A 143,167-nucleotide genomic window follows, 5' to 3' on the forward strand; every position below is an offset into this window, starting at 1 on the left:
CTCAGCCTCTCCTCATAAGTCATGTGCTCCAGACCCCTAATCATTTTTGTTGCCCTCCGCTGGACTCTTTCCAATTTTTCCACGTCCTTCTTGTAGTGTGGGGCCCAAAACTGGACACAGTACTCCAGAGGATGCCTCACCAATGTCGAATAGAGGGGAATAAGCACTTCCCTCGATCTGCTGGCAATGCTCCTACTAATGCAGCCCAATATCCAGCTTCTCATCCACTGTAATCCCCAGGTCCTTTTCTGCAGAACTGCCTCTTAGCCAGTCGATCCCCAGCCTGTAGCAGTACATGGGATTCTTGCGTCCTAAGTGCAGGACTCTGCACTTGTCCTTGTTGAACCTCATCAGATTTCTTTTGGCCCGATCCTCTAATTTGTCTAGGTCCCTCTGGACCCAGGGTTGGCTCCAGGTTTTCTGCCGCCCCAAGCATCAAAAAAAAAAAAAAGCTGATCGCGCCGGCAGTTCGTCGGCAGGTCCTTCACAACCCTCTCTTCGTCTTCGGCGGCACTTCGGCGCCAGCTCAAAGAGGAAGAGAGGGACTGAGCTCTGACGGACCCGCTGCCGAATTCCTGCCGAAGACCTGGATGTGCAGCCCCAATAGTGGACAAAGTGCCGTCCCTTTGTATTGGCTGCCCCAAGCATCTGCTTCCTTAGCTGGTGCCTGGAGCTGGCCCTGTCTGGACCACATCCCTACCCTCCAGTGCAGTGGTCCCCAATCCGGTGCCTGTGGGCGCCATGGCACCCACTGGGGCATTTATGTGCGCCCGCCTAGTGCCCAGCAGGGGAGAGAAGCCGCAGCCCCACGCTTGACGGGGACAGAGAACTCCAGGGCTGCAGGCTGCGGGCGTCGGTGTTCTTGGTCTCAGGCAGGCACGGGGCCGCAGCTTAAGCCAGAGAGAAGCCGCGGCCCCGCGCCTGCCGGGGACAGAGAACTCCGGGGCTGCAGGCTGCGGGCGCTGGTGTTCTCTATCCCTGGCAGGCGCGGGGCCCGCCTAGTGCCCAGCAGGGGAGAGAAGCCGGGGCCCTGTGCCTGCTGGGGACAGAGTACTTCAAGGCTGTGGGCACCGGTGTTCTCTGTCCTCGCGGCTTCTCTCCGGCTTCTCTCTGGATTCATATATTATGTATTATTAAATATGATGTTTTTCGTATTATTTAATGTACTAATACAAAATAAGCCTTGAAAAATTGTTGGCACCCGCCACACACTTCTGAAAACATGAATGTGCTACTGGCCACAAAAAGGTTGGAGACCACTGCTCCAGTGTATCTACCTCTCACCCCAGCTTAGTGTCATCCACGAACTTGCTGAGGGTGAAATCCATCCCATCGTCCAGAACATTAATAAAGATGTTGAACAAAACTGGCCCCAGGACAGACCGCTGAGGCACTCCACTTGATACCGGCTGCCAACTAGACATCGAGCCATTGATCACTACCCATTGAGCCGATGATCTAGCCAGCTTTCTATCCACCTTATAGTTCATTCATCCAGCCCATACTTCTTTAACTTGCTGGCAAGAATACAGTGGGAGACCATATCAAAAGCTTTGCTAAAGTCAAAATATATCACATCCACCCCTTTCCCCATATCCACAGAGCCAGTTATCTCATCATAGAAGACAATCAGGTTGGTCAGGCTTGATTTGCCCTTGGTGAATCCATGTTGAATCCATTTGTGCCTCGTGGATCTCGGCCTTCCTCTCTAAACCCACCCACCTGCCAGTCTCTCCTCATCTGAGAATTCTTCCAGTTGCCGCTCCGGATCCCCCTGTTCTTTCTTTCTGCTGTAGGCATGAGCAGGCCTGGACGCAGTTTTACAGGGATGGCCAAGTGATGATCTAGAGACTGGAATTATAATAGACCCAGTATCAGGGGGTAGCTGTGCATCTGAAGAAGTGAGGTTTTTACCCACGAAAGCTTATGCCCAAATAAATCTGTTAGTCTTTAAGGTGCCACCAGATTCCTTGTTGTTTTAATAGACCCAGTATTATTTATGTATACCAACATCTTGGCTGCTTCTGCGAGTGCTGTTGCACAATGAGCAGAGCTCTCCACCTGTCTGCAGCCATGCCCAGGTCTCTTTCCTGAGCTGTTACAGTTCCTCTGGAACCCAGGAAAGTGCATAAGGAACTCCCTCCTGTGTGTATTTCCTTGCATGTTTCAGCACAGTCCCACCTTCAGCTAGTTGGATTAGATCTGAAGTTTCCCACAGACTAACTAACCAAAATAATTTTTTATCATCTGCAAATTTTGCCACCTCCCTCTTACATGCCCTTGGTCCACCCTAAAATATTCCTTTGATGGGCTGTAGCTTTGCGGCTCCCTACGCGAGACCCTGAAGTCCTACCTCACCCCACCCCAGGAAGCAGTAGAGGTGGGTCCTCCAGGCTTGCCTAGAGAGGCCTTATGGAAGCAGCCAATCAGAGCCCAGCAGGCCCAGACAAAAGGAGCTGCAGGGCCTTAGCAGCTCAGTTCCAGGCCAAAGGACCAGAGGGGCTGGAGGGGGTGTGGTGTGGTGTGGTGCGGTGCACCTCTCCAGTCTGGCCACAGGAGCTGGAGGGATAACCAGAGTTTGTTTGCTGGGTTTGCAGGGAGAGAGGACCTAAGACCCTTAACCCTGAGCTAAGAATGAAGCTAAAAGGGGCCAAGTAGAAAGAAGCCCAGGGGAGAAACAGCAACAAACTGCAATTGAGCAGGGTATAGCGCTGTGCATACAGTCCCTGGGCTGGAACCCGGCGTAGTGAGTGGGCCCGGGTTCCCCTGCCAGATACAGTAGCATAAATTCCAAGGGGACAGAGCTTATTTGAGAGCCCGAATGCAGGGGTGGATTTAAAGGACCCAGAGCTGGGGCTAAAGGCATATGTGAGGGCAATGGGACTGTTCATTTATTAGACTCTTTACGTCCCCAAAAAGGGTTCAGTTGGGCTTTGTGACTTGGACGGAGGGCCAAGCCATGGAAGATGCCCCAAGATCAGCTGGCAGCCTGCGGGTGGTGCTTGGGTGAGAAAAGAATTGCAGTACCACACCCAGCCGCTAGGAGGTGCTCAAGTGGTGAGTGCGCCCCATTACAATTCCACTCCCTCCTTGGCATTTTATTTGTATTATCCATCACCCTGTTGTGATCACATAGCCAGAGTAGACAGAGGCGCTTCTGGCATCTCCCTGTCCAAATCCCGCCAGCCCCATGATCGTGCTGAGGTGGTACCAACTGTTCAAAATCACTCTACTTCATGGGGTGCCCAGAACTGCATGTGATTTTCTAGGCGTTGTTGCATGAGAGCAGGCCAGAGACGGGCTACCTCTGAGTACGGCCCCAAACCACATTGGCCCGTTTTGCTGCCATATCACGTCACAAACTCTTTTTTTTTTTGCTGTCCATTCTCATTCTTAAATTGCTCCCAGCTCTGCAGCTTTCCAGCTTTCTCCCTCCTGGGGAAGATGTTTCAGATTATTTCCCCCCAAATGGATTAGCTGCATTTTTCTAAGTTGAAGCTCACGTTGTTTTTTCTGTGCATTTTTCTAATCTCTCTCTCTCTCTCACACAGAGTTTTTCTGTCCTTACCGGTGTTCTCAGCTCTTCCCATCATGGCAGCATTCCTGAAGCTCTCTTCCCTCTTCCAGCTCATTAATTGCAATGTTCACTCAGATAGCATCTGTGGTACCAGCAGACCCCACCCCATTGACATTGGCCTGGGCCTTTTACCTGTGACAATGTGGCTATTTAAGCCATTGGAATGAGTTTTGAGAGTGAGATTTTGGGAGACATTGTATCCAATGCTGCACCACCATCCAGTCATATTTACCTCGCGCTGATCCACCAGCCCTGTGATTCTTTCCCCCGAAAACAATCCAGTTTGTCGTGCCAGGGTTGTTCTTTGCAAGCTCGTGCTGCCGAATGCTCATGTTTTGTCATCTCAGCTATTGAAAGATGGGATTTCTCCTCATACGTGTGTGGTTATTTTATAAGGGACTGACCTCAGTTGTGTTGGGTGGCAATTGCCAGGATAATTCTGCTTCCTTCTTTAGAATTTAGCACCGCAATCTCTTTCCGCCATGTCCCAGCACTTCCCCAGTTTTCAACAGTAAACATCTGGTTCATTCAGAGCCTGAGCCTGTGAGCCAATATGCATCCCCAGCCCTCACTGCCTTCAGCTATTTAAGGCAGTCAGCCCCTTGAAGGATCTTACCCTGCCTGTGTCTGCTGCTCCCCTCACTGATCCAGGATACTTGTTGCCTGGATTGGCTGATCTCACCTCATTGGAGTTTGACCAGTGTCATTGTGTTAGCAGCACAGCACGGAGCGAACGGGGAGTCCTGAAGGGAGCTCGGCATCCAGCTCACTACAACAGCCCCTCATTGTCTCAATACTTACAAGGGGAGATAGATTCAGTCCTTATTCAATCCTTTGTTGATTGTGTCTAGTTTGCATATCAACTATCAACAAAGGATTGAATAAGGACTGGGAATGGCTGAGCCATTACAAACATTGAATCTATCTCCCCTTGTAAGTACTCTCACACTTCTTATCAACCTGTCTGTACTGGGCTAGCTTGATTATCACTTCAAAAGTTTTTTTTCCTCTTACTTAATTAGCCTCTCAGAGTTGGTAAGACAACTCCCACCTGTTTATGCTCTCTGTATGTGTGTATATATATCTCCTCAATATATGTTCCATTCTATATGCATCCGAAGAAGTGGGCTGTAGTCCACGAAAGCTTATGCTCTAATAAATTTGTTAGTCTCTAAGGTGCCACAAGTACTCCTGTTCTTTTTGCGGATACAGACTAACACGGCTTCTACTCTGAAACGTATTCAGAGAGTTGTTATTAATGGTTCCCAATCCTGCTGGAAAGGCATAACAAGTGGGGTTCCGCAGAGGTCTGTTTTGGGACCGGCTGTGTTCAATATCTTCATTAACGACTTAGATATTGGCATAGAAAGTACGCTTATTAAGTTTGCAGATGATACCAAACTGGGAGGGATTGCAACTGCTTTGGAGGACAGGGTCATAATTCAAAATGATCTGGACAAATTGGAAAAATGGTCTGAGTTAAACAGGATGAAGTTTAATAAAGACAAATGCAAAGTGCTCCACTTAGGAAGGAAAAATCAGTTTCACACATACAGAATGGGAAGATACTGTCTAGGAAGGAGTACGGCAGAAAGAGATCTAGGGGTTATTGTGGACCACAAGCTAAATATGAGTCAACAGTGTGATGCTGTTGCAAAAAAGCAAACGTGATTCTGGGATGTATTAACAGGTGTGTTGTGAGCAAGACACGAGAAGTCATTCTTCCGCTCTACTCTGCTCTGGTTAGGCCTCAGCTGGAGTATTGTGTCCAGTTCTGGGCACCACATTTCAAAAAAGATGTGGAGAAATTGGAGAGGGTCCAGAGAAGAGCAACAAGAATGATTAAAGATCTTGAGAACATGACCTATGAAGGAAGGCTGAAAGAATTGGGTTTGTTTAGTTTAGAGAAGACTAAGAGGGGACATGATAGCAGTTTTCAGGTATCTAAAAGGGTGTCATAAGGAGGAGGGAGAAAACTTGTTCACCTTAGTCTCTAAGGATAGAACAAGAAGCAATGGGCTTAAACTGCAGCAAGGGAGGTTTAGGTTGGACATTAGGAAAAGATTCCTAACTGTCAGGGTGGTTATACACTGGAATCAATTGCCTAGGGAGGTTGTGGAATCTCCATTGTGACGAAGTGGGACTGTTCTTAATGTTTTCCTCAGTTTCCCCTATGCAGTTCTTAAGTATCTAGGTGGTGGGATAAGGGTGTATGGTTGCTGCAGAGCAAAGGGCCAGGGTACATAAATGCCCGACACTTTGTCTCCTAGCAACTGATGGCTTGGGCCCCTCCTCTGCAAAGGTGCCAACTGAAGGTGTTGGAGACAAAGGGATCAGGTGACCTCCTGGCCCGGGAAAGAGACAAAGCCCAGAGAAGGAGGGGCTGGACGGGGCTTGGAGTTGGAGCTACCTGGGGACTAGGAGTGAGGGCAGACGTGGGTGTCTGGCTCTCTGAACCCCATAATGGACCCGGCCGAGGGGTCCCGTTCACCGCTGTACCTACAAACTCTGTTTTAGACTGTGTTCCTGTCATCTAATAAACCTCTGTTTTACTGGCTGGCTAAGAGTCATGTCTGACTGCGAAGTGGGGGGTGCAGAACCCTTTGGCTTCCCCAGGACCCCGCCTGGGCGGACTCGCTGTGGGAAGTGCACAGAGGGGTTATGCTGAATGCTCCCAGGAGAGACCCAGGAGGTGAAGCCGTGTGAGCTTCTTGCCCTGAAGACAGTCTGCTCCAAGGGAGAGGAGGCTCCCCAAAGTCCTGACTGGCTTTGTGGGGAGCAGTTCCAGAGCATCGCCTGGGGACTCCGTGACATCCATCTCTGGAGATATTTAAGAGTAGGTTAGATAAATGTCTATCAGGGATGGTCTAGACAGTATTTGGTCCTAGAGGGCAGGGGACTGGACTCGATGACCTCTCGAGGTCCCTTCCAGTCCTAGAATCTATGAATCTATGAATTCCTTGTGCTCTTTGGAACAGCTGGCTGCATGTTCATGGGTCGGTGGCATTGCACCTGGGGCGAACGGGTCCAGAGGTGTGACTGCTCAGCGGCCTCACGTCGGGAAGAAGGAAAGTCCTTTGGTTCCTGGAGCCCAGAGGAGGTGTTCACTAGGGTTACCATTTGTCCGGATTTACCCGGACATTTCCTCCTTTTTGTGCTAAAAATAGCGTCCGGGGGGAATTTGTAAAGCACTCACAATGTCCGGGATTTCCCCCTCCCCCGGCACAGCAGAGCGAGCGGCTGGGAGGGCTGCAGGGAAGTCCCGGGCTGGACTCCGGAGCAGCTGGAGAGGAGCTCCGCCCTGCATTCTGAGCAAGTGTCTCAGCACAAAGTGCAGCCCTCCCCTTTTGCAACTGGGAGCGGTTTCTGCCATGCAGGGTAGCAAAACGGGAGCGAGAGCACTTTGTGCTGATACAAGGGCAGCTCTCCCCTGCAACCCGGTCCGGACCAGGGACCGGGTTTTGTTGTGCAGGGCCAAGGACCGGGTTTTGTTGTGCTGGGGAGCTCAGCCACGTGTCCGGCTCGCACAGAGCCCAACACCCTGTTCTGAGCAGCAGGGTAAGGGGGGGCAGGAGAAGGGGCAGGGAGGTTCTGGAGGGGGCAGTCAAGAAACGGGGGGGGCTTTTTGGGGGGAGTGGAGAAAGTTTTGGGCAGTCAGGGTACAGGTAGGGGGTAGGGTCCTGGTGGGCAGTTGGGGGGGGGGTCTTAGGAGGGGGCAGTTAGGGGACAAGGAACAGGGAGTCTTAGGTAGGGGGTGGGGTTCTGGAGGGCAGTTAGGAGCAGGGGTCCCAGGAGGGGGCAGTCAGGGGACAAGGAGCGGGGGGGTAGGGGGCTGGGAGTTCTGGGGGGGAGCTGTCAGGGGGCAGAGGTGGGGAGAGGGATCGGAGCAGTCAGGGGACAGGGAGCAGAGGGGTTTAGATGGGTTGGGAGTTCTGGGGGGGGGGCTGTCAGGGGGCAGGAGTGCGGAGAGGGATCGGAGCAGTCAGGGGACAGGGAGCAGAGGGGTTTAGATGGGTTGGGAGTTCTGGGGGGGGCTGTCAGGGGGCAGGAGTGCGGAGAGGGATCGGAGCAGTCAGGGGACAGGGAGCAGAGGGGTTTAGATGGGTCGGGAGTTCTGGGTGGGGTCTGTCAGGGGGTGGGGAGTGGTTGGATGGGGCGTGGGAGTCCCAGGGGTCTGTCTGGGGGTGGGGGTGTGGATAAAGGTTGGGGCAGTCAGGGGACAAGAGGCAGGGAGGCTTAGATAGTCCTGGGGGGCAGTTAGGGGCAGGGGTCCCAGGAGGGGGTAGTCAGGGGACAAGGAACGGGGGGAGGGTTGGGAGGTCAGGGGGGGCGGGAAGTGGGAGGGGCAGGGGCGGGGCTAGGGCGGGGCTCCTCCCATCCTCTTTTTTGCTCGCTGAAATATGGTAACCCTATGTTCACTCCACCCCGCCAGTCAGGGGCGGCCTGTCCCAGGTGCCAGCCCTGCCACGCATTGTCTGTTGGCACAGCTTCTCCTCAACACTCACAGCTCACTGGTTACCCAGCTTCAGGAGGGGACAGGACCATTGGTCTGATCCCATGCAGCACAGCTGGGCTACCGGCTACCTGAGCCATTAGTCTGCTGGATGGGAGGGAGGGTGAGCTGGGCCACCAGTGAGACTGGGAATTACAGCTCCTCTATTCACCGGCTCTGGGGGGGAAGGAATGAGACAGTGGGTGGGGGGGAGAAGAACAGAATGAGAGATGGGGCGCAGAGGCAGCATAGCAGGGCCTAAGGAGGGGTGGAGTGCACACAGCATGTGGCGTGTGCACAGAGGAGCACAGAGAGACGGTGCTGGGGGAGGGAATGTCAGTGAACCATTCAGAGGCAATTGCGCAGGACCTGCGTATAAAGCAGCCCCACTCCACCCATCTCTCTCACATCGTAAACACGTCAATTTCCTTCCCGCCTGGGAAGAGACAGGCTGAGTTCTTGTCTCCCTCGCTGGCTGGCTTGTAGCGTGTCGATTGTAGTGCCGGGGGCTGGCTGGCCGGTCACACGGCAGCGCACAGTCCCACACATCCTTCGCCCTGCAGATGTGTCTACAGAGGCCCAGCGCCAAGGCTCCCAGCCACTCGTCCTCACACAGCCGCTGCCAGTGCTCAGGCACTTGATTCCCACACACCTGTGCCCTCTGGGGAGGGTGACCGCGCTGGCCTAGCTTGTCTCCCTCACCAGGGCGTGGCTACGGCCGCTGACTCCTTTAGCTCCAGGGAGGTGCAGCGTTCCCCATTCCCAGCAGTCAGGAGAGGCCAGCCAGGGCAGACAACATTTTCTGCTTTGTCTCCCCCCGCCCACCCCAGGCTGAGCAAAAAAGAAAAGGCCAGCCAATCAGAATGGAGCAGCAAAAGCCAGCCAATCAGAGCAGAGGGGGTAAAAACAGCCCAGCACCCCCGGAAAGTTGTCACCCACCCTGGAAGCAGCCCTGCCAGCAGTCAGCAGGGGGCTGGGTGGGACACTTGTGCAAGGCACTGTCGGCACAGAGGGCCTGGGAGTAATCCTGCCAATGCCTGTGGGGCTGGGGTTTTATGCAGCCCTGGTTCATTACAGCAGCATGGGGCGGGAAGCCTGCTACTTGTAGTGTGCATGGCTGGGGGCTTGCCTGCCAGCCAGGCAGGGGTGAGGGGGTGAGGCTGCCCACAGCACTGTGGGGTGAAGTAGGATGAAACACATCATTGTCCAGCTATTTGCAAACGCTCCATCTCTGTCTCGCGGGGCAGGAGAGTGACAGGGCCCATTGCGCTCCACCTGCCCAGCCCAGAGGTGCAATCACTCCCTAATTCCCCCGCAGCCCCGAGGCACAGGCTCCAGCAAGGCTGGCCATGAATGCTATCTCAGCAGAGAAGGCAACGTGCAGAGATGGCAGCATCTCCAAACCAGACACAATTGTACTCGAGTTCCTTGCTGCACAAGACAAGCAATAAACATTCCTGGGGCTTGTGTTCAGCCTGCTTCGTGGAATAAATCTCAGCCCGTGTTGATTGTCTCTCGTTGCCCTCTGGTCCCATGGAACAGTGTGTTCTTCTTCCATGAGTCACCACTTAGTGCTACAGCGATTCTGCAGGCCGAAATTATCTGCCACGAGATGTGATGGGGCAAAGGCTGAGACAGCTGGGTCTTGGATGCGACTCAGATACCAGCAGCAGGGGCTCTCTGCTTCCTCTGCCTTGGGCCATATCTGCTCTGTCTCCGCAGAAACCAGCTCCCAGCACAGCCACCGAGGCTGTCAGCTCTGCCTCCTCTCCCAGCTGCTTCCGTGCCCTCCAGCTGTATCTTGGAGAGCTCCAATCGTCAGCTGCTCTGTGCTAATTACAGCCACACTGGCTCTGAAAGCTCCACTCCCCATTTCCTGTGCCCCAGGCCCAGCCATAGCATGTGGGGCTCTCGCTCCTAGTGTGTCACTTCTCTCTCCAACCCCTCTTCTGGCAGCCCAGCCAAGTATCAGAACATCGCACTAGTAGAGGAGAATGTCTGCAGGGCTAAATGAGATCCATCCGGGGACCATTGGTGTCCTGCCCCAAGCTGAGCCCCCCAGCGGGGACCAGAGCCTGCAGGGAGAGGCCCCAGTGGAAGGCTACTGGATCCTGCTGGATCCCAGGACTCCCTAGAGAACCATAAAGCCCTGCCTGTGGACCGCCTGGGGGAGAGTCGAGAGCGGGACTGGCATCGCTCGGATCGCCCGCGGGAGTAGGACTGATGTCACTCGGATCGCCCGCGGGAGTGACGGGGTCGGGACTGACGTCGCTCGGATCACCCGCGGGAGTGACGGGGGCAGGACTGGCGTCGCTCGGATCACCCGCGGGAGTGACGGGGGCAGGACTGGCGTCGGTCGGATCGCCCGCGGGAGTGACGGGGGCAGGACTGGCGTCGGTCGGATCGCCCGCGGGAGTGACGGGGGTGGGACTGGCGTCGCTTGGATCGCCCGCGGGAGTGACGGGGGCGGGACTGGCGTCGGTCGGATTGCCTGTGGGAGTAGGACTGATGTCACTCGGATCGCCCGCGGGAGTGACGGGGGTGGGACTGGCATCGGTCGGATCACCCGCGGGAGTGACGGCGGCGGGACTGGCGTCGCTCAGATCGCCCGCAGGAGTGATGGGAGTCTTTTGTTTCATTAAGTGCTCACTAGAGCTGAAATCCCTTGTGGTAGGACAGCGTTTCTGCCCAGCTGACAAACCCTAAGAGCTGACAATCAGTCATAGTTGGGTGGAACTTAAAGAGACTGACCTGCAGAGAGGCATGTGGCCGCAGAAGGTGACTGACGAATGGACAGCTGGTGGATGGTGGAGCAGAACAGTAGCTGGTGAGGTGGCCACCCATAGCAAGTGCTCAGATGGCGGAGCGAGCCACGTGCCTTCTTCCCCAGGTGGGAGGTGAACTCACACAGATGCACCTCTGAACCCTGGGTCCTCAGTGACCAAGACAACCCCTGTGAGTGGGGTATGGTCAGGGAGCAGAGGGGGGCACTGTAAAGGAACTTTTGGTTGTAGAATTTAAGAACATGAGGCTAAGACTCTGCCCCAGGCACTCTGGGGTAGGTGTCCTGCTCATAGTTTTATGATTATGAATAGGATGACCAGATAGCAACTGTGAAAAAACAGGACAGGGGGTGAGGGGTAGGAGGTGCCTATATAAGGAAAAAGTCCCTGTAGTAGTTCCGGGGTGGGGCTCATCCCTTCCTGGGGCGCCTGGAAGCCACGCCGCCCCGCTACAAAGCGAATAACAGTTCTGAGCTCAGGCCCTTTGGGCAGGGGCTGAGCACACAATTAACAGTTCTGAGCTCAGGCCCTTTGGGCAGGGGCTGAGCAGACAATTAACAGTTCTGAGCTCAGGCCCTTATGCAGGGGCTGAGCAGACACTTAACAGTCCTGAGCTCAGGCCCTTTGTGCAGGGGCTGAGCAGACACTTAACAGTCCTGAGCTCAGGCCCTTTGTGCAGGGGCTGAGCAGACACTTAACAGTCCTGAGCTCAGGCCCTTTGTGCAGGGGCTGAGCAGACAATTAACAGTTCTGAGCTCAGGCCCTTTGTGCAGGGGCTGAGCAGACAATTAACAGTTCTGAGCTCAGGCCCTTATGCAGGGGCTGAGCAGACACTTAACAGTCCTGAGCTCAGGCCCTTTGTGCAGGGGCTGAGCACACAATTAACAGTCCTGAGCTCAGGCCCTTATGCAGGGGCTGAGCACACAATTAACAGCTCCGGCCCTGGGTCAGGGCGGGGCAGCAAACCAATAGTCAGTCAGAGGCCCAGGCCTTGTAGCAGGGGCTGGGTCAGTTTGGGTTAGCCCAGGCCCTAGGTCAGGGCAGGGCAGCCAACGGATAGTCTGTCAGGGGCCCAGGCCCCTTGGACAAGGAGGAGGAGAGACTGCCACCCGGCGCGGGGTGGCAGGGGGGAACACAGGCCCGCCCACTCCACTGTGTTCCAGCCCGGGGCCCTATCCGCAGCAGTCCGTCTGCCGCGCAGTCAGTGGGGATCCTGACCGCAACACACTGACATGGGTTCGGGGTCTGCTATCCCCGGGCCACTTCCCATCTCCTCCATGGGTACCTGCTCCTCCTGAGTTCCGTCTGCTGGGTCACAGATCATGGGCTCCTCCGGGCCCCGAGCACCAGGTAGGTCTGTCACTCCCTCTGGGCCCTCGGCGGGGGGAAGCTCAGACTGCTCCTCAGGATACCGGGCTCTCGGCAGGCTCGGCCAGTCCTCCTCAGGATACCGGGCTCTCGGCAGGCTCGGCCAGTCCTCCTCTGGGTACCGGGCTCTCGGCAGGCTCAGGTCCGCGGGAGCTCGGGCACCAGCGTCTGTCCTCTCCCGCTGCCGGCCAGCTACTGAGCGCTGGGGCCTGGCCTTTATACTTCCTGTCCCGCCCCTTGACTTCCGGGGGGCGGGGACAGGCCGCGGTGGCTCCGCCCACTCTGGCGGCTTTTCTGGCTCATCCCTTCCTGGGGCGCCTGGAAGCCAGGCCGCCCCGCTACACGGCCCCCCCCTCAAGGCTGGCTCCCGGGTACCGGGGCCAGACCCTTCCATACCTCCTAGGCGGGAAAGGAAGTCGGCGTTTGCGTGGTCTCTCCCAGCCTGATGGCGAACGGTGAAGGCATAAGGTTGCAGCGCTAAGTACCACCGCTGCAGCCGCATATTATGGTCCTTCATGCGGGCCAACCACTGGAGAGCAGAGTGGTCGGTGACCAAGATGAAAGGGGCTCCCAGGAGATAGTACCGCAGGGCGTCACAAGCCCACTTCGCGGCTAGGGCTTCCTTTTCCACCACGGCATAGTTCATTTCTCGGGGGAAGAGCTTCCGACTGATGTAAAGGACCGGGTGCTCTTCGCCGCCAACCTCTTGGGAGAGGACTGCCCCGAGACCCACCTCCGAAGCGTCGGTTTGCAGGATGAAGGCCTGCTTGAAATCGGGGCTATACAAGACTGGCTCTTGACACAGGCTTGTCTTGAGGGCTTGAAAGGCTTCGTCACACTCACGGGTCCAGACCACTTGCCGGGGGCTTTCCTTCGTTAAGAGTCCCGTCAAGGGGGCTGCGATAGCCGCAAAGTGGGGAATGAAGCGTCGATAATACCCCGCTAGCCCCAGAAACTGGCGTACTTGCCGTTTCGTGGTGGGCGGGGGGCAGGTCGCAATGGCCTGCACTTTGTCCACCAGTGGTTTCACCTGGCCGTGCCCGATAGCGTACCCCAGATACTTAGTTTCTTGTCGGCCGATGCAACACTTCTTCGGGTTAGCCGTTAACCCGGCGGCCCGCAAGGACCTCAGGACGGCAGCGACCTGTTCCAGATGGTTTTCCCACTGCGGGCTGTAAATGACTACGTCGTCCAAATAGGCCGCCGCGTAGTCTTGATGGGGTTGGAGGAGGCGGTCCATCAGGCGCTGAAACGTGGCCGGGGCTCCATGGAGGCCGAAGGGCATTCGAGTAAACTGGTATAGGCCCGTAGGGGTGGCGAATGCAGTTTTCTCCCTTGAAGTAGGATCCAGGGGGATTTGCCAATACCCCTTGCTGAGGTCCAGGGTCGTGATGTAACGAGCTCCTCCTAACCGAGCCAACAGCTCGTCTATCTGGGGCATGGGGTAGGCATCGAACTTGGAGATGGCGTTCACACGTCTAAAGTCGATGCAGAACCGTTGGGAGCCGTCGGGCTTCGGTACCAATACGATGGGGCTTCGCCACTCGCTGTGCGAGGGTTCAATCACGCCCAGGTCCAGCATCGCCCGTACTTCCTCATCCACGGCGCCTCTCCGGTGATAAGGCAAGGGTCTGGTCGCGCCGCGAATCACCACCCCTGGCTCTGTTTGGATCCTATGGTACACCAGGGAGGTGGCTCCTGGTTGGGCAGTGAAGGTGTGACGGAATGCTCGTAGGAGGCACCGGGTTTGCTTGAGTTGTTCCTCAGTCAGGGTCTCCCCAAGTTGGGGTTCCTCAGGGTCCCGGGTATGGGCTACCTGGGGCCCTAGCTCGGGCTCTGGTGGGTAGGGGTTAATCAAAAGCCCTTCTCGTTCCCGCCAGGGCTTGAGCAGGTTGATGTGGTACTGCTGTATCCGCTTCTTCCGGTCGGGCTGGTCGATCTCATATGTAACCGGGCCCACTTTCCGGACCACCTCATATGGTCCTTGCCAGCGAGCCAGAACCTTCGACTCACTGGAGGGGAGAAGGAGTAATACCCGGTCTCCGGGTAAGAAGTCCCGTGCTTGGGCGTCCCGGTTGTAGGCCTGGGCTTGCGTCTCCTGGGCGGCTTTCAAATTCTCTTGGGCCCGGTCTCCCGCTTGCTTAAGACGCTCCTGGAGCTGGATCACGTACTTTAAGAGTCCCTGGGCCGGTGACGGGATTTGCTCCCAAGTTTCCCTCACTAGGTCCAATAGGCCTCGCGGTCGACGGCCGTAGAGCAGCTCGAACGGCGAGAATTTCGTCGACGACTGGGGGACCTCTCGGACCGCTAGGAGCAAGGGTGGGAGTAGCTGGTCCCATCGGCGAAGGTCTTCCGGGGGGAACTTACGGAGCATGTCTTTTAAGGTCCGGTTAAACCTCTCGACCAGCCCGTCCGTCTGGGGATGATAGACTGACGTTCGCAGTTGCTTGACCCCCAGAAGCTCACACACCTGGCGGAGCAACCGCGACGTAAAGTTTGTCCCTTGATCCGTGAGGATCTCGCGGGGTAGGCCGACACGGGCAAAAATCTTCACTAGCTCATCAGCGATGGTGCGGGCTGTAATGTTCCGGAGGGGAATTGCCTCGGGGAACCGGGTAGCATAGTCCAACATCACCAAGATGTATTGAAACCCTGCACTGCTTTTGGGAAGGGGCCCCACTAGGTCCATGGCCACGCGCTCGAAGGGTGTCTCAATCAGGGGCATCGGGATCAACGGGGCCTTGGGAGTCCGGGCCGGGGCGGCCAACTGGCAGCGCGGGCAGGAATTACAGTAGTTCTTCACCTCCTGGTACACCCCTGGCCAGAAGAAGCGTCCCAAAATCCGGGCCAGGGTTTTCTCGTGACCGAGGTGCCCAGCCGCGGGGACGTCATGGGCCAACTTCATGACGGACTGTCGATGACGCCGGGGAACGAGGAGTTGGGTTCGGGTCTCCCCCGTGTGGGGGTCCCGCTCGACCCGATACAGGCGGTCTTGCCGCAACTCAAAGTGTGGCCACTGGGCCGCTCGACCGGGGTCGAGGACAGTCCCATTCGCCATGGCCAATTGTTCGTATACTCGCTGAAGAGTGGGGTCGGCCCGTTGGTCCCGGCAGAAGTCCATGGTGGCCGAGGAATCCGTCGCCGCCCCTCGGGAAGCACCCTCTGGTTCTCCGGCCGAGCTGGTTGGCTCGGGGGTTTCCCTTTCCTCTCCTTCACTCTCGGGGGTCTCCCCTTCTAGGGCGGGCATGGCCCGCGGGTCGTCTCCTGCGTGCCGGCGGAGGAGTGCTGGAAACTCCGGCCAGTCTCGGCCCAGGATCACGGGGTATGCCAGTCGTGGGGCCAGTCCCACCACCATTGATCGGGTGACCCCCTCGATCGTCAGCTGGGCCCGGGTACTCAGGTAGGGCCGTACGTCTCCATGGATGCACTGCAGGCGAATTTCACCCAATCGGGCGTCAGCCGGGGGACCGAAGCGTTGGCGGACTAGCGTCTGTCCGCAGCCCGAGTCGAGGAGGGCCACCGTCGGGTATCCTTCAAGGACCACCGGCACGGTGATCTTAGCCGCCTGGGAAGGACGGGCCCGAGCCTCCCCTGCACAGACCTGGCCAAAGGTACACTCCAGCCCTGGGCAATCCCGCTGGAGATGGCCGTACTCCCCGCAGGAGAAACAGGGCCCCGGGGTGGCCCGCCCCGTCCGGGGCCGGACGCCAGGGGGGGGTCCCGGCGGACTTCGGTGGTCTTTTTGCCCTATGGGGGTCGGGGTCCGAGCGGGTCGCCCGGGTGCCACCGGGGCCCGAGTCCCACCCTCGGCTCCCCGGGACGAAATCCGTGAATCTGCTCGAGCGGGTGTTCCTTTCTTCTCGAGGGTAGGGCGCTCCGCCCCGGGTGGGGGCCCTCGGAGTCCTGGGCCTATCGGCGTGTCAGCCGCGAGGAAGTCCTCCATTAGGGACACGGCGGCGGTCAGGGTCGCTGGTCGGTGCCGGAGGACCCAGGCCCGCCCCCGTGGTGGAAGAACATGGGTGAACTGCTCCAGCAGCACCTGTTCCATTACCTCCTCCGATGTTCGGTGCTCGGGTTGTAACCACCGCTTGCAGGTTTCCCGGAGTTCCTGAGCCACCTGCCGAGGTCGGGCCCCCGTGGGGTAGGTCAGACTCCTAAACCGCTGCCGGAAAGTCTCGGGGCTCACATCCAGGGCATCAAGAATGGCAGCCTTTACTTGGCTGTAGTCTTGGGCGGCTTCCACCGACAGGCCTCGGTAGACCATCTGCGCCGTCCCAGTCAGGTATGGGGCTAATATGGAAGCCCATAGCTCCGGGGCCCAACCGGCGACCACGGCCACCCGCTCGAAGGTGACGAGAAAGGCTTCGGGGTCATCGCCGGGCACCATTTTAGTCAGCCGGATCGGGGGGCTGGGCCGCGTAGTCCCGGCTGCGCCTCCAGGCTGGGCCAGCGTCGCTGCGAGTTGCTGGAGACATTCCCGCTGGAACTCCTGCTGCTGGGTGACCAGGTCTTGCACGAGCTGGTTCCGTTGAGTTCCAAGCTGCTCCATGAGCTGCTGCTGCTGTTGCAGCTGTGCGGCCTGCTGCTCCCTTTGCTGTTGCAGCTGGGCCGCCTGCTGCCGCTCCTGGGTTTCTGTCACCAGGGCCAAGAGCTGGGACAGATCCATGTCTCGGGAGGGGGATCTTTCTCCCCCGGCCCCTCTCTCCCCGGAGTCGAGGGTTCGCGCCCACATCCTGGGCGGAACTCCTGCCTGGCTCGCCACGTGTAGTAGTTCCGGGGTGGGGCTCGTCCCTTCCTGGGGCGCCTGGAAGCCAGGCCGCCCCGCTACAAAGCGAATAACAGTTCTGAGCTCAGGCCCTTTGGGCAGGGGCTGAGCAGACAATTAACAGTTCTGAGCTCAGGGCCTTTGTGCAGGGGCTGAGCAGACAATTAACAGTCCTGAGCTCAGGCCCTTTGTGCAGGGGCTGAGCAGACAATTAACAGTTCTGAGCTCAGGCCCTTATGCAGGGGCTGAGCAGACAATTAACAGTCCTGAGCTCAGGCCCTTATGCAGGGGCTGAGCAGACAATTAACAGTTCTGAGCTCAGGCCCTTTGGGCAGGGGCTGAGCAGACAATTAACAGTTCTGAGCTCAGGCCCTTTGGGCAGGGGCTGAGCAGACAATTAACAGTCCTGAGCTCAGGCCCTTTGTGCAGGGGCTGAGCAGACAATTAACAGTCCTGAGCTCAGGCCCTTTGTGCAGGGGCTGAGCAGACAATTAACAGTCCTGAGCTCAGGCCCTTTGTGCAGGGGCTGAGCAGACAATTAACAGACCTGAGCTCAGGCCCTTTGTGCAGGGGCTGAGCAGACAATTAACAGTCCTGAGCTCAGGCCCTTGTGCAGGGGCTGAGCAGACAATTAACAGTCCTGAGCTCAGGCCCTTATGCAGGGGCTGAGCACACAATTAACAGCTCCGGCCCTGGGTCAGGGCGGGGCAGCAAACCAATAGTCAGTCAGAGGCCCAGGCCTTGTAGCAGGGGCTGGGTCAGTTTGGGTTAGCCCAGGCCCTAGGTCAGGGCAGGGCAGCCAACGGATAGTCTGTCAGGGGCCCAGGCCCCTTGGACAAGGAGGAGGAGAGACTGCCACCCGGCGCGGGGTGGCAGGGGGGAACACAGGCCCGCCCACTCCACTGTGTTCCAGCCCGGGGCCCTATCCGCAGCAGTCCGTCTGCCGCGCAGTCAGTGGGGATCCTGACCGCAACACACTGACATGGGTTCGGGGTCTGCTATCCCCGGGCCACTTCCCATCTCCTCCTCCATAGGTACCTGCTCCTCCTGAGTTCCATCTGCTGGGTCACAGATCATGGGCTCCTCCGGGCCCCGAGCACCAGGTAGGTCTGTCACTCCCTCTGGGCCCTCGGCGGGGGGAAGCTCAGACTGCTCCTCAGGATACCGGGCTCTCGGCAGGCTCGGCCAGTCCTCCTCTGGATACCGGGCTCTCGGCAGGCTCGGCCAGTCCTCCTCTGGATACCGGGCTCTCGGCAGGCTCGGCCAGTTCTCCTCAGGATACCGGGCTCTCGGCAGGCTCGGCCAGTCCTCCTCTGGGTACCGGGCTCTCGGCAGGCTCAGGTCCGCGGGAGCTCGGGCACCAGCGTCTGTCCTCTCCCGCTGCCGGCCAGCTACTGAGCGCTGGGGCCTGGCCTTTATACTTCCTGTCCCGCCCCTTGACTTCCGGGGGGGCGGGGACAGGCCGCGGTGGCTCCGCCCACTCTGGCGGCTTTTCTGGCTCATCCCTTCCTGGGGCGCCTGGAAGCCAGGCCGCCCCGCTACAGTCCCAAAAAACGGGACTGTCCCTTTAAAAACAGGACATCTGGTTACCCTAATTATGAATCCTGCATGCGGCATTTTCCCTAATTAATGTTGGGTGATTTCCCTGCTTTCATTAAGTTTCTTTTCTACACTCAGACTCTGTGCTTGCGAGTGGTGAAGTATTGCGTCTCAGAGGTGCCCAGGGTGGTGTGGAATTTTCCCAGGTTACTGGGTGGGGGCTTGTAGCAGGGTGGCTATCCTGCTCCTAAAATAGAAGGGGTTAAAAACAGCCCGGGAGAGGGCTGTGGCTGGGGCAAGCAGCTCCAAGGCTGATTGGGGAAGCAGCCTCAGCTGGGGCCATGCCCCAATCAGGGCCCAGATGGCCCTTATAAAAGGGCTATGAGCCAATGGCTGAAAGAGTCTCCCTCTAGCTGAGGAGGGAGATGGACCTAGCTGCCTGAGTGCTAAAGGGGACTGGAGTGAAGCAGGGCTGGGGAAAGGCCAGAGGAGCTGGGGAGCTCCAGGCTGGCAACTCCCTAGGCTGCAGGGCCTTGTTCAAGGACCCTGGAGGTACTGGGTTGCAGGGAAAGGCAGCAGTTCACAACCTCCCTTGCCTATGATGACTGGCTTATACAGACTGCAGTTGACCCCAGTGAAAAGGGGCTAGATGGTGACTGGCAGTAGCCCATAGGCTGAGGCAAGGTGGGGATAGAGAGTGGGGGTTCCCCGAGGGAGGGGAGATCCAGATCTGTGGGGTATTGCCTGGAGGGCTAGCACCCCAGGTAAAAGGACACGAGGGCCAGCGATGGCGAGACACCAGCAGAGGGCGCTCCGGAGCTGGTAAAAAGAGCTAATTCCTGGATGACCAGCAGGAGGCGCTGCTGGGTGAGTCTGTGCCCGTTACAGGGCTCGAGGCGGTTCTGTGTTGTATTGTTGAAAAGGAACCCCTAGATATTGAACCCGGCCCTGGTTGCTGCTGGCTCCACCTGGCAGAAGACTTACAGTAGCAACTTCCATAGAACTCGGAGGGAGGCGCATCGTTGCAGGAGGGAAGAGTTTGGAGGTGGTACGAGGAGGTTGGTCTGTGTGCGCATGGCTAGAATGCTAATTGCAGCTGCAGTACTTCTGTAAATAGTTCTATTCAGAAAGACCCAGTTCAATTTTCCGAGCCTGGTCTCCTCGCATGTTAGTACCTAGCATGCAGTGCATGGAACCGAGCTGCAGTGGTCAGTCTAGTCAAGAGCCACAGCAGCAAAGACAATGTGTTTAACAGGACCACCTAGAGCCTGAGCCTGCACGGAGGGACTCAGAACCCTGGGAATGCTCCATGTCCAGACAAAAAACCTGCCCAGACATGGATGTAACAGAAGGAAGAATTGAGTATGTATACAGAGATGGCTGGGAAACGGCCGAGATGTGAGTGAGACACTGCTGCCAGGGATAATGCCTGAAATGTGGGCGCCTTACTGAAGGGGGAGAAAGGGGGCGGCAACCTAGTGACAGATGATGTGGAAAAAGCTGAAGTACTCAATGGGTTTTTTTGCCTTGGTCTTCACAGACACGGTCAGGTCCCAGACTGCTGCACTGGGCACCACAGTATGGGGAGGAGATGAACAGCCCTCTGTGGTGAAAGATCAGGTTAAGGACTATTTAGAAAGGCTGGATGTGCACAAGTCCATGGGTCCAGATGTAATGCATCCAAGGGTGCTGAGGGAGTTGGCTGATGTGATTGCAGAGCCATCTTTGAAAATTCGTGGCGGTCGGGGGAGGTCCCGGAAAAAGGCAAGTATAGTGCCCATATTTAAAAAAGGGAAGAAAAAGAACCCAGACTGGTCAGCCTCACTTCAGTCCCTGGCAAAATCATGCAGCAGGTCCTCAAGGAATCCATTTTGAAGCACTTGGAGGAGAGGAAGGTGATCAGGAACAGTCAACATGGATTCACCAAGGGCAAGTCATACCTGACCAACCTGATTGCCTTCTACGATGAGATAACTGGCTCTGTGGATATGGGGAAAGTGGTGGATGTGATATATCTTGACTTTAGCAAAGCTTTTGATATGGTCTCCCACAGTATTCTTGCCAGCAAGTTAAAAAAAAGTATGGATTGGATGAATAGCCAGCTTTCTATCCACCTTATAATCCAGATTGTCGGGCTCAACGGGTAGTGATCAATGGCTCTATGTCTAGTTGGCAGCTGGTATCAAGCAGAGTGTCCCAGGGGTTGGTTCTGGGGCTGGTTTTGTTCAACAGCTTCATTAATTATCTGGATGATGGGATGGATTGCACCCTCAGCAAGTTCGCAGATGATACTAAGCTGTGGGGAGAGGTAGGTACGCTGGAGGGAACCTCGGCTGGGATGATTTAGTTGGTGTTGGTCCTGCTTTGAGTAGGGGGTTGGACTAGATGTGCTCCTGAGGTCTTTTCCAACCCTAATATTCTATGAAATGCTGGAGAAGCAGATAAAGGTGTTGGAGTGCTGTAATCCCAGGCAGAATGAGACTGTAGAGAGACTGGTTTTTTACCTGAAATCAAGGAGCAGAAGAACATAAGAGCAGCCATACTGAGACAGACCAGAGGTCCATCTACTCCAGTATCCTGTCTTCCAACAGTGGCCAATACCAAGTGCCCCAGAGGGAATGAATAGAACAGGCAATCATGAAGTGATCCATCCCCTGTTGCCCATTTCCAGTTTCTGGTAAACACCTGATGAATAGCCATTGATGGACCTATCTTCCCTGAACTTATCTAGCTCTTTTTTGAACCCTGTTACAGTTTTGGCCTTCACAACATCCTCTGGCAAGGAGTTCCACGGGTTGACTGTGCATTGTGTGAAGAAATACTTCCTCTTGTTTGTTTTAAACCTATTGCCTATTTCATTTGGTGCACCCTAGTTCTTGTGTTCTGAGAAACACTTCCTTATTTACTTTCTCCACCCCAGTCATGATTTTATGGATCTCTATCATATCCTGCCTTAGTCATCTCTTTTCCAAGCTGAAAAGTCCCAATCTTATTAATCTCTCATCATACGGAAGCCATTCCATACCCCTAATAATTTTTGTTGCCCTTTTCTGAACCTTTTCCAATTCCATTATATCTTTTTTGAGATGGAGTGACCACATCTGCACGCAGTATTCAAGATGTGGGTGTATCATGGATTTATATAGAGGCAATATGATATTTTCGGTCTTATTATCTATCCCCTTTCTTAATGATTCTCAACATTCTGTTATGTCCCAATGCCGCAGCTACCCCGGAAGAAAAAGCAGCCCTATATGTGGTGACAGAGGATGCAGAGATCTGCAGTGTGACTTTAGCAGAGCCAAAGACTTTCAGGTCCATGCGCTGTAGAAGAAGGCTGCCAGCCATTCAACTGCCATTTTTGCAAATATGCTATCAATTCAATGGCCAATTCGATGCCAGCTGGATTGTGAAGCTGGCTGCAATGTAATCCATCCACACCAATGAGCAGCAATATTAGACTGGAGGAATGTAACCAGGTGCTGGTGATGTGCAGTAAAATGAAGCCAGTGGACAAACTAAGGCTGACAGTAAGAAACCCACAGAACAAGAACTGTGAACAATGAAGATTTCCTGGACAGACGTCAGGAGATGCTTCTACGGCCGCAATGTTCTGAAGATTCAGAGCAGGCGCAGCAGGGACAGAAGGACTGTGAGGAGGTTTGGCAGCATGTGACCTCCAGAAGAAGAAAGAGGAGCGTCCATGCACCAGCAATGGAGATACAGGTGAGTAATCGTTTCCATGTTCTCTCTACAGGTGCTAATGCGGAGAGTGGACTAGATGGCCCATCTGAGGGAAGGGAGCAGAAGGAGACTCCACCGATTGGAAGGCATGAGATGCACTGTCCTAGGGATGGGGGTTCCACGACCACCACTCCCAAGAGGAGGAGGAGGGTGGTGGTGGTCGGGGACTCCCTCCTCAGGGGGACTGAGTCATCTATCTGCCGCCCTGACCGGGAAAACCGAGAGGTCTGCTGCTTGCCAGGAGCTAGGATACACGATGTGACGGAGAGACTGCCGAGACTCATCAAGCCCTCGGATCGCTACCCCTTCCTGCTTCTCCACGTGGGCACCAATGATACTGCCAAGAATGACCTTGAGCGGATTACTGCAGACTACGTGGCTCTGGGAAGAAGGATAAAGGAGTTTGAGGCGCAAGTGGTGTTCTCGTCCATCCTCCCTGTGCAGGGAAAAGGCCGGGGTAGAGACCGTCGAATTGTGGAAGTCAACGAATGGCTACGCAGGTGGTGTCGGAGAGAAGGCTTTGGATTCTTCGACCATGGGATGGTGTTCCAAGAAGGAGTGCTAGGCAGAGACGGGCTCCACCTAACGAAGAGAGGGAAGAGCATCTTCGCCAGCAGGCTGGCTAACCTAGTGAGGAGGGCTTTAAACTAGGTTCACCGGGGGAAGGAGACCAAAGCCCTGAGGTAAGTGGGGAAATGGGATCCTGGGAGGAAGCACAAGCAGGAGAGCGCAAGAGGGGAGGACTCCTGTTTCATGCTGAGAAAGAGGGACGATCATTGAGTTATCTTAAGTGCCTATACACAAATGCAAGAAGCCTGGGAAACAAGCAGGGAGAACTGGAAGTCCTGGCACAGTCAGGGAACTATGATGTGATTGGAATAACAGAGACTTGGTGGGATAACTCACATGACTGGAGTACTGTCATGGATGGATATAAACTGTTCAGGAAGGACAGGCAGGGCAGAAAAGGTGGGGGAGTTGCGTTGTATGTAAGAGAGGAGTATGACTGCTCAGAGCTCCGGTATGATACTGCAGAAAAACCTGAGAGTCTCTGGATAAAGTTGAGAAGTGGGAGCAACAAGGGTGATGTCGTGGTTGGAGTCTGCTATAGACCACCAGACCAGGGGGATGAGGTGGACGAGGCTTTCTTCTGGCAACTAGCAGAAGTTGCTAGATCGCAGGCCCTGGTTCTCATGGGAGACTTTAATCACCCTGATATCAGGCAATCCAGGAAATTTTTGGAAAGCGTAGGGGACAATTTCCTGGTGCAAGTGCTGGAGGAACCAACTAGGGGCAAAGCTTTTCTTGACCTGCTGCTCACAAACAGGGAAGAACTAGTAGGGAAGCAAAAGTGGTGGGAGGCAGTGACCATGAGATGGTCGAGTTCAGGATCCTGACACAAGGAAGAAAGGAGAGCAGCAGAATATGGACCCTGGACTTCAGAAAAGCAGACTTTGACTCCCTCAGGGAACAGATGGGCAGGATCCCCTGGGAGAATAACATGAAGGGCAAAGGGGTCCAGGAGAGCTGGCTGTATTTTAAAGAATCCTTATTGAGGTTGCAGGAACAAACCATCCCGATGTGTAGAAAGAATAGTAAATATGGCAGGCGACCAGCTTGGCTAAACAGTGAAATCCTTGCTGATCTTAAACGCAAAAAAGAGGCTTATAAGGAGTGGAAGATTGGACAAATGACCAGGGAGGAGTATAAAAATATTGCTCAGGTGTGCAGGAGTGAAATCAGGAAGGCCAAATCACTCTTGGAGTTGCAGCTAGCAAGAGATGTTAAGAGTAACAAGAAGGGTTTCTTCAGGTATGTTAGCAACAAGAAGAAAATCAAGGAAAGTGTGGGCCCCTTACTGAATGAGGGAGGCAACCTAGTGACCGAGGATGTGGAAAAAGCTAATGTACTCAATGATTTTTTTGCCTCTGTCTTCACGCACAAGGTCAGCTCCCAGATTGCTGCACTGGGCAGTACAGCATGGGGAGAAGGTGACCAACCCTCTGTGGAGAAAGAAGTGGTTCAGGACTATTTAGAAAAACTGGACGTGCACAAGTCCATGGGGCCGGATGCGCTGCATCCGAGGGTGCTAAAGGAGTTGGCGGGTGAGATTGCAGAGCCATTAGCCATTATTTTTGAAAACTCATGGCGATAGGGGGAGGTCCCAGATGACTGGAAAAAGGCTAATGTAGTGCCCATCTTTAAAAAAGGGAAGAAGGAGGATCCGGGGAACTACAGGCCAGTCAGCCTCACCTCAGTCCCTGGAAAAATTATGGAGCAGGTCCTCAAGGAATCAATTATGAAACATTTAGAGGAGAGGAAAGTGATCAGGAACAGTCAGCATGGATTCACGAAGGGGAAGTCGTGCCTGACTAACCTAATTGCCTTCTATGATGAGATAACTGGCTCTGTGGATGAGGGGAAAGCAGTGGATGTGTTATTTCTTGACTTTAGCAAAGCTTTTGATACTGTCTCCCACAGTATTCTTGCCACCAAGTTAAAGAAGTATGGGCTGGATGAATGGACTGTAAGGTGGATAGAAAGCTGGCTAGATCGTTGGGCTCAACGGGTAGTGATCAATGGCTCCATGTCAAGTTGGCAGCCGGTTTCAAGTGGAGTGCCCCAAGGGTCGGTCCTGGGGCCGGTTTTGTTTAATATCTTTATTAATGATCTGGAGGATGGTGTGGACTGCACTCTCAGCAAGTTTGCAGATGACACTAAACTAGGAGGTGTGGTAGATACACTAGAGGGTAGGGATCGGATACAGAGGGACCTAGACAAATTAGAGGATTGGGCAGAAAAAAACCTGATGAGGTTCAACAAGGACAAGTGCAGAGTCCTGCACTTAGGACGGAAGAATCCCATGCACTGCTGCAGACTAGGGACCGAATGGCTAGGTAGCAGTTCTGCTGAAAAGGACCTAGGGGTCACAGTGGACGAGAAGCTGGATATGAGTCAACAGTGTGCTCTTGTTGCCAAGAAGGCTAACGGCATTTTGGGCTGTATAAGTAGGGGCATTGCCAGCAGATCGAGGAACGTGATCGTTCCCCTTTATTCGACATTGGTGAGGCCTCATCTGGAATACTGTGTCCAGTTTTGGGCCCCACACTACAAGAAGGATGTGGAAAAATTGGAAAGAGTCCAGCGGAGGGCAACAAAAATGATTAGGGGTCTGGAGCACATGACTTATGAGGAGAGGCTGAGAGAACTGGGATTGTTTAGTCTCCAGAAGAGAAGAATGAGGGGGGATTTGATAGCAGCCTTCAACTACCTGAAGGGGGGTTCCAAAGAGGATGGAGCTCGGCTGTTCTCAGTGGTGGCAGATGACAGAACAAGGAGCAATGGTCTCAAGTTGCGGTGGGGGAGGTCCAGGTTGGATATCAGGAAAAACTATTTCACTAGGAGGGTGGTGAAACACTGGAATGCGTTACCTAGGGAGGTGGTGGAGTCTCCTTCCTTGGAGGTTTTTAAGGCCCGGCTTGACAAAGCCCTGGCTGGGATGATTTAGCTGGGAATTGGTCCTGCTTTGAGCGGGGGGTTGGACTAGATGACCTCTTGAGGTCCCTTCCAACTCTGATATTCTATGATTCTACGATTCTTGCTTGGAGGTGACAGTAGTGGGCAGCAGGGCAGTGCAGGCCATGCATGTGATCACAGTACAACACTAGATCATCCTCAGTGATAGGGTCGAGAGCGAACGGTCACCAGTGGCCTCCCCAGGATTCAGACAGAGCATAATGACGTGTCAAGAAGATGGACAAGCTGAAGATAGAAAGAGACTCAGATGTGCAGCTCCTGAACTTGCTGAAACACGGCGTTCCATTCGCCTGGGTGGAGCCTCTGCAGAAGGACCTGGCAAGTCTGCAAAGAAAAGGCATCATCACACCTGTTGAAACTAGCACTGAGTGGAACAGCCTCGTAGCGGTAAGAAACCTTCAGGTAAAGGGAGGATCGGCACTGATCCACCCCCACTGAATGGAGCATTGAACTCCAGTCACTGCCCATTACCAGCAACTGAGGCTGTACAACCAGGTCTCTCCAGGGCCCGAGGAGTCAGTCTGTGATGTCAGCAATGGGTTCTGGCAGCTTGAGTTATATGATCCATCCAGCTGCCCAGCAACTTTTGCCACACCTTGTGGCAGGTACCTTTGGGCACAACTGGGTGAGCCTGGCCACAGGAGTGCTCCAGTGTAAACTGAACCAGGCACTAGAGGGACTCTCAAGAATCCAGATTATAGCTGATGACATTCTTATTGTAGCAGGAGATGTCAAGGGGGAGGCAACCCATGACATGATATCTACCTGTGACAACTCCTAAACAGGTGCTGGAAGTGGACTATTGGGCTGACCACAGACAAGCTGAAGAGGAGGAGAACTGAGGTCCCCTACATTGGACATCTGACTTTTGAGGGACTCTGGCTGGCCCCTGAGACACAGAGCCATTAAAGAATAGCGCAGACCAAAGATGTGAAGGGATCCAGTGATTTATAAGGATGGCCTTTCCAGATACTGCACACCCCTGTCAGAAACCTGGGAGTCCTCGAGGCAGCTAACACCCCATGATGCAGCCTGGGAAGGGACAAAGACCCAAGTACAGACACCTGAAAAGCAAAGAAAATTATAAGTGAGCCCGGGAGCTAAAGTCCTGCCACCCTGCAGAGCACTAGACCTGCAGTGCAGTGGCAGCGCCTCGGAAGGAGCAGACTGATGCCAAGCCAGAGGCCGCTTTGCTAGCAGAGACCTTACAGACCCAGGACGGAGCTGTGCACAGCAGGAGCTCCTTGTCTGTGGCTGGGCACAAGGTGCAGGTGCAGTCTGATCCCAGCATTGTGAGGATGGGGTGCTGGAACAGGGGACACAGAAGAGTTTGGAGGGGGCATTAGGAAATCAGTCTGTGTGCACATGGCTGGAATGTTAACTGCTCTGTTAATAGCTATCTTAATAAAGAACCAGTTTAGTTTTAGAAAGACATGAAACAGCCTTAACATGAGATTAACAAACGAGTTCTGGGAGAAGGAACTTCCCTCCTCTGAGTCCCCTGGCTTCTGGTTTCAATACCATCAGCAAGAGGGCGGCTCCTCTTAGCCCTTTGTATAACTAATGGCTGTTGGGTTTCTGGGTCTGTCACAGAGGCTCTAACTAGTATCTCATGTAACTGCATTTCTGCTGTCTCCTTCTGACCGCCCTGGTCAGCAGGGACCTGTGCTCTGTGACCTCGTCCACCTCATCCTCTGCTTCACCTTGGCCTGTGAGCCCTTCTGCCCCTCTCAGCGGTGACTTAAGGAGCTGGCAGAACGGCTTCAAGCGGCTGTGCTCCCTCTTTAGGAGGCCAGCTGGCTGTCAGAGGCAGAATCTTCCCAGGAGTCTGCCACTTTCTCCACATTGGGGTCTGGAGGTGGGAGGAAGACTTTGAATAGTTACTTACAAGCCTGATTTTATGCCAGCACAATATTTGGCATCCAGCCTGGGTGCCATTTACACAGCTCATGCTCTGGACGGCCACCAGAGCCAGCCAGTTCTTGGGTTTCTTGCTGTGGATTCAAAAAGCAAGAGAGGAAAGACAAAAATAGACTCAGAGCACCAGGAAACAAGGGGCCATGTACTGTGCAAGAACAAGAGTACCTATCCCTCGTAACAATTGCTCGGGCACGGCCAAGGGAAGGCTCATTCTCACTACGGGTGCTCCCCTTTGGTTTGTGAGCGCCCCTCAGCATGTCGCCCCCCCGCACTGGACACGCTGTGGCAGTCGTGTGCTGGTACCAGCTGCTCCAAACATCTGCCTGGCTGGTAAAGGCTGAAAGAGCAGGAAGGGCCGAGGCTGGGAGAGGTGACATGGCCCTGGGCAAAGCGTGGGACAGAGGAGAGCAGGGCAGCTGGCATGGCAGAGACAGACAGTCAGGGCAGACAAGCAGACAATGGGCGGCACGTTCTGTGACTGGGACTTGTATCCCAGGGCAGGAGTCCCACAGGTACCAGCTCGAGGCAGAGGGCCTGGGGCTGGGGAGTCCTGACGTCTGGGGATGTTCCCAGAGCGGGGCTGGGGTGATGTCCCTGTTCTCTAACCCCACAATGGCTGCTGTGTCTGGGCTCCCTACGACTCTGACTGGCTCTGAGCCATATGTCCTGCATGCAGAGCGGCTGGCGTAGGGGGGAAATCTACGCATGGTACAGGGATGTCAGACGGAGTGGGGCTGGCAAGTGGGAGGCACTTGTGTTATGCAGGATGGGCCTGATCCCCTGCTGCTGTGGGCAGGAAGTGTGTGGGGGGCCGGGGTAATGAACCCCAGTCCCTGCTGGGCCTAGGGTTTACAGGCATCCGGTTTTCTACCGGAAAGCCCGGTCAAAAAGGGACTCTGGCGGCTCAAGTCAGCACCGCAACCGGGCCATTAAAAGTCCGGTCAGCAGCACAGCAGGCCTAAGGCAGGCTCCCTGCGCTCCCAGAAGCAGTGCCATGTCCCCCCTCCAGCCCCTAGGATCAGGGGCAGCCAGCGCGCTCCAGGTGCTGCCCCTGCCCCGAGCGCCGGCTCCCCAGCTCCCATTGGCCAGGAACCATGGCCAATGGGATCTGAGAGACCGGTGCCTGTGGCTGAGGCAGCGCGCAGAGCTGCCTGGCTATGCCTCCGCCTAGGAGCCAGAGGGACATGCCAGCTGCTTCCGGGAGCCACCTGAAGTGAGCGATGCCCAGAGTCTGCACCTCACACCCCCTCCTGCTCTCTAACTCCCTGCCCCAGCCCTGAGCCTCCTCCCTCCCAAAGCCCACACCCTGCACCCCAAACTCCCGCCCGAGCCTCCTCCCACACCCTACACCCCATCCTGCACCTCAACTCCATGCTGCAGCCCTGAGCCGCCTCCCTCACCCAAACTCCCTCCCAAAGCCCACAACGCTTGCTTCACCCCAGCCCAGAGACCCCTCCTGCACCCCAAACCCCTCATCCCTGGCCCCACACCAAAGCCCCCACCCCCTGCTGGAGCCCTCACCCCCTCCCACACCCCAATCCCCTGCCCCAGCCTGGAGCTCACTCCCAACCCCTAATTTCTGGCCCTACCCCACAGGCCACACCCTGAGCCCTCACCCCCTCCCGCACCTTAACTCCCAGCCCAGAGCCTTATCCCATACTCTGAACCCCTTGACCCCAGCCTGGAGCCTCCTCCTGTACCCCAAACCCCTCATCCTCGGCCCAACCCCAGACCCCGCGCCCCAACCGCCTGTCCCAGCCCGGTGAAAATGAGCAAGTGAGTGAGGTTGGGGGAGAGCGAGCAACGGGGTGGGGGCGGGGCCTTGGAGAAGGGGCAGGGCAAGGGTGTTTGGTTTTCTGCAATCAGAAAGTTGGCAACCTTTGCTTTGAGGAGAACTAAGAGTGCAGCTGGAACCAGAGCCCCTGGAGCTGGGACGTGACCCTGGGGCTGATGGGTGTTTGGGGGAAACCGAGAGCCTGCAGGGAAGCCAAGGACCTCCAGCATCACCCCGAGGGAGTGTCCTTCTCTCTAACAGCCAGGCTTCATCTGAAGCTCCCTGGGGAGGACAGAGGGGCCTGCTGGATGCCCTGAGCAGCCCCCTGGCTCTGCCCCCCTGGAGATGGAGTCAGGGCAGGGGCTAGGTGAGCGCTTGCTATGAGAGGGAGCTGCAGGACGAGCACACGGGGACTCCAGAGAGACCTGGCACCTAAGGCCTGTTCCAGACCCGGGGCAGGGAGTTGGCAGGGCACTGGACACAGAGACTGAACTTCCCCTGCCCCCTCCCTGTGGCTGAGCCAAGCCGTGGGGCAGGCCCAGCATTCCCTGGAGGTCTGACCAGGGCTTCCTGCTTCCTGGGATGCCAAGGGCTGTAGGGGAGCAAGATGGGTGTGGGGAGCAGGGTTTGGAGAGCAAGCACAGCACAGGCCTGGTGCCCCAGGATCCACCAGCCTCCACACTTCCTCAGAGGAGGGTGAGAAAAGGGGAGCTCCCCACACGCCACTGCACCCCCTCAGACCTTCCCTTTCCACAGACCATGGGGGGCTGAGGGAAACACCTCTTTGCTCTGCCCTCCCGCCAGGCACTGCCTTCGCAGGACTCTGCGCAGCCGAGTACAAATTGCTCAAGTGGTGGGGCTGCCTCCCATCCCCGGGGAGACTGCCCCACAGCCCATCCATCTCCCGCACACACCCCGAGGGACTGTCCCACGGCCCGTCCATCTCTGCCCCCCACTCCCCAGGAGACTGCCCCACAGCCCGTCCATCTCCCCCACCTCCCAGGAGACTGCCCCACAGCCCATCCATCTCCCGCACACACCCCAAGGGACTGTCCCACGGCCCGTCCATCTCTGCCCCCCCACTCCCCAGGAGACTGCCCCACAGCCCGTCCATCTCTCCCCCACATCCCAAGGGACTGTCACACTGCCCGTCCATCTCTGCCCCCCACCCCCCAGGAGACTGCCCCACAGCTGTCCATCTCCCGCGCACACCCCGAGGGACTGTCCCACGGCCCGTCCATCTCTGCCCCCCACTCCCCAGGAGACTGCCCCACAGCCCATCCATCTCTCCCCCACATCCCAAGGGACTGTCACACTGCCCGTCCATCTCCCGCGCACACCCCGAGGGACTGTCCCACGGCCCGTCCATCTCTGCCCCCCACCCCCCAGGAGACTGCCCCACAGCTGTCCATCTCCCCTCCGCACCCTGAGGGACTGTCCCACGGCCCGTCCATCTCCCCCCCGTCACAGACTCACAGATCGTGCCCACTCTTGGCCCCGTGCGGTCCATGAGGGGTGCCCCTGTTAGTGAGACAGCCCTTCGCGGGGGTCCACTCTCTCTCGGGGTCAGGCCCCTCCACCTCCTGGAGCCACATCTCTCAGAGCCTTAGCACACCTGTTTCTCGCCGTGGGCCCTCTCAGGGAGTCCGCTCGCTCTGGACCCCCTGGGCCTCCACCCCCGAAGGGGTTGATGCCACCCTGTTCTCTAGACCGGAGCGACTCTCAGCCAGCATAAAACAGGAGGGTTTATTGAGGGTTGAACACAGCACAGGAAACTCTCAGGGCCTCAGGCCTGGCCTCCCTCAGCCCAGCACACCCCAATCTCTCTGCATCCAGGTGGGCTCTGCCTGCTCCCCCTCTCCAGCCCAGAGCCCCCCCGCTTCCCAGCTGGGCATCTGAGAGCACCGGCCCCAGGCCCCACCTCTGTCCATTGTCTTCTCTCCAGGTAAACAGGGTCATAAAACGGGGCCTCCTCTCCCCTCTTCTGTCCTCTGGCTGGAACCGGCTGGTTAGGTCACTGGGTCCTCACTCTGCAGCCCATTGTCTGCCCACTGCCAGAACTGGCTGCGTCTCCTCAGCTGGGCCTCCGGGTCACCAGGTCACCGGTCGCTGGGGTATCCATCCTCCCGGCTGTCCCCAAGTTCTCTCTCCGGTACTCTGTAGAAACAAACTCCCTCTCCCCTCACCTCGTTAAACCAGGGTCCCACCCCAGAGTCTCACCCCCTCTGCATGCAAACCATTGAAACTCCACAGAAAACAAGAACCCCCCCCACTTTGTTGCACCCGAGGGACTGTCCCACGGCCCATCCATCTGTGCCCCCCACCCCTGGTGAGACTGCCTCACAGCCTGTCCATCTCCCCCACCCCCTAGAAGACTGCCCCACAGCCCGTCCATCTCTCCCCCACCCCCCAGGAGACTGCCCCACAGCCCATCCATCTCTGCCCCCACCCCCCAGGAGACTGCCCCACAGCCCATCCATCGCACTGCAGTATGTTAGCCTCCCCCGCTGTGCCCACTGCCATGCCCCACCACAGCTCTTTGCTTCTCTCTGCCTACACCAGCCAGTCCCTGCTGCTGCTCCTCCTCTGGGTCCCCCTCCAGCCACAGCATCCAGCAGCCTCTCTGAGCTCCTGGCTGGGCCTGCTCTGCTCACAAGCTCTGGGTTTTTCCTGCTGTCTCTGGGCTGCACGTTTGTTCTTTGCCTCTGGTCCAAGGCTAACGGCTCAGCTTGGCACTGTGCTGCCAAACCCAAGTTTTCGGCTTGTCAGCCCCTAAACGTGATTCCTGGGGAAGATGTCACATCTGGATTCCTCACTTGTGGTCTCTGGCCAAGCGTGGGGCTGGCACAAGACAGCTGGATGGCTGAGATGGATTTTTCTAGGGATGCAGAAGTTGTGACCTGAATCCCTGGCTGCCTCCCAAATCTCCCTTCTACCTCGGCTTTGGCCGCTCTTGGCTGGGAGCCTGGGTTGAAAGCAGAGATCCTATCTCCCTCTCAGGCTTTGGAAGGGGGGAGGTGTATCCTGCCCTCCCATCACTGCTCTCAAGAATATGATTGAGCTCAGAATATCTGAACGAATGTCTCCCCTGACAATGACAGTAACCACTCCACAGCGTGTCGCAGCGCAGTCAGGCCGCAGCACCCAGACCACAGCGGGGGGTGGGGGCCGAACCCGGTGTGCAGCGTGACCTTAGACGGCTGGGTGACTCTCTCCTTCCCCCTCTGGCCCAGCCGGCCCAGGCACGGGAAAGTGTGGGCAGTGCAGGGTGGCAGCTCCAGGTTAAACGCTGTCATGTCATTACTGTTAAGGAGCGTGATGGGTGCGAACTCCTGGAAACTGGGCGCTTCAGCTTGTGCACAGCACCACGATGGACCTGGGCCTCCGAGGGCCTCTGCCTGCACGGGCAGCGTGGTGGGGAGGGCCTGGCCTCTGTTGTGGGATGGGCAGCATGGTGGGGAGGAGGTGGGGCCTGTCAGAGGCTGGGCAGTGCAGTGGGGAGGGCCTGGCATTTGTTGGGGGATAGGGACTGCAGTCTGTTGGGGGGGTTGGGCAGCACAGTGGGGAGGGGGCGGGGTCTGTCAGGGGGCTGGGCAGTGTGGTGGGGAGGGCCCGGCCTCTGTTGGGGGGTTGGGCAGCACAGTGGGGAGGGGGCAGGGTCTGTCAGAGGGCTGGGCAGTGCAGTGGGGAGGGCCTGGCATTTGTTGGGGGATAGGGACTGCAGTCTGTTGGGGGGGTTGGGCAGTGCAGTGGGGAGGGGGCAGGGTCTGTCAGGGGGCTGGGCAGTGTGGTGGGGAGTTCCCTACTAAAAGAGCATCCCCCAGATGTCAGTAAACAGCACGGGAGGAGGGTGGAGACTCTGGTGTCTTGGGTGGGAGCCATGAATTTGCCTGGGCACGCTGGGGACTATGCCTTGAACGCGGTCGGAGGGTGCAGGCGCATGCAGGGACGGTACAGCACAACACACCCTGCACACAAACGTTGGGGTCAGCCAATCCGGGAGCAGAAGTGATGCCCTGGGAATCGGTGAGCACTCGGGGCTCAGAGGGATGGATGTAGGGATCTTGCTAGCAGCCCTGGCTGTGGGTGCTCCCAGAGTCCAGGATTAGGCAAACCTCGGGGTGCAGAGGTGAGGGGACCCATGAGCTGAGAGGGGCTGAACCTGGGGGGAATGGACCAGCTGCCCCTTCATGGAGAGAGCTATGGAAAGCATTAATGAGGGGAGGGAGGTCCTGCTGGGGAGAGAAGATGGCTGGCAGGAGGCTGATCAGAGAGGCTGGTGGGTGCGGGAGGCTGGTGGGTGCGGGAGGCTAGAGGGCCAGAGAGGCTGGTGGGCGCGGGAGGCTGGTGGGTCAGGGAGGCTGGTCAGAGAGGCTGGGTGGTGCAGGAGGCTGGAGGCTCAGGGAGGCTGGTGGGCCAGAGAGGCTGGGTGGTGCAGGAGGCTGGTGGGCGCGGGAGGCCGGAGGGTCAGGGAGGCTGGTCAGGGAGGCTAGCGGGGCAGCAGTACTGGCTGTTTCTGACCAGGCCTTTGCAGCCTGTAACGTGGCATTCTAACATGGTCACAACATGCCGGGATCCATCCAGGCAGACAAGACCCAAACCCCGGTGGGAGCCTCTCAGGCTATAGCCTGCCCCAGAGGGTCACAGTGGGGAACGTTAGGAGGGCCATAGTGGTCGCACCTGGGCCAGCATTCAGCAGCTTCCTTTGCACACTGCCTGCCGGCAGAACAGTCCCCACTGCTCCAGGGACCGTCCCTGCTGCCTTCCAGAGTGACTACAGCCTGCTGGGCAGCGCGGCAGCACCCGTCACTGGGCAGGATCCCATGTCTGGAGGGACAAAGCAGGACTCTGTGTCTGTATGGTAATGACACCACGGGAGCCGGGCTCAGGACATGTTCCTGTGCAATCTGAGCCTAACGGAGTCGGCTGCTGTGTGATGAAGAGCTGTCTCAGCGCTGGGCTGCCTCCTCACATGTGTGAAATGCACGACAGCACGAGGCTGACGGGGATGCGGAAGGCAGCATGGGCCAGCGTCCCCAAGGGGCCTTGGCATAGCCAGCTGTGGGTGGGATAGGGAGGCCAGCTGAGCAGAAGCCTCCACAGTGGTGCTGCAGAGTGAAGCATTGACCATATGTTGGAGCCCACAGTTCACTTCTTGTCAGCTCTCCAGGCCCTGAACGGCTGCAGAGGGATCTGGCCTATGGAGGGTTAAATGGGGGAGGCTGCATGCCTGAGCTGGGCTTTTTTGTACAGGAACAGGGACAGCAGGGCTCAGCACAGCGATTTGAAGGACCAATGAGGATTCATTAGCAGCAGTTTGCATTTCTCTGGGCCTCTCAAGGTGCTTTACTCCCTCTGGGGTCACGCTCAGCCCCAGGGAGGTGGGAGAGCAGGATCCTTAGCCCCTTTTATGCACCGGGAGGCTGCAACTCGTCAATGAAGTGACTTGCTCAAGGTCAGGCTGCCGGGGATAGACCCAGGCCATGGAGCCCCCGTCTTTCAGTCCCATGAGCAAACTAGGATGTTAGAAACCAGGGAGATGAGGGAAGTAAAGATGAACACCAACCAAAACACCAGATGAGCGGCCTCAAAACTTCCAAATTGTGGTGCTTGGAGACTGCCGCCTGCCCTCACCCACAAAGGGCAAGCCAAGAATCCAGATTCAAACATCCCCACATCTTTGGGGAATTTGGAGCAGGATCCAAACATTTTGGTTTGGGCCAATCTCCAGTGGATAGATCCCTGAGCTCATCCAGGCTTCTGTTGCCTCTCGCTGGCTGCTAGTGTGCAGTGTAGCCTTGAGAGGAGGAAGAAACAAAATGAAAATCAAGGGTGAATTTTGAAGAGTAGCATCTACTTTAATAGGTTCAAAGATTCCTAGATTCCAACGCTAGATGGGACCATTGTGATTGTCTAGTCTGGCCTCCTGTATAACACAGGCCAGAGAAACTGCCCCACAATAATTTCTAGAGCTTGAGAAAACATCCAGTCTTGATTTAAAAATCGTCAGGGATAGAGAATCCACCACGACTCTTGGTAAACTGTTCCAATGGCTAATTACTCTTTCTGTTAGAAATTTACACCATATTTCCAGTCTGAATTTGCCTAGTTTCAACTTCAAGCCATGGGATCATGTTAATTCTTTCCCCGCAACATTGAAGAGCCCATTATTAAGTGTTTGTTCCCCATGTAGATACTTATAGACTGTGATCAAAACGCCTGTTAACCTTCTCTGAGCTCTTTGAGTCTATCACTATTAGTCATTATTAGGATTAGCACTAATCCTTTAATCATTCTCGTGACTCTTCTCTGAACCCTCTCCAATTCATCAGCATCCTTCATGAATTGTGCACACCAGAACTGGACACAGTATCCGAGAAGCAGTCGCACCAGTGCCAGATACAGAGGTAAAATAACCTCTCTGCTCCTATTTGAGATTCCCCCATTTATACATCCCAGGATCGCATTAGCTCTTTTGGCCTCAAGATTGCACTGGGAGCTCATGTTCAGCTGATTATCCAGCATGACCCCCAAGTCTTTTTCAGTTACTGCTTCCCAGGATAGAGCCCCCCCACCCTGTAAGTATGCCCTGAATGTTTTGTTCCTAAATATAGACATTTACATTTAGCCGTATTAAAACACATATTGTTTGCTTGTGCCCAGTTTACCAAGTGATCCAGATCGCTCTGAATCAGTGACCTAACCTTGTCATTATTTACCACTCCCCCTACTTTTGTGTCATCTATAAACTTTATCAGTGATGGTTTTATATTTTTTTCCAGGTCATTGATAAAAATGTTAGAGAGTAGGGTCCAGAACCATTCCCTTCGGGATCCTACTGGAAATAGACCTGATGACAATTCCCCATTTACAATTATATTTTGAGACCTATCAGTTAGCCAGTTTTTAGTCAATTTAATGTGTGTCATTAATTTTATATTATTCTAGTTTTTTAATCAAAATATCATGCAGTACCAAGTCAAATGCCTTACAGAAGTCTAAATATATTATGTCAACAATATCACTTTTATCAACCATACTTGTAATCTCATCAACAAAAGATGTCAAGTTAGTGTGACGGGATCTATTTTCCTTAAAACCATGTTGATTTGTATTAATGACTTGACCCTCCTGTGACATTATCCAGGGTACAATCTGGACTGTTGAATAGCTGTGTCTCCATAATCCTCTAGTCTGGGATGCCTTTGACACTGCCTGGCTGTCAGAACAGTCACTCCTGGCCTGCTCATGCAGTCTTCAGCATGCAGATTCACTCCCAGCTAAACACATAAGCACTCTGACTGGTCACTCATGGATTACATGGAGGGCAACACCTGCAAATTTTCAGACCTAGCCTTGTTCCCCCAGAAATGTGTGTGTTGCACTGTCCAGTACACTACTGACCCATTCAAGCTCATAGAAAGTCCATCATTTCATCAAAGGAGTATGATACATGCACCAGCCTTGTTATCCCAAATGGAATCTCCCACACACTTAATCCAAACACACTGGTTAAGGTAAAACAATAAAATAAGTTTAACTACAGAAAGATACAGGGGCAGCAAAGGTTTTCCTCACCATACACTGCAGTAAATGTCACAGACTGGGGCTCCTTTCAGACTGGGACCCCTCTGCCTTAGTTCAGTTCTTTGAGAGTCATTGATGTCTTGAGCAGAGACATGGGAGGAGGAGAGGTGAAGTCCAGTGTTTTCCTCCCTCTTTATAAGTCAGTTTCTTGTGCTAGAAACATCCTTGCTGAGTCATGGTGACACACAGTCCATTGTGGATGTGAGGTTTGAATCGTCCCTGTGATGATGTGTAAATTTCTTGTTTACACCTCCCCTCCTTCTGGAGGATGGCTGCTTAAATAGGTAATGGCCTTTTAACCCTCTCTGGGGAGCTAGTGTGTCTTTGTCTCTGAAAACTGGTTTGTGGGTGCTACCCAGAACTGCAACATATTTCAGTGACAATCATACATAGAATCATATAATTTTGCATATAGTGTCACTACACGTATATTAACAGGATAATGATATTCAGCAGATGATGACTTTTCAAATGATACCTCACAAGGCATACTTTATACAAAATTTATCATAGTCTTGTAAAAGTGGTGACCATAACAGTATAGGCTGTCACACCTCCTTTAATTGTTTATTAATTAAATCCCATATCAGCTGCTCCATTATCTTTCCCAGGATTGATGTCAGACTGATGGACCTATAATTACCTGGGTCATCCCATTTACCCTTCACAAAAATTGCACAACATTAACTGTTTTCTTGTCTTTGGGAACTTCCCCAGTGCCTCAAGACTTATTGAAAAATCAGCATTAATGGTCCATCAAGCAACTCAACTAGCTCTTTTAAAACTCTTGGATTCAAGTTATCTGGACCTGTTGATGAAAAAATGTCTAACTTTAGTACCTTTTGTTATCATCCTCCCAAGATACCCGGGGAATGGAAAGAGTGCTTTCCAAATGTGAGACCATATCATCAGTTTTTTTCTCCAAATACGGAACAGAAATATTTACTGAATACTTCTGACTTTTCTGCACTATTATTGATAATTCTACCATTTCCATGTAGTAATAGACCAATATCATGGTCAGGATTCTTTTTTGTTCCTAATATATGTAAAAAATTCCTCCTTATTGTCCTTAACTCTGCTGGCCATAGTTTTCTCCTTTTGTGCTTTTGCTCCCTTATCAATTTTCTACAATTCCTAATTCTGATTTATATTCATTACTATTAATTTCCTCTTTCTTCCTTTTGATATTTATTGTTATTTTTATTTTATAGCTGCCTTCACTTCCCCTGTAAACAGGCCATTTTTAAACCAATATGGCCTTTTTTCTCAATTATGGATTCACGATGTAGCACCACAATTGTTGTGTGTGCTTATATCCCCAGGGCTAATCAAGATGTACTAGGGGCCAGATTTTCAGGCCCAGCTCCCTTTTAGGCATGTAGATAAGAAGAGTTCAGCACCTGCTGTGCACCCGCCATGCTAAGCACTCTCCATGCTTTGCGCATACTTATCCATTCTGTGCAAACATGAGGTACTGTTCTCCCTAGATTCCAGGTGCAGATACAGCTGCTCGGTGAAAATACATCAGCAGGACAGAACCAGAAGCATGGGTATTTGGTGGAAGGGAGTGACCTGAATTGCAGTGACATTTCCTAAGGGTGAGAATGGGTGGCCAAGCCAACAGGAATAGCCCCCTCCCGAGGACAGCCCTGCCCCCCCTCAGAGATCCTCACCAGATCAGAGCGTTAGGCATCATATCTAGGATTTGGGAGGTCCTAATATCTGTGTGAGGAGCTGGTGTGAGCACAGACAACTATTGTTTTCATCTCTGGGCACCTCACTACAGGAACGATCTTGATGAACTAGGGGGAGTTTGGAGAAGAGGCACAGGAGTGCTCAGGGGGCTGATGGGAGCATCTCCAGGGAGACAGTCAAAGAGCTGCACCTGTCCATTATGGCTAAGGGACATTATAACCCTTTACAAATATCTGAAGGATGTAACCATCATGCTTCCACCGAAGAGGTGGGACCGTGACTTATTGCTGATGGCTCTGACCAGTTCTGCACTATTAACCCGATTCGGAAATTCCTCCTCTGTGCTGCTCTGCCAGAGTCAGTGTCTGGGCAGCTTTGGAGCAATCCGACAAGATGGGGCGGGGCCTTGTTCACTTTGGGAAGCTTTGTCTAACTTTGGGAGATGTTGTACCCCCAAAGCGGCAACGCCTGGACACTCGTTGTTGGTTTGTCTCCTGCGTGAGGGATGCAGCACTGGCGCATTTGTCCGTTCCTTACTGGATCTTTGCTTTAGGGCTTGACAAGCCATCAGGCCCTGGCAGCCTTGCGAACCAATGGCTGGAATTTGAAGCCATAAATTCAAATTAGAAATGGGGTGGGAGCTGGGCCATATCTCATTTATTTTTATCGAAGAAGATGTGTGACTTGGTTTCCCCTCTCACTATGTATTGTTACCCGTCAGGTGTGAAGGGATTAACTTCTTTCTTGAAACAAGACAGTACCTACAGTGTGGTCACCTGAAGCACAAATGAACTAACGGAACTAACACCGCTAATGTAATGGCCACAAATCTCTAGACAGGGAAGCAAGGCTGCAGAAGTACTGCTTCCTGCAGGAAATTGCATGCAGTGGTTTGACTGGGGTCCAGAGGGACTTGAGAACTGGATAAAGTTAGCAGCGTGAGAGAGAGGAGAGGTTGGTGTTGGTGTTGGTCCTGCTTTGAGCAGGGAGTTGGACTAGATGACCTCCTGAGGTCTCTTCCAACCCTGAGATTCTATGATCTGTCTCGATCTGTAACCGGAGCGGACTGCACCGGCTCTGCTGGAGAACTGGCATCAGCTGCAGCTTATTGTACTACCTGGTAGTTTAGCAGCTGGAGATGAGAGGAAGAGCCACCCCCTTGTGACCAGCCGCCCGTTCAGACTGCCAGCCAGCCCTCTGCAGAATAGCAGTGGTCCATGGACCAGGGTTTGAGAATTGCTGTGCATGAAAATCTGAAGGTGGGCCTTGAGTGGGCCTGACTGGTATATAAGGGCAGTCAGCAGCGACCCAGCTGAGCAGCGAACAGCAGAGGCTAACAGGGAGATTGCCTTGGGAGAGCGCACTGAGGCTTTCATCTCGCGGGTTTCCGTGAGTTGCTGCAACAGCTGCGGAAGCTCTTAGAAGGACGGTGATATGGAAGGTGAGCGATCAGCTGTTGTCACCTGCACAGGTTGTGCCATGTTTGTCTTTCTTCCGCAGGACAGAAGCGACTTTGTACAAAGTGCAAGCTGGTCTCCATACTGGAGGAGAAGGTTCGAGGGCTGGAGAAACAAGTATCAACCCTGCGTTGCATACGAGAAAATGAAGATTTCCTGGACAGACGTCAGGAGATGCTTCTACAGGCACAACGTTCTGAGGAATCGGAGCAGGCTGCGCAGAGGGGACTGAGGGACGGTGAAGAAATTTGGCAGCATGTGACCTCCAGAAGAAGAAAGAGGAGCGTCCATGCACCAGCAATGGAGATACAGGTGAGGAATCGTTTCCATGTTCTCTCTACAGGTGCTAATGCGGAGAGTATACTAGATGGCCCATCTGAGGGAAGGGAGCAGAAGGAGACTCCACCGATTGGAAGGCATGAGATGCACTGTCCTAGGGATGGGGGTTCCACGACCACCACTCCCAAGAGGAGGAGGAGGGTGGTGGTGGTCGGGGACTCCCTCCTCAGGGGGACTGAGTCATCTATCTGCCGCCCTGACCGGGAAAACCGAGAGGTCTGCTGCTTGCCAGGAGCTAGGATACACGATGTGACGGAGAGACTGCCGAGACTCATCAAGCCCTCGGATCGCTACCCCTTCCTGCTTCTCCACGTGGGCACCAATGATACTGCCAAGAATGACCTTGAGCGGATCACTGCAGACTACGTGGCTCTGGGAAGAAGGATAAAGGAGTTTGAGGCGCAAGTGGTGTTCTCGTCCATCCTCCCTGTGCAAGGAAAAGGCCGGGGTAGAGACCGTCGAATCGTGGAAGTCAACGAATGGCTACGCAGGTGGTGTCGGATAGAAGGCTTTGGATTCTTCGACCAGGGGATGGTGTTCCAAGAAGGAGGAGTGCTAGGCAGAGACGGGCTCCACCTAACGAAGAGAGGGAAGAGCATCTTCGCCAGCAGGCTGGCTAACCTAGGGAGGAAGGCTTTAAACTAGGTTCACCGGGGAAAGGAGACCAAAGCCCTGAGGTAAGTGGGGAAATGGGATACCGGGAGGAATCACAAGCAGGAGAGGGCAAGAGGGGAGGACTCCTGTCTCAGACTGAGAAAGCAGGACAATCAGCGAGTTATCTTAAGTGCCTATACACAAATGCAAGAAGCCTGGGAAACAAGCAGGGAGAACTGGAAGTCCTGGCACAGTCAAGGAATTATGATGTGATTGGAATAACAGAGACTTGGTGGGATAACTCACATGACTGGAGTACTGTCATGGATGGATATAAACTGTTCAGGAAGGACAGGCAGGGCAGAAAAGGTGGGGGAGTTGCGTTGTATGTAAGAGAGGAGTATGACTGCTCAGAGCTCCGCTATGAAACTGCAGAAAAACCTGAGAGTCTCTGGATTAAGTTCAGAAGTGTGAGCAACAAGGGTGATGTTGTGGTGGGATTCTGCTATAGACCACCAGACCAGGGGGATGAGGTGGACGAGGCTTTCTTCAGGCAACTAGCAGACGTTACTAGATCACAGGCCCTGGTTCTCATGGGAGACTTTAATCACCCTGATATCTACTGGGAGAGCAATACAGCGGTGCACAGACAATCCAGGAAGTTTTTGGAACGTGTAGGGGACAATTTCCTGGTGCAAGTGCCGGAGGAACCAACTAGGGGCAGAGCTCTTATTGACCTCCTGCTCACAAACCGGGAAGAATTAGTAGGGGAAGCAAAAGTGGATGGGAACCTGGGCGGCAGTGACCATGAGATGGTCGAGTTCAGGATCCTGACACAAGGAAGAAAGGAGAGCAGCAGAATACGGACCCTGGATTTCAGAAAAGCAGACTTTGACTGCCTCGGGGAACTGAGGGGCAGGATCCCCTGAGAGAATAACATGAGGGGGAAAGGAATCCAGGAAAGCTTGCTGTATTTTAAAGAATCCTTATTGAGGCTGCAGGAAAAAACCATCCCGATGTGTAGAAAGAATAGTAAATATGGCAGGCGACCAGCTTGGCTTAACAGTGAAATCCTTGCTGATCTTAAACGCAAAAAAAAAGCTTACAAGAAGTGCAAGATTGGACAAATGACCAGGGAGTATAAAAATATTGCTCAGGCATGCAGGAGGGAAATCAGGAAGGCCAAATCACTCTTGGAGTTGCAGCTAGCAAGAGATGTTAAGAGTAACAAGAAGGGTTTCTTCAGGTATGTTAGCAACAAGAAGAAAGTCAAGGAAAGTGTGGGCCCCTTACTGAATGAGGGAGGCAACCTAGTGACAGAGGATGTGGAAAAAGCTAATGTACTCAATGCTTTTTTTGCCTCTGTCTTCACAAACAAGGTCAGCTCCCAGACTGCTGCACTGGGCAGCACAGTATGGGGAGAAGGTGACCAGCCCTCTGTGGAGAAAGAAGTGGTTCGGGACTATTTAGAAAAACTGGACGAGCACAAATCCATGGGGCTGGATGCGCTGCATCCGAGGGTGCTAAAGGAGTTGGTGGATGTGATTGCAGAGCCATTGGCCATTATCTTTGAAAACTCCTGGCGATCGGGGGAGGTCCCGGATGACTGGAAAAAGGCTAATATAGTGCCCATCTTTAAAAAAGGGAAGAAAGAGGATCTGGGGAACTATAGGCCAGTCAGCCTCACCTCAGTCCCTGGAAAAATCATGGAGCAGGTCCTCAAGGAATCAATTCTGAAACACTTAGAGGAGAGGAAAGTGATCAGGAACAGTCAGCATGGATTCACCAAGGGCAAGTCATGCCTGACTAACCTAATTGCCTTCTATGAGGAGATAACTGGGTCTGTGGATGAGGGGAAGGCAGTGGATGTGTTATTCCTTGACTTTAGCAAAACTCTTTGGAGTGGCCGCCCCAAGCACCTGCTTGAGAAGCTGGTGCCTGGAGCCGGCCCTGTTGCAGATGACACTAAACTGAGAGGAGTGGTAGATACGCTGGAGGGTAGGGATAGGATACAGAGGGACCTAGACAAATTACAGGATTGGGCCAAAAGAAACCTGATGAGGTTCAACAAGGACAAGTGCAGATTCCTGCACTTAGGACGGAAGAATCCCATGCACTGTTACAGACTAGGGACCGAATGGCTAGGAAGCAGTTCTGCAGAAAAGGACCTAAGGGTTACAGTGGACGAGATGCTGGATATGAGTCAACCGTGTGCCCTTGTTGCCAAGAAGGCTAACGGCATTTTGGGCTGTATAACTAGGGGCATTGCCAGCAGATAGAGGGACGTGATTATTCCCCTCTATTTGACATTGGTGAGGCCTCACCTGGAGTACTGTGTCCAGTTTTGGGCCCCACACTACAAGAAGGATGTGGAAAAATTGGAAAGAGTCCAGTGGAGGGCAACAAAAATGATTAGGGGGCTGGAACACATGACTTATGAGGAGAGGCTGAGGGAAATGGGATTGTTTAGTCTGCAGAAGAGAAGAATGAGGGGGATTTGATAGCTGCTTTCAACTACCTGAAGGGGGGTTCCAAATGAGGATGGATCTAGACTGTTCTCAGTGATACCTGATGACAGAACAAGGAGTAATGGTCTCAAGTTGCAGTGGGGGAGGTTTAGGTTGGATATTAGAAAAAAACTTTTTCACTAGGAGGGTGGTGAAGCACTGGAATGGGTTACCTAGGGAGGTGGTGGAATCTCCTTCCTTAGAGGTTTTTAAGGTCAGGCTTGACAAAGCCCTGGCTGGGATGATTTAGTTGGGAATTGGTCCTGCTTTGAGCAGGGGGTTGGGCTAGATGACCTCCTGAGGTCCCTTCCAACCCTGATATTCTATGATTCTATGACTCGCGCCAAGAACTGACATGAACCTACAGCCAATAAGAACAGCCCTCCTGGAAGGCTCGGAAGGACTGGAAGCTGGCCTGTTGTCTCCATGTGGATGATGGTGCCATCTGGTAGAACAGGCACACACATAAGCTGTTTATGTTTTCTCTGCTTTTGGTTCTGAATTAACCCTTTGCTTTCTGAAGGCGGCTGGTCACTAGCCCTGGGAGAGGGCAGGACGGCCATGGCTCAACTACACTTGGCCTAGAAGGCCATGAAGGGCCCTAGGTGACAGAGGGCAAACATTTTAACAGTGAGGGAGACGAGCCACCCACCAACTGCCCAGCTCCCCTTGAAGGGCTGTGAGGAGTCTGAGCTTCCTTGTATTCCAGAGCCCAGGGAGCCCACAGCGGGAATCCTTGGACCTTTTCAAATCTGGAGTGGATCTAGCTGGGGTGAGGGAGTTGGGGGCGAGCAGACAGAGTCTCCAGGAGGCAGCACTGCATGGCTGGCAAGTGGGAGAGCAGCTCAACAAACCCGGCTGTCCTCTGGGATGTCCCCTGGTCCCCATTCTGTGGACAATATCCCCTGCTGAACAGCAGAGATCCCTCCTCCCCATCACTCCCAGCAGCAAAGTATGTTCCCAAAACAGGCGCCTAAGGAGTGGGTCAGAGTTCGACAGAGCTGCAGGTACAGTACTCCCCCCGCGCTCCGGGAGATGGGCTGCATGCTTCTAGGGACGGATACAGAGTGACCCAGAGGGTAGTTATGGTCATGAGCAGAAAGCTAGCAGGGCAGCGGGAAATGACATTGCACCAACATCTCTCACACTGCTGTGTCCCCAGCGGGAGAGTGGCTGAGGGGATGGCCTCACTTCTTGGCAGCCAGGGCCTCCATCTGCAGCCCAGGAGCCCAATGGCCCCTCTCTAGGCTTTAAAAGCCCACCCCCTTAATTCCAATATCATATGGCTGTGGCACCCCGGGGAATGTCTTGGTCCACGTGCAAAGGAAGCCTGAGGAAATGGACTGGTAAGCGGGGGAGAGAAGGAGGGAGGCAACGGAGCAGGAAAAATGGAGGAACAATTGAGAGGAGGAAAAAGGAAATCCTCTTGGAGCGGGGACATGTTTTCCCAGGCTGTCTGGCTGCTGCCATGAGCTCATTCTCTGGGCTGGGGTTAATGTGGAACGGGATGTCCAGCCCTGAAACCACCAGCACAACCGTCACTGCACCTGCCGAGCATTGCTCGCTGTCTTGGCATCATAGCCATCCCCTTGCCATAAACGCCGTGCCTGGAATGGAAACTCTGAGTCCCCAGGCATTGCCACTGCTCTTTAATGCAGGCCAACAGGCCATGAATTTCCATGAGCTCATGTGGACTGTTTATCCTGGAAAATTTCTTTTGCTCAGTGAAATATAAAGGACACCTACAGGGAGGAGAGGGCTCTTGAGTTGGCCATATGCAGCATCTCAGTACCACACAACAGTGATCTTAGCAAGTCTTGCATGCTGTGACTCCTGCATGCCTGGTTCTGTGTCCACATTTGAAAAAGGATATTGAGAAACCGGAGAGGGTGCAGAGAAGAACGATTCGAGGGTCCGAGAAAACAATTTATAGCAAGAGACTTGAAGAGCTCAATCTGCTTAACTGATCAAAAAGCAGAGTGAGAGATCCCAGTGTCTATGTACTTTCATGGGGAGAAAATACTTGATACTAACGGGCTCTTTAACTTATGGAGAAAGGCAGAACAAGAACAATGGTTGGAAGTTAAACCCAGATTAGAAGTAGCAATGTTAACAGTGAGTGTGATTAACCGCTGGAACAAGCTACCAAAGGAAGTGATGGATTCTCTGTTTCTTGGTGCCTGCTAACCCTGGCTGGATGCCTTTCTAGAAGAGATGCTTTAGCCAAGCACAAGTCACTGGGCATCACATCAGGGTAACTGGGCAAAATGTGATATGCAGGAGCTACTGGCCTTAAACTGAAAGACAATGAGCACAATGGCACTAGCCTTCCCCTACCAGGAGGGCATGTTGCCTCAGGTGATCCAAAGTCTACCCAGACTATAGGGCGTGGTTCTACAGAGCATCAGCATGGATTTATTCCCCAGAGGCATGGGTCATGGTGTTACATACCACCAGCAGCAACATGGCTGACCCAGAGTGCATTGAGGTGTCACCGCACACTCATGTATGAGCTGTAGTTGAGGCCTCTGGAAATACTGGTGACATTTTGTCCAATTGTATAGCAGGAAAGTTTTGAAAATCTGCAGGTTTGTATAATACAAATTGCTCCGGACGCAAAGGCAAATGATCAGCAGCTAGGTAGGAAATTACCTGTCACTTTAGTCTGTAGCTTGAAATAAAATGGACTAAAATCTTCCCCCATATTCATTCCATCTTGAGAGTTTCCCCAGAGATTTTTCTGTCCCCCCCAAGATTTTTTCAGTTCCTCTCAGACAAGGGCCTGAGAGGCAGGAACAAGCGCTCTGGAAGATGGGCCCCTGAGATGCACAGGCAGAGTGGGGCTGAAGCACCCAGGGGGAGAGCTCTCTGATAGACCCTTGGGGAGGCTGCTCTATCCCCCACTCAGCGCAGGGGGGAGCCGCAAGTTCCAGGGCATGGGGCACTAGTTCTTGCTCATCCTGTGCAATCCCACGTTCTGGGGTCAGTAGTTCCTGTTCTGAGGAGCAGATTTCCAGGCTGCAGGTGCATGTTCCACTTCCTCCTTGGCGGGCTCTGGGCTGTGTAATGTGTTTGCCTTGGCTGTTCGCCACCAGAGCAGCTGCACTAAAAACAGGCTCTGGCTAAATGAGAAGAGACACCATTGCTATGCAGCAGTACGGCCCCCTGTCAGCAAGCAGCATCCTTCCGGCCTCTTGTGGCTGGGGTGGCAATGCAGGGTATCCCAGGTGGCCAGAGAGGGTGCAGAGCCTGGCCAGGACAGGTTGAGGTCCCCAGGGGGCTGGCTGACATGGGACCCAGATCCCTGCAGTGGGCTTGTGTCTGGCCTGGAGGTGGTGTAGCTCTGCACGAGGGGAGCGGTGACTCTGTCCACAGGAGGCTGGCAGATGGGGCAGAGCTGGGGAGACGCTTGTGTCCTGCCTGCAGAGCTGCGCTGTCTCATCTATAATGGGCTGGTGAACAGGTTCTTCAGCTGGTGTGTGCCCCCCGCCTGCCCTGGGTAAACAGCCTTCCTCCCTCTCATAACTATAAAGGGAAGGGTAATAGCTGTCCTGTGTACAGTACTATAAATCCCTCCTGGCCAGAGACTCCAAAATCCTTTTCCCTGTAAAGGGTTAAGAAGCTCAGGTAACCTGGTTGACACCTGACCCAAAGGACCAATAAGGGGACAAGATACTTTCAAATGCGGGGGGGGGGGGGGATTTTGTTTGTGCTCTTTGTTTGGGAAGTTGTTCGCTCTTGGAAATAAGAGGGACCAGACATCAATCCAGGTTCTCCATTTCTTTCTGAACAAGTCTCTCAGATTTCAAACTTGTAAGTAAACAGCCAGGCAAGGCGTGTTAGTTTACCTTTGTTTTCTCAACTTGTAAATGTACCTTTTACTAGGGTGTTTACCTCTGTTTGCTGTAACTTTGAACCTAAGGCTAGAGGGGGGTCCTCTGGGTTCTTTAAGTTTGATTACCCTGTAAAGTTATTTTCCATCCTGATTTTACAGAGATGATTTTTACCTTTTCTTTAATTAAAAGCCTTCTTTTTAAGAACCTGATTGATTTTCCTTGTTTTTAGATCCAAGGGGGTTGGATCTTGATCCACCAGGAGTTGGTGGAAGGGAGGAGGGGGATGGTTAATTTCGCCTTGTTTTAAGCTTAGCAGTTTTCATGCAGGCCCCCACATTTGTACCCTAAAGTTCAGAGTGGGGAAGCAGCCTTGACACTCCCGCCACAGGGCTGTCTCCCTGGTCATAACACAGGGCAGATAGGCCCCGACAACCAAGCCTGAGCTAGCTGGTGCCCCATTACCCCCACTCTGGCTGTGCATTGCCCCACAGGCTGCTGGGGCCGCTCCGTGTGCACGTTCTCTGGCCCCACTGAGGCCCTACGGAAGAGAGGCCTGGGAATGGGCTGTGCTGTGCTGTGACTGGTGTGAGCGCCGGCATGCAGCTAACAGGGACGGTTACTGGGGAAATGCAGGGGCAGAACACGGGACAGTCAAGGGGCCAAAGCAAGGAGTGGGGAGGGGAGGAGGGAGGGGAAGGAGAGAGGGAGGGTTTCTGGTCAATCGGTGACTCCCTGAGAACACAGGGGCGGTGCTAGCTAGGCCTCCTCCAGGGCCCAGCAAGACCCACGCCTGACGGCGCTCCCCAGTGCCCCTGGGGCCAGCGTGCCACGGCCCCGCGCTCCCTGTCCTGACCCAGCAGGGCCCCGCGTAGCTTCAGGGGGCGGGTTCCTCTGAAGCGCATTAGTGGTTCAGGCTTCCCCAGCTAGCTCCAGTCCAGTAACAGCCTGGCTCTGCCTGGGTCAGGCACGTCCCAGACGCATGGGGGCAGGAGCTGAGCCCAACACTGTGTCTGGGACACTGGAACTCCCTGAGGGGGGCCGGGCCTCCCAGCCCCCCAAGCCTTCGCCTGACCTGAGCGAGAACCAGGGCAGTGACCTGCAGGGCCTGAGGCGCTCTCGCCCCAAAGCCACGCCAGGCCTGTGCTCCGGGTAGGGCTGCAAGCTTTCTAATCACACAAAACCGAATACCTCTGCCCCACCCCTGCCACTGCCTTGCCCCTTCCCCAAGGCCCCGCCCCTTCTCCAGGCCCCACCCCTTCCCCAAGACCCCTCCCCCTGCTCACTACATTTCCCCCTCCCTCAGTGGCTCACTCTCCCCCATCCTCACTCACTTTCACTGGGCTGGGGCAGGGGGTTGCGGTGCGGGAGGGGGTGAGGGCTCTGGGTGGGGGTGCAGGTTCTGGGGTGGGGCTGAGGATGAGGGGTTGGGTGCAGGAGGCTGGGGGGTGGGGCCGAGGGATTCGGAATGTGGGAGGGGGCTGCGGGTTGAGGCAGGGGATTGGGCTGTGGGAGGGGTGAGAGCTCTGGGCTGGGGGTGCTGGCTCTGGGGTGGGGCTGAGGAGTTTGGGGGGCCCTAGGCAGGCATCCCTTCCCCAGCTCCCATTGGCCAGGAGCCGGTGCTTGGGCAGCGCACAGAGCCCCGTGGCCCCCCTGCCTAGGAGCTGGACCTGCTGGCCGCTTCCGGGGCGCAGCGGGGTGCCAGGACAGGTAGGGATTAGCCTGCCTTGGCTCTGCAGCACCGCTGACCGGACCTTTAACGGCCCTGTCGGCAGTGCTGGCTGGAGCCACCAGGGTCCCTTTTTGGCCGTGTGTTCAGGTCCAAAACCGGACATCTGGTCACACTATGTGCAGGGCTGGGGGGTGGGGGGGCTGTGAGGGCTCTCTCCACCTGCCTGGGGGGAATGGGGCCAGCAGGCCTGTGCTCTGGCCATGCAGCGGGGGGAGAACAGGGAGAAGGGGCCAGCTCAGGCCCCAAAAATCCTCGCTGTTGGCACTGGCAGTGTTGGTCCGTGGGCAGCGAGGGGGAGCGGACAGGCCCTGAGTGGAGCTGCTCCGAGGGGCCTATGGCTGCTCCAGCTTATCGCTCCCCATGCTGGCTCCTTGCTCAGCTCCCCTGCTCCTGGGGGGGACGGGGGACTGCAGGGCACGATCATGAGTGGCAGCTGAGCACTTCGCTGGTGCAGTGTGTGACGAACTGGGACTGTTCGTAATGTGGTCTTTGAATGCTGAGTGGGGAGTGTTGGCTGGGAAGGCAGGGGAGTGTGGCCAGGATGGGCTGCACTGGGGGAAGGGAGACAGCAGAGGGAGGATACCTGAGCATGTAACATGAGAACCCAGGAAGGGGTTAGAGGCCAGGTGACACCTTTGCCCGGGAAACTGAACAAAGGCTGTGGGAGGGGTCGCTGGAGGGAGAGTTTTCAGAGCTGGCTGGTGGAATGGCTGGGAGGGAGACGGGGCTCTGACCCCCCAAAGGGGCTGTGGTGCCCTGGGACCCCAAGATGGACCTAACTGGGGGGGATCCTGTTGTCTGTGCCTGCAAGACCTGTCTTGGACTGTGTTCCTGTCGTCTAAATAAACCTTCTGCTTTACTGGCTGGCTGAGAGTCAAGGTAAATCGCAGGAAGCCGGGGGTGCAGGGCCTTGTGTCCCCCCACACTCCGTGACACAGTGGGGTTGTGTCTGCGGCTGGCTGCATGTGGCCCTGGAGAGCCGCTCTCTGCACATGCACAGAGCAGAATCCGGCCTCACTGCAGGCCGGTCCCTGCTTCCTGGGTGAATAAACCCGGCTCGGAAGGACCTCCCACCTCCCCTTGAACCTGCTCTCGGCTGCCAGGATGCCGGACCAGGCCCTCGCTGCAGGCGCTGTCCTGAGGGGACACTGCTCGAGAATGCTGGCATGGGCGGCAAGTGCTCCAGCAATGTTTGAGGCCAGGTCTCTCCCTCTGCCCCGCCTTCTGCCCCCTGCCCGGTGATTTAAAATGGCCCCGGGCCCCCACCAACCACCGACAGCACAGCAGAGCTGAGCGGCTTCCTCTCTGCTCACCCCATGTGGTGCCGGCCCCTCCCTGCAGCCCCTGGGCAGGGTGGGTCTGTGTCCCGCCCCTGCGGCCAATAGGAAGCTGTGGGGGCAGTGCATGGGGTTAGCAGCATGCGGAGGCCCTCCGGCCCACCCTGCCTAGGAGCCCCAGGTAAGCGCCGCACCTCCCACCACCTCCCAGAGCCCTGAACCCCCAGCCCAGAGCCTGCACCCAAACTCCGTCCCAGAGCCTGCACCCCTCACCCCCTCCTACACCCCCACCCGTCCCAGAGCCTGCACCCCTCACCCCCTCCTACACCCCCACCCGTCCCAGAGCCTGCACCCTGCACCCCTTCTGCATGCCAATCCCTTGCCCCGGCCCAGGGCCTGCACCCCCGACCTCCTCCCAAACCCAAACTCTCTCCCAGAACCTTAGGCAGGTGGGGGTGGAGGTTTCGGGGGGCGGCTCTGGGCACCACCAACATTTCTACAGACCTGCCACCCCTGGATGCTGGGGCTGGGCCTGGCTCCCAAACACTGTCATCCTGCTGCAGGCTCCGGGACTTTCCAGGGCTGCTTTCCCCCCAACTGTATTTCTCGCCACAGCTCCCAGCCTGGCAGCAGAGCGGGCTGGGGTCACACTGCGCCTCTTAGATCCAGACGTTTGCTCAGTGCCACTGGGAGGATGTTACCTGTAAGATCCCCAGATTCCCCTCCGACCCCGGCACCCCTCCATCCTCATCTTCGGTGTGCCCTGCAGTTGTCGTCCTGTCTTCCAGCCCTCGCCGGTCTGCCCGCACCAGTGGTTCCACCCTGTAACTCTCCTGCGATCCAGTCTGGGCCTGTTCCTTTCTCCCCCCAGCTCCGCTAGTGCCCCTCACTCCCAACATGCAGCCCCTGCTAGCCCAGCCCTGGGTTCCCCCCAACTCTCCCAGTGCCCCTCACTCCCAACATGCAGCCCCTGCTAACCCAGCCCTGGGTTCCCCCCAACTCTCCCAGTGCCCCTCACTCCCAACATGCAGCCCCTGCTAGCCCAGCCCTGGGCTCCCCCCAAGCTCTCCCAGTGCCTCTCACTCCCGACACACAGCCCCTGCTAGCCCAGCCCTGGACTCCCCCCGAGCTCTACCAGTGCCCCTCACTCCCGACACACAGCCCCTGCTAGCCCAGCCCTGGGCTCCCCCCAAGCTCTCCCAGTGCCTCTCACTCCCGACACACAGCCCCTGCTAGCCCAGCCCTGGGCTCCCCCCAAGCTCTCCCAGTGCCTCTCACTCCCGACACACAGCCCCTGCTAGCCCAGCCCTGGACTCCCCCCGAGCTCTCCCAGTGCCCCTCACTCCCGACACACAGCCCCTGCTAGCCCAGCCCTGGGCTCCCCCCAAGCTCTCCCAGTGCCTCTCACTCCCAACATGCAGCCCCTGCTAGCCCAGCCCTGGGGTGAGGACAAAGTGGGGAGGGGAGCTGGTGCTGAGAGACAGAAGGGGAGGGAAGCAAAGGGGGCATGGAGAGGTGCAAGGGGCAGTGACCGTATGCACAGCGTAGCCCAGGCAGGCAGGATCTCTGACAGCACCGTTCTGGGAGCACTGGTCCTGGTGAACGCAGCTCAGATGTCTGTCTGAGCCTGAGCAGCAGAGCTCCCTTCCCAGAAAACAGCGCCGGGTCCTGCCCTCGCTGCCTCTCATTCCAGTGGGCAGCTGCTCAGGCCAGACCTCCTCCAGCTGTGTCTGCGGCAGCCAAGCCAGCTGTGTCTGCACAACTCCCTGCTGGCTGCATGGCAGCACGTGGGCTGAACGAGAACGAGCACGCAGTCAAACCCGCATAGCCGTGGGGGAATCAGGGCTGATGGGGAGCTGAGGGCTGGGCATGGGCCCTGGCTGCCCCAGCCTCACCATGTCCCAGAGGACAAGTCCTGCTGGGAACCCCGGTGCACTCAGGGAAGGGGAAAGAGCCCCTCACGCCAGATGTTTACATGCCCCTTGACCTCGTGTTCTCTCCCGGCAGGTTCTGTCTGGGTCACAGGGACGGGACTGATCAGACTCAAAGACTCCGGCTGTTTAGCTGCTCCAGACTGAACAGTGACGTGATCGCAGTGTAGCCGGACCTTCTTGGGGAGAAAACACGCGGCACTAAAGGGCTCTTGACTCTAACAGAGAAAGGCAGAACAAGAACCAACGGCTGGAACCTCAAGCCAGATACCTTCAGATATGAAATTGGGCCAAAAATGTTACCACTGAAGGAGATCAACCACTGGGGCAAACTCCAGGGAAGTGGTGGATTTGCCATCTCTTGGGGTCATCTCAGCCAGACTGGCCCATTTCTGGAATATGCTTCAGCCACACACAAGTTCTCCACAGGGGGAACGTGATGCTCTGCGGAGGGTCAGATATAATGGTCCCTTCTGGCCTTGAGCGCTATGAATCTGCGGCTGAGTCTCAGAAGCCCTGGAGGCAGTTCAGCCCTTCTGTAACCCTCCAGCATCAGGCATGGAGAGCTGCCTCCTGCGGCTCTCAGTTCCCCGTGCCTCAGTCACCAGCTGCTGCTCCAGCCTTGGCCGCCTCGCCCAGCTTTGCTGAGGCCTTGGCCATGTGGTGAGGCCCTGAGGGGAGCTCCCGGGTGCTGGCTTCTGCAGCCTGGGCAGTGCAGTTCCTTTCAGTCTGGCCCATCCCCATCTGCACCCCTGGCTAACGATCCCTGCCTGGTTTGCTGCAGGTCCCAGCATCGGATTCGCAAACATTCAGGGCCCCATTGCCGAAATTCAGGGCAGGCCCAGGTAGAGCTGCCCCCACCCCCACCTGCAGCCCCACTGGAGCCTGGAGGCCTGGGTGCAGGCACTGAGGAGGCAGAGCCAGATGGTACCTCCTCCCTCAAGCTGGATTGCTGGAGTCTGGGCGGAGGCTGGCCAGGCTGCTGCTGCCCTGGGCTGGTTTTAGGAGAAAGGCCTGAGCCTGGCTGGTCACAGAGCACGTGGCATCTTGCCCCTTCTCAGGGGGGCAAAGCCAGTGGGTGAAGGGGGAGTGGCAACCATGCTGCCTGGCTGAGCACTGGCTGGAGGCCAGGGCACCAGCACGCTCCAGCTGTGATGCTGCTTCTGTCCCCGCGTCCGCACGGGCCCAGTTACCCTTCGGCTTCACCTGAGCCCCTTTGCATCAAGCACCTCCAGGATCGCACTCAGCTCCCTGGGTCTGCTCACCCCACTCCAGCCCCTGTGTTCTCACGTTGTCTCTGGGCCCCCAGAGCCGCACTGAGAGCTCTCCTGGACAAGGACGGAGGGTTAGCACTGCTCCCTGCAGCCCCCGCCCTTTACCAGACCCCAGGCCCCTGACCCAGTGCGTGCCCCAGGTGAGAGCCCCAAGCAGGCTGTGCCCCTGCCCGGGTGGGGTTGTGGGTCTGGGCACTGAATATGGGTGTGTATGAGGGGGGGTTGTGGGAGTAGCCCCATTGCCTGGGCCGCCTGGTCACATCCCCTGGGTTTCAGCCCATTGTGGAAGCAGAGAAAGAACTGACAGGAAGGGGATGCAATGCATGACAGTTCGTTAGCAAGAGTTATGCTAACTGTAACCCTAATAACGTGAGATCTGTAGAAGCAAGGAATGTGTGAGGCGAGTGGGAAAGAACTGTGTGAGAAGTTGTTGCGACCTTGTGTAGATAATGTGTAGATAATATGGAATGTAGACTGAGAGTCTACATTAGTGAGCAAAACAAGATAGCAGAATGACCTTTGTATAAACAAAATGCAGCTGTTGCTCATTATTGTCTGTAACCAAAGGTATAAATGCTTGCTGTAATTGTTTACCTGCTGAGAGACCTGTTTAGCTCTCTCCCTCTATGCAATTGATAGAGAGAAAATAAAGTATCTGATTTGCTGTACCCAAACAAAAAGTGAGAACTCTGTTATTCTCCGACACCATGGAGATTGAGAGATTTCTTGCACCCCGAGTGGGCTGCAGCAAGAGCCTGTGCTACCCAGCGCGCCGACACCAACCCCCATTCCTCGGCGGCGCAGCCAAGAACGGTCCTGGGAGTGGGTCTGGGGGACTGGGCTGCACCCACAGCCACACTGGGCTGGGACGCCGAGTGGGGCAGGGGGCTGCAGGCTAGTGGGACATGGCCAGCTGGGGTGAGGGCGACAGACTTACGGTCGCCGGGGAGAATTACAGTGCATGTGTGTGCACACCCCACGCCCCCCCCGGAGGAGCCCCACAGAATGTGCGTGCTCACCCCCTCCCCCACTCACAGGAGTCAATCATCACCACAGACTCCCACCCCCAGGGAGTCCAACAGCACCCACAGCACGTCGTGCACCCCTTGTACACAGTGGGACAAAGCTTCCTCCCAGAGAGACACACCAGACGTGTTCACACTATGACACGTTAATGCCCTGCCAGGAACGGCTGCTGTGAGCGTAAATCAGGTATTTACACACGGTGCCACTTAGTGGCTGACGCCTGTAATGCAGTTTAACATCTGCATTCCTACCATTTACACTATTGACACTGCCACGCTGTCTTTGAAGTTCAATATGGATCAGACTGTTAAGTGTCTGAGTCGTGCTAGATTTCTAACTGCGCGACATGAACACATAACAACTGGGTCATCTAGCTATCCATTGGCTGGCTGTGGTCGGTTTGGAATCCTTGAGTCGTCTTGTTCTGCATCCGCCATCTGTAGAGTTTGCTGTGTGGATTGTTCTTTCCCAGGCACACGCTGCCGATGTTGATGGTTTCAGTTGAACTCTTCACTGTTGGTCTCAATCACATATGATCTGGGGGCTGAATTCTTTTTCTTTATAACAGCTGGAGTTGTCCATCCTTTTTCTCTACCCAGTTTGACACAAACAAGGTCACCAGGTTCTAGACAGGGCAGTTCTCAAACTGACTGACATCTGTTGTAAAAGTATTCATAAACACTTTTAGCTTTTTTATCAAATTTGGCTACTCTCTTCATGTCTGGCCACTTTGGAGATAGATTATTTTCCAAAGTTGGAACAATAGTTCTGAGTTGTCATCCCATCCGAAGTGGTGGTGGACTATATCCAGTAGTTGCTGTTGGTGTTGATCTGTAGTTCAGAAGGGCAAGAAATGGATCTTCCTATTGTAGGATTTTCTTGGCTAGTAGCATGATCAAATTCATATTTTGCTTGGAATGACTTAAATTCTGCAGTGGTGAATTGTGGTTCTTTGTCACTGGTTGTTTTGGAATACTAAAGTGAGCAAAAGTGCACAACTGTTTCTCAATAACACTACAGCATGTTATGTATTTCAAGTGCCTTATTTCTATATACTTGGAAAAATAGTTCACTATGACCAGGTAATTATGTCCTCTGAATTTGCATAAATCTGCAGCTAGTCACTTCCAAGGACTGTCTGGTAGAGGTGTTGTTATTAAAGGTTCTTTGTGTTGGTCTGTTTGTTCTGCAATGTTCACATGCAGATACTTGACTGGTTGGCTCACTCACAGCATTTAGTTAATCCTTGATGTCCTTCATGGATGAGGTTTTGTTTGGAATTATGATGCAATCACCTTTAATCATGAGTCCGTTTGACGCACTTAATTGTCTAGGCACCACAAAGTTGTCTCTTGTCACTTCTGTAGTGTCCGTTAGATAATTTGGCCAGCGGGTCCTAATGTAACTTAGAACTTCTTGAAGTTACATGTCTGTTGAGGTTGCATTTTGTAGCTGGAGTAGTTTTTTTTCTGACACTGGTCTGAATGTGTCCACAGCATCCACATGCGCCTTTACATCATCTTCAAATTCCTGGGTAGCTGAGTGTGACGCTGGGCTCCATGACAGAGTGTCTGCTCTTCCCAGATTTTTCCCAGGAATATATTTAGCAATTGCATTAAATCACATTAACCTTAGCAATAGGCACTGGGATCTCAATGGAGCTCGATCCAGGACTTTTCTGTCTGTAACCCTTCTGCCCGTCTGAGTTGGCAGCAACAAGGGGTTCCATTTCAATAACACAATGCAAAACCAGCTCGAGCCCACACCCAGTGACCTGGGACAATTACATACCACCCCCCGGGCGCCTCTACGAGGCAATACTTCCCCTCTCGCGAGCACGGAGTGTGAGTGTAGCAAAAGCCTTTTAATAAAGGAGGGAAACAATGCGGCATTATGTTGGGGAAACACCACAAACAGGGTTCATAACACAAACCATGATCAAAAGACCCACCCCCAAATAAGTTTGGCAATGTCCTTTTCCCCTCAGGGTCTTAAGTCCAGCAACCCCCAAAATCACCCAAAGTCCCAAAAGTCCAACACCCCAAAAGTCTCTTGAGTCCAGCAACCCAAAAATCACCCAAAAGTCCAACAACCCAAAAGTCTCTGTCCCTGGTCAGTGCAGCCCCAGACTTCAAAAGTTTATCTGCAGCATTTTACCTCCAAGCCTGGGGGAGGGGGGTGCAGCGGTGTTAAGGGGCACCTTACGTGGTCCGAGGCCGACTGTCCCACCTCTCCCTGGGGTTTTGCTGCAGCCTTCACCATGAGCCACTCCGCCAGCCGCTCTGCTCCACCAGCCGTCCCGTGAGCCGCTCCAGCCATTCTGTGAACTGCTCCGCTCCACCAGCTGCTCTGCTAGCTGTCCTGTGAGCCGCTCCAGCCGTTCCACAAACTGCTCTGCTCCACCAGCCGCTCAGCAACATAGCTTCAGCCCCCCCCAGCACTCAGTGATTTTAGCTCTTTAGTGATTTCAGCTTGTAGTAAGGGAGCCTCAATGCAGGTGCACCATTGGCCCAAAGTGCATTCAGCTCAGCAGCCTGTAACTAGACTCCTAATAGAATTAAAATTAGCTCTGATATTCCACAGGAGAGAGAGAGAGAGAGGAGGAGGAGCAATTGGTATGGGGTGGGGGCACCCATACCATCAGGTACAAATGCTTGTCCCCAGCCTCCCTCAATTCACTGGGTTTTGGAACCTATGTCCCTTGTCTAGCAAGTGCTACTTAGTTAATGGTGAGTCCCTCTGTCATAAAACAGTTCCATTGTCCTTGATTCACATAGTCAGGATAACAACACTTTATTCTTCCTGCCCCGATAACAGAGAAACTGGGGATCCCACAGCAGCCAAAGTGACCATTTGGGGCTGCTGTGGGCTCATGCTAGGTGGGGTGGGTGTGCCTATGCAAACAAGATCAGCCCCTGAAGTTCTTTTCCACAACTCACCACAATTCACCAGCAGATGTCAAGGTAGAGCTCATCCTGACTCTGCCTACATGTTGATGACGGTTAAAAGTGATTTATGGTCTATTATCAGTGGGAAAAAGTCAAATCCCCACAGATATGTGTACAAGTTCTCACATGCCCATGAGCTTGCCAGGCTCCTTTTCAATCTGTGCATATCGTTTCTCTGCTTCTGTGAATGTGCGAGAGCAAAATGCAACTGGCGTCCACGCCGAGCCTTTCCGCCTAGGCCAGAGCTGCTTGTGTCCACACTGACCCCCATTGTGGGCTTGTGCACATTGTATACTCGAGAACTGGAGCTGCTGAGATAATTCCTTTTACCTTTTTGGAGGGAATTTCTTGATTTGGCCACATAGCCATAGTGTGTTGGATTTTAACAGCTCATTTGGTAGCTTTGTCACAGTAGAAAGATCTTGTAGGTATCAACCAAGGTAATTTACCATCCCCAGTATGTGTCTCAGTTCTGGTACATTAGTTGGTGCATTCAATTCTTGAATTGCTTTTACTTTCTCAGGGCTAGGACTGATTCCATCTTTATTTATTGTCTATCCCAAAAAGCATGGTTTGGGGTAGGCAGAAAACTCACTTTTCCTTGTTTAGTTTCAGTCTGGACTGACTGATTCAGCTTAGAAACTTTGGGGAGGGTTTTGTTGTGTTCTTCCATCGAAGATCCTTATAGCAGAATAACTAGAGCTCCATTTGTGGTCATTAACAGTTCTCTCTATCGCTGGAAAATGTCAGATGCACTGTAACCCCAGAAGGTGATCTTCAAAAGCAAAATCTCCCAAAGGGTGTGATAAATGTAGTCAGCTTAGAACTTTATTTGGCCAAAGGAATTTGCCGGAATCTGCTCGAGGTATCCAGCTTGGAGAGTTCCTTTCACTCTGGAGAGGAACTCATTGAGAGAAGCATCGCAGGAGCCAGCAAACAGAGCGGAAAGAGGGGAGTTTGAGTGGATTCTGCTGAAGGAGAAGGGAGGTGGGAGGAGGCAGGTCCCTGTTCCTTAGCAGCAGTGAATGAGTTTTTGTGTGTTTTGCATATTGTGTTTTTCTTTTCTTTTTCCAGTTTGCACAGCCTGGGAGGGGGCAGTGTGCTGTGAGAGAAGCAGAGCCGGTGATTACAGCAGAGCCCAACCGGAGGCGGGGCTTCCCTGATGAGGGGACCTATAAAGGCAGCCAAGCAGCCAGCCAGCAACACAAGAGCTGACCAGTGACCACAAGGGGCTTTGAATGGGTCTTTGTCCGGGGTGTTTGGGGAAGGGGTGTGTGGTGTTCTGCATTTGTTTCTGTGTTTGTTTTTTTCTCTTTATTGTGTTTCTTTACAGGAGCTTGGGAGCAAGGCTATAACAAATACAGGACCTGAGAACAGCAAAACAAGGACACTGGACTTCAAAAAGGCAGATTTCAACCAACTCAGTGAAATAGCAGGCAAGGTCCTATGGAGAGACCAATTAGGAAGAAAAGGAGATGAAGGGGGCTGGCAGTTCCTAAAGATGTAAAGCTCAATGTCAAGCTATTCCCATGCACAGGAAAGAGAAGAAGAGTCACAGGAGGCCAATGCGGCTGCCCGAGGAGCTTTGTAGCTATCTAAAAACCAAAAGGGAACCATACAGGAGATGGAAGGAGGGGCACGGCACCAAGGAAGGATACATGGGAATAGCGTGATTGTGTAGGGACAAAATCAGGAGAACCAAGGCAAAACTGGCAAGGAATGCTAGAGACAACAAGAAGGGGATCTACAAATATATCAGTCAAAAAAGAAAGACCAAGGACAGTGTGGGGCCACTGCTCAATGGAGAAGGTGAGCTGGTAATGGAAGATGGTAGGAAGGAAGAGCTGCTCAATGCCTACTTCACTTCAGTTTTCTCACAAAAAATAACGTGTGACTGGATGACTAGTGAAGTGACCATAGACAATAAAGGGGAAGGGACACAGATCAGGAGAAGTAGAGAACATGTCAGAGATCTTCTGACTAATTTGAATGAATTCAAGTCGGCAGGGCTGGATGCTATTCACCCCAGGGAGCTGAAGGAATTAGCTGGAGAAATCTCGGAGCCACGGGCAATAATATTTTCAAACTCATGGATGACAGGAGAGGTCCCGGAAGCCTGGAGAAGGGCTAACATGGAGCCCATCTTTAAAAAGGAAAAAGAGGAGCTGAGGAACCTGACTTCGATACCTGGAAAGCTACTAGTGCAATGTATAAAACATTTAATTTGTGACTACCTGGAGGATGAAGGGGGTCACTAGCAGCCAACATGGATTTACCAAGAACAAATCATGTCAAACCAGCTTGATTTCCTTCGTTGACAGGGTAACTGGTTTGGTGGAATGCGGTGGACATAATATACCCGGACTTAGCAAGGCTTTTGACACAGCCCCACGTGACAATCTGATAAGTAAGCTGGAGAAATGCAGGCTCAGTGGAACAACTGCAAAGAAAGAGTCACTATTAATGGAATGATGTTGATTGTAGGGAGGTGTCAAGTGGGGTTCCACAGGGATCTGTTCTGCTGTTTAACATCTTTATTAATGACGTGGACTAGAGAGCAAACTGATCAAGTCTGCATATGACAGAAAGCTGGGGGTGGGGGGCTTGCAAACACTTTGGAGAATAGAGCTAAAATTCAAAGGGATCTTGATAAATTGGAGAACGGGGCTACAGAAAATAAAATAAAATTCAGCAAAGACAGATGTAAGGTGCTACACTTAGGGACGAAAAAACAAATGCACAAATACAGAATGGGGGATAACTGGCTTGGCAGCAGTACTGCTGAGAAGGATCTGGGGGTTGTGGTGGATCACAACCTTGACATGAGTCAGCAATGCGATGCTGTTGCAAAAAAAGCAAATGCAATTTTGGGTTGTATTAACAGAGGTAGAGCATGCAAGTCACAGGCCGTATTAGTACTGCTCTACTCGGCACTGGTTAGGCCTCAGCCGGAGTACTGACTCTAATTTTGGTCACCAATTTAAAAAAAGGGAGATAGAGAAACTGGAAAGGATCCAGAGGCGAGCGACAAAGATGATCAAAGGGATGGAATGCAAGCCAATGCAAGCAAAGGCTGAAGGAACTGGGCATGTTTAGTTTGGAAAAGAGGAGATTAAGCAGGGTAATGATAGCAGTCTTCAAATACTTGAAAAGCTGCCATAAAAAAGATGGAGGAAAATTGTTCTTTCTTGCAACAGAGGGCAGAACAAGAGGCAGTGGGTTCAAACTACAGCAGAGCAGATTTAGATTATATCTCAGGAAAAACTTTCTAACTGTAAGAGCAGTGAGACAATGGAACAGAGGCCTAGGGAGGTTGTGGAAGCTCCTTCACTGGAGATTTCAAAAGGAGGCTGGAGTCGTCGGTCTGGGATGGGTTAGATACAACAAATCCTGCATCTCGGCAGGGGGTTAGAATAGATAACGCTGGTGGTCCCTTCTAAACCTATAGTTCTATAATTCTATGATTCAATGATTCTACAGAGACAGCAGTGTTAGTGACCCAAGGAATGGCAGAGACAATGAAGATGACCGGATGTGGAAGCTGCGGGATGTACATGATCCTGGAGTGGGTACCCAAAAAGAGCTTTGTTTGTATGAAGTGCCACCTGATAGAGCTGATGGAAGAGAAGATCCGAGGTTTGGAGATGCAGGTGGAAGCTATGGCTGAGTTTCAACGGGGATTCAAGCAGATGATGGAGGGAAGGCAAGAGGAGGCTGAAGGGAAAAATCAAGACTGACAGATCCAGGCTGGAGTGGAGAGCTGTGAGGGGATACTGCTGGGTGAGGACAGTGGCCAGTGGAACCATGTGACTACAAGAACCAGGCAGAGGAAAAGACTGGCTCGTGAAGGAGAAGCAGAGCTCAGGAACAGGCATGCTGAGTTGGAAAGGGAAGAAGGGGCACAGCAGGCAGTAGTGGAAGGTGGGAGGCCCAGGAAGAAAATAAGAGCAGCTGGTCCTACACAAGGGGAAAAGTCAATGGAGATAGCCCCAGGAGGATAAAGGATGACTCAGAGAAGATTTCAAAGGAGAACAAATGACAAGAGGACTTGCAGCCAGAAAGAGCAGGAGGAAGGCTGGAGAATCTCACCACCACCAGGAAGAGGTCAGTCTATGTGATTGGGGACTCCTTACTAAGAAGAACATAGAGGCCTGTCACCAGAGCTGATCTGGAGAACAGATGGGTGTGATGTCTGCTGGGAGCTAAGATATGGGATGTGGACCTGAGGCTGAAGAGTATCCTAATGAGAAAGAATCCACTGATTGTCCTTCATGTGGGAACAGATGACACAGTTAGATTCTTGCTGGAAAGCATTAACGGAGACTGTGCCACGCTGGGGAAGATGCTTAAAGAACTGGAGGCTCAGGTGACCTTCCATAGGATTCTACCTGTCCCATGAGGATGACAATGAAGGCAAGACAAGATTATGATGATCAACAGATGGCTCAGACAGTGGTGCTGTAAGGAGGGCTTTGGGATCTCCGACTACTGAGAGGCATTTATGGACAGAGAACTGTTCCCATGGGATGGACTCCACCTGAATAGAAAGGGTAATAGACTTCTGGGATGGAGGTTGGAACAAATGATTAAAAGCGCTTTAAACTAGAAACTTGGGGGAGAGAGTTGGGCGATGCTCTTGTAATCTCCACGCTTGATTCTAATATTGACTGGGACGAAAATCAAGAAAGAGAGAATACAGCATGGAGAAAGGAACAGCAGTGGGTAGGAGAATGGACATTAAGAAGAAATAGAGAGCCAATACCAATGAAACTAACAGTCAGGTAGGTGATACTGGCAGTAGAATGGCTGTACCCAATTGAGTGAGGAATCTGGGTGAAGCTAAGCAGAAACAACTAAGATGATACCAATGCAAGGAGCCTGGTTAACAAAATGGAAGAACTAGAGCTACTGGTGCAGGAAGTGAAACCAGATATTAGAGGGATAGCAGAAACACAGTGGAACAGTAGTTATTACTGGAGTAAAGATATGGAAGGGTATGTGCTGTTTAGGAAAGATAGAAATAAGGGCAAAGGTGGTGGACTAGCATTGTATATTAATGGTGAGGCAGACTGCAAAGAAAGTAGAAGTGATGGAATGGATAAAACAGAGTCTGTTTGGGTCAAAATCACTTTGGGAAAGAAAGCTACCAAAGGTTCCCTAGGCTAGTGCTTGGGGTGTGCTACAGACGCCCAGGATCTGGTAGTTAGGGCCCTATCAAATTCATGGCCATGAAAAATGTGTCACAGATTATGAAATCTAATCTCCCCTGTGAAATTTGGTGTCCAGCCAGGGGTTCCTACCCTGCACAGGGCTCCTGCTGCTAGTCTGCTGGGGGTTGGGAGGGACGAGACTTCCTCTTCCCCTGCAGGGGCTGCTCCTGGGGTGGGTCAGACCCACCTCTGGGATCTCCCCCAGCTACAGGAAGCTTGGTGGCTCCAGCTGTTACCTCCCCACTTGGGGAGGCTGCAGCTCCAGCTGTCAAAGCGCTAGTCCATCTAACATTGCTTTGCCGGCTACTTGTAAGGAAGAGCCTTAATTACCACTTACATACCATCTTAATATGTCTTTAAAGGTAGAATTTGGGTCATTTACTCTGCTAGTTGTTGAGGGGGTGTGGCTGGGGGTGGTACAGCCGCTGGAGGACCTGACAGCATTCTGCTCCTTTCCCTGCTGCGGTTCCTGGGACGGCCCTGAACTGCAGGACTCTCCCGGGAACCGCAGAAGGGAAAGGAGCAAAACGTGGGGCCATCAGGTGCCCCCACACTAGCAGCTCTGCCCTGGCGGAAGGGCTGGGAAGTACAGTCATACTGGAGTTGCTGCCAGCGTGGGGCTGTCCAGCGGCCCCACATTCTGCTCCTTTCGCCGTGGCGGTTCTGAAGTCTCCAGCACAGCGGGAGGAGGACAGAGCCCCCCTCCCCAGGTAAGGGGGGTGGATCATGGGGAGGGGACAGGAAGAGTGTGAGGGCCCCAGGCTGGGGGCGGGGCAGGGAAGAGTCATGTAGAGGGTCACACGAGGAGGTCACGTGCCCCCTGTTAGCTGCTGCTTCCCCACCCCCTGTACAGGTAAGAAATGGATTCCACTTGCACTGCTGGTGCTAATAAAATTTGTGGATGACACAAAGTTGGGAGGTATTGCCAATATGGAGGGGGACCGGAATATCGTACAAGGAGATCTGGATGACCTTGAAAACTGGCTTAATAGAAATGGGATGAAATTTAATAATGCAAAGTGCAAGGTCATGCATTTAGGGATTAATAAGAATTTTTGCTATTAGCTGGGGATGTATCAGGTGGAAACAACAAAGGAGGAGAATGCCCTGGGTGTATTGGTTGATCACAGGATGACTATAAGCCGCCAATGTGATATGGCTGTGAAAAAAGCTAATGCAGTCTCAGGCTGCATCAGGTGAGGTATTTCCAGTAGAGTTAAGGAAGTGTTAATACTATTATACAAGGCACAGGTGAGACCCCATGTGGAATACTGTGTGCAGTTCTGGTCTCCCATGTTTAAGAAAAATGAATTCAAACTGGAACAGGTGCAGAGAAGGGCTACTAAGATGATCAAAGTAATGAAAACCTACCTTCTGAGGGGAGACTCAAAGAGCTTGGCTGGTTTAGTCTAACCAAAAGAAGGCTGAGGGGAGATATGATTGCTCTCTATAAATACATCAGAAGGATAAATACCAGGGAGGGAGAGGAGTTATGTAAGTTAAGCGCCAATGTGGACACAAAAAAAAATGGATATAAACTGGCCATCAACAAGTTGAGGCTTGAAATTAGATAAAGGTTTCTAACCATCAGAGGAGTGAAGTTCTGGAATAGCCTTCCAAGGGGAGCAGTGGGGACAAAATATCTAACTGGCTTCAAGACTGAGCTTGCTAAGTGGGGATGGTATGATGAAACAGCCTACAATGGCACATAGTTGATCTGCGACTGCTAGTAGTATCCCCAACGGCCAGTGATGGGGCACTAGATGGGGAGAGCTCTTAGTTACTACAAAGAATTCTTTCATCCTTTTGCAAAGCTAGCTGGTGTTTGGGTACAAAGCAAGAGGTGGAAGCTCATCATGCTACACCACACACAGCACCAGACGTATCACATGGGCCCGTGGCAAAGCATCGCTGCTCTATGGTGAAGGTGGCTATCCTTCGGTGTGAAGAAGTACAACTTCCTAAAGTGGCAAATTAGCCCCTAGCTATGGGTTAAATAGCTGCATCCCTGCCAGCTGCCCCACTTGCTTCAGTTCTCTGTACCAGGCAGGCATTTGTCTGGCTGGGAGGAGAGGGAGGGATCAGTCAATGCACAAACCCCACTCACTTAAATCTGCTCTGTGTGCAGGTGGACAGTTTGTCTCTCAAGTCTCGAGTCCTGTGGCGATGGGGGAGTGGCAAAGGGGGCAGGCGGAGAATACTTTTGGGAGCACCTAGTGACACACCTGCATGCCTGGCAGCCTGGGCATGATGGTCACTCATCATAGACACTGGAGTGTCAGAGCAGGGGACAGTGCTGCTCTTCCCAATCCAGGGAAAGAGGAGAAAAGGATCCCCAAGCAACACCTACTCCATTTCCTGACCTGCCAGCTGACTGTGGTTGGCTGATCGTCCAACTCTGTGGTCGTAATACACAGAATGTGAACTATATAATATGTCAATACTGTCTCATGGCACATCTAGATGCTCCTGGACACTGACAACCAAGCAGAGAGGAGGACTGCCATCATCACCTGAGAACCGAAGAGATGTGACTTGGACATCGCTGCTCTTAGCGAAACTCACTTCACCAATGAGTCGAAGAGGCTGGTGTCGGATATACCTTCCATTGGATTGGTTTGCCTGCTGCCGAGAGGCACCACTGCCAGTCAGGTGTCGGTTTCCCCATTTGAACAGAAGCTGGGCTCTACCAAAAGGCATCAGTGACAGACTTATGGCTCGGTGTATTGGTCTGTCTGGTGGAAGTTGTGCTATGCTCCCACGAGACAAACCCCACAGAAACCAAACACAGATTCTATGAAGACCTAGAAAGTGTCATTAGATCAACTCCACGTAATGATAAATTTATAATCATTGGAGATTTTAATGTCAGGTTCAGCCATAATCATACAGCCTGGAAAAAGTCATCAGCCATCAAAGCCTTGGCAGTGAAAACTCCAACAGTACTCTTCTTCTACCACCGGCTCGGCCAATGGAGTGGTCATTGCCAATACAGTCTTCCAGCAAATGAATACATGTAAAACAACACAATTCCTCCTCGTTCCCGTCACTGGTATTTGATAGACTTTGTCATAGTGCGCCGCGGGATCTGCAGGGTGTCTACCTGACCAGGGTGATGAGAGGCACTGGTGCGCAGCAAAATGCAGCCAGCCATCCGATCCAAGAAGCATCAGCAGTGAGCCAAAACCATAAAGAAACAACATCCAGAAGCTCAAGCTCTTAGATAAACAGAAGGAACTGCAGCAAACATTTTCAGAACCTTTTCCATCATCAGACAGCCCTGTAATGGATGTTGAGTGGAGCCAGCTTTGCAAGATAACACTTAGCTCTGCCAGTGATGTGCTAGGTTTTAGCACAAGGAAACATCAAGATTGGTTCAATGAAAATGACTCAGAGATAATGCAAGTATTTTATTCACTGCATGCAACACATAAAACATGGTTATCTGACAAGACTTCGACCACTAAGAAAGCCGTCTATCACAGCTTTAAGCAATCTTCCCAGTCTAAGCTGCATATAAAGAAAGATGATTGGTGGAAACACTCAGCAGAAAATATCCAATGGGCTGCAGCCCAGAAAGACAATAAACACTTTTACCATCAATTGAAACTGGTTGTTCCCATATCTTGTGGTAGCATTCCCACCCATAGTGCAGATAGCAGTATACTACACAGAGACAAAAAAAACCACTGTCAATCACTGGCCTGATCAATTTAACAGTCTACTTAATTGTCCGTCTGCAATTTTGGAAGCTGCTATCGACAGCCTACCACAGTTCCCAAGAACTCGCTCAACTGCTAAGTATTATCGAGACAGAAGCCCCCATCAAACAATCGTCACAAAGAAAGTCCCTGGCTTAGACAGAACACCACCAGAAATGGGGATGGTCACACTGTGTGGAATGCTCACGCAGCTTTTCAGCAGCATCTGGGAGCAGGAGACCAGGCCTCAAGACTTCAAGTATGCCTCAGTTGTCCATCGATACAAATGCAGGGGTGACTGAGAAGTTTGCAATAATTATTGTGGGATCTTGCGTCTTTCCATTGCTGGGAAGATTTTGGTGCATCTGACTCAATAGATTCTCCATTATCACCAATAACATCATTTCAGAGAGTCAGTGTGGCTTTTGCATGGGATGCAGAACAGCAAATATGATTTTTGTTGCTCACCAAATGCAGGAAAAGTGCCAGGAACAAAACCATGACCTCTATATGTTGTTTGCAGACCAGATGAAGGCCTTCGGCACTGTTAGTCATGAGAGTCTCTGGCAGCATGCTGGCTAGAGTGCTAGAAAACGGTATGAAGTAGGGCTGTGAGTTCACACCTACAGCACCTCCCACTCTCTTTGGGACTATGCTGCTAGATTCGTTTCAAGGCTATGACCTGGGTATTTATATGCAATTCCTCACAGATAGAAGCATTTTCAATCTCCAGCATCTTCGTGCTCACACTGAAGTGATCGACTTTGTCAGGGAGTTCCTCTTCTCTGATGGCTGTGCACTCATAGCACAAACTGTTGAAGATACGCAGCATTTAATCAACTGCTTTTCTAGATCAGGAAAGTGATTTGGACTCTCTAGAAGCCTTAAAAAAACCAAAGTGCTTTACCAGCCGGCTCCAGGGAAAATATATTCTGTCCCCAAAATTGCAATTGATGATACACTGCTTAATGCTGTAGAAAAGTTTTGCTGTCTTGGCAGCACTTTATCTAATAATGCCATGACCAATGATGAAATCACACGGCGCATTTCTAAAGTCAGTTCTGCCTACGGTCGACTTTGTCATTGCCTGTGGCATGTGAGAGGCATTCGGCTTCATACCAAGATTAGTGTTTATCATGCAATCGTATCAAGCACGTGTTTCTCTACAGCTGTGAAGCACAGACATTTTATAGCAGGGACTTGAAGCAATTAGAGTGTTTTCACATGCACTGTCTGCATCTCATCTGTAACATCAAGTGTTCGGATAGGATACCAAAAATCGAAGTCCTGGACCAGTGCTGTGTAATGAGCACTGAATCCCTAATCATACAGGTTCAACTTCGCTGGGCTGGCCACTTTGTACATATGGATGATACGTGGCTCCCCAAAGCCAGATTTTATGGACAGTTGTAAATGGGAGCACCTACGTTGGGAGGCCAACAAAAACAACGCAAGGATCTCAGAGGTCACCTAAAAGCAGACCAAGTTGACCTGAACACATGGGAAGTTGCTGTTGCCAACAGATCAGAATGGCGGCAGACCTGCTGGTGTGTGGCTAAAGCTATCGAGAACAGCAGAACAGAAAAAGCCAAAGAGAAGCATGAGTGAAGAAAGCAGGCTGTGGTAAAAACATGCAGCCACGTCTGCCCAATGTGAGGACGCATCTGTGGATCCCTCATCACTTTACATTCATACACGCAGACACCCTGAAACAAACTGACTTTCCTACGGCAACTATGACAGGACACTCCAACAACACTATTCGATATTTTCATTAATGACGTGGATAATGGAGTGGAGAGTATACTTACAACATTTGCAGATGACACCAAGCGGGGAGGGGTTGTAAGCACTTTGCAGGACAGCATTAGAATTCAAAACGACCTTTGCAAATTGGAGAATTGGTCTGAATTCAACAAGATGAAATTCAGTAAAGACAAATGCAAAGTACTTCACATAGGAAGGAAAAATCAAATGCACAACTACAAACTGGGGAACAACTGGCTGCGTGGATCACAAATTGAATATGAGTCAACAATGGGATGCAGCTGTTAAAAAGGCTAAGATAATTCTGGGGTGTATAAACAGGAGTGTCGGATGTAAATCATGGGAGTAACTGGACTGCTCTAAATGGCACTGGTGAGGCCTCATCTGGAGTGCTGTGTCCAGTTCTGGGCCCCACACTTTAGGAAAAATGTGGACAAATTGGAGAGTCTAGAGGAGAGAAACAAAAACGATAAAAGGTTTAGAAACCCTGACCTATGAGGGGAGGTTAAAAAAACTGGGCATGAGAAAAGAAAACTGAGGGGGGACTTGATAACAGTTTTCAAATGTGTTAAGGGCTTTGATAAAGAGCATGGTGATCAATTGTTCTCCATGTCCACCAAAGGTAGGACAAGAAGTCATGGACTTAATCTGCTGCAAGGGAGATGTAGGTTAGACCAGTGGTTTTCAACCCTTTTTCATTTGTGAACCGCAAAAAAATGTTGACTGGAACATAAGAACATAAGAATGGCCATACTGGGTCAGGCCAAAGGTCCATCTAGCCCAGTATCTGACAGTGGCCAATGCCAGGTGCCCCAGAGGGAGTGAACCTAACAGGTAATGATCAAGTGATCTCTCTCCTGCCGTCCATCACCACCCTCTGACAAACAGAGGCTAGGGACACCATTCCTTACCCATCCTGGCTAATAGCCATTAATGGACTTAACCTCCATGAATTTATCCAGTTCTCTTTTAAACCCTGTTATAGTCCTAGCCTTCACCACCTCCTCAGGCAAGGAGTTCCACAAGTTGACTGTGCGCTGTGTGAAGAAGAACTTCCTTTTATTTGTTTTAAACCTGCTGCCCATTAATTTCATTTGGTGGCCCCTAGTTCTTGTATTATGGGAATAAGTAAATAACTTTTCCTTACCTACTTTCTCCACATCACTCAAGATTTTATATACCTCTATCATATCCCCCCTTAGTCTCCTCTTTTACAAGCTGAAGAGTCCTAGCCTCTTTAATCTCTCCTCATATGGGACCCCTTCCAAACCTCTAATCATTTTAGTTGCCCTTCTCTGAACCTTTTCTAATGCCAGTATATCTTTTTTGAGATGAGGAGACCACATCTGTACGCAGTATTCAAGATGTGCAGACCCCTTTGGAAATCTATTGTCTATATATGTGTTGAATTCTGTTCAGTCAGTTTTCAGTCTAAGTCTTTCACAGACCCCTTAGACATAGTCCGCAGGCCCCCAGGGGTCCACAGACCACAGGTTGAGAACCACTGACCCAGAGAGTGCCTTAGGGGAGGGGATGCTGTCATGACCCACAGATCTCAAACTCAAGCTCCCAAGGATAATGGGAGCATCCACAGTTCAACCCTCCACCTCGTAGCCTGCAGACAATTGCTTACATGGGACCCATGAAGCCCAGCCCCAGTGTGAGACTCCTCCCTGGAAGTCTAATTGGTGGAATCCCAGAGCTTAGACTGAAAACTGACTAAACGTAATTCAACTATAAATGTTACCTGTGCTCAGCACTCCATTTGACGCAGAGTGAGAAAGTGCGGGCCTCTATGGTAACGACAACACTGCCGAATTTTGACCTGTAGGTGGGGGTATTCACATACTTTTGATTGATCAGAAAAACAGAATGCCTTTTCTGGGATCTGAAACTTTATTTTCATATATCAGAGGGGTAGCCATGTTAGTCTGGATCTGTAAAAAGCAACAGAGAGTCCTGTGGCACCTTTAAGACTAACAGATGTATTGGAGCATAAGCTTTCGTGGGTGAATGCCCATGCATCCGACGAAGTGGGTATTCACCCACGAAAGCTTATGCTCCAATACATCTGTTAGTCTTAAAGGTGCCACAGGGACTCTCTGTTGCTTTTATTTTCATAGTCACATTTTGTGGACTCCCAGAGGTCCACGGACCACAGGTTGAAAACCACTAGGTTAAATATTAGGAAAATCTTTCCAACTATAAGGGTAGTTATATTCTGGAATAGACTTTCAAGGGAGGGTGTGGATCCCCTCACTGGAGGTTTTTAAGAACAGGTTGGACAAACCTGTCAGGATGGTCTATCTGTACTTGGTCCTGCCAGAGCACAGGGAGGTGAACTTGATGGCTTCTCAAGGTCCTTGCAGCCCTACATTTCTATGATGTTATCATCCGTACTGACTCTCCTTTCAAAAATCCAATATCATCAAATCCTCCATCGAGTTCTTCCACCTTTCTCACTAGGCCCATCATGGCTGCCACGCTGTGACTGAGAAGGTTGTGAGTCTTTGATCACACGCACTCTGAATGCACAGCTTTTGTCTTTGTAAGTTGTTTCTGTAGTGAACTGGCCCATGTAGTTCAGAATACCTCCTGGCTAGTCAGAGCTGTGTCTGGTGACTTCAGCTTTGGCAGGAGTTGACGGTGATTGTAAGTCTTTTCTGAGATGACTGTCTTCTCTGCTCCTGAGTCAATAGTCTTTCCATGAGTATTCAGTTTCACTCTCCAAGCCCAGCTCTGTGTAATTACACGTGATAGATTTCAGAAACAATGCCTCTTGATTGCCAATAATATTGGTCAGTTCCCTGACTGCCTTGGTATGCCAAACAAATGCAAAATGTCCATATTTTGTGCACTTATTACACCTAGCGACTTTGGCTGGACATGCATCGTCTCTTGGGCTATGAATTTTCCACATCATGTACATTTAGGCTGAAAGCTTTGGTGTTTGGCTGGAATTTATCCCTCTTAGCCTCAGGGGTCTTATGATAATGACTTCTAGCAGTCACCCGGAGTCTCTTTTATTGCTTCTAAGCTTTTTTCAAGTTCTTCAAGTTTTTCCTGCCTTTATTTATTCTGCTGTTTCACTAGTTCTGTCTGTTTTGTTATCTGGATAGCTGTGTTGTAGGGTTAAATCTGTTTGTAATTGTAGCTGCTGTGAAAGGAATTTATCTGTTAGCCCAATAAACAGCCTGTCTCTGATCTTTTCATGTTTTTCAGTCTCAAAATCATAGTTGTCAGCCAATACATGCAGAGCTCTTATAAAACATTCAACATTTTCCCTGGGTCCTTGAAGTCCTTGGTGAAAACAAACTCTTTCATAAACCACGTTTCTCTGAGGTATACAGTCTTTATCCGACGTAGTCAGAACCCTTTCCTAGTCATCTTTGTGACTGTCTGCAGTAAAGGTAAAAGATTTAAAGATGTGTTCTGTCTGCTCCCCACAGCATCAATTAAAGCACATACCTGAATATCTCCAGTTCCCTTGTGGAGTTTGGCTGCAATGAGAAATTTTGCAAAATGTTGCTTCCAGTCTGTCCACTGTGACGATTTGTCAAAGTGGAAGTTCTCTGGGGCACATGTTGAGGAGATCCTCCAACCTTATTTGCTTTGTTCCTTCTGTTTCTGTTCTCCTCTGGTGCTATGTCATGTACACCGAGTACACGGTAGGGTGCAGGGCTGCATGGACTGGCTACAGAGCTTCTTTCCCAGAGAGACACACACCAGACATGTTCACTATAAGATACTTTAATGCTCTGCCAGGTATAGATGAGGTTAGTTTAAATGAGGGTATCAAGTATCAGGGGGTAGCCGTGTCAGTCTGTATCCACAAAAACAACGAGGAGTCCAGTGGCATCTTAAAGACTAACAGATTTATTTGGGCATAACCTTTGGTGGGTAAAAAACCCACTTCTTCAGATAGTGCCACCTAGTGTCTGAACAGTATAATGCAGGTTAGTACTTCATTCCACAGCGTTCAGATTACACACACCCAAAGCTCTCTTTCTGGGTGCGCACACCAGCACATACCTGGGGGGCGGGTGCAATGGCTAATGAACTAGTGTTTCACCTCTATAGACCTGAGCTCAGCAAATGCCTGGGGAGTCCAGCTGCTCATGACCGCACGCGTGCGCGCACACACATGCCCCCAGAGAGTGCCACAGCACACGTACACACACTGTCCCCACCCCATATACTCTGGGGCATACTGCCCACAAAATACAATTTCAGACACACTGCAACATACAAAGCATTTTCCTCAGGTATCCTTTAGCAACCCCTGTACAGAGCACCTACCGCCCCTCTGGGGAGTCACTAAAACACAACGCCCTCTGAGAGGTGCTGGACAGCACGCACAATCCACAAATTGCCAGCTATAGCCTGAAGCCAAACAGACAGAGACCCGTGGAAACCAGCCCTCACGCAGGAACATGTGTGCACAGCATTTATGTACTGCCATAAGGAAGCTCACTGTGCTGGAGTCCTGGCTGGCAGTGACAGGGAGCTGCGGTGGGGAAACTGGGAGCATCGTTTAGCTGGGAGAAAGGATTTAAGCAGAAAAATGTGAATGATATTTGGGAACCATTTAAGAGCCCTTTATGAGATGCCCTAAAAATCACAATCCCACAGTTGAGAAAGAAGGTCTCACTGGTTAAAAAAACACCCTGGCTTAGAGGGGAAGGGAAACAAACAGAAGCCAATAATTAACAAAGGGGCAGTTGATAATGAATATAAATCAGAAGTTAGAAGGCAGATAAGGGAAGCAAAAGGACACAAGGCTAGATCTATGGGCAGCAGAGTTAAGGACAGTAAGAAGGAGTTTTTCAAGTATGTTAGGAAGAAAAGGAATCCTAATAATGGCATTGATCTATTACAAGGGGGAAATGGTCAATAAGATCAAAGAAAAGTCAGAAGTGTTCAATAAATATTTCTATTCTGTATTTGGGAAAAAGACAAATGATGGCGCTCACCCCAGGCAAGGGAGTTCCATGGGGGCCACTGGATGTTGGGGGCCTGGGATGAGGGATCCAGTGAGAGCCAGCTGCTTGCCGAAGAGTTGTACTCTGCTGCGGCTCGGCACGGGTGGGCTGGCAGCTGGGGCAGGGATCTCCAGACCTGCAGCAGGACAGGCAGACAGGGACACATCTCCAGTGTCATTGGGAGGCTCTGGGCATCCCCTCAGCTGCCACCACAACTCTTCCCTGATCAGGAAGGGGAGGGGTAGCAGCAGGGAGTCGAGGGTTCCCAAAGAAAGGAGGGTGTAGGAAGCTATCCAGGGCTTGTGGGAGGGAAGAGATGTGGTGGCAGTTGAGGGGATGCCCAGAGCCTCCCAATAGGATCTGTGAGCCCAGAGACCAGTTGGGAGAGATGCTCCAGAGGAAGCCAGCATCTGTGGGAGGAGCTTTACAAAGGGCCCTGGGGACCCCTGAAACAGCTGCCAGGTACCTCAGGGCCTTCCAGCAGCAGAGCCGCAAGAACCGTCATCTCCCAAATACACCCAGCTGAGTAAGGGTGGGTAGTCCAAGGGAAGGTCTTTACCACCCCTTCCCCGCACAGCCAGAGCAGATCACACCCTCCAGCAGGGGGCAGCAGGGACATGCACACACCCAGAACAGGTCACGCACCCCCAGCAGGGAGCAGCAGGGACACCCCCCCCAGAGTAGGTCACACCCCACCAGCAGGGGGCAGCAGGGACACACACCCAGAACAGATCACACTCGTCCAATGGGGGGCAGCAAGAACACCCCGGGCAGGTCCCACCCTTCCGGGGGGGGAGGGAACAGCAGGGACACACACACACCCAGAGCAGGTCAGACCCCTCCAGCGGGGGGCAGCAGGGACATGCACACACCCAGAGCAGGTCAGACCCCTCCATCAGGGGGCAACAGGGACATGCACAGACCCAGAGCAGGTCACACCCTTCCAGCAGGGGGCAGCAGGGAAATGCTGTGATGTTATCTAATTAAAATATAGCCATATAGATCATTGTTGCAACCACTGTTATATATTTGCAGCAAATATTGTACAAAGGTGTCAAGTGAGGTGTCTATGAAAAGGTTATGACTTGCTGGTCATGATTATGCTCTTTGTATGCATGTATCACGTTTGTATTTGAAGTTATAAGTATTGGCTCTATGCTTGGATTTCAGATGTTTCCTCCTGGGGTAATACCAACAAGGCAGCTAGCCAGCACATCTTGGAGGGACTGTTCAAATTAAGTGGCTCATCAAGAAACACTTGGTTGACAATGGACCATGGGAGACACCCATGTACAGTGAGTGGACTGTCATTAAAGGTGCTGTCTGGTGAGTAGGTAATGGCTTCCTGCAATGACTGAGGGAAACTGGGCATGAACATGTGACTTGCCCATGTGACTCCAAACTCCATCTTGTTGCTGTAATTTTCTACAGTAAGAACAATGGGATGCCCTCCACATGGCAAAAGCTATAAAAGGCCCTGGAAACACCTCCACTTGGTCTTCAATCCTGCTTCCTACCTCTGGAGGAACTTTGCTACAAACTGAAGCTCTGAACAACGGACTTAGTGATCCATCCAAGCTGGGGATGTACTCCAGAGACTTGACTTAAGCCAGCAGTTTATTCCATCACTGCTACAAACCTCAACCAAGAACTTTGCCATTACTGTATGTAATTGAGTCCTTTAACCAATTTTAACACTCACCTTTCTTTCTTTCTTTCTTTCTTTCTTTCTTTCTTTCTTTCTTTCTATGAATGTACCTTTAGATTTTAAAGTAGCAGCCGTGTTAGTCTGTATCCGCAAAAAGAACAGGAGTACTTGTGGCACCTTAGAGACTAACAAATTTATTTCAGCATAAGTTTTCGTGGGCTACAGCCCACTTCATCAGATGCATAGACTGGAACACACAGACAGAAGATATTTATACATACAGAGAACATGAAAAGGTGGAGTAGCCAGACCAACTGTAAGAGGCCAATCAATTGAGATGAGCTATCAGCAGCAGAAGAAAAAACTTTTGAAGCGATAATCGAGATGACCCATAGGTGTGAGGAGAACTTAACATGGGGAAAAAAAGATTAAATTAGTGTAATGACCCAACCATTCCCAGTCTCTGTTTACACCTAAGTTAATTGTGTCTAATTTGCATATTAATTCGAGTTCAGCAGTCTCTCTTTGGAGTCTGTTTTTGAAGTTTTTTTGTTGCAAAACTGACACCTTCAAGTCTGTCGCTGAGTGATTAGAGAGGTTGAAGTGTTCTACCATTGGTTTTTGAATGTTATGATTCCTGATGTCAGATTTGTGTCCATGTATTCTTTTGCATAGAGACTGTCCGGTTTGGCCAATGTACATGGCAGAGGGGCATTGCTGGCACATGATGGCATATATCACATTGGTAGATGTGCAGGTGAACGAGCCCCTGATGTTATGGCTGATGTGATTAGGTCCCATGATGATGTCACTTGAATAGATATGTGGACAGAGTTGGCATCGGACTTTGTTGCAACGATAGGTTCCTGGGTCAGTGTTTTTGTTGTATGGTGTGCGGTTGCTGGTGAGTATTTGCTTAAGGTTGGGAGGCTGTCTGTAAGCCAGGACTGGTCTGTCTCCTAAGATCTGTGACTCACAGGTCTCTGTCGGGAGGTTCCTGGGAGGCTGTCTGTAAGCGAGGACTGGTCTGTCTCCCAAGATCTGTGACTGGTCTGTCTCCCAAGACCTGTCTAAGGCTCTGGGAGGGAGTTTGGGTGGGAGGAGGAGGTCTGGGGTGCAGGCCCTGGGCTGGGGCAGGGGATTGGGGTGCAGGGTGCAGGCTCTGGGAGGGAGTTTGGGTGCAGGAGGGGGCTCTGTGCTGGGGCAGCAGGTGGGTGTGCAGGAGGGGTTGGGGTGCAGGCTCTGGTCTGGGGCAAGGGGTGGGTGTGCAGGAGGGGGTGAGGGGTGCAGGCTGTGGGAGGGAGTTTGGGGGCAGGAGAGGGTGTGTGGGAAGGAGGTGGGGGTGCAGGCTCTGGGACGGAGTTTGGGGATGGGAGGGGGTGCAGAGGGAGGGGGTGCAGGGGTGAGGGCTGTGGGGTGGGGCTGGGGATGAGGGGTTTGGAGTGTGGGGTGAGGGCTGTGGGGTGGAGCTGGGGATGAGAGGTTCATGATGCAGGAGGGGGCTCAGGGCTGGGGCAAAGCGTTAGGGTGCGGGGGTGGTGAGGACTCTGGGGCTGAGGAGTTTGGGGTGTGGGAGGGGCTCAGGGCTGGGGCAGAGGGTTGGGGTGCGGGGGGGTGAGGACTCTGGGGCTGGGGATGAGGATTTGGGGTGTGGGAGGGGCTCAGGGCTGGGGCAGAGGGTTGGGGTGCAGGGGGGTGAGGGCTCTGTCTGGGGCTGGGGGTAAGGGCTCTGGGGTGGGACAGGGCTGGGGATGAGTTTGGGCTGCAAGCAGGCTGCCCCTGCGCTGGGGCCAGAGAGAAGGACTCCCCCCAGCCCTCAGCAGCGAGCTCTGGGGGAGGCCCCCCCAGCACCACATTCACCCCCACCACTGTCACTGCATGTGCTCCTAGGGCCCCTCTCAGGTCCAGGAAGCCCCCTCACCTCCTCTGTGGTGGGTGCCGTGGGGGGTGGGGGGCTGCCATCACATGTGCGCCTCCTCCCCTGCTGCTGCCCCTCACTGTAGCCTCACTGGGGGTGGGGGATGGGGCTGCCCCTTGCCCAGCGTGGGACAGGAGCGGTGACTGCGGGCAGCGGGGGCCCCTGTGCTGGTGGAGGGTCCTGCTGGAAAAGGGATGGGTCCAAGGTGGAAGGGCAGGGTAAGGGCAGCCTCCCCTGCCACTCGTGGAGGGGGGGCACTAGTACCCTGCGGAGGCAGTTGATGCCAGGAGCTAGCAGAGCAGAGGCAGGGTGGGGCCGGGGGAGGTGCGGGGGGGGCGGCAAGTGGGGGTCGGAGGACACTTGGGTGAGATGTGGAGGCGCAACAGGCGGGGCCGGGGGAGAGACCCGGCCCCAAACATTGGTGGAGCCAGGCTCCGGGCCCTGAATATTGCTGGAGCCCGGGCACCACGAGCCCGTGTAACTCGCTGCCCCTGAAACCCACAGCCGGTCACACCCCTCCACCGAGGGGCAGCAGGGACACACACACAGAGCAGGTCACATCCCTCCATCAGGGAGCAGGGACACACACACATACAGAGCAGGTCACACCCCTCCATTGGGGAGCAGGGACACACACACACACACAGAGCAGGTCACACCCCTCCAGCAGGGGCAGCAGGGAGACACACACACACCCAGAGCAGGTCACACCTCTCCACCGAGGGGCAGCAGGGAGACACACACACCCAGAGCAGGTCACACCTCTCCACCGAGGGGCAGCAGGGAGACACACACACCCAGAGCAGGTCACACCTCTCCACCGAGGGGCAGCAGGGACACACACACACACAACTGGCTATCAATACAATCTCAAGTCCTCCCCACAGGGCACCTTAAGAACAAACAGCATCCCCCCTGCAGGTTAATCTCCTTGGTACTGGCCCCCTGGCTTCTGTGAAGGCTCCAGGCTCCTGTCTGGTAAAGGAGGTTTTTTAACAAGGCCGCACTGGAGCAGCAGCCTCGGAGCACAGCCATGCCCCACGGCTCACAGAGGTTCCACATCCCGCCGGATGCCCAAACGTCATCACATGGCTGATGTGTCTCTGTATCTGACTGCAAGGCTGCGCTCACGGCCTGCTTGCACTGCTGGCACTCCCTTGGCTTGCCACAAACACCCATATTTGTGCTTCTCCGCCACAGCCCAGGCTGCTCTCGGCTCTATGTGTGCACAGCCTAGACAGGGCCTGTGCCGCCGCTGAGGGCCTGACACATGGTTTACGCGAAACCGGTACCATTGTTGTTTCAGCCCCAGTCTGTGCAGCTAGGCAGGCACTGCAGGCAAGGCCAGTCTAAGGCTGGTTTCTAACTCTATTTATCACACTTCCCCCCAGGGACCAGAGCCACAGTCTGGCTCATGTCTCAGGGCCCCCATCTGCTCCAGCAGCTCATCTGCAGGGGCCGGATCTCCAGCTCCTGGTCATCGCTCTCTTCAGAGCCATCAGCCCCACATCCTGCTCTCCGGTGGCTTCCTGAAGGCAGCGCAGAAGTAAGGATGGCAATACAGCAACCCCCCTTAAAATAACCTTGTGACCCACAAGGTGGCCCTTAACCAGAGTGGTTTAATCAAACTCTGTTAAATATGTTGGGGACATTACATCTTCTGATGTTTGGGTGAGAACCCATATTACCCATAGACTTGGGCTTTGGCATATCAGAGGATGGAGAGAGCTACGAGCTGCATCACCAAGTCAGCTGATAAAGAGAAAAGTTGTGAGAGGCTTTTCACTTGGTTACTGCTGCCACTCGGGAAAACTCAGACAGTAACAAACATTGGGATGTTGCGAGGGGGTGGTCTGAGGAACTCCTGCCAGGGGACACCGTTCTGTTGTGACATTTGGGTGTTGCTGGCAAACACAAGCCAGCCAATGGATGGACGGCACTGCCTTACCTGGGGGTGGAAAAACTGGGCAATTTGCCTCTCTACAAGCTCAAAGCTGAGATGCAGCCAGGGAAATAAAGACACAAGAGTCCATAGGAACATTACAAGTGGGGGAATTTGTAGGATCCCGCTATGAAACGGGCCAGGATGTGGGACCTGGGTGGCAAAAAGGTGCTGGACCAAAGCCACATGCAGTGGGTCCCCTGGGGGTAAACCACCACTACTCAGCGTGTTCTAGAGTGAGTCTGGAGAGAAAGGCACTACCATGGTGTACCCTAGAACTCCAGTTCTTTGGCTCTGAACCCCATAGTGGAAGCTTTTAAGCCCATTGCTGGCACACCCATGCCACCGATGAGACCAGCCTGGAGTAATGAGTCTGCCCTACCACTCTTCCCAGAGCTCCTTGAAGAAAGACTGGACTCCTGATGGCACACCTCGGTTGTTGGGCAGTGGGGACATACAAGTGGAAGGCATCCCCGGTGCTCCGGATGCTCTAGTGCTAGAACAGGAGATACAGGGCCTACATCAGTGCCTGAGGAACCTCAAGGGAATGCTCCCCCTCCCTAGTCCCTGGAGAAGTCCCCCTGGCCCTGCAATGCCACTCTCAATAGGTGTGATGGGGTATCAGGCCAGGAACCAGGTTAATTTATGGGAGGTTCGTGAAGAACCAAGACACTTTGCTCACAGGCTTGGGGCAGCAACAGTAGTCTGCCTCAGACCCTTAGTGGGTCTGGTGCAATATGGAGTGTGACTTGCCCGGACGACAAATTCTCGGCCGAGGGGAGGATGTAAACAGGGTCTGAAGGAACTCTCCCCTGACAGCTCCTGATGGGCTGCGGGAAAAGACCTCAGGAGCGGACTCTTACTCGGCCTTTGTTTCAGCAGACAGAGCTGCTTTGCCAAAGTGAGCAATTTTGGCTGTTTTGGATTAAAAGTCACAGTAGCATGTTAGAAATAGCTGGGTGGGCACTGCAGCTCGGGGAGAGTGCACAGAGCTGGGAGCCAGGAGACCTGGCCTCACCTCCACTGACTGGATTTCCATGCACTTCAGAGCCCTTATTACTGTCTGACTGACCCAACGGGGGTGGTGGGCAATTGCATTGGTGTGGGGCAAAAGGTCTGCGTGTGTCTAGCCAGGCGAGGCCCGTATCTCACCCTCTGGGACGGCGGCGCCGGTGCCCGGAGGCCCGTATCTCACCCTCTGGGACGGCAGCGCCGGTGCCCGGAGGCCCGTATCTCACCCTCTGGGACGGCGGCGCCGGTGCCCGGAGGCCCGTATCTCACCCTCTGGGATGGCGGCATTGGCACCTGAGGCCTTTGCTTTCACACTCCATGCTGACAGCCCCTTGCCCCTTCCCGTGCCTGGTTGTGACCTTTCTGTAACAGTACCACTAACTCAGCCTGGAGTCGCTTCGCTCCAGCCTATGCGGCTTGTCTGCCTGCCCCCTGGGAGCTGGCCAGTGGGTCGGGTCTGCTATGCCAGGCGTGGTGCCGCACACAAGGTCAGCCAAGACCTGCGGCAGCCACAGGTTAGTTAAGGTCACTCATGGCAAGGAAAGGGGGAGAGAGCAGGGACTGTCGAGGTCTGTGCCAGGATCTGACTGACAGGGGTGGGGGCCAGTTCCCTTCTCCCTGAAAACTTGCCCCGGAGGACTCCCCATTCCCCCAAATGGTCAGCGAGTTCCTGGGTTCCCGCAGCCTGCAACCTGCCTTTATTCCACACTGCAACAAGGGCGGGCTAAGGCATCCCGGCTCACGAGGGGGAGCGGGGACCCAGTGCCCAGATCACGAGGGGGAGCGGGGACCCAGTGCCCAGATAACAAGGGGAGCGGGGACCCAGTGCTCAGATCACAAGGGGGAGCGGGGTCCCAGTGCCCGGATCACAAGGGGAGTGGGGACCCAGTGCTCAGATCACAAGGGGGAGCGGGGACCCAGTGCTCGGATCACAAGAGGGAGTGGGGTCCCAGTGTCCGGTCTGAGGTGGGAGTGGGGTCCCAGTGCTCAGATCACAAGGGGGAGCGGGGTCCCAGTGCCGGGATCACAAGGGGAGCGGGGACCCAGTGCTCAGATCACAAGGGGGAGTGGGGTCCCAGTGTACGGTCTGAGGTGGGAGTGGGGTCCCAGTGCCCAGATCACAAGAGGGAGCAAGGTTCTGGTGCCTGGTCTCAGGCGGGAGCGGGGTCCGGGTGCCCGGATTGCAAGCGGGAGCGGGGTCCCGGTGCCTGGTCTCAGGCGGGAGCGGGGTCCCGGTGCCCAGATCACAAGGGGGATTGGGGTCCCGGTGCCTGGTCTCAGGCGGGAGCGGGGTCCCGGTGCCCAGATCACAAGAGGGAGCAAGGTTCTGGTTCCTGGTCTCAGGTGGGAGCGGGGTCCCGGTGCCCAGATCACAAGGGGGATTGGGGTCCCGGTGCCTGGTCTCAGGCGGGAGCGGGGTCCCAGTGCCCAGATCACAAGGGGGTTTGGGGTCCCGGTGCCTGGTCTCAGGCCGGAGCGGGGTCCGGGTGCCCGGATTGCAAGCGGGAGCGGGGTCCCGGTGCCCGTTCTCAGGCAGGAGTGGGGTCCCGGTGCCTGGATTGCAAGCGGGAGTGGGGTCCCGGTGCCTGTTCTCAGGCGGGAGCGGGGTCCCGGTTCCCGTTCTCAGGCAGGAGCGGGGTCCAGGTGCCCGGATCGCAAGGGGGAGCGGGGTCCTGGTGTCTGGTCGCAGGCGGGAGCGGGGTCCCGGTTCCCGTTCTCAGGCAGGAGCGGGGTCCGGGTGCCCGGATTGCAAGCGGGAGCGGGGTCCCGGTGCCTGGTCTCAGGCAGGAGCGGGGTCCGGGTGCCCGGATCGCAAGGGGGAGCGGGGTCCTGGTGTCTGGTCGCAGGCGGGAGCGGGGTGATCCAGGCTGTTCTTTGTGGTGCAGCGTATGACCCTGCTGCGCTCCCAGAGGAGGGCTTTGTAATCCGTGAGTGCGATGGCAGTGCCCAGCCCCCCTAGTCCCTGCCGTGGAGTTGAGCTTCTCCAGAGCCCCTTATCTCTCCTGCGGCACCCTGCAGCGCAGTGCTGCCATGGGCAGGTTCCCAGCCCTCCGCCCAGGCCGGGTATTTACAGCAGCTTCCTAGGGACAATTGGAGGAAGCCACATTTCTCTGCAAACCCAGGGAGGTTTGTTTTGGAAGCTCCGGCTGCTAAGACAGGAGGGAGGGGACCAGGTTGCAGATGCTGGGCCTCCACCAACCACCGTGCCCAGGGCACAGCAGCCACAGCACCGCTCTTTTCCTGCAGCACAGCCCGCAGTTCACACCCGCACAGCCTGCCAGCACCACCTGGCACAGGCACACTCCTGGGCTGTGCACACACACACACACACACACACACACACACACACACGGGCTGTGCATACACACATGCATACACACGCACACACCTGGGCTGTGCATACACACACACATACACAGGCACACACCAGGGCTGTACATACACAGGCACACACCAGGGCTGTACATACACACACGCATGCACACTCACACACCCGGGCTGTGCATACACACACTCATACACACGCACACACCTGGGCTGTGCATACACAGGCACACACCAGGGCTGTACATACACACACGCATGCACACTCACACACCCGGGCTGTGCATACACACACTCATACTCCTGGGCTGTGCATACATACACGCATACACAGGCACACACCCGGGCTGTGCATACACACACGCACACCTGGGCTGTGCATACACTCACGGATACACAGGCACACACCACAGCTGTGCATACAGACACATACATAGGCACACGCCCGGGCTGTAGATACACAGTCATGTACCCATGCAGACACACATGTCCGAGCCATCCATATGCACACCCAGAGGCATGCCCCGTGACTGCATATACACACATACACACTCCACTAGTGTGTATACTCATGAACACACACACACACACACACACACACACACACTGGGATGCCCCTCTCCACACACAGACACACTATGTCCTTCTAGAGATGCACACAATGCTTGTTTGTGCACGCACACGTATACAGACACACACAAGTGCATCCATGCATTGGTGCACACTGCACACTCACCCAGAGACGGCTTCCCACAGACACGCTACACCTGCCCACAGCCACACATGCTGGGGTTTGGCTCACCTCAGTGTCATTATGCCACATCAGGCCTCGTGCTTAATTTGTAATAAAAGAGGTGCCAGTAATTTTTTTACGTTCATAACTAATGCAGCCAACCCATAGGTGCTGGGGCTAGGAACTGCCAAGTCCTGGCAGGCCCTGGCACAAATAAACACTGGTCAGACCTGTCTGTATTTACCAGCCCCAGTGACACAGGCGGTCATCCCTCCACTGCATCCCCAGCCCCTCCACTCTCTGTCAGCCCTGCCACACTCTGTGCCTGAGGGGTCCCCCACTGGGCCCTGCCCCTGGGGGCTGTCTGGGATACCAGGAATGCAGCTGGCCATTGGCAGCTGGACGCGGTTCTCACGCCCATCCCCGCCAATGGCAGCTACTGGCACCCAGGGAGCTCTGAAAGTCAGGGGAGCTGCTGTGTTTCAGGACAAACTCCTTAAAAGGCTGGAGAGACGGGAAGTCATTGGAGGCTTTTCCCATGGAGCCTGGAGCTCTTGGAGGACTGGCTGCCAGCGCTGGCCGGAGAGGCCTGGAGAGATGCCCTAGCCTTGCTGCTCCCGGGTGCCTCTCGCTAGCTTGCGTCTCTTCCGAGCTCCATGTGCTGGGGCGCTGCCCCTTCATGTGTGCCACCTGCTCGTAGCTCTTAGGCAATGGGAATGCCCATGGCCCAGCTGCTAGCACCAGCTGTGCCCAGCTCGTCACAGTGGGAGCCGTGTCAGTTACAACACTGACCCCTGGGGCTGGCTGGAGGTCACTGCAGGGCTCGTGAGGAGCAATGTGGTCTGAGCCTGGGTCTGTTCCGAACAAGTCTTCTTCCACACAGACATGTGGGCCACTCCCCACCAGCCCTTAGACCAGTGGCTCTCAACCGTTCCAGACGACTGTGCCCCTTGCAGGAGTCTGATTTGTCTTTGTCGCCCAAGTTTCACCTCACTTAAAAACTACTTGCTTACAAAATCAGACGTAAACATACAGAAGTGGCACAGCACATTATTACTGACAAATGGCTGACTTTCTCATTTTCACCATAGAATTACAAAATAAATCGACTGGAATATCAATATTGTACTTACATTGCAGCGTATAGTATACAGAGCAGTATAAACAAGTCATTGTCTGTATGAAATTTTAGCTTGCACTGACTTTGCTAGTGCTTTTTCTGTAGCCTGTTATGAAACTAGGCAAATATCTAGATGAGTTGATGGACCCCCTGGAAGACCTCTGGTCGGGACGCAATTTGTCCCGATATTTTGCTTGCGGAGCAAAAAAAACAAAAAACAAAACTGCCGGTGGACCCCCCCGGTGTATCGATATTTTCTTCCTCTCATCTGGTCACCCTAGTTGAGACCCACTGCCTTAGATGGCCTACAGCTGTTTGGTCCCTGCCCGCTCCTCTCTGGAGTAGGGGCTGGGGCCCAGAGGCCTATGACACTGGCCTTCTGTGCTCCTGCAGACATGCAGTCATGTTGTTCCTGCTATGGTAGCACAGGCTGGTGCTTTCACACCCCAGTGGGTACTGCAGGGGAGACTGTGGGAGCGTGTTCTCCCGGCCTGCTAGGGTTGCCAGGTGGCCGGTTTTCAACTGGAACGTCCAGTCGAAAAGAGACCCTGGCAGCGCCGGTCAGCACTGCTGAAAGGGCTACTCAAAGTCTGGTCGGTGGCGCAGCGGGGCTAAGGCAGGCTCCCTGCCTGCCCTGACTCCGCGCAGCTCCCGGAAGCGGCTGGCATGTCTGGCTCCTAGGCACAGGGGCGATCAAGGGAGCTCCACATGCTGCCCCCACCCTGAGCCCTGGCTCTGCAGTTCCCATTGGCTGGGAACCACGGCCAATAGGAGCTGCGGGGGTGGCACCTGCAGGCGCGGAGCCGCCTGGCCGCTCCTGCGCCTGGGAGCTGGACATGCCAGCCACTTCTGGGAGCTGCGCAGAGCCAGGGCAGGCAAGGAACCTGCCTTAGCCCCGCTGCCCCACCAACCGAAAGCTGCCTGAGGTAAGCGCTGCCTGGCGCAGCTCTGGTCTAGGTGCTTGGGTACTGTTGGGATCAGAGCCCTCTGCAGCCCACCTCCCACATGGCAGCAGCGTGGCTTGGCTAAGGGATGGGCTGAATGAGAGGAGCCAGCCGGAAATCCTGCCCCAGACCAGTGGGGACAGGTGATTGGCCACAGTCATCCTGACCATAAGAACATAAGAATGGCCCTACTTGGTCAGACCAAAGGTCCAACTAGCCCAGTATCCTGTCTACCGACAGTGGCCAATGCCAGGTGCCCCAGAGGGAATGAACAGAACAGGCAATCATCAAGTGATCCATCCCCTGTTGCTCATTCCCCATTCCTGTCCATCCTGGCTAATAGTCATTGATGGACCTATCCTCTACAAATTTATCTAGTTCTTTTTTGAACTCTGTTAGTGTCTTGGCCTTCACAACATCCTCTGGCAAGGAGTTCCACAAGTTGACTGTGTGTTGTGTTAAGAAATACTTCCTTTTATTTGTTTTAAACCTGCTGCCTATTAATTTCATTTGGTGACCCCTAGTTCTTGTGTTATGGGAAGTAGTAAACAACACTTCCTTATCTACTTTCTCTACACCAGTCATGATTTTATAGTCCTCAATCATATCTCCCCTTAGCCGTCTCTTTTCCAAGCTGAAAAGTCCCAGTCTTATTAATCTCTCCTTATACGGAAGCCCTTCCATACCCCTAATAATTTTTGTTGCCCTTTTCTGAACCTTTTCCAATTCCAATATATCTTTTTTGAGATGGGGCGACCACATCTGCACCCAGTATTCAAGATGCGGGTGTACCACAGCTTTATATAGAGGCAACATGATATTTTCTGTCCTATTATCTATCCCTTTCTTAATTATTCCCAGCATTCTGTTCGTTTTTTTGACTGCTGCTGCACATGGAGTGGATATTTTCATTTCATCTACAATGACTCCAAGATCTCTTTCTTGAGTGGTAACAGCTAATTTAGACTCCATCATTTTATATGTATAGCTGGGATGATGTTTTCCAATGTGCATTACTTTGCATTTATCAACATTAAATTTCATCTGACATTTTGTTGCCCAGTCACCCAGTTTTGAGAGATCCTTTTGTAGCTCTTCGCAGTCTGCCTGGGTCTTAACTATCTTTAGTAATTTTGTATCATCTGCAAATTTTGCCACCTCACTTTTTACCCCTTATTCCAGATCATCTATGAATATGCAGCAGAATACGGACTCTGGACTTCAGAAAAGCAGACTTTGACTCCCTCAGGGAACAGATGGGCAGGATCCCCTGGGAAAATAACATGAAGGGCAAAGGGGTCCAGGAGAGCTGGCTGTATTTTAAAGAATCCTTATTGCGGTTGCAGGAACAAACCATCCCGATGTGTAGAAAGAATAGTAAATATGGCAGGCGACCAGCTTGGCTAAACAGTGAAATCCTTGCTGATCTTAAACGCAAAAAAGAAGCTTACAAGAAGTGGAAGATTGGACAAATGACCCGGGAGGAGTATAAAAATATTGCTCAGGCGTGCAGGAGTGAAATCAGGAACGCCAAATCACACTTGGAGTTGCAGCTAGCAAGAGATGTTAAGAATAACAAGAAAGGTTTCTTCAGGTATGTTAGCAACAAGAAGAAAGTCAAGGAAAGTGTGGGCCCCTTACTGAATGAGGGAGGCAACCTAGTGACCGAGGATGTGGAAAAAGCTAATGTACTCAATGCTTTTTTTGCCTCTGTCTTCATGAACAAGGTCAGCTCCCAGATTGCTGCACTGGGCAGTACAGCATGGGGAGAAGGTGACCAGCCCTCTATGGAGAAAGAAGTGGTTCGGGACTATTTAGAAAAACTGGACGTGCACAAGTCCATGGGGCTGGATGCGCTGCATCCGAGGGTGCTAAAGGAGTTGGCGGATGAGATTGCAGAGCCATTAGCCATTATTTTTGAAAACTCATGGCGATCGGGGGAGGTCCCAGATGACTGGAAAAAGGCTAATGTAGTGCCCATCTTTAAAAAAGGGAAGAAGGAGGATCCGGGGAACTACAGGCCAGTCAGCCTCACCTCAGTCCCTGGAAAAATCATGGAGCAGGTCCTCAAGGAATCAATTATGAAACACTTAGAGGAGAGGAAAGTGATCAGGAACAGTCAGCATGGATTCACCAAGGGGAAGTCGTGCCTAACTAACCTAATTGCCTTCTATGATGAGATAACTGGGTCTGTGGATGAGGGGAAAGCAGTGGATGTGTTATTCCTTGACTTTAGCAAACCATTTGATATGGTCTCCCACAGTATTCTTGCCGCCAAGTTAAAGAAGTATGGGCTGGATGAATGGACTGTAAGGTGGATAGAAAGCTGGCTAGATTGTCGGGCTCAACGGGTAGTGATCAATGGCTCCATGTCTAGTTGACAGCCGGTTTCAAGCGGAGTGCCCCAAGGGTCGGTCCTGGGGCTGGTTTTGTTTAATATCTTTATTAATGATCTGGAGGATGGTGTGGACTGCACTCTCAGCAAGTTTGCAGATGACACTAAACTAGGAGGCGTGGTAGATACACTAGAGGGTAGGGATCGGATACAGAGGGACCTAGACAAATTAGAGGATCGGGCCAAAAAAAACCTGATGAGGTTCAACAAGGACAAGTGCAGAGTCCTGCACTTAGAATGGAAGAATCCCATGCACTGCTACAGACTAGGAACCGAATGGCTAGGTAGCAGTTCTGCAGAGAAGGACCTAGGTATCACAGTGGACGAGAAGCTGGATATGAGTCAACAGTGTGCTCTTGTTGCCAAAAAGGCTAACGGCATTTTGGGCTGTATAAGTAGGGGCATTGCCAGCAGATCGAGGAACGTGATCGTTCCCCTTTATTCGACATTGGTGAGGCCTCATCTGGAATACTGTGTCCAGTTTTGGGCCCCACACTACAAGAAGGATGTGGAAAAATTGGAAAGAGTCCAGCGGAGGGCGACAAAAATGATTAGGGGGCTGGAGCACATGACTTATGAGGAGAGGCTGAGGGAACTGGGATTGTTTAGTCTGCAGAAGAGAAGAATGAGGGGGGATTTGATAGCAGCCTTCAACTACCTGAAGGGGGGTTCCAAAGAGGATGGAGCTCTGCTGTTCTCAGTGGTGGCAGATGACAGAACAAGGTGTAATGGTCTCAAGTTGCAGTGGGGGAGGTCCAGGTTGGATATTAGGAAACACTATTTCACTGGGAGGGTGGTGAAGCACTGGAATGCGTTACCTAAGGAGGTGGTGGAGTCTCCTTCCTTGCACCTTTTTAAGGCCCGGCTTGACAAAGCCCTGGCTGGGATGATTTAGTTGGGAATTGGTCCTGCTTTGAGCAGGGGGTTGGACTAGATGACCTCTTGAGGTCCCTTCCAACCCTGATATTCTATGATTCTATGATTCTATGTTGAATAGGACTGGTCCCAGAACAGACCCATGGGGGACACTACTATTTACCTCTCTCCATTCTGAAAACTGACCATTTATACCTACCCTTTGTTTCCTATCTTTTAACTGGTTACCAATCCATGAGAGCAGCTTCCCTATTATCCCATGGCAGCTTACTTTCCAGTTATGATTATCCACCATAACCCGTGGGAAATTGTTCCACTTTTAAACATTTACATCTTATTTCCTGTCTGAATTTGTCTGGCTGCAGCTTTCAGCCATTGGATTGTGTTAGACCTTTGCTAGATTGAAGAGTCCACTATCAAATTTCTGCTCCCCATATCGGTACCGATAGACTGTGATCAAGTGATCCCTTAACCTTCTCTCTTTGCTAAGCTAAATAGACTGAGCTCCTTGACTCTATCACTATAAGGCAGGTTTTCCAATCCTTTATTCATTCTTGTGGCTCTTCTCTGACCCCTCTCCAATTTATCCATATCCATCTTGAATTGTGGACACCAGAACTGGACACAGGATTCCAGCAGCAGTCGCACCAGTCCCAGATGCAGAGGTAAAACAACCCCCATACTCCTATTCAAGATTCTGCTGTTTATGAATCCCAGTATGATATTAGCCCTTTTGGTCACAGCTTCATAGTGGGAGTTCACATTCAGCTGATTATCCATCATTCCCTCCAAGACTTTTCAGTCACTGCTTCCCAGGAAAGAGTCTCCCATCCTTGTAAGTATGGTGAGATAGCCTCTGTATTAGTTGCCATTTCCCCACTCTTTGTGTCATCCGCAAACTTTATCAGTGATGATTTTATGTTTTTTATGGATCATTGATAAAAATATTAAAATAGCCTAGGGACAAGGACTGACCCCTGGAGGACCTCACTAAAAACACCCACTCTGTGATGATTCCCTGTTTAGAGTTACATTTTGAGACCTGTCATTTAGCCAGTTTTTAATCCATTTAATATGTGCAGTGTTGAATTTGTATAGTTCTAGTTTTTAAATCATAATGTCATGTGGTACCAAGTCAAATGCCTCACAGAATCGAAGTATATTACCTCAACACTATTACTTTTATCAACTAAACTTGTAATCTCATCAAAAAAGATATCAAATTAATTTGACAGGATTTTCCATAAACCCCTGTTGATTGGCATTAATTACATTACCCTCCTTTAATTCTTTATTAATCAAGTCCTATATCAGTCACCCCATTATTTTGCCCTGGATGGATGTCAGGCTGACAGATCTATAATTACCCAGGTCATCTCATTTACTCTTTGCAAATATTGGCACAACATTAACTTTCTCCCCGTCTTCTGGTGCTACCCCAGTGTTCCAAGGCTTACTGAAGATCAACATCAATTATTCAGAGAGCTCCTTGGCCAGCTCTTTTAAAACTCTTTGATGCAAGTTATCTGGACCTGTTGATTTTAAAATGTCTAACAGTAGTAGTGGCTTTTATATCTGCCATTAGTTACATTGCATTTCACCCTTTTGTGGTAGTTCTAATGATAACACTTCTTAGCACAGAAAATGCCTGTTAGACTCCAGTACTCAGAATCCTTCACAGAGAGTTAAGTGTGTTTGTTTGAGAGTTAAGTGTGTTTGTTTGGAGGCAGAGATAAATATAGCCTATGTTAGCAACAAACCTCAAGGTCTTTGTGTCTCCTAACAAGAATCCCAGAATGCCATGTGGGGTCAATATTCAACGTCACCACACTCACTTCCTGGAGATCCCAGTCCCCCCATCTTTATAGTCACAATGTTGTGAAGTCAGTAACAATGCTCACCCCATTGTCACGTCAAAACACGCTTCGGCCCCAGGTCAGTAAGGAACTTAAGAACACACCTAAGCTTAAACATGAAAGTGGTCCCATTTGCTTCTGATTTACTCACAGGTGTGTAGCCTGGCACATGCCTATGTACCTTGCTGAGTGGGGCTCAAGACACTACAGCTCCTTCACATGTTCCCCTAGGCACACCTCTGTGAGCTCCTTCACATGTTCCCCTGGGCACACCTCTGTGACATTCTATGCCTTGGGGGAGTGCCCTGTGACCCACATATTCCTCATTTCTATATCACTGTGATATTTCACATAATGCATGCCATGTAAGGTATCAGGAGAAAGTCACTATTCTATCTAAATATGTATATTATTAATGCATATGAAGTTATGAGAATGTGTTGTATGGTTGTCACTAAAATATGCTGCGAGTTGGGGAACTGCCCAGATATTAGCTCCCCAGAGACAAGGATGCTAACCAGTGCCCAGGCGGGTGTCAAACAACCATCAACAGTCATTGATTGTCCTGCAAGAAAGTTACAATTCAATGTCTCGCTTGCACAACCACACCAGGGGAATTGGTCAACCTTGCCTGGGGACTCAGCAATGCCCCCCAGACATGCCTGGACTTGTGTTCCCCAAGCACATGGACTGAGGGTATAAAACAGAACACAGGAGGCCCATGCTTGGATTTTCTCCTTCACCCACCTACACTGTGAGCAACAAGGACACTCAAAAGACTGAAGATTCCAACAGTGGAGACTGGCCCAGGTTTAAAAGATAAACTTGTATATTAAGGACTGTAAGATCCAGTGGGGTGAGAACATTGCTTAATCTAAATACTGTCTAGTGTGATGAGGGTTAAAGTTTAGACAGTGTGCTTTTATTTTACTTTCTTTTGGTAACCACTGTGACTTTTTGACGATCACTTATAATCACTTAAAATCTATCTTTTGTAATCAATAAACCTGAGTTTGCCTGAAGTGCTTGGTAAATCTGCTCAGGTTTTACAAAGGCGGGTATATATCCACCTTCCATTGATGAAGTGGAGAATCAATTAATAAACTTGCATTGCTCAAGAAAGGGTCTTGAGCAGTGCAAGATGGTATATTTCTGAGGTACAAGGCTGGGAGCTGGGGGGGTTTGGCTCTGGTGACTTTTTCTGTGTGGTTCATGAGTGGCTCTGGGGACATTCATGCACTATAGCTGGGTGTGGGGCTCCACATGTGGGGGTGCTGAGTGATAACAGTGCCTGGAGGGGTTTGCTGTGTGTCACTAGCAAAGCATTGTGAGATACAGCCCAGGCTAGCGAGTTAAGGGGGCACAGCGGTCCCACAGTTCCAGGCTGCACCCTGGAGATCCCGTCACAACCTCCACTCCTCTCTCTGCCAAGAGAGCCCATCGCTGCAGGCACAGCACCAGAGACCACAGCTGTCACAAACAGAGCTGGGCTGAGAATTTTGACATTTGGGAGTAAAACAAAAACTTCAAAAATTCTCTGCAAAGTGGGGCCCAGCTCTCTTGGGAGCCCCAGCTCTGAGGTGATGTGCATGGAGAACTACCCCATGACGGCTAAGGAGCCATGAGCCTGGGAGCCAGGCTTCCAGGGATCCCCGGATCTCAGCCTTCACTAGCCCAGCCAGTAGGCTGCTGAGGAGTGAGGAAGGTGAGCTGGTGGGAAATCAGCCAGGTTCCAACAGAATGTTGTTAAAATCGAACGGTCTGTAAAACGTTTTGATTTGCAGGAACTGGCAATGTTCCATTACAATGGTCCCAAGCAGCTCTGGTAATGCGGTGTCACTGCTGCCCAGCACAGACACTCTTGTCTGCTCCTGCCTGCTTTGTTTACAGGGGAGATTCTGGAGGAAGATCTCTAAGGGCAGGAAAGGGCCCACTAGCCATTTTGTAGCCTCCTTTATGGAGGAGGCCAATGCAAAGAGGTGTGCCATGCACTCAGATCCAATAGAGGTGAAACAAGTACATTCTTTGCTCCAGGGGCAGGGAGTTCCACAGCTAAGGGCCCTCCGTAGGTAATACTCTGCCCAGGGCTCTGAAGAGTGTCATATGGGCTTTGTGGCTGCAATGACCCCGAGGCTAGTTTGAGGTCTATGCGGTGGCAGGGGGCATGTTGGAGATAGTGTGTGCTGGGAGAGGCTAGTGTCTAAGTCATCCAGCAGTCACACACTCAACTTGTGAGCAGACACATATTCTTCAACTACCTGAAGGGCGGTTCCAAAGAGGATGGAGCTCGGCTGTTCTCAGTGGTGGCAGAGGACGGAACAAGGAGCAATGGTCTCAAGTTGCAGTGGGGGAGGTCTAGGTTGGATATTGCGAAACACTATTTCAGTAGGAGGGTGGTGAAGCACTGGAATGGGTTACCTAGGGAGGTAATGGAGTCTCCATCCTTAGAGGTTTTTAAGACCCAGCTTGACAAAGCCCTGGCTGGGATGATTTAGTTGGGGTTGGTCCTGCTTTGAGCAGGGGTTTGGACTAGATGACCTCCTGAGGTCCCTTCCAACCCTGATATTCTATGATTCTATGATTTCACACGGGCGTTGGGAAACACATAGACTCTTGTGCCTTTTGGGTGGCCCAGTCTCATGAGTCCCAGCCTGGAGGCTGGGGAAGACATGCCGTACAGGGCTGATGGAGAAAGGATTGTCCAGTGGTTACAGCACTTGTCTAGAAGTTAGCAGACCCAGGTTCTATTCCCTATTCCATCACATACTTCCTGTGTGACCTTGGGCTAGGACTCATGAGACCAGGCCCCCCAAAAGGCACAAGGATCTACTTTGGCTCTGGAAATACTGCAGGAAAAGGCATGAGGTGTTTGAGGTGCTCACAGCAAGAGTGCACAACTGAGCAGGCTCCATGGTTATGGCGTAAGTGCGGCAGTTTTAAAGCATGAAAACCATTGGGTTGTTTGCCATTGAGCACAGTGCATCATGGGATGCTGATGCAATGTTCCCATTCTCCCCTGCAACAATGTTTTGGTCCCATGAGGCATTGCACAAACTTCCCAAAGCACACTGCACCAAGTTGCACTTTGGGATAGCTACCCATGATGCACTGCTGTGTGTATTGATGCAGGCGCTGCTAGTGAGGACACACTCCATCGAGACAATGAGCATGGTGTGGCCGTGCACAATCGATTTCATTAATTTGGGGGCTCGAGATCTAATTAGATAAAGTTGACTTAATTTTGAGGTGTAGACAAGCCCTTCGATTCGCTGGGTCTTGGTTCCCAGCTACCCAATGGGGATTGTGCCTGTGGCAGCATGTGTATTTGTGCGTGTTGTTCCTGGGCGACGTGCACGTGTGTGCGTGTTGTTCCTGTGGCGACGTGCACGTGTATGCGTGTTGTTCCTGTGGCGACGTATGCATGTACATGCATGTTGTTCCTGTGGCAGCATTTGCGTGTACATGCATGTTGTTCCTGTGGTGGCATGTGCGTGTACGTGTGTGTTGAACCCGAGGCAGTGTGTGTGTATACTTGCATGTTGTATCTGAGGCAACGTGTGCATGTACGTCCATGTTGTTCCTGATTTGGTGTGCCCGTGTACATGCGTGTTGTACCTGAGGCAGCGTGCGCATATACGTGCATGTTGTACCTGAGGCGGCGTGTGCGTGAACGTGCGTGTTGTACCTGAGGCAGCGTGTGCGTGTATGTGTGTGTTGTACCTGAGGTGGTGTGTGCATGTATGTGCGTGTTGTAACTGAGGCGGCGTGTGTGTGTATATGTGTTGTACCCGAGGCAGCGTGCACGTTTATGTGCGTGTTGTACCTGAGGCAGCATGCGCGTGTGTGTATGTGTGTTGTACCTGAGGCAGCGTGTGCATGTACATGCGTATTGTACCCGAGGCAGCGTATGCGTGTGTTAGGGTTACCATATTGCAGTCCTGGAAAAAGAGGACACTCCAAGGGGCCCCGTCCCTGCCCCAACTCCGCCCCGGCCCTGCCCCAACCCCGCCCCTTCCCCCAAATCCCCGCCCTAACTCCTCCCCTCCCCTGAACGCTCCACCCCCTGCTCCTCCCCCTCCCCTGCTTCCCGCGAGTCAAATGTTCGCAGGAAGCCTGAAACAGGCAGGCAGGCAGCAGGTAAGCTGGGGCGGCGGCGGGGTGGAGGGGACGCGAGGAGGCGCGGCCCAGTCCGGCCTTCCCGGCCGAGCGGCTCCCTCCGGCGGCCGGCCAAGAGACTCTGGCCCCGGCGGCTACGGCCCAGCTCGGGCCCTGGGGTGCCGGCCCCGGTTCCGGCCGAGCGGCCCCGGCCCCGCCCCTAGTGACTCCAGCTCGGCTTGGGCCCCGGGGCACCATCCCTTTCCTCGGCTGAGTGGCTCCGGCCCAGCCCCGGCCCCAGCCCTGGCCGAGTGGCACCGGCTAGCGGCCGAGCACCCCTAGCTCCGGTCCCAGTGGCTCCGGCCCGGCTCATCTTGGGCCCCGGTTCTGGCCGAGCGGCGCTGGCTGAGCGGCACCGGCCGGCGGAGGCATCAGAGCTCGCTGCTGCTTCCTCCCGGGCTCCGGCTGCTGCTGCGCTGGGGAGAGCGGTGGGAGCTGGGAAAGTTGGGAAAGTCCCCTTACCATGCCTCCCTATTTTCCCGGACATGTCCCGCTTTTTGGAAATTCCTCCCAGACTGGGATTTGAGGACCAAAAAGCCGGACATGTCCAGGAAAATCCGGATGTATGGTAACCCTAGCGTGGTGTATGTGTGTTGTACCCGAGGCAGCGTGCACGTTTACGTGCGTGTTGTACCCGAGGCAGCGTGCGCGTGTGTGTATGTGTGTTGTACCCGAGGCAGCATGCGCGTGTGTGTATGTGTGTTGTACCCGAGGCAGCATGTGTGCGCGTGTACGTGCGTGTTGTACCCGAGGCAGCATGCGCGTGTACGTGTGTGTTGTACCCGAGGCAGCGTGCGCGTGTGTGTATGTGTGTTGTACCCGAGGCAGCGTGCGCGTGTGTGTATGTGTGTTGTACCCGAGGCAGCGTGCGCGTGTACGTGTGTGTTGTACCCGAGGCAGCGTGCGCGTGTGTGTATGTGTGTTGTACCCGAGGCAGCGTGCGCGTGTGTATGTGTGTTGTACCCGAGGCAGCGTGCGCGTGTGTGTATGTGTGTTGTACCCGAGGCAGCGTGCGCGTGTACGTGTGTGTTGTACCCGAGGCAGCGTGCGCGTGTGTGTATGTGTGTTGTACCCAAGGCAGCGTGCGCGTGTGTGTATGTGTGTTGTACCCGAGGCAGCGTGTGCGCATGTACGTGCGTGTTGTACCCAAGGCAGCGTGCGCGTGTGTGTATGTGTGTTGTACCCGAGGCAGCATGCGCGTGTGTGTATGTGTGTTGTACCCGAGGCAGCATGTGTGCGCGTGTACGTGCGTGTTGTACCCGAGGCAGCATGCGCGTGTACGTGTGTGTTGTACCCGAGGCAGCGTGCGCGTGTGTGTATGTGTGTTGTACCCGAGGCAGTGTGCGCGTGTACGTGTGTGTTGTACCCGAGGCAGCGTGCGCGGGTGTGTATGTGTGTTGTACCCGAGGCAGCGTGCGCGCGTGTGTGTGTGTGTTGTACCCGAGGCAGCGTGCGCGTGTGTGTATGTGTGTTGTACCTGAGGCAGCGTGCGCGCGTGTACGTGCGTGTTGTACCCGAGGCAACGTGCGCATGTGTATGTGTGTTGTACCCGAGGCAGCGTGCGCGTGTGTGTGTGTTGTACCCGAGGCAGCATGCGCGTGTGTGTATGTGTGTTGTACCCGAGGCAGCGTGCGCGTGTGTGTATGTGTGTAGTACCCGAGGCAGCGTGCGCGCGCGTGTGTGTGTGTTGTACCCGAGGCAGCATGCGCGCGTGTGTGTGTGTGTTGTACCCGAGGCAGCGTGCGCGTGTGGGTATGTGTGTTGTACCCGAGGCAGCATGCGTGTGTGTGTGTGTGTGTGTTGTACCCAAGGCAGCGTGCGCGTGTGTGTATGTGTGTTGTCCCTGAGGCAGCGTGCGCGTGTACGTGCGTGTTGTACCCGAGGCAACGTGCGCGTGTGTATGTGTGTTGTACCCGAGGCAGCATGCGCGTGTGTGTATGTGTGTTGTACCTGAGGCAGCGTGCGCGTGTACGTGAGTGTTGTACCCGAGGCAATGTGCGCGCGTGTGTATGTGTGTTGTACCCGAGGCAGCATGCGCGTGTGTGTGTGTGTGTGTTGTACCCAAGGCAGCGTGCGTGTGTGTGTATGTGTGTTGTACCCGAGGCATCATGCGCGTGTGTGTATGTGTGTTGTACCCGAGGCAGCGTGCGCATGTGTGTATGTGTGTTGTACCCGAGGCAGCGTGCGCATGTACGTGCGTGTTGTACCCGAGGCAGCGTGCGCATGTGTGTATGTGTGTTGTACCCGAGGCAGCGTGCGTGTGTGTATGTGTGTTGTACCCGAGGCAGCATGCGCGTGTGTGTATGTGTGTTGTACCCGAGGCAGCGTGCGCGTGTGTGTATGTGTTGTACCCGAGGCAGCGTGCGCGTGTGTGTATGTGTGTTGTACCCGAGGCAGCATGCGCGTGTAAAATGTGTGTTGTACCCGAGGCAGCGTGCGCGTGTATGTGTGTGTTGTACCCGAGGCAGCGTGCGCGTGTGTGTATGTGTGTTGTACCCGAGGCAGCGTGTGCGTGTGTGTGTGTTGTACCCGAGGCAGCGTGCGCGCGTGTGTGTGTGTTGTACCCGAGGCAGCGTGCGCGTGTACGTGTGTGTGGTACCCGAGGCAGCGTGCGCGTGTGTGTGTTGTACCCGAGGCAGCGTGCGCGCGTGTGTGTGTTGTACCCGAGGCAGCGTGCGCGTGTACGTGTGTGTTGTACCCGAGGCAGCGTGCGCGTGTGTGTATGTGTGTTGTACCCAAGGCAGCGTGCGCGTGTGAATGTGTGTGTTGTACCCGAGGCAGCGTGCGCGTGTACGTGTGTGTTGTACCCGAGGCAGCGTGCGCGTGTGTGTATGTGTGTTGTACCCGAGGCAGCGTGCGTGCGTGTGTGTGTGTGTTGTACCCGAGGCAGCGTGCGCGTGTACGTGTGTGTTGTACCCGAGGCAGCGTGCGCGTGTGTATGTGTGTTGTACCCGAGGCAGCGTGCGCGTGTACGTGTGTGTTGTACCCGAGGCAGCGTGCGCGTGTGTGTATGTGTGTTGTACCCGAGGCAGCATGCGCGTGTGTGTATGTGTTGTACCTGAGGCAGCGTGCGCGTGTACGTGCCGTGTTGTACCCGAGGCAGCGTGCGCGTGTGTGTATGTGTGTTGTACCCGAGGCAGCTTGCGCGTGTACGTGTGTGTTGTACCCGAGGCAGCGTGCGCGTGTGTGTATGTGTTGTACCCGAGGCAGCGTGCGCGTGTGTGTATGTGTGTTGTACCCGAGGCAGTGTGCGCGTGTACGTGTGTGTTGTACCCGAGGCAGCGTGCGCGTGTGTGTATGTGTGTTGTACCCGAGGCAGCGTGCGTGTGTGTATGTGTGTTGTACCCGAGGCAGCGTGCGCGTGTGTATGTGTGTTGTACCCGAGGCAGCGTGCGCGCGTGTGTATGTGTGTTGTACCCGAGGCAGCGTGCGCGTGTGTATGTGTGTTGTACCCGAGGCAGCGTGCGCGTGTGTGTATGTGTGTTGTACCCGAGGCAGCGTGCGCGTGTGTGTGTGTGTGTTGTACCCGAGGCAGCGTGCGCGTGTGTGTATGTGTTGTACCCGAGGCAGCGTGCGCGTGTACGTGTGTGTTGTACCCGAGGCAGCGTGCGCGTGTGTGTATGTGTGTTGTACCCAAGGCAGCGTGCGCGTGTGTATGTGTGTGTTGTACCCGAGGCAGCGTGCCCGTGTACGTGTGTGTTGTACCCGAGGCAGCGTGCGCGTGTGTGTATGTGTGTTGTACCCGAGGCAGCGTGCGTGCGTGTGTGTGTGTGTTGTACCCGAGGCAGCGTGCGCGTGTGTATGTGTGTTGTACCCGAGGCAGCGTGCGCGTGTACGTGTGTGTTGTACCCGAGGCAGCGTGCGCGTGTGTGTATGTGTGTTGTACCCGAGGCAGCATGCGCGTGTGTGTATGTGTTGTACCTGAGGCAGCGTGCGCGTGTACGTGCCGTGTTGTACCCGAGGCAGCGTGCGCGTGTGTGTATGTGTGTTGTACCCGAGGCAGCGTGCGCGTGTACGTGTGTGTTGTACCCGAGGCAGCGTGCGCGTGTGTGTATGTGTTGTACCCGAGGCAGCGTGCGCGTGTGTGTATGTGTGTTGTACCCGAGGCAGTGTGCGCGTGTACGTGTGTGTTGTACCCGAGGCAGCGTGCGCGTGTGTGTATGTGTGTTGTACCCGAGGCAGCGTGCGTGTGTGTATGTGTGTTGTACCCGAGGCAGCGTGCGCGTGTGTATGTGTGTTGTACCCGAGGCAGCGTGCGCGTGTGTGTATGTGTGTTGTACCTGAGGCAGTGTGCGCGTGTACGTGTGTGTTGTACCCGAGGCAGCGTGCGCGTGTGTGTATGTGTGTTGTACCCGAGGCAGCGTGCGCGTGTGTGTGTGTGTTGTACCCGAGGCAGCGTGCGCGGGTGTGTATTTGTTGTACCCGAGGCAGCGTGCGCGTGTGTATGTGTGTTGTACCCGAGGCAGCGTGCGCGTGTGTATGTGTGTTGTACCCGAGGCAGCGTGCGTGTGTGTGTGTGTGTGTTGTACCCGAGGCAGCGTGCGCGTGTGTGTATGTGTTGTACCCGAGGCAGCGTGCGCGTGTGTATGTGTGTTGTACCTGAGGCAGCGTGCGCGTGTGTGTGTGTGTTGTACCCGAGGCAGCGTGCGCGTGTACGTGCGTGTTGTACCCGAGGCAGCATGCGTGTGTGTGTATGTGTGTTGTACCCGAGGCAGCGTGCGCGTGTGTGTATGTGTGTTGTACCCGAGGCAGCGTGCGCGTGTACGTGTGTGTTGTACCCGAGGCAGCGTGCGCGTGTGTGTATGTGTTGTACCCGAGGCAGCGTGCGCGTGTGTGTATGTGTGTTGTACCCGAGGCAGTGTGCGCGTGTACGTGTGTGTTGTACCCGAGGCAGCGTGCGCGTGTGTGTATGTGTGTTGTACCCGAGGCAGCGTGCGTGTGTGTATGTGTGTTGTACCCGAGGCAGCGTGCGCGTGTGTATGTGTGTTGTACCCGAGGCAGCGTGCGCGTGTGTGTATGTGTGTTGTACCCGAGGCAGTGTGCGCGTGTACGTGTGTGTTGTACCCGTGGCAGCGTGCGCGTGTGTGTATGTGTGTTGTACCCGAGGCAGCGTGCGCGTGTGTGTATGTGTTGTACCCGAGGCAGCGTGCGCGTGTGTGTATGTGTGTTGTACCCGAGGCAGCGTGCGTGTGTGTATGTGTGTTGTACCCGAGGCAGCGTGCGCGTGTGTGTATGTGTGTTGTACCCGAGGCAGTGTGCGCGTGTACGTGTGTGTTGTACCCGAGGCAGCGTGCGCGTGTGTGTATGTGTGTTGTACCCGAGGTAGCGTGCGCGTGTGTATGTGTGTTGTACCCGAGGCAGTGTGCGCGTGTACGTGTGTGTTGTACCCGAGGCAGCGTGCGCGGGTGTGTATGTGTGTTGTACCTGAGGCAGCGTGCGCGTGTGTGTATGTGTGTTGTACCCGAGGTAGCGTGCGCGTGTGTATGTGTGTTGTACCCGAGGCAGTGTGCGCGTGTACGTGTGTGTTGTACCCGAGGCAGCGTGCGCGGGTGTGTATGTGTGTTGTACCTGAGGCAGCGTGCGCGTGTGTGTATATGTGTGTTGTACCCGAGGCAGCGTGCGCGTGTACGTGCGTGTTGTACCCGAGGCAGTGTGCGCGTGTGTGTATGTGTGTTGTACCCGAGGCAGCGTGCGCGTGTGTGTGTGTGTGTTGTACCCGAGGCAGCGTGCGCGGGTGTATGTGTGTTGTACCCGAGGCAGCGTGCGCGTGTGTGTATGTGTGTTGTACCCGAGGCAGCGTGCGCGTGTGTGTGTGTGTGTTGTACCTGAGGCAGCGTGCGCGTGTACGTGCCGTGTTGTACCCGAGGCAGCGTGCGCGTGTGTGTATGTGTGTTGTACCCGAGGCAGCTTGCGCGTGTACGTGTGTGTTGTACCCGAGGCAGCGTGCGCGTGTGTGTATGTGTTGTACCCGAGGCAGCGTGCGCGTGTGTGTATGTGTGTTGTACCCGAGGCAGTGTGCGCGTGTACGTGTGTGTTGTACCCAAGGCAGCGTGCGCGTGTGTGTATGTGTGTTGTACCCGAGGCAGCGTGCGTGTGTGTATGTGTGTTGTACCCGAGGCAGCGTGCGCGTGTGTATGTGTGTTGTACCCGAGGCAGCGTGCGCGTGTGTGTATGTGTGTTGTACCTGAGGCAGTGTGCGCGTGTACGTGTGTGTTGTACCCGAGGCAGCGTGCGCGTGTGTGTATGTGTGTTGTACCCGAGGCAGCGTGCGCGTGTGTGTGTGTGTGTTGTACCCGAGGCAGCGTGCGCGGGTGTGTATTTGTTGTACCCGAGGCAGCGTGCGCGTGTGTATGTGTGTTGTACCCGAGGCAGCGTGCGCGTGTGTATGTGTGTTGTACCCGAGGCAGCGTGCGCGTGTGTGTATGTGTGTTGTACCCGAGGCAGCGTGCGCGTGTGTATGTGTGTGTTGTACCCGAGGCAGCGTGCGCGTGTACGTGTGTGTTGTACCCGAGGCAGCGTGCGTGCGTGTGTGTGTGTGTTGTACCCGAGGCAGCGTGCGCGTGTGTATGTGTGTTGTACCCGAGGCAGCGTGCGCGTGTACGTGTGTGTTGTACCCGAGGCAGCGTGCGCGTGTGTGTATGTGTGTTGTACCCGAGGCAGCATGCGCGTGTGTGTATGTGTTGTACCTGAGGCAGCGTGCGCGTGTACGTGCCGTGTTGTACCCGAGGCAGCGTGCGCGTGTGTGTATGTGTGTTGTACCCGAGGCAGCGTGCGTGTGTGTATGTGTGTTGTACCCGAGGCAGCGTGCGCGTGTGTGTATGTGTGTTGTACCCGAGGCAGTGTGCGCGTGTACGTGTGTGTTGTACCCGAGGCAGCGTGCGCGTGTGTGTATGTGTGTTGTACCCGAGGTAGCGTGCGCGTGTGTATGTGTGTTGTACCCGAGGCAGTGTGCGCGTGTACGTGTGTGTTGTACCCGAGGCAGCGTGCGCGGGTGTGTATGTGTGTTGTACCTGAGGCAGCGTGCGCGTGTGTGTATGTGTGTTGTACCCGAGGTAGCGTGCGCGTGTGTATGTGTGTTGTACCCGAGGCAGTGTGCGCGTGTACGTGTGTGTTGTACCCGAGGCAGCGTGCGCGGGTGTGTATGTGTGTTGTACCTGAGGCAGCGTGCGCGTGTGTGTATATGTGTGTTGTACCCGAGGCAGCGTGCGCGTGTACGTGCGTGTTGTACCCGAGGCAGTGTGCGCGTGTGTGTATGTGTGTTGTACCCGAGGCAGCGTGCGCGTGTGTGTGTGTGTGTTGTACCCGAGGCAGCGTGCGCGGGTGTATGTGTGTTGTACCCGAGGCAGCGTGCGCGTGTGTGTATGTGTGTTGTACCCGAGGCAGCGTGCGCGTGTGTGTGTGTGTGTTGTACCTGAGGCAGCGTGCGCGTGTACGTGCCGTGTTGTACCCGAGGCAGCGTGCGCGTGTGTGTATGTGTGTTGTACCCGAGGCAGCTTGCGCGTGTACGTGTGTGTTGTACCCGAGGCAGCGTGCGCGTGTGTGTATGTGTTGTACCCGAGGCAGCGTGCGCGTGTGTGTATGTGTGTTGTACCCGAGGCAGTGTGCGCGTGTACGTGTGTGTTGTACCCAAGGCAGCGTGCGCGTGTGTGTATGTGTGTTGTACCCGAGGCAGCGTGCGTGTGTGTATGTGTGTTGTACCCGAGGCAGCGTGCGCGTGTGTATGTGTGTTGTACCCGAGGCAGCGTGCGCGTGTGTGTATGTGTGTTGTACCTGAGGCAGTGTGCGCGTGTACGTGTGTGTTGTACCCGAGGCAGCGTGCGCGTGTGTGTATGTGTGTTGTACCCGAGGCAGCGTGCGCGTGTGTGTGTGTGTGTTGTACCCGAGGCAGCGTGCGCGGGTGTGTATTTGTTGTACCCGAGGCAGCGTGCGCGTGTGTATGTGTGTTGTACCCGAGGCAGCGTGCGCGTGTGTATGTGTGTTGTACCCGAGGCAGCGTGCGCGTGTGTGTATGTGTGTTGTACCCGAGGCAGCGTGCGCGTGTGTATGTGTGTGTTGTACCCGAGGCAGCGTGCGCGTGTACGTGTGTGTTGTACCCGAGGCAGCGTGCGTGCGTGTGTGTGTGTGTTGTACCCGAGGCAGCGTGCGCGTGTGTATGTGTGTTGTACCCGAGGCAGCGTGCGCGTGTACGTGTGTGTTGTACCCGAGGCAGCGTGCGCGTGTGTGTATGTGTGTTGTACCCGAGGCAGCATGCGCGTGTGTGTATGTGTTGTACCTGAGGCAGCGTGCGCGTGTACGTGCCGTGTTGTACCCGAGGCAGCGTGCGCGTGTGTGTATGTGTGTTGTACCCGAGGCAGCGTGCGCGTGTACGTGTGTGTTGTACCCGAGGCAGCGTGCGCGTGTGTGTATGTGTTGTACCCGAGGCAGCGTGCGCGTGTGTGTATGTGTGTTGTACCCGAGGCAGTGTGCGCGTGTACGTGTGTGTTGTACCCGAGGCAGCGTGCGCGTGTGTGTATGTGTGTTGTACCCGAGGCAGCGTGCGTGTGTGTATGTGTGTTGTACCCGAGGCAGCGTGCGCGTGTGTATGTGTGTTGTACCCGAGGCAGCGTGCGCGTGTGTGTATGTGTGTTGTACCTGAGGCAGTGTGCGCGTGTACGTGTGTGTTGTACCCGAGGCAGCGTGCGCGTGTGTGTATGTGTGTTGTACCCGAGGCAGCGTGCGCGTGTGTGTGTGTGTGTTGTACCCGAGGCAGCGTGCGCGGGTGTGTATTTGTTGTACCCGAGGCAGCGTGCGCGTGTGTATGTGTGTTGTACCCGAGGCAGCGTGCGCGTGTGTATGTGTGTTGTACCCGAGGCAGCGTGCGTGTGTGTGTGTGTGTGTTGTTCCCGAGGCAGCGTGCGCGTGTGTGTATGTGTTGTACCCGAGGCAGCGTGCGCGTGTGTATGTGTGTTGTACCCGAGGCAGCGTGCGCGTGTGTGTATGTGTGTTGTACCCGAGGCAGTGTGCGCGTGTACGTGTGTGTTGTACCCCAGGCAGCGTGCGCGGGTGTGTATGTGTGTTGTACCTGAGGCAGCGTGCGCGTGTGTGTGTGTGTTGTACCCGAGGCAGCGTGCGCGTGTACGTGCGTGTTGTACCCGAGGCAGCATGCGTGTGTGTGTATGTGTGTTGTACCCGAGGCAGCGTGCGCGTGTGTGTATGTGTGTTGTACCCGAGGCAGCGTGCGCGTGTACGTGTGTGTTGTACCCGAGGCAGCGTGCGCGTGTGTGTATGTGTTGTACCCAAGGCAGCGTGCGCGTGTGTGTATGTGTGTTGTACCCGAGGCAGTGTGCGCGTGTACGTGTGTGTTGTACCCGAGGCAGCGTGCGCGTGTGTGTATGTGTGTTGTACCCGAGGCAGCGTGCGTGTGTGTATGTGTGTTGTACCCGAGGCAGCATGCGCGTGTGTGTATGTGTGTTGTACCCGAGGCAGCGTGCGCGTGTGTATGTGTGTTGTACCCGAGGCAGCGTGCGCGTGTGTGTATGTGTGTTGTACCCGAGGCAGTGTGCGCGTGTACGTGTGTGTTGTACCCGAGGCAGCGTGCGCGTGTGTGTATGTGTGTTGTACCCGAGGCAGCGTGCGCGTGTGTGTATGTGTTGTACCCGAGGCAGCGTGCGCGTGTGTGTATGTGTGTTGTACCCGAGGCAGCGTGCGTGTGTGTATGTGTGTTGTACCCGAGGCAGCGTGCGCGTGTGTGTATGTGTGTTGTACCCGAGGCAGTGTGCGCGTGTACGTGTGTGTTGTACCCGAGGCAGCGTGCGCGTGTGTGTATGTGTGTTGTACCCGAGGTAGCGTGCGCGTGTGTATGTGTGTTGTACCCGAGGCAGTGTGCGCGTGTACGTGTGTGTTGTACCCGAGGCAGCGTGCGCGGGTGTGTATGTGTGTTGTACCTGAGGCAGCGTGCGCGTGTGTGTATATGTGTGTTGTACCCGAGGCAGCGTGCGCGTGTACGTGCGTGTTGTACCCGAGGCAGTGTGCGCGTGTGTGTATGTGTGTTGTACCCGAGGCAGCGTGCGCGTGTGTGTGTGTGTGTTGTACCCGAGGCAGCGTGCGCGGGTGTATGTGTGTTGTACCCGAGGCAGCGTGCACGTGTGTGTATGTGTGTTGTACCCGAGGCAGCGTGCGCGTGTGTGTGTGTGTGTTGTACCCGAGGCAGCGTGCGCGTGTGTATGTGTGTTGTACCCGAGGCAGCGTGCGCGTGTGTGTATGTGTGTTGTACCCGAGGCAGTGTGCGCGTGTACGTGTGTGTTGTACCCGAGGCAGCGTGCGCGGGTGTGTATGTGTGTTGTACCTGAGGCAGCGTGCGCGTGTGTGTATATGTGTGTTGTACCCGAGGCAGCGTGCGCGTGTACGTGCGTGTTGTACCCGAGGCAGTGTGCGCGTGTGTGTATGTGTGTTGTACCCGAGGCAGCGTGCGCGTGTGTGTGTTGTACCCGAGGCAGCGTGCGCGGGTGTATGTGTGTTGTACCCGAGGCAGCGTGCGCGTGTGTGTGTGTGTGTTGTACCCGAGGCAGCGTGCGTGTGTGTGTGTGTGTGTTGTACCCGAGGCAGCGTGCGCGTGTGTGTATGTGTTGTACCCGAGGCAGCGTGCGCGTGTGTATGTGTGTTGTACCCGAGGCAGCGTGCGCGTGTGTGTATGTGTGTTGTACCCGAGGCAGTGTGCGCGTGTACGTGTGTGTTGTACCCGAGGCAGCGTGCGCGGGTGTGTATGTGTGTTGTACCTGAGGCAGCGTGCGCGTGTGTGTGTGTGTTGTACCCGAGGCAGCGTGCGCGTGTACGTGCGTGTTGTACCCGAGGCAGCATGCGTGTGTGTGTATGTGTGTTGTACCCGAGGCAGCGTGCGCGTGTACGTGCGTGTTGTACCCGAGGCAGCATGCGTGTGTGTGTATGTGTGTTGTACCCGAGGCAGCGTGCGCGTGTGTGTATGTGTGTTGTACCCGAGGCAGCGTGCGCGTGCTCGTGTTGCTCTCGTGCGGGGCAGGTGCTGTCTGAGCAGCGAGGGCCCCTCATTGCGCCGCTGTTGTGGAAAGTGCTGCAGGGGACAGGAGATCATGAAAGCCTCCTTGGGAGTCCGGGGAACGGGTCACCCTTAGTCCAGACACCCTGAGAGCGAGAGCGGCTCTGTGCCCCTGGGAGGGACCAGGCGTCACGCCCCTCCCCAGCAGGGCAGCTCCAGGAGGAGCAGTTGGGGCTGAAACCCGCTTCCCCTCAGGTTACCCCCCCGCCAGCCGAGGCACTGCCCGCACAGATGGGCGAAGGCAGGGCAGGCACTGCCTGTGGTTGGCTCCCTACATGAGCAGCACGTTGCAGACTTGTCCTGGTGGCTCCTGGAGCCAGGCCGCTCTCCAGGGCCGTGCTGGCAATGGCTCAGCTGTGCGGCGCGGGGTAATGCTACAGAAACCGCTGGCTCCAGTTCAAGTCTGGTCGAGCCTGTAAGAAAACAACAGCAAGGCAGTTCGAGCCCTCGGCTCCCAAACAATGGCAGTTTTTCCCTGAGAAGGAGAAGAAAGAGCTGGCGAGGCAGGGCCGCCCTGCTGCAGCTGGGCCTGCAGGCGCTCCACAGGCTGCTCTCGAGCGATGCTTGGAGCGAGATGAATAAAGGAGGGCTGTAAACCGGCATCTCGCGCTGTGTCTGACCCAGGCGAGGATACATTAGTTTTGGACAGAACAGCCAGTCTGGGAATTGAGTGGACGGCTCACGGCTGGTTTTAGAGCTTTACAGAGCAGGAAACAACGTCTCTACAGTGGTCACGCTGCTTTCCAACACTGGCAAGAGTACAGCAGAGGGGCCGGCCTCAGAGCGGGGGTGAGAGGAGCCAGTCGGTAACTCCGAAATCCAGTCACTCTGGTAACAGCCCCGGCCTTCTAGGGCACTTCAGCTGGACATCAGGGCCAAATGCACCCCTGATGTCAGTGGAGTTACACTGGGTGACAGGGTGTCTGATCTGACCAGAAGACCCCCCAGTCTAGCAGCCCCTGGGTTCTAACACTGCTCCGGAGCCCAGCAGGGACCAGCCGTCTGGCAGCGACGCCAGAAAAGAGTCAGAATCCTTCCGAAAGCTGCTATTCTCCGGCCCCTCCTGAGCCCCATCGGAAGGAGCAAAGTGTAGCTACTTCCGGGTGTGCGCTGAAGGGACGGGCATAGGAGCCCTGAGCTCAGCGGCTTGAAGGGAACCAAAGCTCTCTGCAGGAGACGGGACGGGCTTGCTCTGGTCGCACCAGGCCCAGCAGTAGTAGGGTTACCATACGTCCGGATTTTCCCGGACATGTCCGGCTTTTTGGGCTTTCCCCCCGGACGGGGATTTGGAAATCGGGACATGCCGGCCAGCGGTGCGGGTGCTCGGGGATCGGGCCGGGGGCTCGGGCCGGGCCCGCGGTGCGGTGCCTGGCCGGGGGCTCCGGGGCTGGGCGCTCGGGGGCTCCGGCGGGGCCGGGTCGGGTCGGGGCCTCCGGCGGGGCCGGGTTGGGTCGCGGGGGCCGGGCCGGGGCCTCTGGCGGGGCCGGGCCGGGGCCTCCGGCGGGGCCAGGTCGGGTCGGGTCGGGGCCTCCGGCGGGGCCGGTCGGGTCGGGTCGGGGCCTCCGGTGGGGCCGGGTCGGGGCCTCCGGCGGGGCCGGGTCGGGGCCTCCGGCGGGGCCGGTCGGGTCGGCCGGGCCGGAGCCTCCGGCGGGGCCGGGTCCGGTCGGGTCGGGTCGGCCGGGGCCTCCGGCGGGGCCGGGGCCGGTCGGGTCGGCAGGGCCGGGGGCTCCGGCGGGGGGATCGGGGGCGCCAGCCGGGCCGGGGACTCGGGGGCCGGGCCGGCGGTGCCAGGCCGGGCCGGGGGTGGTGGGCCGGGGCCGGCACCCCAGGGCCGGGGACAGCCTGGACCGCGCCTCCTCCCCCCACACTCCCCCTTACCTGCTTCAGGCTTCCCGCGACTCAAATGTTCGCGGGAAGCAGGGGAGGGGGCGGAGACTTTGGGGAGGGGGCGGAGTTGGGGCGGGGCTGGGGGCGGGGCCGGGCCCCCGTGGAGTGTCCTCCTTTGGGAGGCACAAAATATGGTAACCCTAAGCAGTAGGAATCTGCCCCATGGCAGTTCTGTGCAGCCTTGTCTGCCCTCTGGGCTGCAATCTGTTTGTGGGCTGGCGTAGGGAAATGCTATGAATGGAACATGGACCTGGATTATGGTGGGTGCAGGGGATCGTGAAAGGGCTGGTTTATCTGGGGAAAGCAGGCCAGCCTGGGCTGACAGCTAGTGGACTCTGCTTGAGGAGTGAGGCCTAATTCAGCAAGGAGACCAGAGACTGTCTGGGGCAGCAGGGCCTCTCTTTCGGGACATTGCTCTGCTCTGCACTGGGGTTGTCACACAATCAGGCCTAGCAGAGGCTAAGCTGGGGCCATTGACTTTGCAGAACCAGATGGGGCAGTAGCAGAACTGCCCAGGACCTAGCTGTAGCCAGGGCCGGCTCTGGGTTTTTTGCCGCCCCAGGCAAAAAGTCTCCGGCCGCTCCCCCCCCCCACAGCGCGGCAGGGGAGGGTGCGGGGGGGAGGGTGGCCGGAGCCCCCGGGGGAGGGCGGTGAGCCCCGGCCGGGGCTCCACTCTCCCCGGCGGCCAGAGCGCCGGAGGGAGGGCGGCTAGGTCTGGCAACCACAGGTCTGAGAGGGCCTTCAGAGTGATGAAAGCAGGAAGGCTTAGGACAGGTGCCCACTTGCCCACTCTGCATCCAGTTGGATTCATGAATGAGGTTAAGATGGGTGGGTGTGTCGTGCTCGCAATGAGGTCTGGGCCCCAACAAGCCAGACAGTTAATAAGCCTGGAAGCAGATAAGGTTTGAGGTTGGGGTTCAAGCCAACCATTTTATTTATTTTAAAAGAAACCCCAAGACATCACCCGGACTGGCTTTAGCGCATAGAACCTTAGCGCAGAGGACACTGCGGCAAAGATGAAATACGGTGTCGCAAACGCAACCCCAGCTTCAGCAAGAGACAAATTCTGTGAAAGAGTGCCAGGAATCCTTGAGACACGCAAAGGGTTTGTAACTGACAAAAGCTGCTAGTTCAGCATGGTGGCTCTCCAGACAGACCTGAAGTGGCCTGTCCTATCTTGACAGTTGGAGTGCCATGAAATGTCTGTATGAGCAAACTCCACTTTCATTCTTGGGCAAACAGGTCCCCAGCTGGGCCCCTTTCAGATGAGCTGTGGGTTTGTTAGGGAGAAAACGTTACTGAAAGATTATTAAGAATAATAACTATATGAGCACGGCTGGCAGGTGGCCATCTAAGAGGAGATGTGGCTTACTGACCTGGAACAATCAAAAATCTAAGCACATGCAAATCAGCCAGTCCAGGTGATGTGGTCTTTAGGGTAGTAAAGAAACTGGCGCATTAACTTAATGAACTACTGATCATGATTTTCTTTTTGTAAATTATGAGCAACTGTGGAAATAGCAGAGGATGGAAAGAAATTACATGTATTACAGCTCACACAACATTAAAGGGAAGAAAAGTGACCCTGGCAACTCCTGTTGAACTTTTATTCCTAGTGACATAACGGTATAAGTATTAAGACAGCAAGTCATTCAACACTTAGGGCCAGATCTGCAGAAGTCCCCAGCACCCAATGGTTCTTGTTGTGACACTTTGTGGCTGGATTTCAGCCCCCAACACGCTCAGCACGTATGAAATGTGGCCACTTCCCCAGGTTGACGGGAGCGCACTAAAGCCCTGATCCTGAAAACCACGTCCGCACACAAGTGAGAGCAGCCCCATTGACTTCGTGAGGCGGGACTGTTCACCTCATGCACAGTCTGAGTCTGAATGTTATTCTCAAACAGGAGAATAACAAACAGCGACTTGGGAACTTCCTGTAGGAATTTTTTGCATGAAAAATCATTGTGCATGTTGAGAGACACTTTGTAATGGATCCATAGCCCCATCTGGCCACGGACCAGCAAGGGCTGATATAAATCCACAACTAACAGCAAATGCAATTCACTGCTTGTGAAAATATTTACACATCACTGTTTGTACGATTCAGCTCCACTAATGAATTCAGAGATGATACCAACATGGGAAGAGCCCAGAAAGCTGATCACAACAGAGAAATAATACAAAGGGTCTTGGAGGGAGAAAAAGAATCCAAAACACAGATCTGCAATGGGAGGAAAGGATCTGGCAGTGGTGATGCCAAAAGGACTTTGAGGGAAGAGTGGATGGTAAATTAGACGATGTAGTTTGTATATACAGCTCCAAAGGTCTCATTTCATGGAGCAATGGTGTGATAGTCCCCGTACAGGTTCACATGTGGTCACACCCGGAATGTCATGGTCACTATTACCTGAAAGATACTGACAAAATTAAGGAAGCCAGAGAAGAGCAACCTTAAATGATCAAAGAGCCAAAGGGACTAACTGTGACGAGGGAATAAAAGAGAGAAACCTAAGCCATGGCTTGCAGGTGGACAAGCTACACTCTGCATGTATTGGAAACACCAAGGATACAGAGGAGTTGTTTACTGGGTACCTGGAGATGAATGAAAATGCAGGCTGGCTGCCAGGAGAGACTGACAGAGACAGACCAAGCTGTGGAGCTGCCTCCATGGGAAGTGATAGAATCCTCCTCACCCGAGACTTTTAAACCTCCCCTGGATAAACCCTTGTGAATGTGCTGTAGGGAATGATCCTGCCGTTGCAGGTAGCTGTGCTGGGTGAGCTCATAGGGCTTTTACCAGTCTGTGTTAGCCACATAGCAATGGTCTTGCTGAGAAAACAGGCCACACCCTAAACAGCAGGTGGGACAAGCCAAGGCTGATGGCAAAGATCCCTACCACAGTTGTGGAACACAACTACCGACAACCTGCAATACTTGCCCAGCTGCTGTTGAGCCAGAGGCTTCATTCACTACCATACTCCACAGAGAAACAGCTGGAACCTAAGCGGGGCGAGTCCCCAAAAGCATTCCTGCTAGAAACGGGCCGTGCGGAACACTGGGGTTCAACCCAGGTGAGAGAGGACAATGGCCTCTGGAATCCTGCTTTCAGAATGAAGCAAAGGTCACTTCAGGTGGGCCTCCTGGATGGATGGACTACAGCCAGCTGTTATTATTTGCTCCAGACAGAAAAAAATCACGAGGTTGTGAACCTGCCAGTGATCTCTGTGGTCCTGCCAGAACCTGGGAGACAGGCTGCTAATACAGACACGCCCACCAGAGTGGCACGTCCAAACCCTGTTCCTTCAACCACAACCTGTCAGCCATCCAAGCAGCAAGCAGTGAGGAAAGCTTTGAGCTGTGTGGGCCCCAAGGGGGTAGGTCAGGGATCGAAATCCCTCGGCCCACGCCGCTTCCCATAGCCCCCATTGGCCTGGAACGGCGAACCGCGGCCAGTGGGAGCCGCGATCGGCCGAACCTGCAGATGAGTTAGGTAAACAAACCGGCCCGGCCCGCCAGGGGGCTTCCCCTAGCAGACTGAGTGCTGAAGGTTGCCGATCTCTGGTGTGTTTGTGCTGTGCGGGGTGTGTTTCTTCAGTAACAAGATAGAAAACAATCAGTGCAACTGATGATCACCACTGCTGAGATTGCCATGGTGAATTGGAAGGAGGAAGATGTTCCAGAACGTGTCACTCTCGCTTCCATTCAAAGAGCCTCTCTCTGCTCCAGAAAGTGATTCCCTTTGCATTAGTCACTGAGTCAGGACGAGTAACAACTGTGTCGTCCTAGTGTTCATCAAGAAAAAATATTACCAGAGAGACCGGCCTGGGCTTGAGCTGGCGGGGGGGGTACGGAGAGGCTGGCAAGGGGGGAGCAGGGCTTGCAGAGCATGACCCTTGGCCCAAGCAGTGTGTGCGGTACAGACAGTATCACAGAGAGGCTGGCCTGTGCCCGGGTGGGAGGAGAAACGGTCCAGCATCTGCAGGGTTCAGCCTGGCACTGGCTAGGAGAGTCTCTAAATTACGCCTGTGGGGCCCTTACTGCTCCTGGTTCTCTGCAGCCCAGATGACTCCTTTTCTCTTGCAGGGCCTTGGTGAGATCAGGTGGGGGCTGGGCTGTCTGTGCTCTGTGTTCTTGGGGATCACGAGGCCGTTCAATCCCGGGGGGGCCATGATCTCAGTGCCCTGCAGCATTTGTAGCACATCTGGTCAGCCCCTGTGTAAGTGCTCCAAGGGGAGGGACCCGTGGGAGGGCTTTCGACAGGAAATGAGGGCAGTTTGTTTTCCTGGAGACCCCACACTGCTGCTGCCTTGATGTGATGTGTCTGCCTGCTGACCACCACCACCGCTGAGCAGGATCGAAGGGCCTGGCAGCGAGGGCAGATGGAGGGATCTCACACATCCAGCAGAGGGGAGAGACAACTGAGGAGGCTAGCAGTATCATGTGCAACCAAGAGAGAGCATGGGGGGGCTAGGTAGGGTGGCTGTGGGCAGCACAACCAGTGACAAGCCGACCACGCAAGGAGAGCACGCAGGAGTCAGACACTGGGGATGATTTCTTAGAATCTGGTCAATTACACACAGTGGCCCTTTGCCAAGAAGGGTCCCTGTGGCCTCTTACAATACTTTGTTGTGTAGAGCAGAGGAGACGCCTCCACTAGGGGAGGACAAGGGACTGGCTGACCAAATGCCATGGGCTGAAGCCAGCCTGCAGTCCCCGGAGAAAGCACACTCACTGCTGTTGCAACACGCGGGTTAAGGGTGAGATGCACATTCCATCGGAAACCCCTATTTTCAGCTGTTTATACAGTTCTCAAAAAACATCCTTTTGGATTGAATTTGCTCATGCTTGATCTCAGCCCAAACATGAAGAATTATTTTGGGATGGTTTAAACAAAAGTTGTTCAGCTGTTCCTGAGTAATGTAAGCATCAAAAATAAATGTGTTTTCCTCTTTTCAGACATTTTCTGTCCTTATTTGTGCTCAGAGAACTCAAAACTAGCTTCACATTTTGGAAACTTCAGACTTGGCAAGTGCCTGGCTCTCAATGAGGGATCCTGGCTTTAATCAGCTGGACAATATTTCCTTAAGGAATAATGAAGTGGGAAAGGATCACAAATTGCACCGAGCAGTATTTTGTTTTCTTTAAAGGAAAGTTCCTGTGAATAGTTATAATAAATCCGGGGCCAGGCATTGCTGCTGTAGGAGTTGAGGGCTCCCAGCAGGAGGTGATCAGAACTTGGCACTAGCTGGGCCAATAGGGAATTAAATAAAGAGTTAATAAACACAGATATTCCAAAACCAGCCCCTAGGTTAAAGCAAAGTTAAAAATATAAACACAGACTATTCCCAAAGGCAAGGTTGCCATGGTCACTGGTATATTAAGGTGACATTTCACTGTCTAACTAGCTACTGACAATGTTTAATACATGCAATGTGAATGGTATTACAAGAACCTTAAAGTTGTTTTGTATTTCCTTGCTGTGATATCAATGGTGGTGGGTTTGTTGTTAATTTCCTTGGTTTTAATTTACTTTAACAAAGGGGTTGGGGCTGAGAATAGCAAAAAAGTGTGGATAGCTCATTTCATCTAAGGCACTTGACATACTTTAAAATATCAGCGAGTTAAGCCCCACAATCCCCCTGTGATGTAGTGAAATACACATAAAGAACAGTTCATGCTGTCATTTCTGGACTGGGACACAGCAGCTGAAAGAGCGCACCAAACCATAAGGAGTGTTGTGTCTCTGGAGTAGCAGAACGGGTAGCTCTAAGTCACAATGTTTGGATATAGACCCAGATATGAACCTCTCCATGGCTCTCAGGTGTTCAAATCAGGGGTCTCACCCTGTCTCAATATGGAAATAAGTTGCCAGCCAGATGCCACGTTCAGAACAGGATTTTCCCGAACTTTGCCAAGTTTTACAGTGAGGGTGGATAGGGATTTTTATTCTAGCCTATGTGACCTTCACTCCCCAAGTGTCTATGCACAGCCACAGCCCTGATCCTGAACCTCTGATCCCCGCAGCCTGCCAGCAAACGCCAGCCATACCCTGGCTTCCACCAGCCTGGTTACTATCTGCAGGTGACCCCAACACACTCCCAGGCCTGAGTTTCCCCCCCAAAACATTGTCCAGCCCCCTCCTGGACAGCCCAGACATGCCAGATTTATTTAGAAGGTAAATCATCGAAAACACAAATTAAGCACAGGCACATAAGTACAACTACTTTGTTTCATCAAACTTATGTATTTATTAACATTATACAAAAGCAACAGCAGAAGAGTCCCTGAGCCGGTAAACTTAAAAAAAGTGTGTAATTTTTCATGTATACTTAATTTTACTGCGAAATTAAAATAAATATATAATTCTATCTCTTTCATTCTATAGTTCTGCTATATCTAGGTTTAAAGAACTGACCTACTTCAACGATTTTTGATAAGGGGTGAGAGAACATATTTTGAGAACCTAAGGGGTGCAGGCTGCAGTAAAGGTTAAGAACCACTACTCTAAGGATACAATACACAACAGCTTACCACCTGAACTGGACTTACCCAAACAGTTTAACTTAAACACACTGGATTTGATTGAACAATAAAACAAGTTTACTAACCAAAGAAGATAGGATTTTAAGTGAACCCAAGTAGAGGCATTACAGTTAGAAATGGTTACAAGAAAAATAAAGATAGAACAATTTCTGATGCTTCAACTTAACAAACTAGGCTTGATTTAAGGCAAAGTTCTTACCCACATGGGTAAGAACCTCTTTGGTCAGGACCCCGCCTGCAGTTTTGTCTGCTTAGGTGAAAAGCTAGAGAGAGAGACACACACACACACAGAGGGTTCACACTGCAGATAGTAACCAGGCTGTAGGAGCCAGAATGGGGCTGGCATTTGCTGACAGGCTGCTCAGGTTCTGGACCAGGGCTGTGGCTGCACACAGACACTCAGGGGGTGAATTTCATGCTGGTGGCTGTTTGTGAGCAACTTGGAGAGAGCGACAACAGCAAGGCCTTGTAAGGCACCCCAGGTTGCAGGGCAGTGACACAGCTCCTTGCTGGTCTGGATTGCACCCTGGAAGGTCACAGCCTATGTCTAGTCACAAGAGAGTGAAACGATATTAATATCCTTAGACGCATTTCTGCAAAGTCCAGGTGCCCCAAGACACCACAGCTCTCTTACCCAGGGAGTACGGAGCTGTGCATTCAGGGCATCAGACAGCACAGTTCAGAAATCAGTTATTTTAGCTGGGAAGTGATCATATGAAAAGAAAAATGAGTCACAGACATTGAACCTAATTTCTTTAGGCAGCTTCCACTCACGCCAATTCCACACTGCCACATGCATCTGCAGGGCACTTAGTCCCTGATCCTGCACCCAAATGAGACAAGGGGAATTTTTTTCACTCAGGCCCTGTCATAACTATAAAGGGAAGGGTAACAGCTGTCCTGTGTACAGTACTATAAAATCCCTCCTGGCCAGAGACTCCAAAATCCTTTTCCCTGTAAAGGGTTAAGAAGCTCAGGTAACCTGGCTGGCATCTGACCTAAAGGACCAATAAGGGGACAAGATACTTTCAAATCTTGGGGGGGGAAGGCTTTTGTTTGTGTTCTTTGTTTGGGAGTGCGTTCGCTCTCGGGACTGAGAGGGACCAGACATCAATCCAGGTTCTCCACATCTTTCTAAACAAGTCTCTCCTATTTCAAACTTGTAAGTAAATAGCCAGGCAAGGTGTGCTAGTTTTCCTTTGTTTTCTCAACTTGTAAATGTACCTTTTACTAGAGTGTTTATCTTTGTTTGCTGTACCTGAGACTAGAGGGGAGTCCTCTGAGCTCTTTAAGTTTGATTACCCTGTAAGGTTAATTTCCATACTGATTTTACAGAGATGATTTTTACCTTTTTCTTTAATTAAAAGCCTTCTTTTTAAGAACCTGATTGATTTTTCCTTGGTTTAAGATCCAAGGGGTTTGGATCTTGATTCACCAGGAGTTGGTGGGAGGAAGGAGGGGAATGGTTAATTTCTCCTTGTTTTAGATCCCAGGGGGGTTGGAACTGTATTCACCAGGAGTTGGTGGGAGGAAAGAGGGGAATGGTTAATTTCTCCTTGTTTTAGATCCAAGGGGGTTGGATCTGTATTCACCAGGGAATTGGTGAAGGTTTTTCAAGGCTTCCCAGGGGGGGAATCCATTGGAAATGGTGGCAGTGGACCAGGGCTAAGCTGGTAGTTAAGCTTAGAAGTTTTCATGCAGGCCCTTAGTTCAGAGTGTACCCTAAAGTTCAGAGTGGGGATACAGCCTTGACAGGCCCTTAGTCCTAAATCGCAGAAGCTGGTTCAAGAAGTAACTATAGTTCAACCACTCTGGATGTATCCACCCTGGCGCTGGAAGGTGTGATTTCCAGCCCAAGGAGGCATACACAGGCCAGCTCTGATGAAGCTACTGTGCTAAAAATAGAAACCTAGCGACAGCCGCACAAGCAGCAGGAGGGATAACCACAAGCGTTTAGTGCCCTCGTTCAATAAGTGCGAGTGCAGGTATTTGTAGGGACCAGGGCGTGGGCAGTCGTGCCTAATGGTTAGTCAGGTGCCTGGCACCAGAGCTGGAGCCAGAGTCAGGAGTTGAGCCAGGGGTCAAAGCCAGAGTCAGCGTCAGGGGTAGGGTGTAGGAGCAGGAGCAGGAGTCAGACAAGTAGGCAGGGTCCGTAGTAACAGCCAGCCAAGGATTCACCTAGTTACTCAGACGACTTCAACCAGCCAGGAGCTTTGTGGGCGGGGCTCTTTGTGAGCTAGAGCGTCAGCAGCCCCCTTCTCCAGTAGTTCAGGGGAACTGCTGGGTGGCGGCCAAGGTCTGAGCCAAGGGGCTTATACCCTCTTATACCCTAAAACAGGGCAAGCAATGCTGGATGTAGCACACCTCCCTTTGGAGCGCTGCCGGCGGACGCTCCCGAGAAGTGGGGGAGGCACCGGCACCTGGACTGAGCCCCCCCACCCCGCACTGTGCCACGAGACCCCGCCCCCGTTTGGCCTCTTCCCCTGTGGCCCTGCCCTTGCTCTGCCTCTTCCCAGCCCTGCTCCACCCCTTCCCCGAAGGCCCCCCGCCTGCTGCTCACACCTCTCTGGGGAAGGGGGTGGAGAGCTGCAAGCCGCCAGTGGGAGGGGCATGGCGGCAGGGGCAGAGAACAGTGAGCGGTAGGCGTGGGGAGCCTCAGGGGAAGAGCAGGGGTGGAGCACGGGCAGGGCCTCAGGGGGAGGAAGCTGAGCAGGGGTGGGGCCTTGGGGTGGGGCCACAGTCTGGGTGCCAGTGGCCCCCTCTCTTTTAGGGAACTTCCAGTGGTGGTGCCCAGCCTCCCCAAAGGCAAGAGTCAGTACCTAGGGACCTGCAGGCCTTGGTTTGAGGCATGTAATCCCTCACGTCATCCCTTCCCCTGTGGGCTGGGTTTTCCAGGCTGTTTTCTGTGGAAGACATTCACCAGGTCACAGCATAGACATTCTCAACCCGTTCCCAGAGGCACTCTTCAGGCCTGTAGCCTTCCCAATCCACAAGATATCAGAGTCAACCCTGGCTGGTTCAAGCATGAAGGATCACGATATACTCATCATGGTCTTGAACACGATCCAGTGTGGGGAGGTGTTGGGAGCAGTGAGGGGCTTCAAGAGTGAGATATGAAAAACTGGGTGTATTTGGAGAGAATGAGGTCAATAGAGTTCAAAGGTGACTGGGTTAATTTGCCAGTGAACTCGGTAGGGGCCAAGAACATGGCAGTCCTATTTATGAGATGGCCTGTTCATGTATAGGTGCTTTGTTGACAGCCAGACCTTCTGGCCTACCAAATGGGTGGACCCTTCCTATCATCGATGGGTCGAATATTGTTTGCAGCTCATCTTGGCATCCTGCATTTGAACTCTTAAGTTATCCTGGGTGTCACATATCTGTTATATCCAGTCCCAGGCTGCTGGATTGTGGGAAGTTGCGGGTAGCTCCAGTAGAACTGAGGGAGGAGCTCATGGTTTAGAAAAAAGGGGCTTTATCCCATAGAAGAGTGTTCTGTGTTATTGTACGCAAACTCTGCCTGAGATAGCCGCAAGGGCCAGTACTTCTAGTGGAGGTTTATGCAGCACTGAAGAAACTTCTCTAGCATCTGGTTGATTCCCTCTGGCTTGACCATTTGTCTGAGGGTGGTAGGCAGAGGAGAGAAAGGAGTGGATTCCCCAAACTTGGATAGCTTCTCTCCAGAAGCAGGAAATAAACTATGCACTGCACTCGGAGACAATGTTCTCTGGGAGGTCATAGAGGCAGACAATTTGGTCCACCCAGAGCTGAGTGGTTTCCTGGGAGGAGGGTAGACCAGTGCAGGGGATGAATTCTGCCATCTTTGTGAGGAGGTCCATGACTGTGAGAATGGTCATGAACCCATTGGACTTAGATAGTTATACTACAAAAATCTAAGGTGGTGACTTTCCAGGAGCCAAGCTGAGTCTCCAGGGGTTGCAGGAGTCCAAGGGATTTATTGTGTGGCGCCTTGAGATGGGCACATACATTGCCAGAGGCCACGTAGGCCTGCACTGTGGCCCACAGGCGAGGCCACCACAAGACATGAGAGACAAGATGCTGAGTTTTAAAGTGGCCAAAATGTCCAAACAGGGGGGGATGTAGTCCTTAGAAGCCCAGCATGAAAGTACATACATCCTTTTATGTAGGTTTCCCCATCTCAGATATTGTGGGGTTCCTGACTTATGGCTTCCTGCTTGCCCAGAGGGATCCCTTTGGCCAAGGCTGACTGTTAGAGGGTGAGCGGGATCTTGGCAGGGAACCAGGCCCAGAAAGTTATGAGGCTTGAGGATCCTGGAGTTTTCAGGTCCTTTAGGTCAGTGTAATATTCACCCTGCCAGGACAAAGCATCAGCCTTCCTATTTTTGTTTGATTACAAAAGCAAAGCACAAAAAGAATAAGGTCCACTGAAGTTGTCTTTGCCCTACACAGATATTCAGGTCTCTTATGATTACTGTACACCTGTTCGGAATAGTGGGCCCCTTCAGATAGTAGCACCAGTCTTCAAAGGTGGTCTTAATGGCCAGTTGGTAATTTTGCCCTGAGGTGTGAATTTCCTAAAATAAAAGGTGCACAGATGTAGCAAGTGTTGAGGACTGTGCCTGTGGGACAGCACCGCTCTGATCTCCAAGTTGGAAATGTCCACTTTGATGATGAAGGCTTACATGGAGTCAAGGTGCACCAATATGGGAGCAATAGTAAACATGAGTTGTAATTGCTCTAATGCCTTCTGGGCCTCAGGAGACCAGAGGATCATGGTGTTTTTGCAAAGCAGGGCAGTGAGAGGGACCATCCACGCCAAGAACTTTGGGGTGAACTGACAGAAGTAGGAAACGTAGCTCATGAACATTCTGTGGTGCTGCCCACTTGAGGGCTGCCTGTACCTTGCACAGATCCATTTAGATACCAGCAGGAGATAGGATGAACCCTGTGAGGTGTTCACACCTCAATTGCTAGAAGAGGGCCTCATCCTCCCTGATTGAACTAACCTCGTTATCTCTAGACTGATTCTTGCCTGCATATTTATACCTGCCTCTGGAACTTTCCACCACATGCATCTGACGAAGTGGGTATTCACCCACGAAATCTTATGCTCCAATACATCTGTTAGTCTATAAGGTGCCACAGGACTCTTTGTCGCTTTTTGATGAACCCTAGGAATTCTATGGAGGACTGACCAATGGCACATTTGGCATAGTGTCTTCAGGATGGAATGGACACACATAGTGTGTTGTTTGGCGTTGTCCAAAAAATAAGTATGTCATCCAGACATGTTAGCACATATTGGCCATGAATGTCCTAGAGTACATCATAAATAAAATGCTGGAATGTTGCAGGTGCCTTTGTCAAACAAAAGAGCATCACAAGATATTCAAAGTGACCATAATGCGTTTGAAAGGTAGTCTTCCATTCATCCCCAGCTCTAACATGTACTAGGCTGTATGCCCTCCCACTATGTGTGGTGCTCACACGTTCCATTCGCTTGGGGATTAGTAGTAATGGGTTTCAGTTTCTAATGGTGGCCTGCTTCAGGGCCCAATAGTCCACACATAAACAAAGAGGACTGGTGCCTGGGCAGACAAAGTGGATTTATGAATAAAGCCTTTTGCTAGGTTCTCCTGAGGGTAGGTGCACAGCGCAGGGAGTTCGGGCTCAGATATGGCATATATAAACCCAAATGGAATATTTGCCCTGGTTGTCGCTCCACTGGGCAATCACAGTCCCTCTGCAGGGGGAAAATGTCTGTATTCTTTTTTTCGATGATATCTTTGTAGTCACTGTATTTCGATGGAAGTCGGGTGGATCTGGTCAGAATCAGTGGGTGTGCCTGCTGGGGAATTACTGTGTGCTGCTCATTCCTGGGATCAAGCAGTGCAGCTGGCAGAATTCGTAGAGAAATTCAAACTTGAGTTTGCACCAGTGGATAAGGGGGTTGTGGAGGGCTAGCTGCCAGATTCTCAGGATCAGAAGGAAATGCAGGAAACATGGCGCTGAAATGTAGGGTCTCTAGAAGCCCTTGGATCGTAACTTTGAGAGGAAAACTTGCTATAGATGCTGGCCTGATGATCGTCTCCACCAGGTCCAGAACAGGCTTGGGCTGCAGGGGAATCTGCAGCTGCATCGATAAAGTTGTCCGCTGCACCTGAGTCGATAAGGGCCTGCTGCAGCGGGAGTGGATGGGGATGCCTCGGGATTCATAACTCAGCTTGTACTTGAGGTTTGGTGCCAGTCGGGGGGGGGAGGGGGGTCAGTGTGTGTGTTCAGGTTTCAGGGGGACACTTTGTCAGTGCACCCAGGCCAGCCCCCATCACCAAGTCTGGGCTGGCTTGTTTCCTGGATTCCTTCAAACTGGGTTCCTCATGGGGCACCTGGAGATAGCGTGGCCCAGCTTGCCACTGTAATAACACAGGGTAAGGGGTTGCTGGTACTCTCTTTCTTCACGGGCAAGTTGCTGGTGGGTCAGGTCTCTCTGCATCAGCTCAACCCGGTGGGGTGGAATCTGATAGTGAGGGGCATGGGTGTGACACCCCTCTTCTTTCCTCCCACCTCTCGCAAAGACAACTGTTGGTACAGATGACAAGAGCTACAAAAAGCGACAGAGGGTCCTGTGGCACCTTATAGACTAACAGACGTATTGGAGCATGAGCTTTCGTGGGTGAATACCCACTTCGTCAGACTCAGCTTGGTTTTTTTTCCACTACAAGTTAATTGAATTGTTGTAAAATGTTCAAATTTAATACAAATTTCAAAGAACATTTTTTCCAGTGAAAATCCTATAATACACGGTAACTTCTAGTTCATGTTACTAGATCTAAGAGGCTGAAATCTGTTGTGTGAAACATTTTAAATTTGAACCTTCTACATAGCATTAGAGGTTCTTGATGCAGATATCAGATACGCATGTGTCTCACGAGGTGGGTATTCACCCACGAAAGCTCATGCTCCAATACGTCTGTTAGTCTATAAGGTGCCACAGGACTCTCTGTTGCTTTTTACAGATCCAGACTAACACGGCCACCCCTCGGATACTTAGGATCTACAAAGGTGTCCAGAGCCGTTGGGGTCTTGATTCAGGCCAGTTCAATCTTACCCTTGTCGCACAAGCCCCCTCAAAACTGAAATAACTGGGCTGCCTCATTCCATGCTGTGTCCAATATGCAATGGCGGAACTGAGCTGCATAGGCACCCGCTGGGCCCAGCCCCCTCAGAGATTCTGCAAGGCAGCGTCAGTAGAACAGGCATGGCTGGAGTCACTGAAGATGGTTGATATTGCCCTCAGGAAGGCATCCCAGTTGGACAGAACCAGAGTGCTGGACGGAGCCCAGTCCAACGCCTCCCTGTCAGCAGGCTGACTACCAGGCCTGCCTTGGCATGGTCAGACACGCACATCTGCAGTTGAAGCAAGAACAAGAGGCAACATGGATTCACAAAGCCTCAGAATTTGGAGTGGCTCCCATTGAAGTGCTTGGGCAGAGGGACAGCAGTCCCAATTCGGTGACAGTGCAGCCAGATGGGCTCGGAGCACAGCGTCTCCCTGTGGAGTTGATGGACTTGCTCCCATAACACCTGCTTCTCAGTGGCCAACTGCACATTCTGCATCTGCAATGCTCTGTTGTCTGCCTGGAGGCAGATCATCCAATCATGCAGTGCTGATGCCCCTTGGGGCATGGGGAACTCCACGGGCCTGACCGTGGCAGAGTCGGTAGTGCTCCGAGCAAGCTGTAGGGACTGGGGCATGGACAGTCAGGCCTCAGGTTAGCTTCAGGAGCCTGGAAGAGGAGCTGGATTCAGAGTCAGGTGCCAAGCCAACGGGTCAGATCCAGAGTCAGGAATCAAGACAGGGGTTGAAGCCGGAGTTATCATTGGGGTAGGGCATCGGAACATGGACCTGGAGCGAGGCAGGAAAGCAGGAACCAGGAGCAGATGGGAAGGCAGGGCTCAGGAGTCAGACAAGTAGGCAGGGTCCATATAGCGGCCAACCAGGGATTCACCTAATTGCTCAGACAACTTCCTGTGCCTCTTTCTGGTTTAAGTAGTGCATCCTAGCCAATAAGTGGGTCTGGCCATCTCTCCCAGTCAGGACCTTTGTGGGCGGGGCTTTTTGTGAGCTAAAGCTTCAGCAGTCCCCATCTCCAGTTGTTATGGGGAGCTCCTGGGTGGTGGCTATGGTCTGAGCATTGACTAGGGCCTCGTGGGCCTGGCTTGGAGCTCTGCAATCCCCCACAGTATGACTACTCCAGCTGGAAATAACACCTCTGGCGCCTTAGAGTATGTCCACACTGTAAAAAGTGGTGTGTTCTGAACTCTGGTCAAACTAGCTGTTAAGACACAGCAACTTGGCTTTCGACTGTGGTTAGTAGCTTGAGTTCAACCCCAGGCTGGCCTATAGTCTTGAACTAGTTGCTGTGACTTCACAGCTCATTTAACCGGAGGTAAGAACACACACAGACATGCCCCCTGTATAAAGCACCAATAGCCCAGTGACACTAAACACTAGAAAGGGAGATTTCAAATAAATGAGGGAGTGAATCAAAAATGCCCTCTCAAGTCAAAAGTGATGAAATTAAATTGAATTCCTTAGATTCAGCACAGAGGCTATTTCAGCCCCACCAGTCCCACAGGGCTTGCAAATCTTCAGTGAGTGAAAGATGCAGGAAGACAAGTACTAAACCACTGCAGCATAATGGCAAGATTCAGAAGGTTATTCAAGCCTGCAATAGAGTTGCCATTTACTGAGCACCCCCTATTGGTCAGAGTTTGCTTTGTAGGTGCCCTACCCCTGTTAGCCCCCTCTTGTGGGTGCCTTAAGAAGCCCACACAGTCTTTCATGTGGCTCACAGCACCACCAGGCAGAGCTTGTTTAAAAACAGAAGTGGTTCAAATAGTCCTTTGGGTCCCAAAATGAAGTCCATTACCTTAACCCAAAGTTCACACTCAGCCCTGGTTCTTCTGCCATACCCAAAGCTCTTCCTCCCTCCCAGCCTGCTCCACCCAAAGCTGCCAGTCCCAGCCTTTTCTGGCTGGAGCCCCAGCCCTGGCTCCCTGCAGCCCTGTATAAGGAATCCCCTGATCTAACCCAGGTATGGCTCCTTCATGATCAGGGTTGGCTGGCCCTGGGCCTCCTGCCCATAGGGCCAAGTCACACGGTTACAAAGTCAAACAGGAATCTGTTAAAATGTGGCGATCCAGCCCAAGGGAAGGCATTGTGGCAGGCAATGTGCATGATGAAAACTAGCAGGGTTAAGAGGAAATTCGACAAGGAAACTCCCAAGAGATGTAGAGACAATAACAGGAACTTTGTAAAGTATATCAGAAGCAGGCACTCAGTGGGAGAATGAGTGGGTAAAGGGAACAGTTAGAGAAGATAATGACATTGTTGAATAGCTCTGCATCAGTCTTTCCACAGAGGATGTTAAGGAGATACTTCCCTCGGAGCTGTTCTTTTCTGGTGATAAAGCTCAGGCCCTGTCTGAGACTGATGGGTCGGGAAAGGAGGTGCTGGAACGAACCAAGGCCAGTGGACATGTCCGCAGCCAAGAGTTTGGAAGGAGCTGAAAACTGAAGAGGCTGCAGTGTTGACAGAACATGCACTCTCATGAAAGCAGCTAATACCCAGGAGGGCTGCAGGGCAGCAAATATACCTGTCTTTAAGAAGGGCAAGAGAAGTGCGCCTGGGCATTACAGACAGCAGAGAAGATGGTGAGGAATTTCAGAAGGATTTAATAGCAAGGTTAGGTGAATGGGGGGCACAATCATACAACCAGAGAGTTAGAAGGGACTGCGAGGGTCAACTAGTCTAACCCCTGCTGAGATGCAGGATTTGTTGTGTCTAAACCATCCCAGACAGGTGGCTCCAGCCTCCTTTTGAAGCTTCAGTGAAGGAACTTCCACAACCTCGCTAGGCCTCTGTTCCACTGTCCTACTGCTCTTACAGCTCGGCAGTTTTTCCTGAGGTTTAATCTAAATCTGCTCTGCTGTATTTTGAACCCACTGCCTCTTGTCCTGCCCTCGGTGGCAAAAAAGAACAACTTTTCTCCATCTTTTTTATGGCAGCCTTTCAAGTATTTGAAGGCCGTTATCATTTCCCTGCATAATCTCCTCTTTTCCAAACTAAACATACCCAGTTCCTTCAGCCTCCTATGGCTGCATTCCACCCCTTGCACTGCTCTTGCCCACAGGCACCCCCTGTCCCCAGCTCCAATTGGCCGTGGTTCCCAGCCAATGGAAGTGAGGAGCTGATGCCCGGGGTGGGGGCAGCGCACAGAGCCCCGTGGCCCCCCCGCCTAGGAGCCGGACCTGCTGGCCGCTTCCACGGCGCAGTTCGGTGCCCGGACAGGTAGGGATTAGCCTGCCTTAGCCCTGCAGCACCGCCGACCAGACCTTTAACGGTAGGGTTACCATATTCTGTACCTCCAAATGGAGGACACTCCACGGCCCCCGCCCCCGCCCCCAGCCCCGCCCATACCCCCTCCCCAACCCCGCCCCCTCCCCAAAGTCTCCGCCCCCTCCCCTGCTTCCCGCGAACATTTGATTTGCGGGAAGCCTGAAGCAGGTAAGGAGGGTGTGGGGGGGAGGAGGCGCAGCCCAGGCTAGCCCCCCCGGCGGCTCCAGCCTGGGTCGGCTCGGGCCCTGGGGTGCCGGCCCCGGCCCACCACCCCCGGCCCGCCCAGCACTGCCGGACCCCGGCTCCCCGGCGGCCCGGCTCCCCGCGGGCCCGGCCGACCCGGCTCCCCGCGGGCCCGGCCGACCCGGCTCCCCGCCGGCCCGGCTCCCCGCGGGCCCGGCCGACCCGGCTCCCCGCCGGCCCGGCTCCCCGCCGGCCCAGCTCCCCGCGGGCCCGGCCGACCCGGCTCCCCGCCGGCCCGGCTCCCCGCGGGCCCGGCCGACCCGGCTCCCCGCCGGCCCGGCTCCCCGCGGGCCCGGCCGACCCGGCTCCCCGCCGGCCCGGCTCCCCGCGGGCTCGGCCGGCCCGGCTCCCCGCCGGCCCGGCCCCCCGCGGGCCCGGCCGACCCAGCTCCCCGCCGGCCCGGCTCCCCGCGGGCCCGGCCGACCCGGCTCCCCGCCGGCCCGGCTCCCCGCGGGCCCAGCCGACCCGGCCCCCCGCGGGCCCGGCCGACCCGGCTCCCCGCCGGCCCGGCTCCCCGCAGGCCCGGCCAACCCGGCTCCCCGCCGGCCCGGCTCCCCGCCGGCCCGGCCGACCCAGCTCCCCGCCGGCCCGGCCGACCCGGCTCCCAGCCCGGACCCCGGCCCGGCACCATGCCCCCGGCCCCGCACCGCCGGCCCCGGCCGAGCACCACCCAGCCCTCCCGATTTTCCCGGACATGCCCGGCTTTTGGGGATTTCCCCCCGGACGGGGATTTGAGCCCCCAAAAGCCGGACATGTCCGGGAAAATCCGGACGTATGGTAACCCTATTTAACGGCCCAGTCAACTGCCACCAGGGTCCCTTTTCAACTGGGTGTTCCGGTCAAAAACCAGAAACCCGACAACCCGATTTCTCTTCAAAATTATGGGGTCTAAAAAAATATTTTTTCTCAACAACAGTTGATCATCATCTGACTCCCAGAGCCACAGGCCCATTGTGCTTATTCTTCAATCCAGCCCTGCATCCTGGACACCCAGCCACACTCACCCCTCCCTGTCTCCTGACCCTCAGCTGCGACCCTGGTGCTCCCCCAAACCATTCCTCCTAAGCTGCACCCCGGTGTTCCCCTAAATCTCTCCCCCTGTGCTCTCCTGAAGGCCTCCCCAGTGCTCCCCATAAACCACTCATTCTAAACCTGCTCCCTCTGCATTTTCACACAAAGTTGCTCCTCCCAATACACTCACACTAAATTGGTCCCTTTCCTGGAGCTCACAATGAACAGGTTCTCTGGTGTCCTCTGTATGGCTGTAGCAGGCAGTAAGTTGCTCCATTTCTTCTCACATAGGGATATCAACCCCCACCTCCCCACGCTCACTTTGGGTTGCAGCCACTGTCCTACAGAGCTCTGATAAATAATTACAAGGGCCTGGGATCCCAGATGTCCCTTCACACGCTGTATTAACAATGTCCCCAATTTCATCCCCCATGGTGGGGACGGCAGAGATTAAGCGCCTTTGTAAACTCTTTCCATGTTGATCATAGCAAACCTTATCTCTGGGATCAAGATCATATTTTTATTTTAATTCCAGGAAGGTCGAGTTTTTAAATAGGCCCAAGATTGGAAACAGCTCTCTCCTACCGCCCGGCCCCACACGTTTTACTTGGGAACTCTCTCGCTGGAACGTGCCCAAATACAGGACTTGCTGTGAGTGAGAATTGACTCGCAGCTGCTGATGTGCAGCAGGCCTGGGCTAGCACTGTTGTGGCAGCCTGCACTTCATCCATCTGCCTTCCATGCTGGAACTGGGCAGTCAGAGATTGCCAGACAAGATGCCAGGTTGGTTTCAAAGGAAGAAATGAATAAACAAAGATGCAGAAGGAAAAGTAATGGGCTCCCACCCACTCCACTAGCCAGACAGCCCGTCACTCTGCAGCCATCTGCGGGGTGAATCCTGAGTACAAACCTGGGAAGAACAGCAAGATTTGGCCCATTAGAACAAATATCCTTCAGTGGGCTTAGAGGTGCCAGAGGCCGCCGCAGCCAGGGGGTGCGAGACGCGGCTCTGCATAGTCACAGACCCATCGCCGGCTGCCCCCTTCCCCATCCCTGCCTTGTCCTAAGCAGGTGATCCCTTCACCAGCTGCAAACCACAGCATAAGGCAGGCCACATGGCTGGGAAACGGGTGAAGAGGTGGGGTTATGCCTGTGGTTTTATGGCATTTACTGTTATCTTTGGGACACCACACACAACTCCCTACACACAGGAGCTTGCAGGCCTGTGCAGACAGACTAACCAGATGAAAAGGAGGCAGGGGACTGTGGGGGGCGGATGCCGGAAGGTTTCAGTGCAGCAGCCAGGGTTAGCAGCAGCATCGCTGACTCTCGCCACGAGCCCTGCTGAGCCCTGCTGGAGCCCAACTGGTGATGACAGGAGATGCTTTAGCGCCCAGGGGAAAACCTCTCTGATTGGCTGCCTTCCTTCCTGTCATACCTCCTGTAAAAGAGCAGCCAATCAGGGCTGCTCCAGGAAGCAGGCAGAGTTCCCCCTCCCCGCAGGAGCCAGAGAAGTTTTTTGGGGAGTGGAGGGTGTAGTATAGTCTGGTGAAGTCTCTTTAAAATGAGATCTCTTTCATTCTCGTTTGCAGTGGTGTAGCTATGCCGGTCCCAGGACATTAGAGACAAGGTGGGTGAGGTAGTGCCTTTGACTGGACTAACTTCTACTGGAAGCAGGGACAAGCTTTCAAGCTCCACCGAGTTCTTCTTCAGGTCTCTGCGTAGCTTCAAAACTTGTTTCTTTGGCCTGGTCTAAACTGGGAGGGAGGGGGGGACTCGATCTAAGTTATGCAACTTCAGCTACATGAATAACATCGCTGAAGTCGACGTACTTAGACCTACTCACTGCGGTGTCTTCACTGTGGTGAGTCGACTACTGCCGCTCCCCCATTGACTCTGCTTGCACCTCTCGTGGTGATGGAGTCGATGGGAGAGTGTTCGGGGGTCGCTAGACTAGACACGATAAATCGACCCCTGCTGGATTGATTGCTCCCCGCCTATCCGGCAGGTAGTGTAGACATACCCTTGCACCAACAGAAATTGCTCCAATAAAAGATATTAGCTCACCCACGGTGTCTCTTTCAATTAGTGATGTGTAATCACAGAAGTTTTCCCATTGTGAGGGGTCACTCATATGATCATAGAATCATAGGACTGGAAGGGACCCTGAGAGGTCGTCTAGTCCAGTCCCCTGCACTCATGGCAGGACTAAATATTATCTAGACCATCCCTGACAGGTATTTGTCCAACCTGCTCTTAAAAACCTCCAGTGATGGAGATTCCACAACCTCCCTAGGCAATTTATTCCAGTGCTTAATCACCCTGACAGTTGTTTTTCCTAATGTCCAACCTAAAGTGCCCTTCATGCAATTTAAGCCTGTTGCTTCTTGTCCTGTCCTCAGAGGTTAACAAGAACAATTTATCTCCTTCCTCCTTAACAACCTTTTATGTACTTGAAAACTGTTATCATGTCCCTCCATCAGTCTTCTCTTCTCCAGACTAAACAAACCCAATTTTTCAATCTTCCCTCATAGGTCATGTTTTCTAGACCTTTAATCATTTTTGTTGTTCTTCTCTGGACTTTCTCCAATTTCTCCACATCTTTCCTGAAATGTGGCGCCCAGAACTGGACACAATACTCCAGCGGAGGCCATATCAGCGCGGAGTAGAGTGGAAGAATTACTTCTCGTGTCTTGCTTAGAACACTCCTGCTTATACAGGCCGATGCAGGCTCACAATCTGTAGGAGCCACCTCTCGTGTAACTAAGGAAGAGAGTTGGGGTTTAAACTTCGTAGTCCTGGTGTCAGTCTGGGTTCCTGATGTACAGAGGCTGCAGCATACTCACAAGAGAGACACTCCTGGCTGCAATGGTGACCAATGGGTCAGTCCACTCCCTGATCCCCACACCCACCACATCCCTGCAGCACCCACCTGGGAGAGGGGAAGTGGTGAAGAACCAATGGCGCTGGAGGAAAATCAGAGGCAGAGACTGGAGGGGCACAGAATTAATTAATTAGAATTTTGGTGATTGTGGGGTTGTCCCATTCAGCAGCATCTTACATATGTCTGTGCAGGGTGGGCTGACTGAAATCAAAGAATTTAAATCACTGATTTTAATCGTGATTTAAATAAACAAGGGGGAAACCCTGATTTAAATAATTGATTTTACTCTTGTTTTGTCTTTATACTTTTCAGTTATTTTCCTAAGGAAAGGTTGATTCTTATTGGTTGGTAACCATTAAAGCATGTTGATTTGCAACTAAATATGGTCTTTACACTAAATTTTTGTTAGCCAGGAGGATACACTATCTCTATATCACAGGTTCTCAAACTGTATCGCATCGCGACCCCATTCTGACAACAAAGTTACTACATGACCCACAGAAGGGGGATGGAGACGGAGCACAGCCGCCCTACATGGGGGTGGGACTCAGGCTTCGGCTTCAGCTCTGGGTCCCAGCAAGTCCAATGCTGGCCCTGGCGACCCATGGGGTCGTGATCCACTTTGGGATCCTAACCCACCATCTGAGAACCACTAATCTATATATTTTTATTTAAGCAATTATGTAGCTTAATTTACATTTAATCAGATTCTTAATTTATACATTTTTATGTTAGAAAATGGTGAATGATGCATTTCTTCTTTACTAAATCATGGTGAATTTTTAAAATTATTATTAGTGTCCAGCTCTGTTTGGTCAAAAATTAAAATTCAATAATATATTCATAAAAAGAGCATTTGAATTTCTTTAGGTCAGTTCAATAAAACTATTTTAAATGTGCTGGATACGTAAGAAAAAAGTTTATTGGAACATGTTTTGCATTTAAAACTAACTGATCTATAAAACAGAGGAAGTATTAGCTGTAGTTAAGTATCAGGGGGGTAGCCGTGATAGTCCGAATCTGTAAAAAGCAACAGAGGGGCCTGTGGCACCTTTAAGACTAACAGAAGTATTGGGAGCATAAGCTTTTGTGGGTAAGAACCTCACTTCTTCAGAAGCAAGACGGTAGCTGTAGTTAGTGAATTATGATTGTTTCTGGTCACCCTGTCTGCCAAGATTTTAGAACTAATACAGCTCATCTTCTCACACCTAGTTTTTAGTTATAGATTGGAAGAAGGAAACAACCTTTCCAGCTTTTTCAGCTTCCAATCGATTTCTTAACTTGAATTAACTAGTCATTGAACGGAACTTGTTGAGCAAACTGAAATGAAGACATATACTCTCTGCATCTGCAGAAGAGGCTCCTGTCAAAAGCTGGTTTAGTCAGTGACTTCCACCAGTTCAATGGTTTGATTTTCTTTAAAACTTGGCAGCCCACATGTACTACTTAATATTACCTTTTACATTTATTTAAATTATTTTAATAAATTATAGTAAGTTTAGGTCTAAGAGAGAGGCAAAGCGGTTACCTATGGTATTCTGAAGGGTCACCATAGCGTCTGTATTATTCCAAGCTTTGACACTTCAGACTCTCTTATCTTTTTTTGCAAATTTTGAAGTATTACATCTGAACTGACTGTAGGGATCAGTGCCCCATGGTCTGAGTCTCTGTGTAGCCTTCTATAGACTCTACAGTCTAGTACACTTGTTTTCCAGCATTATCTTTCTAAGATGAAGTTGATCATGTTTTGTGTAGTACCATCATTAGAAATCCATGTTTCTTTATGGACTCGCCTGTGCTAAACTGCTGTGTTTGTTATAAACAAGCTGTTTATAGCGCAGAACTAAGGCCTTGCTCATTGCTTAATCGTATTCCTTCTTTTCCTCGGATGTTCTCCCAGTCTGTTAATCACTTCCAATATTGACATTAAAGTCCCCCATTATGAGCAAAAAAAATTTCTAGATGGGGCTTGGGAAATCTCTGTTTGAAGTTCATTGAAAAATTGGTTAATGACACTGTCTTCTGCATCTGGTATGGGTGTGTAGACTTGCATTATAATCACAGGGCCATGTTTCCCTTGTAGTTTAAGGCTCATTCTGTGTGATGAGATGTACCTATAGCTGTTCAAAGAACTGCGAGCTTTTTCTGATAGTGTGAAGGCAACTCCTTCTCTGTGGACATGGTCTGTCCTTCCAGAATAAATGATTTTACGGAACTTTATGGAAAGTTCACCACGTTCAGTCCAGTGTGTTTCACAAATACCAAGAATATCTATGGAAAAGAAAAAGAGCTACAGCTCTAGTTTTGGGTTCGTCAGTTAGCATTCTAATTTAGGTCCTTTCCTAGACCTAGCCAACACAATAGAATAACTCTGGGCAGGGACGAAAGACGTCATTCATGCCAAGAGCAAGTAGGTTTTAGGGATGAGGTCATACCGAAAAAGAAAGACTGGATGACACCAGAGATTGAAAACCTATCAAGAAGAAAAAAGGAAGTGTTTCAAGAACATCTGAAAGTTGAAGATTTCCCTGAGAGAAAAACCAAGCTAGACAGCTCAACCAGAAACAAAAAAGAATGGTTAACAAGGCCACAAAAGACTGGCATGAGAGAGAAGGCAAATAGCTTGAACAAAACTTTCAAAAAAGCAATGCAAGAGGGGCTTTTTGGAAAGTCAGATTACTATCAAAGATCTTCGCACCTGTAACAAGTCAGCTACATGATGCTCAGAGGATAAAGATCAAAATATTAAAAGATAGAATAATTTCATCAGTTACTGAATGGGAATAGTCAAGTTGACCCACCTGTCCTTGAGACTACCAACTGTGAAGCAACAACGAAGAAGAACACATATTGGAGGAAGAAATTGAAGTCGCTATCAGGTCTCTGAAAAACAAGAAGGCACCTGTTCCAGATCGTTTGCTGCCTGAAGTGTTAAAACATGGCAGAAGAGGCAGGGTCATGCTCCTTTGCAAACTATTTAGCCTCATCTGAATGAAAGGTGAAGTCCCTGAAGAGTGGCAGCGCTCCGTCATTGGTCCTGTCTCTGAGAACCTGGACCCAACAGATTGCAACAACTTGAGAGGAATGTGTTAAAGCGTTACGAGCAGGGCGTTACGAGCAAGGCATTACGAGCAAGGCGTTACGAGCAAGGATTCCGTAGAGCGATTCTCAACCACATGAAAAAAAAAGGGCAGAGGAAATCCTTTCTGAGTCACCAGCTGGCTTTATGATGTTCCACTGCAGATCAGCTCTCTGCTTTTTGTCAAATCTTGGAGAGACACATAGAGTTCAACCAGCCCCTGTTTGCACATCCTTTGACTTTAGGAAAGCATTTGACCGCATTAACAGAGAACGCTCAGTTGGAAAGTACTCAAGTAGTACAGTTTTAGCAGCAAGTTGTTTCAGATACTGCAGAGTCTGTATAGCAGAGCTTGGCATGCAATACGACTCAGTGGTGAGTGGAGTGACTTGAAGTCAAAAGTGGAGTCAAACAGGAATGCAGCCTCAGTCCAATAATTTTTGCTCTATACTTAGAAAGCATCTTGTCCAACTCCCTTAGTAACTCTGGTGAAGGCTGCAGGATACCAGGGCAAATTCTCAATCACCTTGACTTTGCAGATGATATCATGATAATGCTACAGAGGAATACAACCAAGATTCAGCAACTAACCTGCAGACAACAGCCAGAGAATGGGGATAAAAATTGAATAAATAAAAGACCAAACTAATGGCAACATCAAAACCCAAGAAACAGGTAATCTAGTCATTAACGGTATAGCTAGCTCCTGCTATTTGGGTTCCATCATAACATGTTACATCCCCTACACAAATGACATAGACAAGCAGATCGCTACTGCCAGCAGAACATTTGTGTGCCTGAATAAACATGTTTGGGACCTTAAATCAGTGTCCAACCAGCTCAAACCAGATTATATACCACACTCCCTGGACCTACATTACTTTGTGGTTGTGAAACGTCACGGATCCCCGGGGTCTATGCTATGTCCCAGCTATTAAACAGTCCCTTGGAGGTACCCTTCAATGTGCCCAACCCCAAGGGGACCCACTTCTCTGTAAGGTTAGGCCACGCTGCCTCATCACCTCCTAGATTGAGTCTCTAGATCCCAGCCCTCCACACCATGAGCTCTGTTCAGTGACTCCAACTGAGATAGATGCCTGGTGAGAGACTTTTTGTCTTCTTTAGGGACCAGTGCATGGCAACAAGTATGTGCAGTGATACCAGGCAGTCTTTTAAAAGCAGAGCAGGGTTTAGTTTGGGAGCCGGCAGCAACCAGGGCTGAGTTCAATATCTAGGAGCTCCTTTTCAACAATACAGCACAGAACCGGCTCGGGCCCCCACTCAATAACCTGGGAAAATTACACACCACCCGGGCATCTCTGAGAGGCAATACTTCCCTACCCACAAGCACAGAGTCTGAGTGTAGCAAAGAAACTTTTAATGAAAGGAGGGAAGTCACCTGACATTAATTAGGGAAAATGCTGCATGCAGGATTCATATTCATAAAGCTGTGAGCAGGACACCCACCCCAGAGTGTGGGGCAGTGCCTTCCGCCTCATGTTCTTGAGTTCTACAACTCAGTTCCTTTCGCCCCCCTCTGCTTCCTTACCACAGCCCACACACAGTGGTTGTCCTTGGTCAGTGAGGACCCAGGGTTCAGAGGTGCATCTGTTGAGTTCACCTCCCACCCAGGGAAGAAGGCCCCTTGCTTGTGCCGCCATCTGAGCCCTCTGGCTGGCTGCCCCGGCAGCCGCAGCCCCTCTCTGTTGGCTGCCTCATCAGCCCCTGTGCCTCACCGCCCCACTGCTCACCAGCCACCTGTCAGTCACCCTCTGCTGCCACTTGCCTGGCTGCTGTGACCTCAGCAGGTCAGTGTCTTAGGCCTTGTCTACGCTGGCATTTTACAGCACTGCAACTTTCTCGCTCAGGGGGTGAAAACCCCACCCCCGAGCACTGCAAGTTTCAGCGCGGTAAAGCGGCAGCGTGGACAGTGCACCAGTGCTGGGAGCCGTTCACGTTGCCCTTAGTGATTTTTAGCGCCCAGCAGGCTGGGCAGAAACACTGCCCCACCCCAAGTGATTGCAGCGCTCTAGGAGTACTTAAAAATAACAAACAGCTCCTAATGAAGCCTATTTAGCTTTAGCTCTACCTTTGAACGTGGGGAGGAACAGGTTAAACCAGACCGGGGGCCTTTAGGGCGTATCCATACCCCCTGGCTAGGACATCTGTCTCCACCCCTCTTATTTCACAGGGGTCTGGCTTCGAGCCCCTGCCTTAGTGAATTTCTTTCAACTGATGGTGACCCCCTCAATCAGGACAGGCTCAGCACAGTTCTGCTTCCCTTTACTCATGCAATACAGATAACAACATGGATAACAACATTTCACTGCCCCTGCATTCAGTAATACATAATTTTGTAACCCAACACCAGCCAAAATTGATCACTTTTGAGCAACACAGCTCCTGTCTGCTGGATACCTAGATGTGTTCATGTAAATACAGTTTGCTCCTGAAGTCTCTCCCCCCTCCCAGCTTGCTGTCAGGGGAGAAGTCATTCAGACCCTGCTCACATCAGGTTAGTACAGAGGAGAAACAGTTAAGATATGGCTCATACTGGCTAAAGCCAAAGCCAGGGCTCTACCCAGCCAAGCTGCTGTGGAATCCATTTTGGCTCGCTCTTCCTGTCCCTTTGTCTGTCAGTCCCAGGCGAGCTCTGTCTCTCTAAAGGCCAACTCTTAGCCTAGCCTCCTGTCACTTCCAGTCCAATGTCCTCCTGCAGGACACCTATTGAGTTCACTTGTTCTGCCTGCCATTGTTATGTGCCTGTTGTTCAGTCCCTGGGATTCCCATTGTCTTTCTGGATCCTCTGTTGATATAGGTCAGTTTCAGCCAGTCCTTAATGACCCAGTCACACCACCCCAGGCAGTTACGTCACCCAAACACCTCATGTCTCCTGCTTTGCCCCAGGAGCAGATCTTAACTCTTCTGCACCCCCTGGGTAGCAATCCCTATCCAGTAAGTCGCTGCCATGCACATCCGTCATACAACCATTACAGAAAATTCCCATGTCATCACATAAGGTAGAGTAAGAAATGACCACATCTGTAGAAAGTGTGGTGCGAGTCTGCAATCATCAAACATCTCCAACGACAGTGGGGTGGCCATGTTGGTAGAAGGACCCCATACTGACTGCCTAAATGTCTTCTCTGTGGAAGAGTGCATGGAGTTGTTCCGGGAAGGAGGATTGCTAGGAAGAGATGGGATCCACCTAACAAAGAGAGGGAAGAGCATCTTCGCAGGCAGGCTTGCTAACCTAGTGAGGAGGGCTTTAAACTAGGTTTGCCGGGGGATGGTGACCTAAGCCCAGAGGTAAGTGGGGGAGTGGGATACCGGGAGAAAACACAAGGAGGAGGGTACAAGATGGGAAGCCTCCTGATTCATACTGAGAAAGTAGGGCAATTGTCTAGTTATCTTAGGTGCATGTACAGAAACGCAAGAAGCCTGGAAAACAAGCAGGAAGAATTGGAAGTCCTGGCACAATCAAGGAATTATGCCATGATTGGAATAACAGAAATTTGGTGGGGCAGTTCACATAACTGGAGCACTGACATGGATGGATATAAACTGTTCAGGAAGAACAGGTATGGAAGGAAAGGTGGAGGAGTTGCACTGTATGTAAGAGAGTGGTATGATTGCTCAGAGCTCCAGTATGAAACTGGAGAAAAGCCTGTTGAGAGTCTTTGGGTTAAATTTAGAGGCAAGAGCAACAAGGGTGATGTCGTGGTGGGCGTGTGCTATAGACTACCGGATAAGAAGGATGAAGTAGATGAGGCTTTCTTCGGACAACTAACTGAAGTTTCCAGATCACAGGCCCTGGTTCTAATGGGGGACTTCAATCACCGTGACGTCTGCTTGGAGAGCAATACAGCAATGCACAGACAATCCAGGAAGTTTTTGGAGAGTGTTGGGGACAACTTCCTGATACAAGTGCTGGAGGAACCAACTAGGGGCCGTGCTCCTCTTGACCTGCTGCTTACAAACAGGGAAGAATTGGTAGGGGAAGTAGAAGCGGGCAGCAGTGACCATGAGATGGTTGAGTTCAGGATCCTGACAAAAGGAAGAAAGGAGAGTAGCAAAATATGGACCCTGGACTTCAGAAAAGCAGACTTTGACTTCCTTAGGGAACTGATGGGCAGGATCCCCTGGGAGGCTAATAAGAGGGGGAAAGGAGTCCAGGAGAGCTGGCTGTATTTTAAAGAAGCCTTATTGAGGACGCAGGAACAAACCATCCCAAAGTGCAGAAAGAATAGCAAATATGGCAGGCGACCAGCTTGGCTAAACAGTGAAATCTTCGGTGAGATTAAACACAAAAAGGAAGCTTACAAGAAGTGGAAATTTGGACAGATGACTAGGGAGGAGTATAAAAATATTGCTTGAGCATGCAGGGGTGTAATCAGGAAGGCCAAGGCACAACTGGAGTTGCAGCTAGCAAGGGATGTGAAGGGTAACAAGAAGGGTTTCTACAGGTATGATAGCAACAAGAAGATCAGGGAAAGTGTGGGACTCTTACTGAATGGGGGAGGCAACATAGTGACAGATGATGTGGAAAAAGCTGAAGTACTCAATGCTTTTTTTGCCTCGGTCTTCACAGACAAGGTCAGGTCCCAGACTGCTGCATTGGGCAGCACAGTATGGGGAGGAGGTGACCAGCCCTCAGTGGTGAAAGAACAGGTTATGGACTATTTAGAAAAGCTGGACATGCACAAGTCCATGGGGCCAGATCTAATGCACCCAAGGGTGCTGAGGGAGTTGGCTGATGTGATTGCAGAGCTATTGGCCATTATCTTTGAAAATTCGTGGAGATCGGGGGCGGTCCCGGATGACTGGAAAAAGGCAAATATAGTGCCCACATTTAAAAAAGGGAAGAAAGAGAACCCAGGGAAATACAGACCAGTCAGCCTCACTTCATTCCCTGGCAAAATCATGGAGCAGGTCCTCAAGGAATCCATTCTGAAGCACTTGGAGGAGAGGAAGGTGATCAGGAACAGTCAACATGGATTCACCAAGGGCAAGTCATGCCTGACCATCTTGATTGCCTTCTATGATGAGATAACTGGTTCTGTGGATATGGAGAAGGCGGTGGATGTGATATATCTTGACTTTAGCAAAGCTTTTGATATGGTCTCCCACAGTATTCTTGCCAGCAAGTTAAAAAAGTATGGATTTGATTAATGAACTATAAGGTGGATAGAAAGCTGGCTAGATTGTCGGGCTCAACGGGTAGTGATCAATGGCTCCATGTCTAGTTGGCAGCCGGTACCAAGGGTCGGTCCTGGGGCAGGTTTTGTTCAACATCTTTATTAATGATCTGGATGATGGGATGGATTGCACCCTCAGCAAGTTTGCAGATGACACTAAGCTGGGGGGAGAGGTAGATACGCTGGAGGGTAGAGATAGATTCCAGAGGGAAATTAGAGGATTGGGCCAAAAGATATCTGATGAGGTTCAAACAGGACAAGTGCAGAGTCCTGCACTTAGGAAGGAAGAATCCCATGCACTGCTACAGACTAGGGACTGAGTGGCTAAACAGCAGCTCTGCAGAAAAGGACCTAGGGATTACAGTGGACGAGAAGCTGGATATGAGTCAGCAATGTGCCCTTGTTGCCAAGAAGGCTAACGGCATATTGGGCTGTATTAGTAGGAGCATTGCCAGCAGATCGAAGGAAGTGATTATTCCCCTCTATTCGACATTGGTGAGGCCACATCTGGAGTATTGCATCCAGTTTTGGTCCCCCCACTACAGATGTGGACAAATTGGAGAGAGTCCAGCGGAGAGTAACAAAAATGATTAGGGGGTTGGGGCACATGACTTACGAGGAGCGGCTGAGGGAACTGGGCTTATTTAGTCTACAGAAGAAAAGAGTGAGGGGGAATTTGATAACAGCCTTCAACTACCTGAAAGGGGGTTCCAAAGAGGATGGAGCTCGGCTGTTCTCAGTGGTGGCAGATGACAGAACAAGGAGCAATGGTCTCAAGTTGCAGTGGGGGAGGTCTAGGTTGGATATTAGGAAACACTTTTTCACTAGGAGGGTGGTGAAGCACTGGAATGGGTTACCTAGGGAGGTGGTGGAATCTCCTTCCTTAGAGGTTTTTAAGGCCCAGCTTGACAAAGCCCTGGCTGGGATGATTTAGTTGGCGATTGGTCCTGCTTTGAGCAGGGAGTTGGACTAGATGACCTCCTGAGGTCCCTTCCAACCCTGATATTCTATGATTCTATGATTCTACGAGCCAGAGGCTGTGGCCGTCCAAGGAAACCCCGGTGTAACACAGTAGGTAAAGCCATCCAGGCAACCTCCCAACAGGCTCCGATGGGGCAGCTCAGAACTGACATGGATGGAATTTGCTCATGACCTGGGCATATGATGACAGTAAGTTTAGGCCTCAGGATTTCAAATTTAATTTTAAAGAGGTTTATTTTAAAAAAATAATTTCATATTGAATTTAAATTAAAAACATCCCATTTAAATAACAAATATCCATTAAAAATAATCATTTTTTACACACCTTGCATCTGTGTGATTTGATCTCGGTTGTGTCCTCACACGAGAGCCCCAGGCTGTAACTCTGGGAGAGCTGGCAGCATGGTAATGGTTGCCCGCATGCAGGGTCGGGGGGGGGAGGAGAGAAATCTAATAGCCCAAACCAGAGGAGCCCATCCTTTAAAATGATCTCCTGGTTTTGGGGGTCTGACTCATGATCTTGGAGGGTCACGATCCTGTACCAGGCTTTGAGGAGGAAACAAGCTAGATGGAGTCTGGGAATACGATAAAGAGACTGCTCCTAGTTGATGGGGTGGCCCAGTTCAAAAGGGAGAATGGGGGAAGGGCAGATGGGGCAGCGGGCCAGGAAGCTGGAGGAGGGGTGCCCCAGCGAGGGGCGAGCAGCTAGAGCCTGAAGTGAACGGTGAGGGGAGGCAGGTGAAAGGATCCGGGCAGGGGAGTGATCTGGCTGAACAGCAGGAAAGGCAGGAGTTTCAGCGCTGGAGACAGAGGAAAGGGTGGATGTTAGCGTGACTCATCCCCGGGGCAGTGACTCACTGGAGCAAGACTCGGGATGGATTTGGCCCTGGGACTCTAGCACTGCAAGCCTGGAGAGCTGATCCAAAGAGCAATAAATTACTGTCCTGATCTGACCTATGCTAAGGTCAGCATGACACGTCTGGTCTCATCTCTTCAGCTCTGGGCTCAGGACATCGCGTGGTGTTGTCAAGTAACTACGTTTACTGGTGTATGCAGTGCTGGTGTAGCCATGTCAGTCCCAGGGTATCAGAGAAACAGGGGAGAGGGGGGGATCTTTTTTATTGGACCAACTTCTGTTGGTGAGAGAGACCTGAAGAAGGGCTCAGTGTAAGCTCGAAAGTTGGCCTCTTCACCCACAGGAGCTGGTCCAATAAAAGCTATTCCCCCCTCTCCCTGTCTCTCTACCATTTACTGGGCTGGTTTGGAATTTCCCAGGCCAGGAGCGCTGGAGCAATGTGTATAGTGGGGGTGCTGACAGCCACTGACCCAAACTGGAAACCCTGGATATGACGGAAACCACTTCAAGCCAGGGGGTGGGGCAGCACATACCCTCCCCCCCCCCCCCCCCCGCACCCTTAGTTCCAGCACCTATGCCCTGGGCATGGCAAACCCTCCCCAGTGTCCCCAGTGTCCTCCACAGTGTCCCCAGCCCAGTGTGCCAGGATCCGAGCCACTGTTCACATCTACTGCCATGTCAGCAGGCCAAGGGCTTCACTCACCTTCTCTGGGTAGCAAGTCCCCCTGCCCTGCCTCTGCGCAGCCTTGAAACAATATCTGCATGAGCATGAAATAGTCTTTGTGTGGGACTGTCATTGCCCCTCAGGGTGCCTCACTGGGACGGGGGGTACAGCTCCTGGGCTGTGGCTGGACGAGTTAGGCCTTTGGGGAGTGTGATGTCTCCTGGGGTGCTTTGGGGATTGTGCTGGTCAGGGGGATGTGATGCACACTGGGAGGTGTGCAGCTAACATGCCCCACCTTGCACAGCTCTGTTGGTGCACTGAGGAGTGGGACCATGTGCTGCCCTACCCATATGTGCCCCCTCTGTGCGGCTAGCTGTGCCAGCTGCCCCATCCCTTCCCATTCTGCATTCCCCAGCACAACCTGCCATCCGGTGCTGGGAAGGGACAGTTCCCCTCTCTAGACACCCAGGCAGAACAAGCGATAATCTGGCCTGTGGCTGCAAGATCTCTGGGGCGGGGCGCTTGTCATTCCCTGGGCTGAGAAGTGTCATGCCCATTTAATGCATATGCTGTATCAATATAATCACAATAGTCAGTGGTTCATAACAACTGAACTCCTGAGCTCTAAAGGGGCTGTGTGCTGAACATCCAAGCCTGGCGGATCCTGGCAGAGACAAGCACTGCGCTCAGCAAATAGCCCCATTCCTGAATCCTGTGGTCATAAGAACATAACATAAGAACTTAAGAACGGCCAGACTGGGTCAGACCAGAGGTCCATCCAGCCCAGTATCCTGTCTACCGACAGTGGCCAATGCTAGGTGCCCCAGAGGGAGTGAACCTAACCGGTAATGATCAAGTGATCTCTCTCCTGCCATCCATCTCCACCCTCTGACAAACAGAGGCTACGGACACCATTCCTTACCCATCCTGGCTAATAGCCATTAATGGACTTAACTTCCATGAATTTATCTAGTTCTCTTTTAAACCTTGTTATAGTCCTAGCCTTCACAACCTCCTCAGGCAAGGAGTTCCGCAGGTTGACTGCGTTGTGTGTAGAAGAACTTCCTTTTATTTGTTTTAAACCTGCTGCCCATTGATTTCATTTGGTGGCCCCTAGTTCTTATATTATGGGAAAAAGTAAATAACTTTTCCTTATTCACTTTCTCCACACCACTCATGATTTTATATACCTCTATCATATCCCCGCTTAGTCTCCTCTTTTCCAAACTGAAAAGTCCTAGCCTCTTTAATCTCTCCTCATATGGAACTCATTCCAAACCCCTAATCATTTTAGTTGCCCTTCTCTGAACCTTTTCTAGTGCCAGTATATCTTTTTTGAGATGAGGAGACCACATCTGTACACAGTATTCAAGATGTGGGTGTACCATGGATTTATATAAGGGTAATAAGATATTCTCTGTCTTATTCTCTATCCCTTTTTTAATGAGTCCTAACATTCTGTTTGATTTTTTGACCGCCGCTGCACACTGCATGGACATCTTCAGAGAACTATCCACAATGACTCCAAAATCTCTTTCCTGAGTAGTTGTAGCTAAATTAGCCCCCATCATATTGTATGTATAGTTGGGGTTATTTTTTCCAATGTGCATTACTTTACATTTATCCACATTAAATTTCATTTGCCATTTTGTTGCCCAATCATTTAGTTTTGTGAGAACTTTTTGAAGCTCTTCACAGTCTGCTTTGGTCTTAACTATCTTGAGCAGTTTAGTATCATCTGCAAACTTTGCCACCTCACTGTTTACCCCTTTCTCCAGATCATTTATGAATAAATTGAATAGGATTGGTCCTAGGACTGACCCTTGGGAACACCACTAGGTACCCCTCTCCATTCTGAAAATTTATCATTTATTCCTATCCTTTGTTCCCTGTCTTTTAACCAGTTCTCAATCCATGAAAGGATCTTCCCTCTTATCCCATGACAGCTTGATTTACATAAGAGCCTTTTGTGAGGGACCTTGTCAAAGATTTTCTGGAAATCTAAGTATACTATGTCCACTGGATCCCCCTTGTCCACATGTTTTTTGACCCCTTCAAAGAACTCTAATAGATTAGTAAGACATGATTTCCCTTTATAGAAGCCATGTTGACTTTTGCTCAACAATTTATGTTCTTCTGTGTGTCTGACAATTTTATTCTTTACAATTGTTTCAACTAATTTGCCCGGTACTGACATTAGACTTACTGGTCTGTAATTGCCGGGATCACCTCTAGAGCCCTTTTTAAATATTGGCGTTACCTTAGCTATCTTCCAGTCATTGGGTACAGAAGCTGAATTAAAGGACAGGTTAAAAACCATAGTTAACAGTTCCGCAATTTCACATTTGAGTTCTTTCAGAACTCTTGGGTGAATGCCATCTGGTCCCGGTGACTTGTTACTGTTAAGTTTATCAATTAATTTCAAAACCTCCTCTAGTGACACTTCAATCCGTGACAGTTCTTCAGATTTGTCACCTACAAAAGCCAGCTCAGGTTTGGGAATCTCCTTAACATCCTCAGCCGTGAAGACTGAAGCAAAGAATCCATTTAGTTTCTCCGCAATGACTTTATTGTTTTTAAGCGCCCCTTTTGTATCTCGATCGTCCAGGGGCCCCACTGGTTGTTTAGCAGGCTTCCTGCTTCTGATGTACTTAAAAAACATTATTTGTTATTACCTTTTGAATTTTTGGCTAGCTGGTCTTCAAACATCTTTTTGGCTTTTCTTATTACATTTTTACACTTAATTTGGCAGCGTTTATGCTTATGATTTGACTTCCACTTTTTAAAGGAAGTCTTTTTATCTCTCACTGCCTCTTTTACATGGTTGTTAAGCCACGGTGGCTCTTTTTTAGTTCTTTTACTGTGTTTTTTAATTTGGGGTATACATTGAAGTTGGGCCTCTATTCTGGTGTCTTTAAAAAGCGCCCATGCAGCTCGCAGGGATTTCACTTTAGTCACTGTACCTTTTAACTTCTGTTTAACTAACCCCCTCATTTTTGCATAGTTCTCCCTTTTGAAATTAAATGCCACAGTGTTGGGCTGTTGAGATGTTCTTCCCACCACAGGGATGTTGAATGCTATTGTATTATGGTCACTATTTCCAAACGGTCCTGTTACAGTTACCTCTTGGACCAGCTCCTGCGCTCCACTCAGGACTAAATCTAGAGGTGCCTCTCCCCTTGTGGGTTCCCGTACCAGCTGCTCCATGGAGCAGTCATTTAAAGTATTGAGAAATTTTGTCTCTGCATTTCATCCTGAAGTGAAATGTTCCCAGTCAATATGGGGATAATTGAAATCCCCCACTATTATTGGGTTCTTAATTTTGATAGCCTCTCTAATTTCCCTTAGCATTTCATCATCACTATCACTGTCCTGGTCAGGTGGTCGATAATAGATCCCTAATGTTATATTCTTATTAGAGCATGAAATTTCTATCCATAGAGATTCTATGGAACATGTGGATTCATTTAAGATTTTTACTTCATTTGATTCTACATTTTCTTTCACATATAGTGCCACTTCCCCCCCCCCCCGCATGACCTGTTCTGTCCTTCCGATATATTTTGTACCCCGGAATGATTGTGTCCCATTGATTGCTCTCTGTCCACCAGGTTTCTGTGATGCCTATTCTATCAATATCCTCCTTTAACACGAGGCACTCTAGTTCACCCATCTTATTATTTCGACTTCTAGCATTTGTGTACAAGCACTTTAAAAACGTGTCACTGTTTATTTGTCTGCCCTTTTCTGATGTGTCAGATTCTTTTTTATGTGAATGTTTCTTGTCTGATCTAGCCCCTACTTTATCCTCTTCCATCCTCTCCTCCTGACTAAAACCTAGAGAATCTCTATCAATAGACTCTCCCCTAAGAGAAGTCTCTGTCCGATCCACGTGGTCCTCTGCGGCAATTGGCTTTCCCCCATCTCCTAGTTTAAAAACTGCTCTGCAACCTTTTTAATGTTAAGTGCCAGCAGTCTGGTTCCACTTTGGTTTAGGTGGAGCCCATCCTTCCTGTATAGGCTCCCCCCATCCCAAAAGTTTCCCCAGTTCCTAATACATCTAAACCCCTCCTCTCTACACCATCGTCTCATCCACGCA

This window comes from Malaclemys terrapin, chromosome 18 (assembly GCF_027887155.1).
Source record: "Malaclemys terrapin pileata isolate rMalTer1 chromosome 18, rMalTer1.hap1, whole genome shotgun sequence".
Taxonomy (NCBI): Eukaryota; Metazoa; Chordata; order Testudines; family Emydidae; genus Malaclemys; species Malaclemys terrapin.